The sequence below is a fragment of the Mesoplodon mirus genome, assembly GCF_964341445.2.
Source record: "Mesoplodon mirus genome assembly, chromosome: 9".
NCBI lineage: Eukaryota > Metazoa > Chordata > Mammalia > Artiodactyla > Ziphiidae > Mesoplodon > Mesoplodon mirus.
In genome coordinates this window covers 93,273,398-93,388,873 of record NC_138985.1, presented here as the reverse complement: position 1 = coordinate 93,388,873, position 115,476 = coordinate 93,273,398, and the positions used below count along the sequence as shown (strand labels likewise).

The following is a 115,476-nucleotide window of genomic DNA, read 5'->3' as shown; positions in this document are numbered from 1 at the left end:
AAGTCTGTGCTAAGGGTGTTATAATGCTCATCACTTGGTATTTAAATAGTGTCTTTTGAGTAAATACGCAAGTCCCATAGTGCTGGATAGAATTTATACTGATAGAGGAGGCCAGATTGTAAACCTGAGATGAAGTTACCTCTAGAGTAAAAATAAATAAATAAAGACTATCAAAGAAACCCCAAGCCAACTCCAAGACCACACATTTCACACACTTGACAAGCCCTTCTCTGGTGACAGCAGGTCATGATGAAAGTTTGTGGTTTCTGTTATGAATCTGACACCTAATTCTTATGACTCCACTAAAAAGGCAGAAATATATGAGGTAAGTGGTATAGGAGGAATGTGTTTGTCTGAATAAATTATCAGTTTTCCTTGAAATCTGAGCTAAAGGTAAGGTTTAATGGTATTATTAATAATAAGACTTTCTTGCATTTACTAGATTCTCAGTCTGGTGTCCTTTCCACCAAGTCACAGCAGAACAAATGGAAGACACTCATGATCTCCACGACTTCTTCAAAGACTCTGGGGCCTTTCAGTCTGTCCTAGGTGCCCCAAATCCCACAAGCCTCTCCCACCCTACTGTCCCCACTATCAACATACTTTCTGCACTTTCTCAAGGGGAGTAGATTCAACCAAGGGTCATGGTTGACAGTGTTAAAGAGATGTTATTCTGACACTTGTTACAACTGTAAGGAAGACTTTATTCAAGATACAATAGGAGAGAGTAATTGTGTTCAACTTCAAATACATAAAGATAGCAGAGCAAGGGGATCAGTGGTTGGAAAACTCTTAAGAGGAGACATCAGGGTAGGGGGGATTCTTGCTTAACTGGCCTAACAGATTATTGCTAAAGGCAGGCCAAGGACTTAGACATCAATGGTGGAGGATGAGGAACTCAATCAGATGTCAAGGATTGGGGGATTACTTAGCAGGATTCTTTGCTAAGACTGACTTAGGGCCCAGGGACAAGGCTAGTAGAAAAGAGGGCTCAGGGAAGCCTGTCCAAGGTTTGGTCAAGAAGAGTCTTTGTCAGGAGTTGTGGAGCCGGGGGCCTCTATCAGGGCTCTTTTGTCCTTCCAACACTGGAACTGAACTCCTAGGCCCACCTTGGTCTATCACAAAGGCTGGGCTGTACTTCACCATGATAGATTTCAGCTTTGAAATCAGTAAAAAGAGAAGCTGTGACCTGAATCTGCAAGAAATGTGAACTAAAGAATCAAGTACCCAGAATTCTAGGCAAGCTGAAATTCACTTCCCACCCTTTTCTCCCAGGGAAAGCCATCAATGTGAAGAAAATATAAATCTCTAATGGAAGCCAATGTCTAAAGAGAAATTGTATGGAATCTGAGACCCAGACTTGATGGGGCAGCCTGGAGGAAGAAGCGTCATTGGTTTGCGTCTCCACTAGTTTTTCTGATGCAGCATAGCAGAAACGGAAAAGCAGAAGGCAACATGGAACCACAGGATACAGCACCTAGCATGATACTTAGCACAATGCAGTTGCTTAATTAGTATTCACTGAATAAATAAACATAAAAATCCCCTTCTAGCTCTAAGATGCTACTCTATTAAGATGAACGAACTGACACATGCCACAACATGGGTGAATCTCGAAAACATTTGCTAAGTGAAATAAGCCAGTCACAAAAGGACAAATACTATATGATTCCATTTATATATGGTACCTAGAACAGGCAAATTCATAGAGACAGAAAGAGCATAGAATTACCATGGGCTAGAAAGAGGGAGAACAGGGACTTATTGCTTAAGGGGTACAGAGTTTCAGTTTGGGATGGTGGAAAATTTCTGGAGATGGATGGTGATGATTGCACAACATTGTGAATGTACTTAATGCCACTGAATTGTACACTCAAAATGGTTAAAATCATTTTATGGTATGTATATTTCACCACAATTTTTTTTAATTTTTAAAGGATGTTGGTAGCATTTTGCTTAAAGTTGGATTAAAAAGATAAAGGGGTACAGCTCAGTATTGCTGTGTTTAAGGGCAACAAAAATCAAAGATATAATGCTCCTATATCAGGATTAGAAAAAGGAATAATCAGGGGCTTCCCTGGTGGCTCAGTGGTTAAGAAGCCACCTGCCAATGCAGGGGACATGGGTTCGAGACCTGGTCCAGGAAGATCTCACATGCCGCAGAGCAACTAAGTCTGTGTGTCACAACTACTGATGCTGTGCTCTAGAGTCCATGAGCCACAACTACTGAAGCCTGCGCACCTAGAGCACGTGCTCCGCAACAAGAGAAGCCACCTCAATGAGAAGCCCGTGCACCGCAATGAAGAGTAGCCCCTGCTCGCCGCAACTCAAGAAAGCCCATGCGCAGCAACGAAAACCCAATGCAGCCAAAAATAAATAAATAAAATAAATAAGTTTAAGGGAAAAAAATTACAAATCTTTAAAAAAATTAAAAGAAAAAGGAATAATCACAATGCAGGGGCTTCCCTGGTGGTGCAGTGGTTAAGAATCTGCCTGACAATGCAGGGGACACAGGTTTGAGCCCTGGTCCGGGAAGATCCCACATGCCGCGGAGCAACTAAGCCCATGCGACACAACTACTGAGCCTGTGCTCTAGAGCCTGTGAGCCACAACTACTGAGCCCGTGTGCCACAACTACTGAAGCCCGTGAGCCTAGAGCCTGTGCTCCGCAACAAGAGAAGCCACTGCAATGAGAAGCCCGTGCACCACAACAAAGAGCAGCCCCCACTCACTGCAGCTAGAGAAAGCCCATGCACAGCACCGAAGACCCAATGCAGACAAAATAAATAAATAAATAATAAATTTATTTTAGAAAATAATAATAAATAATCACAACCCAAATTTGCTTCAAACCAAAGAGCTTTTAATGGTGTTTATTCCCGAGAGCCTTAATAGGGGTGGTCTCACACATGCTCCATGACTGTCTTCAAGCCAAACCAGGTCTCTTTCACTGTGGGTAAGATCTGATTGGCCAGCAGGAGGAAGTCATATCGATCTGTGTCTCCCAGTTCAAATTCAAATGAGTATTTGATTCCAGAGTCATAGGACCAGTCAATGCTTCCTCCACTGGCTTGGTCTTATGCTATTCCCACTGGCCTCTCACAGCTATGTAACCTCTATATTAAGTTCCACCACTATTAAAAATAAGTCAGAGGGATGTGGGAACAGATGTATATGTATGACTGATTCACTTTGTTATAAAGCAGAAACTAATTAAAAATAATAATAATAATGTCAGGCCCCTATCTGCATGGACCTTGAGAACAGGGATAGCTTAGTAGAGGGCCATGCTTATGAAAAAATACAAGATTAATTTGAAAAGTAAAAGGTGTTACTCAAATGGACACTATACTTAGCCTTCCTTTGGTGTTCTTAGGAGCCTCTGGCTTCACCCACCCATTTGGAATCCTCCCTGCTCTCCTACTGGCATCTTCTACAGCTTAGGGAGGCTACACCACTTTCTTCTTCACTTGGGTGCTAGGTGTAAACATTGTTTCCTCTGGTGGGAGAGAAGGGATTACAAATAGAGGAAGAGATTTGGTCCCTGTCCTCAGGGGACTTTCAGCATAAGGATGGAACAGGTTTTGTTCTGATAACAAATAACATGGCCAGCACCTATATGTGTGAGTAAAACCAACAATGTGCACCTGTGTAATATGTGGCCACTTACGTGACAAATGATAAAGGAAGGTAGCATTAACCTACAAAGACTTCTGACAATCATGACTCAGAAGAGCTAAGCAATAGGTTGGCTCTGAGGCCCGTCCGAGGGAGGGCAGGTAGAGGTCAAATGGAGTCACCTGATCCCTAAGAACGGGGCCGAGCAAAGGGGAAGACCAGGGAGGTTATACCAGGGGAAAGTAGGACTAGTGGTTAATATTGGGGATTAACACTATGAACTCGTGTGTCTTGTGTCTTTGCCTTCACCCACAGCAGCGGTAGTAGCACCTGGTAAATAACAAACACCAAATGGCTGCTGACTTGAACTGAATTTTCCTGGGTACCAAAATTACTAACTTATACCTTTGGTGTGGTCACATGACACAGATGATCCCACTAAGAGGTCCACAGTGGACTGGCTTCAGATTGAATCCTGATTCTGCAAATCATTAGCTGGGTGACCTAAGACAGTCACTTATCTGAGTCCCAAATGCTTCTTCTGTCAAATAAGGATAATAATACTACTTACTTCACAGGGCAGTGAGAATTAAATGGGATAATATAATGTTTATGATTCGATCAATTGTTGAGTGCTTGTTAAATGTGTTAGATGTTATGCTAAATTGGTTTATTTAATCCTCATCTGTGTCACAAGTAGATATTAGTATTAGTCCCATTTTACAGATGAGGAAATCTCAGAGAGATTAAGTGAAGGAGATGGGATAATGCATGTAGAATAGGCATTCAGTAAATGTCAGTTTTGATTATAATCATCATTATCAATAAACGACTAAGATCCCATCAGAAAAGTTGGACCACATTAAGGATCAGAGGTATCTGGAGGAGAGTAGTTCACCAGGAAACTAACAAGCAACATTTATATAGTGCCTTTGAGTTAGTGAACTCTTTTATTCTACATTCTATCTTTAGAGCTTCTCAACAACCCATTTCATAGATGAAAAAACCAAGGGAACCTGGTTTGAGTGACCAGGCTTGAGTGACCTGCCCAAGGTTACTTGGTTCCAAAGTGATGGAACTATAACTCAAACCCAGACCTCTCTCCCCAAGGTCTATGTTTTATTTCCCCCTGAGAACGACTCAAGTAACAACTTCTGGACCAAACACCTGTTGTGATGCAGCTCCTTATAGCCCTTTCCAGATGAGAAACTGCCCAGAAAATGTCTCACCCACCACAGACGTCCAGCCATGTCTTGGGTGGAGTGAAGCAGGTATTCAGCCCAGAGCTGCATTCCAATCAGGGGCAAGAGGCAAAAAGTACTTAACTGGGACTCGTTCTTAGAGGCAGTGCTTGTCCAAGCTGGAATGAGGCCAGAATCAAGGATAAGAGAGTCAGCTCTGGACAGAGATGCAGCAAGAACTTGATTAACCATTAATGGTCACATTACAAAAGATCAGACAGCAAACCCTATACTTGTCTGACATTTGCTTATTGGAAGTATCTTCAACATCTGTGACTTTACCAAAAAAAAACCATACTAAATATAGGCCTTTCAAGGTCTATAATACTTGTAAATATCTCAGAAAAGGAAGGCAGAAAACTAGATTCCTTGTAATAAAATGGCTGAGACCCCATGTACGTGTCTCAGGGGCAAATGATGCCATTCTGCTGACATTCTGAACTCCAGCCTCCACTCAGAGGCGGCCAACCAGAGAAAACATGCATTCCTCAACCTCAAGTGGCCATAATGGCCTTCTACCCCACTGCCACCACTCAGGGGGCCCTCCTCCCTGGAGGTTCCCCCACCAAAGGGGAGGACAATCCCACATGGAACACAGTTAAAAAGGTCTGGGCAACTGTAAGAAGATCAGTCTTCCCAGAGAATAGCCTAAAAAATATGTAGATAGAGCTCCAAAGCTGTTCATTACATCTGACTTGGGAATCGCCTAAAAGAAAAAGAAGTTTGTGCCAATATGTTCATAGTAGCACTACTTAGCAAAAAGTTGAAACAATCCAAAGGCCCAATAACTGGGATATAGCAGTATAATTGAATAACAAACACCTAGAGCGGAAATAACATAAAACTATGTAGGAAATGTACAATTGAATACTACTCAGCCATAAAAAAGGAATGAAATAATGCAACTTGCAGCAACATGGATGGACCTAGAGATTACCATACCAAATGAAGTCAGAAAGAGAAAGATATACCATATGATAGCACTTATATGTGGAATCTAAAATATGACACAAATGAACTTATCTATGAAACAGAAACACACTCACAGACATACAGAACAGACTCGTGGTTTCCAAGGGGGATGGGAGGGGGATGGATTGGGAGTTTGGGATCAGCAGATGCAAACTATTACATACAGGATGGATAAACAACAAGGTCCTACTGTATAGCACAGGGAACTATATTCAATATCCTGTGATAAACCATAATGGAAAAGAATATGAAAAAGAATATATATATGTATAACTGAATCACTTTGTTATACAGTAGAAGTTAATACAACATTGTAAATCGATTATACTTCAATAAAATAAAATTTTTAAAGAACTATATGGGAAATGATGTTAAATGAAAAAAAGCTGAACACAGACATTGATTACAACTAGATAAATATATTTGTGTTCAATGACAAAACATTAATGAAATTGAAACTGATAAAGTATGATCATTATTAGACTCTTTTTTCTATAAAGTTTTAAAAATACATCATAAAAGCAAAAAAGAGAGAGAGAAAGAAAGAAAACCATAATCTGGAAAAAAAAGAAAAAGAAACTTTCATGCTCTGAAATATGACCAAATCAGTAGTTTGGGGATTTCCATTAAGTGTTCTAGATATGGTGAGCAAACTATTACTCCTCTGCTCTCCAAGACTCCCATTAAGAAAACCATGACTGGGACCTCCCTGGTGGCACAGTGGTTAGGAATCCACCTGCCAATGTAAGGGACACAGGTTTGATCCCTGGTCCGGGAAGACCCCACATGCCGTGGAGCAACTAAGCCCGTGCACCACAACTACTGAGCCCATGTGCCACAACTACTGAAGCCTGCGTGTCCTAGAGCCTGTGTTCTACAACAAGAGAAGCCTCCGCAATGAGAAGCCCGTGCACTGCAAGGAAGAGTAGCGCCCGCTCACCACAACTAGAGAAAGCCCACATGCAGCAACAAAGACCCAACGCAGCCAAAAATAAAATAAAAATTTTTTAAAAATCAAGTATGCTTTAAAAAAAAAGAAAACCATGACTAACAAGTGTGCTCTCCCTCAGATTCCCACCATCACCCTCTTACAGAGAGAGCTACGTCAGTGTCCCTAGCATGTCGGCACGCTCTCCTCTTGTTCAAGCCTGATCTGCCCACCTCTGTTTATCCCTTTCTTGCCCCTATTCTCCCCCTCTTTGGAACAGCACTGCCTTGGTCATTTCTTCTCTCTCCTATATCTTCCACCTCTCCCTCTCTATTGTTCCTTTTCCCACAGTCAATAAACAAATCTCTTATCTCAAATACAAAACCCTCCATTCCTCTCTCTCCTTCCCTTCTCATCCATGCTCCTGTGAAGAGTAGTCTACTCACTGGGCCTCCCCTTCTCCCATCCCACGTACTCCTCCAGTAACCCTCACTCTTCTGAAACTGCTCTGGTTACAGTCACCATAAGCTAGTAATGAAAACCCAATGGTAAATGTTCTGTCCTTTTCACATTTGACCTTTTTGTGACCTTTCTGTCATTGTTAACCACTGCCTCCTTCCCAACAATTGCTCCTTCCCTGGTTTCTGAAATGCAAGGTTTTTGGCCTCTCTGCCCAGCCCTGCTGCCATGCCCTCCATCATTGCTAACCACTTCTGCTGCCTAACATCTTGCTCCCCTCCTCTGTCCAGGGCTTTTCCCACTGCAGATGACCTCCTTGCTCTCCTGTTCCAACCACCTTCCCTGTTTCAACTACCCTTAAATCTCTCTCTGCAGAATCCCAGGGGCATACAGCCCAAAGCCTACAGGACAACTCCACTTGAAAACAACACACTTATCTCAACCTCAGTATGTCCAGAGCTGAACTCATCTTTCCAACCCCACCCCTCCCCCCTTCACCTTCCTGGATGTCTCCCTCAGTTAATGGCACCATTCAATGACCATCAGTGAGAAACTCTCCACTTCTGATAAACGACAAAAAACTTTTGATTTTACCTTGTAAATGTCTCACTGGCACTGCTGTAGTGTGAGCCATCATCTCTCCTCTGAACTCTTCCTGCTCTTCTTGTGGGATGTTCCTACTTCGAGTCCATCATCACCACATCCTCCATGTTGTTGCTAATGTGTTTTATCTAAAACACAATGCCTCAGTGCGCTCGTTGCCCTGCTGAAAACTCTCCAATGGCTTCCAGAATCCTTTGGGTTCAAACCTAAATTCTTTAATATGGCACACAAAAACTTGAACTCCCCCAACTCTTGTTACCACTTTCATTCCTTCTTGTAGTTCACAGAGCCCATCATGCAGTGTCACACATCCGTGCCTTTGCATGTGCAATGAGCCAGAATGTCCCATTCCTCTTCCCCTTCTCTAGCCTTCAAAATCCTGCCCTCTTCCTAGATGAAATCAAATCCCCCCAACTTTCTAAGACTTTTGTACCATGTATAGCCAACTATTGCACATATCATGCTAAAGTTTGTCTTCCCATTCATCTCCCATATTAAACAGTGAGTTCTCTGTGGGCTCATTATGTCTCCAGTACTTGGAGACAGGTATATAATCATATACAATGATTAGCACACAGTATATGCTCAATAAAAGTGTGTGTTTTAGGCACAGTTGGTGCCTACAAAAGTTATTTGTTTCCAAAGGATCCACGGGCATGGGAGCACTAGGGAACTCCTGGGCATTCAACTGTGGGGTCCTGAGTTTCTGGCTTTGTCCATAACAAAGTGAGGGGATTCCTTTGGAGGACTAAGAATCTGCATGTGGGTGCATTAGGATTTCCAACAGCGCTGCAGTCATTTCTTGTTCTTATCTCGATTTACTATGGGAGAGAGGAGCATCGGGAAGTCTGACAGCAGGCTCCCAAGCTTTATACCTGCCATTGCCGTTACTCCTGACTTGTCCTCCTCTTTGTTTCCCCAAACTCTGCATGGACAAATGGCTGCAACAGAGTCTATCCACTGAAACCTCTGGGTCCTCTTAAGAGTTGCACCCGTTCTGTCCCCACATACAGTCCATGGGTTTACTTAGGGTGGGAGCCTCTCTTAGCCAAGAAATGGGTAATTAATAAAAGTGATAACTTAGGTCAGAGTCTTGATAAATGCCCATTTTCAGGCAAAGAAATTCCACATAATGAGAGTGAGCCATTAAGGATCAGGACAAGCAGAGAAGAGAACACACAACTCAAATATTTAGGAAGTTATTTGCTCTAAATACCACATAGTAAGTATCTCATGGAGGAGATCTAGCCTCGCCGAAGAAAACTGTGTTAAGTTTGGGTTCCCTGCATTTTTTTTTTTTTTTTTGGCTGTATGCGGGCCTCTCACCGTTGTGGCCTCTCTCGCTGTGGAGCACAGGCTCCGGATGCACAGGCTCAGCAGCCATGGCCCACGGGCCCAGCCGCTCCGCGGCATGTGGGATCCTCCTGGACCAGGGCACGAACCCGTGTACCCTGCATCGGCAGACGGACTCTCAACCACTGCGCCACCAGGGAAGTCCGGGTTCCCTGACTTTTTAAGGCCTACCCATTTCATGTCAGAGCATTTAAAGGCTTTGACCCCAAATCACATGGTGCCTGCTATCTTAGTGGGTCATTTGTAAAAACACGTTAGATACTTACAGATGACTGAGCAGACAGGTTCCACTTTGTACTTGGTGCCATGCAGGCTTGTCAGAGACTGGGCAGCCTTTTGGGCCACTTCATTTTAGAGTGAGAGAACCAAGGAAAGGTGGATAGATAGTGCTTGTCTCTTGGAAGAACAGATGCCCAGTTGCAGAATGTAGAATGGGACAGTCTGATGAACTGGACTCTGGTTAATTAAGCACAACACCCTTTTTGTTTCAACCATTTTCACTGGGAAGTAAGCACAAGTTCACTTCTGTTGGCTCTGAAAATACAACAGACCCTCATTGTTTATTTGATCTTTCAGGTTTTTGTGATAAATACACCAGGGTCATTATTTTGCCACCAGCTCTCCTTGTTCAGGAGCGTGGATGGAAATAGGGTGGGAGTAAGGGGCTAAAGAGAATGTGTACTGACTCAAGGATGTATCCAGGAAGTTGGTTTTCTTTTTTAAACTAGATCCCTACATTGGCTTATTTCCCTATGATTGTCTCTTTTTCCAAGAAGTAGAGCTCAGCAAAGTATTTTCCATTATTTGAGGGTTCCAATTTTGACTGATTGAGGCTTTACTGTCCTTGCTAGGGATAAATGTAAGGTCTTGAACTTGGGTCCAGGAAAACGACTGTACAATTACCAGATGGGGGAAACCTGGCTCAGCAGAATACTCAGAGAGTCTAGGGGTTTCGGCTGTCAATGAGCCCAACATGAGTCAACGGCACGACGCCACTGCCAAAAAACTAATGTGACCCTCCACTGCATAAGCTGGATGAGGGCAGTTACGGTCATGCTCTGCGCTATGCTTGTTAACCCCACAACGCGAGTTTTACCTTCACTTCTGGGAGCTGCCCTTGAAGAACACAGACAAATCAAAGCATATTCGTAAAATAGCAATCAGAAGGGTGAGGGAAGTTGGGAACATATTCTGAGTGCTTGAAGGGATGGGGGTACTTAGCAAGGATAAGGAAAAACCTAGAAGAAGCGGGTTACTATCTTCAAGTAATTAATGAATTTGTCTCTCAAAGGGAAATAAACTTGCTCTCTGGAGCAAGACGATAAACCAGGGCTGGTATGTGAAAACCATAAGCAGAAGGCTTGAGCTCAAACAATCAAATCTGCCCCAACATGGAAAAGGCTCCCTTGGAGGCAGGGAGCTATCCAATCATAGGCTGGATGACTATATATGGTAGAGATTTAAGCACCAGGTTTAGGTAATGTAAGGTTATCTAGAGCTACTAAAAGTACCTTTGACATTCAACCCTGACATTCTCTCTCCCTTGATTCAACCTTTAGTGATAATATTCACCATCAAAACCCTGAAAACTGCCTTACAGGGGCTAAAATGCAACTGATGAGATGAAAGATACACCTGAATTTGAATAATCTATTCCATTTCTGCTAGCTGCTGACAACAATCTACTTGAAAGTAAACTGACCAAAAGGTCCCATCTCAGGGCTTTATCTCTAATATATGGGTTTCAAAAACCAAGCCTAAAAGCCAAATTGGAAATATTTGCACATTCTCTTCAGCTGGGGTAGCACTTGCTCAATTACAAGCAGCCCCCTGAGATGTCACCATGTGACTTAAGGCTGCCACCAGTTTGCTCATTCCTGAAACAGGAAAGACGATGGAGGGTATCAAGTGATACCTTAGGGAAGTGTTTTATGCCCAGCATACACCAGTGCAGTATGATGATGGATCACAGAGCCAAAGACACCAGGAAGGTATAAGGCAAAGAGCTGGGAGGCAGCACTGCTTAGCATAGAGCAACTGACTACAGATCCAAGAGCTTCAGGTCCAAATCCAAGTGATTATTTCCTAAGCAACAGAAAATACATCCTGGGAATTTATAGTCGAATCAGGCTCCTGCTCATCTAGATTAAGGCAACAATAATTTCATGAATTCTATTTCCCAAGGAAATTTAATTTAGGCAAGTCTTTCAAACCTGTGCCTGTGTCACAATCTTCTCAGTGGTTGGACATATTATGTCTCATTCATACTTGTAACCTGTCACTAGTATACCCCCATCTCAGTACCTATCTTTATGACTGAAACTTATTTGTCCACACCATGGATGTTTGTGTCTGAAATGAAGTTTCAGAAACTTACAGGCTCATCAAATTTATGTGACTCGGCACATGTATACCCATAGGGGAACATCAGCAGCTGGGAATAGCTGTGGAAGGTAATGAAGGCCGTGACTTTTCCAGGACTCTTGATAAAGTCCACTATGGATTTCACTTCAACTTCAGAGTTGGCACTGGGTCTATGGTATGAGTCAGAGCAAGGGTTATTGCTGGCTCCAGGTTGTGATGGGATGCAGAAGAAGCCAAGTGAGAACAGTGAGCTTTAAGGAGACAGTGTATGGAGGCAGTTACCATGCATCACTTCAGTTCCTCCTCTGGAAATCAGAGCAAGATTGTCATTGTGTTAGATTGAATTACTACCTAAAGACACAGTCAGGAGACCTAACTCAAGAGATTCTGGACACATTTCTCCTTTAAAAACATGGCTCCTCTATATGGCAGAAAGAACTATCAAATTAAATCATCCCCTCTCTGTGGGAGTTGTTGGAAGAAAAGCTAGATTTAATATTATAGATGGAATTCCTGCATTGGGTGGGAGTTGAGCAAGCTCATTTTCTGGGATTTCTTCCAATTCTTAGAGCCCAAGAGTAGAAGATTCTATGCATCTGTACTTCTAAGTCACAGAGCCACAAATGCAAGGAACCTCTGATACCCTTTCTGTAGTGAGGAAGTCACAATTACTTCTGACAAAAAGGCTACCTTTGGCCTCATTTTCTCAGCTACTGGAGTTACTCATGACCACTGAAGTGGGCCCACTGTGGCCTGGCCAGGGCTCTGAATGCTAGAGAAACTCTGAGGGGACAGGTAGAGGCTGGGACTCCACAGTCTCTAAATGATACGGACAAAGTATATATACAACCTATCACCTCATTTGGAGATTATTTAATAAGAACAACAACCCAGGAAAATTTTTGACTTTGAATTGCTGGACATTGTTCAGTATTTTGGATCTGATGCTTTGATTTTTTTCTTTCCTACACTAAAAAAAAAAAGAATTTGTAAAAGCGATGAATGAAGTTGCCACTCATCCATACCCCGTCAGTGCATCCTTTCTTGGTTCAATGATTCTCGTTAATTCATCTGTCTTTCAAGTCTTTAGTGATTGCCTTCTATGTGTCAGACACTATGCTAGGTGTTCGGAACACTACAGTGGAAAAGACAGTTTCTAACATTACTGCTATCATACCTAATGAGGAAAAACCAAATACATTTTAACTCTGTGATTAGAGAAACATAAGGGGTTTTAACTGGTGCCTGAAAGCAAAAAGGAGCCCCCCAACCAGCCTGGCACTGGACCCCGAAAAATTAGAGCTCTGAGTCAACAAAGGCAGAGCAGGAAGCAAGTATTTTCTCTTTGAATCTATTTTGAAAATCAGTTTCCTAATCTTATTCGTACTTCATTTTAGTTTTCTTTCTCGAAGCATCCACAGATGATGTAATGCTTCTCCTGTGACTAGATCCCAACCCCCTCTAGTGGTTGGTTCAGGGCTTCCTGGGGCTTCCCGCCACCACACAAAGTCTTGCTCTGGAAGCTCAGAAGCTGAGCCGGGATACAGCTTATGGGAAAACCAAGATGTGAGACAAAATATATTAAATGCTCCTCAGAGCTCAGTGACAGCACTGTGTGCCTGTGAAGGGAATTTAGTGAAGTGTTTTTCAAATAGGTTTTTAAATAGCTTCAATCCTGAATGGGCTTAGCAGGCTGACAGCACTGCAGAGCCATGCAAATAGCTATCTGGCCAGACAACATCTGACTATCCCTGGGGGAAAGTCCCCATGCTCACCTCCAAAACCCACGTCCCAGTTCCGGTTAGGATCAACACCAACACTGAGGCTTCCAGATACCTTGAATTGGGTCTTCTGCCACATACGATTCTTTAAAATCCAACGGAAAGAAAATACAGGGAAAAAAAAGATGGTCACTCAGTCCAGTGAGAAGTTTCCTTTAGAATTTTGTTAATTTCTCTCAATCCCTCACGGGAAGGCCCTTTTGGAATTGCACTCATTTCCCTTGCCCACAGACTTGACCAGTAGTCCTCACACAGGGTTCTGCTTGGAGCTTCTCGGCCGTCTCACCGAGGCAAGAAGTAAATAAGCCCCCATCTCCTCCAATGAACACCTGCCAAACCATGTTCCGTAGAACCACAGTCCTCTCAAACGTTAACAATAACAACAAAAAACAAAAATTAAAAAACAAAAAAATAGTGAGGAGAGCCCGAGGGTTCTGTGATAGAACATTTTGGGAAAATACAGGGTTAAATTGGCTAATTTACTTCAGAACTTCTAATGTTTTTTTTTTAATGCTTTAATGTTTTTTATGAAGCTCCAAGAGAGGGATATAGTAGGTGGTATTTCCCAAACTTGACTGTGGAACCCTGTATTCATAGGGTATCTCATGAGATGAGTACTACTATTTCTACAAGTTCCTTCTGAACACGCGTTGAAAAATGCTATCATAGTCTGCTCTCTCCAAAAATAAACTTGAAGCTCTGATTCATTTTGAATATACGTGGGGTCACAGTTGCCATAATGGTGTTCTGTAATGAGATTTTTAAAGAAAAAAAAACTGCATAATTCGTTTTTGTGATATAACAGAGGATTTCTTCTATAGATTGTAAATGTAAGTAAAATGCCAGATGCATTGTACCGCCTACCTAAATCCTACAGCAATCTAATTGTCAGCAGGTAACATCCGCCTCCTATTTCTATCAATCCTACCATCAAAACGCAGGGATAATTGGAACAAATCTCCTAGGTGACTCAAAGTGAACACTGAACTCTAATAGCCCAGCCTAACAGCTGAAATGGGCTCTGACCAAGGCAATATGGAAAGATATCGTGTGTTGGAAAATGAAATGATTGTAAACATCACTATATGCCTCAATTCAGGGCCACTACTGAGAGATGAGACATTCTGTTTAGGGTAAATCAAGAACAGAAAAATCACTTTTGTTTTGTTTTGAAGTTCTTACACATCTCCTTAAATTCTTGTTCAAGAGAAAAAGTCCAGGCTTCCTTTGGTTTGAGAGAACACATAGCCATCAGAGCAGCAGGAAGATGTCCATCGTATCCAATCAAAGTGATGGATGGGTCATTTCCATAATCAGAGGCAATTTGAGCAGAGACAACAACATATATGTCAATCTCACACTCCCCTTTCACCAGGAAACAGAGGAGAGAATATTAAGGCAATGTGTTTTTTCCAAACATGAACTATCACTGCGGGTCAGTGAGAGTCTTCCAGGACTACAGCCCAATCTCCTATTAACGTGTTTAATACGCCAGTGTCAATACTTTTATTTCCGATCAGAATAATTTACTTACATTAAATAAAAATCAGGTATCACTTATCCATTATCTCTCAAAAGCAGAATTCTTCCAATTAATTTTAGTGAGGCATTTTGCAATGGTGGGCAATGTGTTTGTGGCTCAGAGGGACCTATGAACCAAAGAAATCTTTTCAGTTTTCTTAATCACCACACAGGCTATACCTTCTCAAAAGTACTCACAACTAACATCAGATTACTTAATTATGCAGAGACTTCTCTAAAGACCCAGAGAACCAGTTAAATTCCATTTGGGGAATTACATTTCTACTTGTGATCAATTGCAGTAGAGTTTAAGTTTCTGCTGGATTAAAATTTATTCATTTCCTGTGCTCAGCCATCCTAAGGCATTATTATTCAACTGTTAAATATCCATTTCATAATACCCTAAAGGTAACTGCATTTTAATTGAAGGGAAAAATGTATCAGCCGGTATGCATGTGGTTGTACATGCTTGAATGATCTGATGTGGATTGATTTCCTTTGCTCATGAATTAACATTGATTTATAGCATGTCATTTTTGAATTACTTAAGAAATACCAGACTAGGGCACACCCAGCACGGTGTCCTGACTCTAATTTCAAATGAACATGTGGAAGAGAGATATCACTACACCCTAACTTTAAGTGAGATTTGGAAATTTTTCAGAACCCAAAAACCCTCAACGAGTTCCACTTTGTATCTGTAGGTCAAAGTAAACTCTTCTAGCCCTTGTTTATATTCTCTGAGCTCCTTCTGTGATTTTATAGATCTCTAGTACATCATGCCACAGCCCTAGGAGCTCCAGGCAGCAAAGCAATGTTCTCTAATCTGTTCTTATGCTGAAATCTGACTCTTGGTATCCTTACTTGCCACCCTCTTAATCTCTTTTAGCTCTCACTATCTTTTTTAAAAAATTTATTTCATTTATTATTTTTGCCTGCATTGAGTCTTCGTTGCTGTGCATGGGCTTTCTCTAGTTGCGGCGAGCAGGGGCTACTCTTCGTTGCGGTGCACAGGCTTCTTATTGCAGTGGCTTCTGTTGTTGCAGAGCACGGGCTCTAGACACGCGGGCTTCAGTAGTTGTGGCACGCAGGCTCAGTAGTTGTGCCTCACGGGCTCTAGAGCACACGCTCAGTAGTTGTGGTGCGCGGGCTTAGTTGCTCCACGGCATGTGGGATCTTCCCAAACCAGGGATTGAACCCGTGTCCCTGAACTAGCAGGTGGATTCTTAACCACTGCGCCACCAAGGAAGTCCATAGCTCTATCTTTTAACAGAGCACGCAGTGGTCAGCAGGTTGGGGGAGTACGGAGGTACATGCCAGGGTGCTGGGTGGGGCAATACCAAATTAGGTTTGAATGGGTCTGTTTCCTGACTGTGTGACAAGAGAAGGGCTTGGGATGAGAGCGTCAGCCATAGGACCACAGGGATTGCTGTGAGGTTAGGTGGGGCCTTACCCCAGAAAGACAAAATAAATGGGGAATTTGGGGCAAAATGACCTTATTTGCAGTTCACAGTGCAGTAGATTGTGTAACCCACTCACCAGCATGGATCCCAGCCTCTAGCCAGATAGCCAGCTTGTCTCCTCCCGTGATGAACTGCAAAACAAGTGTGGAAATGTGAATGGCTCCACCACCACAGACCCCTTGTCTGTTCCTCTTTCTGTACTTGATGTGGTTGAGAAGGAGGAGGTGTAGACAGTGATGCTATCAATTAACTTTTCATTTAACGTGGGATTTTTTTGTCCCTTTCCTTTAATGTAAACTTAAATACAGGCTAACAAGAGGGCCATCATTTGATGTTTGTAAAAAATCATTGCAGATAATGTGATGACATGAAAATATGTTCATCATATGCCATAAATTTTTAAAAATAGATTACCAAATAGTATGATACCATTTTTATTTCTTAAAAGGCTAGCTCATGTGTATGTATACATATGTACACACACAAACATCGGAGAAAAAGGGAGGGGGGAAAGAAAAGAGAGGAAAAAATAGAAAGATATACAACAAAATGTTAATAGCTATCAATCCCATAGTTGTGAAATTAGTAAAATAGGGATGTTTTTTCATTTTTTGTTTGTTTCTCTGTTCTCCATTTTTTGCAATGATTGTGTTATTTTTGTAATAAAAATGCTTGTGGTAACCTTTTGAGTCCTTCATAAAAACAGGATGGTAGGCTCTGGAAGTCCTTTCCAGAGTTTAAATTTTATGATCTAAGGGACTCAGCTTTATTTGGAACAGTGGCTTTGCCAATTGAATCAGTAAATGGGGAGGAAAAGATTATTTTTGCACCATCAATTTCTATCTTCCTGCAGCATTCTAAACATCACAGATAAGGTAAATGAGAAGTGTAAATCCCTGCTAAAAATTACTTTTCAAGGGTTTTGAGAGTTTTAGTTTAAAGTGTTTCATGCTTTTTCCTCCAAAGAGCTCACATAGGGAACTTTGGAAAACAAATAACATTCTCAACCACGAACCACCGAAACACCCGGGAGAAGGAAAGTCCAGGAAAACCCAAGGGGGAGGAGAATCTGGGGTTTCCTGACCCAACTGCAGGAGAAACAGGGAAAAGGAAATCAAAAGAAAAGAAGGTAGTAAATATGAGCAAATGTGCCATGGTGTCATAAAGTAGGCAAACCACTCCTCCCAGGCCTGCTTTGGGAGAAACGCTCTGGAGAAATCCATCTGTCCCAGTGAGTCCGTTGGTCCTCAGCCATAATGGTTCCAAATTTAGCAGGGAGTTGTGACATTATCTTTTTTTTTTTCCCCCTTAACAAACTCTTTCTAGGAAATCTGGTGAAATACTTTTCACTCTTTTGCAAGGCAAGGTGAAAAAGCTTGAAATTATCAGCACTAACTGTTGTCAGCGTGTACAGGTTGAAGTAAAACCATAACCTTTTTCTGGCTAGCAAGTAAAAAATGCCTGCGTTTCTGGGCATTTGCCTTTGCCATTTGGTTGCCCATCATTCTGCACACCGCAAGAACTGTTTTGGTTTTAAATGCGGCTCCAGCAAGTACCTGGAACTTTTATTTCTTTTTCTTTTTTTTTTTAAACTCTCGGTTTAAAAAAAAAAACAAAAGAAACGAGTAAAAGAAAAACAAGGCACAGCACTGCTACCTTGATTAATTACAGAATACCTCCCCCTTCCCAGCTCACCCAGGGGCCCGAACCACCTCCCCCTTCCTCTGTTTCTATTGGTGCATACGCCTGTTTCCCTGAGAGCACATCTATCAAGAGGAGAACATTAATTCACTCCTGCAGACCTGCGTCAGCTCGCGCAATAAAAAGAAGAAGAAAGGGAGGTGGAGGAAGCAGGGAGGTGGATAGTCAAAACCAGCAAGGACTGGTTAGGAGGAGAGGAAAAAAAAAAAAAAAAAGGAACAGCTCTGCAGGCGGAGCCTGTACTGACAGCCCGCCTGGGAAGACCGGGATTCTAGAAGCATCGAGAGGAAAAATCACCACTGCACCTGTGTACCTTGAGCTCGTTCATGGGCCGGTTTTTGAAAGAATAGCCAATGTTCACTTTGCTCACTAGACCAGGGTGCTCAGCAACGAGGTTATCCATCTCTCAGGAAATCTGAAATGTTTAGGATGAAGAAATAGACATTTGCAAATGAATAATCTGGTGCATCCATTAGTGACTTTTCTCTCTCCTCCATTTCCATTCCCTGAGGGAATGGAGAGGGCCACGGGGCAGATGCTGTGCGACTGGGGACGCTGGAATCAAAGCTAAGAGATGATGAGTCACTGGGCATCCGCAGGGGCTGGGAAAAGGGAAGCCATTTTGTGGCAGCGGAGCCGGCTCTCTCCAGTTTTGTGCTTCAAACAAAATGGCACTGCTCTGGTTTCCCTGTGGCTTGCCTCAAGCCAGCTCTGAGGTGGAACTTCCCCAGCCAGAAAGCATCTTCCCTCACTAGCAAAGGAACACAAATGGTAGTGGCACCAAAAAAAAAAAAAAAAAAAGAGGTGGATTTAGAAGCAGGCGCTGCAAAACGCAGCCGGGCTGGTTCAGACCGGGGCAACAGGGTGCCTGCCTCAGAGGCACTTCTGCCACAAGCCACTTCGGCTCCTATTTGCAGGGCTGATTGCAATCCTGTACAGCTGGGGCACCCAAACTGTGTCCATTACTGGGATTGAGACATGTCTGGGCGTGTCTGGAGAGTGATCGGCATGAAAACAGCTCCTCCAGCTGTTGCCAGCATTTGGTCTCCGTAGGACGTGGACAGCAATTTGTGAGGCCAGGCAAAGGAGGGAGCGCATCCTGTTTCGGCCACTCCCTTTTCTCCCTCACTCTCTGTACTGGTCCACAGTCCCTACTCTGAAACCCTTTAGGGACCATACATAATTCAAATTAAGATTTGTGTGTGTGTGTGTGCAATTTTAAAAAGGTAGAAAAATACATTTTACACATGTGGCAGTGCTCCATACTCAGGCACATTAATATTTCTGGCAGTAAAATAAGTGAGTAGCAAGTCAGTTCAGGTCAGATTTTGCCCCTAAATGAGTTTAGTTCAGGTCAGGGTTTGCCACCAAATAAATGCAGGGGGAAAATTGTTTTCTAAGTTCTCTGCATTTTAGAATTGCTGATTTAGGGAATCAGCACCTACCAGACAATCTCCTATCTGGCTCTTTCCTGCTCCTCCACCTCTCCCCTTAACCCCCAACCCCCATCTCATCCCCTCCCCCACCCTCCCAAATCAGTTAGTGCAAGCAGACACCTGTACCCCCCAAGAAGAGCTATGTGTCACAAAGAGGCAGATGTAGCACTGTCCAGGTGATCCAGGTGAAGGAAGGGGCATTCTTCACACCAACAAAACTCAGGAAAGATGCAGAGAGATTGCACAAGACTTTGCTGCCATGAGGTCTAGGAGAATTTGGCAGGTTGGGAGACTCCACCATTGGCTGGAAGTCAGTGGTATCAAGTGTCCCCTGATTCCAGCATCAGTGGTAGCCATGAAGCACAGCTCTCAGATGGCTTGTGGGTGGCACAGGTCAGAAATCAGCCAGGGGACCTCGAGGGGAGAGTATGATCATTAGAGGCTGTCTTGTGCTCACTTAAGCCACTCCTGGACACTTCTAAATAATGCAGTGGCTGCTGGGATGGGCAGGTGGGCTTCAGGTCCTAACTTAAGGCAGTGACACTGATACTGGCTGTGAAATCCTAGGGAAATTTGGAGAAGTTAGGAAATAATATGAGAATAATTTCCATTAAATTACCAAGTAGAAGTATAGGCCTTGTTATCAGAGGAAAGCATGGCCCATTTCTCTGATGTTCATTTTGAAACGCCTACCTCTTCCAAGGTATAGATAAGCCTCAAAGTTGAAGTTACCATTCTGTTCTCTTCTCTGAGTAAGTAACATTTCTTCATTCTCCTTGTCCAAGAGAGCCTAAGATAAATCAGTCACACCTATGATTAGTTTATAGCAATGCATTTGAATCTACAGTTGTGAGGGAAGTGGTGACATTCAGGCCCCAGTCCCAAGCATTCTTCTTTCTGTCCTATAGGCTTTGGGGTCATGCCTTTCCCTCATTCTGGCAGCACCCTGAAAGGGGATGGGGCATTAATGAGACTTCGGGCCAGACAGATGCTGCAAATATAGGATGACAGTCAGTCCTGTGGTTGTGTTATGGCTCATTCTCCCTTTCTGGGAACCCAGGGTCAGAGGTAACCTCCAATTAAAAACTAAATGAGTAACAACTTACATTTGCCTACTTTGACTCACAATCTTCAGTTTGCCCTTTGTATTTCATGCCAGAGACTCTTTTTTGCCCTTTCCATTATATTTTTTATTACCATATCCACTTGTACCAAATGCAAAAAAGAGAGGGATAGAACCTTCCTACCCACTGCAGGGGTAGTCCAGACTTCAGGAAGGCCCTAGTGGTACCCACAGGTCCCTTCCCTGGCAGAGGGTACCCAAAGATAAAAGAGGATGGACCTTCAGTTCATATGGACCAGCAAGCCTCTGGAAGAGTGGGCTGTGGGATAATTACTTGAACATCTTCAATCACAATGGAAAGAGCAATTCCCTCGGACTTTAAGGAAACTTCGACTGCCTGGATGCTGACAAAGGGAACTCGGACATGGATTGTCTCTCCTGGGATGGTGGGTGATTTCCAGAAATCAAGCTGAAAGGGATAAAAGGCCAAGGCAATGACTGGGTCATTCCAGGGAAATGGACAGCTCGGTGTGGATAGATTTCAAGAAATCAATTCGTTATCTATTTTACCTCAAGCCTCCAAGACTAGAATCGTTGTGGAATCGCTATGATGTTGCAAAAGTGTTTTTAAATGTCCAAGCATCAGGGCTTCCTGGTGGCGCACTGGTTGAGAGTCTGCCTGCCGATGCAGGGGACGCGGGTTCGTGCCCCGGTCCGGGAAGATCCCACGTGCCGCGGAGCGGCTGGGCCCGTGAGCCATGGCCGCTGAGCCTGCGCGTCTGGAGCCTGTGCTCCACAACGGGAGAGGCCACAACAGTGAGAGGCCCACATACCGGAAAAAACAAACAAACAAAAAAACTTTCAAACCTAAATGTCCAAGCATCAGCATATGTGTTATATGGTTTCCCCCCCAATATGGTTAAATATTAAAACTGGAAGAAGGTAAAGATTATTTAAAACTATGGCAGTTTTTTTAACAGTTGACATTCAGGTGACCCAATTCATTTCATAACAGAATATTAATACTATAAATTATTTAGGAGGGAAATAATGCATTAAAGGTGTTCAATAATTTTTCAAAATAACTTTCACATTTGATTTCTCTTTTCATTCTTACAAAACATCTGTGAGATAGGAGAATGGTATATTTATCCTCATTATACTGAATGGGAGAGAAGTCAGTATGACATTGGGCAAGTCACCTACCTTCTCTGAGATGCAGAAGGTAGATGACTTGCCCAATGTCATACAGATGGGACCAGAGCCCAGGAGTTCTGGATCCCAGCTCCATGAGTGAGCATTCCATACTTCTCATCAGAGAAGACAAGATACAATCCAAAGTAAGAGATCTTAGTCATCGTGTCTAACTGTGGAGTATTCACTCTGGGAAACAGAAGCCCCCTCCAGGACAGATACCTGAAGATGTTCTTCAGCCTCCAATTCCACCAGAGCTTTTATTTGTTCTTCACTCCTTGGTGTGCTCTCAAGAACTTGGTCTCTAAAAAATATTACCCACAGACATGACCTTAAAAACAAAACCTAGACGCTGTTTCCTGTTGCTTTCTGCTCCTGTTAGTCTCCGCACATAAGAGGTTAATGCAGCAGTCAGTAATCTCTTTGACAATCAAGAAATTAATAAATAGTATACTGACCCACATCCCCAGAATGAGGAGTTGATAGAATGGCTTTATTTCCCCCAAGGAAATGTTATCTAAATAATAATTAAGAGCTGTACCTAATCCTAGCAGGAACTTTGCCAATAAAGTTACCTTTCCTTTAGCTAATGATTATTTATCAAGTAACACCTGCTGCTCATAAAGCATCGGCTTTTAAAACTTGTCTGTTCCTGTTTTTCAGAAATAAGTTTTAAAAAGGTAGAATAATTAATTTGGTGCTTATAAGTGCTCAAAAGAGGAATCAAATTTACATCTGGGTAGACCTAGGGTGTTTTTGTTGTTAACTGAAAGGTATCAGAGTTCCATCTCCAAACCCCATTCATGTGGCCCAAACTTGGGGTATTGCTAGGGACAATTGAAACCCAGACAAATCATGGTGTGTGTGTATGTGTGTCTCTCTCTCCACACACACACACACACACACACACACCCAGACAAATCATGGTGTGTGTGTATGTGTGTCTCTCTCTCCACACACACACACACACACACACACCCAGACAAATCATGGTGTGTATGTGTGTCTCTCTCTACACACACACACACACACACACACACACACACACACGAGTAATGAAGGATATCAAGGACTCCTTGGCAGCAAAGAGAAGTTGCAAAACAAGCAAACAAATATCCTTTAAAAAAGTTCAGTAGTAGAGCTGGATTTCTTATAGCCCTTCCTTGGTGACAGGTTTTTCCTCTCTCCCTTTCTCTGAGTAGGCTGACTTCCTGAGTCACCGCCCTGCCCATTTATGCAGTGGGGAAGGGATTGGTACAAAGAGCCATAATAAGGGACCAGAACCCAGACCCTCTGAAATCAAGTATCATCCAATTTCCAGTGAACTCCAGTGGATTGCATAAGTGATAGAATGTGAGCTCTTCAAGTCTCTTCTGCCTCCCAGTATCCACTGGCCATAGATGGTCTGAAAAATCTTCCATTTGAGTCTCATTCCTTTTGGTAAATGTATAGACTCCCAGGAGTCCTCCTTTAAAATGGGAAGGCACTGGGAAAAATAATACATTGGGCTAATATTTCCTGGTGTGTGTTCTAAGGAATAATAGCCCTTTGAGTTGTTCAGCATGCATGCATAAATAAATAAATTAAGTAAGTAAGTAAATAAATAAATAAATGAATGAATGAAGGTGGAGAGGAGTTTGAGGATCAAAAAAAAAAAAAAAAAAAGGATAGCTGCAGCAACCTAGATCCCCTCTTATAGGTTTACAATACACACTAATTTAGTAAAAGTTCCTAGAAATTCTATAGTTTGTTTAACTCTCTGATTCCCAAATTTATTTGATCATCCATTTTTTTGGGCCAAATTTATTTGGCCACTTCATTAGTTCCCTGCAACACTCTTCAAGAAATGCTGTCTAAAGCTCTTCATAGAATCTTGAAACCAAAGTACTTTGGAGCAAAGATGGATCCTACAAAGCCATGAGAGTTGGATTTGGGCTGAAGTCTGCAGCTCTGGTCCTCCCACTTCATGAGGTCCCACTGCCTAGACACTAGATCTGAAGATGGGAGGACTTAAGGTGACATGGAGGATGAAGTCCAGAAAGGTAGGGAGGAGGATGGGAGAGTAACCCAGCACTTACTGAAATGACACAGAGACAAATGACCAAACAGCTTTATTTTCACAGATGTCTGTCATCCCCATATTCTGATCATCAGAGGGGAAAAAGATTAAGGACAGAGAGAAATAGGGTGCATGTGTTCTGTTTTCACTTTTGGTTTTTTTTTCTTTAAATTCATTCATCTCTTTTTTTATCACTCATTCCTATTATTTCCACTACCCCCTCTCCAAATCTAAAAGAACTCTGAAAATGCTGAACGCTTACACTCATTATTCTGCAACAATCCAGTGAGATACTCTGTGAATCAGGTAAGCAAAATTCAAATAGGCATCAGAAAGCATAACTTACCCCACAGATGTTTCTCGACAGAGGATATGCCCCCAAAAGGGCACCAAAAAACAGGATCAATCGCATAGTCAAGGATCTTCCAAGAGTCCAGAATTCGGTGTCACTCCTGAACTTTATTTATAGGGACACCACGGCTGAGGGTGACCTGTTGGCAGTCTAAGAACTCAAGTAAATTCCCACATGGTAAAATTCCCACCTGCATGTCAAAGTCTCAAGACTGTAGACACCCACCTGTGTGATATCACCAATCCATACATTTCACATTCTTTCAATGAGATAACAAACTTTGATGGAAAGAAAACAAAATTGCTAGAGCATACCAAGGGCAAATCATGCATTTATGATTTAGAACATAAAGTGACACTAACTCTGACCAGTGACAGAAGCCAGATTAATAGACCTAGAGGTTAAAGTCTTTCCTGGGTCTCTGACAGAAAAGGGGCACAGCATTTACAGTAATTACTCAGGCATCCTGTCTATCACATTCCATTAGTTGGCTCATTTGTTTATTTTTATAATGTTTACCCTGAGACACTGCAATCATTTAGTCCATATCTGCTGAATCTCCCTGTAGATATGGCCTGTTCCAGTCCTCACACTATATTAAAACAAAACAGAAGGCCTTTTAATATTCAATTTTGAACTGTTTCTAAAGTGATCCATCTGCATTTGTACCAAATTGATGTCCCTGTTTCTGTGCTTTTTTCCAAAATGAAAATGTCTTTCTAATTATGACAATGAAATTGCTTGTTACAGAAAGTTTGGATTAAAAGGAAGTGTTTTATTTAATAACCAATAATTCCTCCACCCAAAGAAAACCATTTGGAGTATATCTTTCCAAACTTCTTTCAATGTTTTAGAGCTTTTTCTTAAACAAAGATTAGACCATAACATATATTCTGATTTTTAAACAAAGGTTTTTTTAAACAAAGGCAACCTTTCCTTGTCTATAAACATACATCTACATTGATCTGACTTTGTTCCTCATTGCAAAAGGAGAAGATACACCATTCTATTTTTAGGATTCATATTTTATTATATTTTATTCTTCACACACATTATATTCAGCCTAGCAAGTATCAACCAACAGACACAAGGAAATTTTCATCTGTCCTCTTGTAACTGAAAGTGGGGTCCAGCTGCTCGCTGCTCAAAAGCCAATAAAGAGGCCAGGTTTGCGGAAAGGAAAGTTTGCTTTATTTTGGATGCCTACAACTGTTGGGGGAGTGGGGGAAGGGCAGACATCTGTCCAAAGGCCTACTCCGACAATCAGGGGGCAAGAGCTTTTATAGGCGGAGGGAGGGGGCTGCATGCAGAAACAGCAGTCAGCTCTGACTGATATCCTGAAATTGGTCATGAGGTGGTCTGACCAGCATCATCTTGATTGTTTCAAGTACAGTTAGTCTTCAGTTCCAGGGTCTGTTTGTTCCCATTTCCTTGAGGCCAATTTTTGGAATCGTGGCAGCTTATGTCATGGCTACAGCCTGGTCATCACGTAGTTAACTTCTTCCACCTGGCGGGGGTTTCAGTATCTATAAGACAGCTCACAGGATAGGGCCCAGGATATTATCTATAGCCCTTGAGAAAGAACTAAAGGTCCTTGACTATGCTTAATGACTAAACTACTATTATTTGGTCTCCTTTGACTATTTTCCTTTGTTTCTGCATGTTCTCACTTCTCTGATTAAACTTATTTTTTGGCTAAAGTTTTTTCACAGACAAAAGGACAGGCAGAGGACCTGGGGGACAAAGACCAAAGGGTCCTGCTCCGTTTCACTCGGTGTGTCAAATTCTTTACCTGCACACACTCTAAATCCCTGGGTTAGAATTTTCAAGTACGTACTTTAAGGGTGTTTCTGGTTTTTTCATTCTCTTGGGTGTTGGGAAGAAGAAAGAAACCAAGAGGCAGAGACCATAATTCATCCTCATGTCCCCAGCACCTAGCAAGTAGACCGTAGTCATATGAATTGAAATTAACATACTTCTGGAGAAGGCCTGCACACAGCAACAAAGACCCAACACAGACAAAAATAAATAAATAAAATAAATTAATTTTTTAGAAAAAAGAAAGAAAGAAATTAAGGTACTTGCAGAATCAGTAAAAGCTTCTTGGAAAAGATGGGCAGATAGGATTTGCTGAGGACAGTATGGATTTCTGGTGGTTTGGAAACATGAGAAAGGTAGAGAACTGGGGGAAAATGGTACACGATAGAGTTGGGAGGAAATCTGCCCCACTTGGGCAGACCTGACCCTGGGCATGGTGGAGAAGGTAGAATATGAAAAGAAAATACGAGAAGGTGATAGAGGGCCTCACAGTTCAAGCAGAAGACTTTACACGGGATGAAAGGGGCAAATGTAGAGACTCAGAAGGTTTCTGAGCTGGTAAGTGACTGCAGTCTTGAGAATGGTAAATCATGCACGATGGTTGCAGGGCAGAGACGCTTTAAGCAGGAAGCCAAGCAAGGAGCTTCCTGGAGAAATCCAGATTTTTAAACGATGCATCTGGGCTGGGTGGTGGCTGAGGGAATGCACGAGAAGGGCTCCAAGAGGCATTTCAGTGGAAGAATCAGAGTCCCTGGTGAGTGACTGGTGCCTGACTGGGCATAGGAGAAGTCAGGAAAAGGGTATATACCAGTGGGTGGGAAAGGAGGGGCAGATAGCCACCTCCACAGCAGCCTCTGAGCATTTCCTCACCCAATTGTCACAGTGTGTGAACTTCCACTGTAAGAATTTGTTTTATCTCCCTTACAATATGCTTTCAAAGAGGAATTTTTGCTGAGAGTTACTACCCAATGAGTTGAGTTCACTGTAAGTGTTAGGGACATGACAGCTCTCTTCTCTTCCTTAAAAAGATAGTGGGGATGAGCCTAGAGCCACACTGGGGATCCAACTGAAGCCTAGACCCCTTGCTCCTGAACCTCAGGCATTCCAAAAAGGAGTGAGGACTCAAGGATGATGCCTGAGATGAACAAAATGAACATTTCCTGGAATGGAAGAAATCAGTAATTTTTTTTTAATGAATAGAAGTTGGAGGAGGAGAAAGCACAAGCCTTAGTAGGAAGCTGTAGGGAAAACTCCAGAAATCACTGTTGTTTCTCTCTGCTACTGATAATATAAACAGATGCTTATCAGAATAGAGTATCAACCTTTCTACTGCCTCATCATTCTGAAAGCTGGATAAAATAAGGTTTTTTTAGATAGCTATGTCGAGATATACATGACATACACTAAACTGCATATACTTAAAATATGCCATTTGAAAAGCTTTGACATATGTATACACCCATGAAACCATCACCACAATCCACATCATGAACCTATCCACCAACCGCAATAAAATCTGTTTTTGAGACTCACTGAGAAATCTCCAGATGGAAAGAAACCACTGAAGACCCCTTGCTTTGCAGATGAGGAAGTGAGGCCCCAAAAGGGGAAGTGACTTACACAAATACTCAGGAGTGATCAGGGGTAGAGCAGGCATCCTCAGACCCTGGGTCACTGCTCCAACACTCTTGGCTGTCCAGTCATCCAAGGTGTTTCCACTCAGTTCTAGGAAAAGACCATTTTAGACCAAACACCTCTTTATCAACCTATCCCTGGGGAATCTGTAATTCAGAAAGAGAAAGATGATAGCTGTCTTTAGAAAAGTGTTCTTGGGACTTCCCTGGTGGCGCAGTGGTTAAGAATCCACCTGCCAATGCAGGGGACACAGGTTCAAGCCCTGGTCCAGGAAGATCCTACATGCTGAGGAGCAACTAAGCCCGTGCACCACGGCTACTGAGCCTGTGCTCTAGAGCTTATGAGCCACAACTACTGAGGCTGTGCGCCACATCTACTAAGCCCACGTGCCACAACTACTGAAGCCCACGTGCCTAGAGACCCTGGTCTGTGACAAGAGAAGCCACTGCAATGAGAAGCCCACGCACGGCAACAAAGAGTAGCCCCTGCTTGCTGCAACTAAAGAAAGCCCGCCCACAGCAACGTAGACCCAACACAGCCATAAATAAATAAATAAATAAATAATTTTTTTTAATGATGTATAAGAATACTAAGAATATGTAAAGACATGGAAAGATGTTTACAGAATATTAAGGTGGTTTTTTTTTAGAATCCACTTACAAAACAAAACATGCATTCAAAATAATGACTATATAGGAAGGAAATACACCAAAAATTTAAACAAGTGATTTGGCTATACACTTCTGTGTGGTTAACAGTAACTTTAATTTTCTTCAATTTGCTTATAATTTACATAAAAAGAAAGAAAGACCAAACCTCCCTCTAAGGTGGGATGGGAAACCACAGGTCCTGGCATCTTTCCTTATACCTTCGTCCCAACTGGGTTTGGCATCCTTCCTGATGCTGTGCTTTGTAGCCTTGGCTTTCCTTTTGGTCTGTGAGTTCCTGATTTGGGTTCACTTTAATACTTCATTTTCCCACCTACCCATACTTCGGGGCTCCTCAAAGCTCACGACCCTGGTGGTTCTCTGCTGCCCTCACCTGCCACCCTCACCTGCCACCAGCAATCACCGTGTTAATCCAGTGGGACCCAGTTTACACTGGGCCCTGGCCTTCTTCCAAAGACAGTCTTTGTGCTTGCTTAGGTCTAAAAGTCCATTACACAAATTCTTGTTTCTATTAAGTCAGTTGGGAAGAACAAATAGAATTCATAGATCATTTGCTGTTTGCAACACCAAGCTCAAAAAACCCCCAGTACAATAACTATTTGTTCTTCCTCAGCTGGAAGATAACCACCCAACACCATATTGTGAAGATCTGTCTTCTCATCCTTCTCTGTCTGCATCAGGTTCCCATTTATGATCACCCCAGCTCAGGTTCCATGAATGGATCCCTCATTTATGGAATACCTACTATGTGACAGGCACTGTTAAGTTGTAGGACTCCAAAGGTGAATAAGATTTTATCAGTCAAGAGCTCAATGTCTAGACTAGCACTGTCCAATAGAACTTTCTGCAGTGATGGAAATGTTCTATATCTGCACTGTTTCAAGAATGTAGCCACCAGCCACATGTGGCTATTGACCACTTGAAATATGACTAGTGTGACTGGGGAATTGATTTTTTTTAATTTTTAATTAATTTTAACTCAAATTTAAAAACTGAAGCAGTGTAAAATATTCTTCCTTTAAAAACAATGTAATGTTTTGGTAGGACATTTTAACTGTCAAAAATTTAGCACCCAAATTGAGATATACTGCAAGTATAAAAATACACACCAGATTTCAAAGACTTAGTATGAAAATTAGAATGTAAAACATGTCATTAATAATTTTTATATTCATTACACATCAAAATGGTAGTATTTTAGATATATTGGGTTAATAAATTATATTATTAAAATTAATTGCACCTGTTTCCTTTTACTTTTTAAATGTAGTTATTAGATAATTTAAAATGACACATGTGGCTTGCATTAAATTTCTATTGGATAGCACTGATCTAGAGGAAAAAAAGTGATGTCTAAACAAATAGTCTTCAACTAAAATACATTATACATTCCTGGAAATGTATACAAAAGTCTAATGCATAATAGTTAAACAATAGATTTACCTGATATAACAGGGTGGGGTAGTTAATTCTTAAGAGCTAAAATATATTATAAAATTCCTAATTTCAATATGCATTAAATAATAGTCCTTGGGCTTCCCTGGTGGCACAGTGGTTGAGAGTCCGCCTGCCGATGCAGGGGACGCGGGTTCGTGCCCCGGTCCGGGAGGATCCCACATGCCGCTGAGCAGCTGGGCCCGTGAGCCATGGCCGCTGAGCCTGCGCGTCCGGATCCCATGCTCCGCAACGGGAGAGGCCACAACAGTGAGAGGCCCGCGTACCGCAAAAAAAAAAAAAAAAAAAAAAATAATAATAGTCTTTTATTCCAATTGCAAAAATAATTCATGTTGCTCATTAAGAATTGAAACATTACAGAAATAACTCAGAAAGTTAAGGTATCCCTAGAGATAATTAACAGTTTGAGCTATATAAAAACATACTGTTATTATTGGTTACTTCTGTAAGTGTGAGATGATACTATATTTGGGGGAGAGCTAAATTATATTCCATGATATGGATATATTATAATTTATTTAACCAATCCCTTGTATATGACATCCAATTTTTCACTATTTCAAAGCATATTATAAGGAACACTCCTATACTGCCTTTGTATACTTTTTACATATTTTTCTGCTTCTAAAATAATATTCTCATAGTAAAAACATTCAAATATTGCTGAAAATTATAGCAAAAATATGACTACCTCTCATGTTGTGCCCTGCCCTGTCCCAATCTGTATCTCTGATGATTATTATCAGTTGGGTATATACATCTTATCAGAAATTTTTTTTCTGTGTATATATTAATCAGCTTATATTTTTCTTTTACAAGATTTTAGACAAGACTATACATACTGTCCAACTTACTTTTTAACTTAAACATATATTTAGTGAGCAACAAGGATATACTGTATAGCACAGGCAATTATACCCATTATGTTATAATAACTTATAATGGAGTATAATCTGCAAAAATACTGAATCACTATGCTGTACATATGAAACAAACACAATACTGTAAATCAACTATACTTCAATTAAAACATGAGAAAAAAACACATAAATTTGCACACACACAAAGGCAAAAATCATTATTTTTCTCAACTCATAGGGAATATCAAGGGCTGAAACCTCAGAGCGCAGGCTTGGTCTTTATAAGTCCCTGGGCTTAGTGTCCAATCTAGCCTCAGACATAGGTTCTAAAGGTTTCACTAAAACAAATACTTGCTACATTTACTTTTCCACACTTATTCCTATCACATGTGGAGAAGACCAGGCTCAGGGGAGATGCCATATATGCTCAAACAGAAGATGCAGTGTTGTGGGGTATTTCCCCTGAGAAAATCCAAATACAAAAAGATGTGTTTTTAATTTTTTGGCTAAGCTCTCATCTATATTCTCTCGATGAAATTGTCAAACGATGGTGATGGGTATGTAATTTTTAAAGCTGTAGAATTTAGCGGTTGCTTCATTTGTATATAAAGTTTACAGAATCAAAAATTTTAAAAAGATGACACTGACATTACTTGCAATTAGAAATTTCCTTTCAAGATCTTCATCAAGATTTTTTTTTAAATGTCAAGAAACTTTTTTTCAAAGAATAAAAAACCTCCTGATTTGCTAAAAAAAAATATTACTTGGGCAAAGGGGGCCAAAACGTAAAAAGAAAAAAAACTAGTTGATGTAAAAGGGATAGAAATTTTGAATCATATTCAAAATTTAAATTTAATGAATTAAGTACGTAAAAGAGTGGATTGCTGGGGCAGAGGGTAACTCTTACGTTTAACTTTTTTAGGATCTGCCAAATTGTTTTCCCAAGTGAGTGCCAAATGTTTTTATAGGCGTTTTGGAAAACACAGAAGTGAAGATAATTCCTCATTCCAAAGAGCTTACAGTTTACAGTAGATGGAGAGATGCAATTAACATGTATACATTAAAAGTATAATTATAATATAGCTTATAATTAAGAGTCAAACCATGCAACTCTAAATTAAAAGTGGATCTACACAGTCATACATTTTTAGAGCTGGAAAGGAAAAGAAATATATATACATTCTCTCTATATATAATTTGGACATCTTTCCATGTCAGTACATATACTTAGGTTACCAATAAATGCTCATTGATAAGAAACTCATTCAACAAATTATGATAGAGCTATACAATGGAATACTACGCAACCATTAAAAAGTTATGATAGGGCTTCCCTGGTGGCGCAGTGGTTGGGAGTCCGCCTGCCAATGCGGGGGACACAGGTTCGTGCCCAGGTCTGGGAGGATCCCACGTGCCGCGGAGCGGCTGGGCCCGTGGGCCGTGGCTGCTGGGCCTGCGCATCTGGAGCCTGTGCTCTGCATCGGGAGAGGCCGCAGCGGTGAGAGGCCCGCGTACCGCAAATAAAATAAAATAAAATAAAAAGATATGATATAGGTCTTTATGAACTTACATGGAATGATGTCAAAATATATTTATAAGCAAAAAAGGCAAGTTGTTGAATAGTGTATATTAATTTTTTTTTTTGGCCGCACCGCATGGCATGTGGGATCTTAGTTCCCCAACCAGGGATCAAACCCTTGCCCCCTGCATTGGAAATGTAGAGTCTTAACCAATGGACCACCAGGGAAGTCCCAATGTTCCCCTTATCTTTGGTTGGTGTGGATTTGTTCTGTTTGATTTAACCAGTTGACAATTAGAAGACACTAGGATTTTTCTAATTTTTTATCATTTGAAACAATATAAATACTAGGTAAATCTTTGTGTATATCCATGATGATCTCCTTAAAATAAATTCCTAAAAGTAGAATAGTAGGTGAGAGGTTCATATCTGTAAGTTTTTGGATTTGAATTGCTAAATCCTTCTCTTGAAGGCTGTAACAGTGTACACTCTTCCACTAGTGCCCAGGCTTCTGGATTTTATTTGTACTGTGCTTGGAAAAGTCTTCCCTACTTGAGATTAGGATACTTTTTACTAGTGCGTTTTTCTAGTACTTTTATGGTTTCCTTGTTTTATCTTTCAATTTTGTTCCATCTGGAATTAATTTTTATATAAGGAATTAGTTCACATCACCTTTCAGATATATTCTTCAGGAATATATTTTCCAGCATTTTATATGTGTTCTTTAATTTTGATCTTCTTTTTCTACAAATGAGCAGAGTCAACAGGCTTAAGTACAAATATGTAATTGATGCTAAAATGCACCCCTTCCAGCATGTCTAATGATTTCCAGCTTTGTCTCAAGTGAACTAAATCTATAAAATCTATTCTTCTTATCACTAACATCGACACATTCATTTTTCCATGTATAAATGTCAAGGACTAACTATTCAAATAGATGTACAAACACCAATGAACAAAGATATTGATGCCACTGAAACTAAACAATGCAGTCATTTGAAATGTTCATTCATGAGCTCAAGTACAAAAATCCAAGTTCTGGGGTTTAGGAGTGTCAATGCATAATGTCCAAAAAATCCAGTTTTTGAACATCAAACCTATGAGAGGGAAGACCGGGGGTTCATGATAGCAAGATATGATGGGCTACAACAGGGGTCTCAACTGTGGGAACCCAACTTTCCTGGGAGATCCACAGAAAATGTTAGAGGGGTGATCTTAGAGGTTGGTCTTAAAATTGAGGAGTGGTTCAACATTTGAAGAGTCCAACATTTGAAGATTTGGTGATTGGTGTTTCAGGCAGAGGAATCAAGTGTGGGAAGGTGGCTAGGCTTGGAAGGGGCTTCTTAAAGTCCTGATACCATCTTTCTCCACCCCTCCCAACTTCCCCTCATCAAAAGGAGGGAAGGATATGATGCCAGACTTACTGATTGATTATTTGAACTCATTCGCAATAAATGTATTACTCCAACCCTGCATATATATTTTATACCTTCTTATCTTTAATTGTGTAATAAAAGGCTTTACCCTCTTTAAAGGAACTTCAGACAAAAGCAAAGCAGGTCAGGAGATTTTACAGGCGATAGCCAAATGACCTAATTTAGTCCTTTGTTGGTGTGGTGGCCTGGGGTACCAGGTAGCCTTGGCTTCTCACCCCTAGAATGCCTGCCTTCACCTGCAGAAGATGATATTCTCCTTTTTGTCAAGGCCTGGACCCTGCCCTCACACAGGCCACCTTCTTCCCCATCTTTCCAGCTACACTCCCAGCCTCTTTTCCTCCCTCAGTCCAAGCTCCCTACCTCCCACCTAGTCCCAATACACCCAAATCACTAGAATACTTTTTAAAGTTTTTTTTCAGTATTTAAGAACTTAATCCTACTTCCTCTATTCCCTGAGTCCCAAGACTCTGCACATTTAAAATTAATTAAAAGATTTTAATACCGGAATTCCCAGCTTAGCAGCCATCAGTGTATATCCTTGAACCTCCCATTTAACACGGATTTTCTGAAACGCATGCTGTGTGTTGTATTCTTTAGGCGGTGCTGGAGTTGTCACAGACCAGCTCACCAGAGCCACTGTGCTCATTTCTTCCCAACTCCACGTTCAGTGATGTCACTTTGTTAACGTGAAATAAGCAACAGTGGGAGTATTTATATCACAGAAATCAGCAAGTGCTACAAAATCAGGGCTTTCAACAATCAGAGCGGATTGTTAAACATTTACCAGCACACCACTGTTATAAGGATTCTTTTGGTTTCCAGTAATAGAAATTCACTTGAGTTAGCATAAGCAAAAAGGGGAACTTATTATAAGAGCCAGCGAGTGAAGAAGTGTCATGATGCCTATGAGAGGGTAAACAGATTGGCCTTAGGAATTAACTGGAACCAGGGACTTGAAAACCATCAGAACTTTCCATTGCATCTCTCTGCCCTTCTCTGCTTCATTCTTTTGTTCTTGTTACAACTTGCTTTCCCTCGTTTCCAATCTATATGAAGGGAAACATGAAAACCTGCTCTGCTCTAAGTCCAGTCACCTAAGGAGACTGACCTCTTTCCTGGTCCCAATTCCAAATTCTCAGGAAGGAACTTTGATTGGAAGAACGTCCTACTGAAATCAATGCCTGGACAGGGTGAAGGGATGGAAACAGGCAGGATCACACTGTAACAACATGCATGAGAATCAGGGAAAAAAAGAGGCTCCTAGAAAAGAAAAGGGATGAGGCAGTCAACCCAAAAAGTCCACGACATTTATAAAGACCTTTTCTCAGCTATTAACAGCTCTCACCATCACCACCACAGGCTCCATCAAAGGAGTACATGTACTTACTTAGTATTTATTTAACATCTGAGCACCTTATAATAGGAAAAAGGAGCTGCTCTAGAAATTATAGAGGATAAAAGATGATTAAGACTCCATAACGGCTGCAAGTAAAAGAAAAGCCAACTTAAAATGATTAATAAGGGAAATTTTCTTGCCTAACAAAAAGTCCAAAAGTAGGATGATTCCAGAATTTCTTAATTTAGCAGCTCAGGACCTACACTTTTCCATATTTTCACTTTGATATGTTTAGACTAATGTTCTTATGGACACAGGTACCTGTCACAGTTGAAGTCATCAACATCACCCGCCAAACGAAAAGGGACAATTTCGTCCCAGTGCAGGTCTTTTTTAAGACTGAAGAGACTTTTCTCAGAAAGCCCCCACCAGCAAACTTCCCTTTCCAGAATTAGATCACATGCCCATGCATGAACCACTCACTGACAAGGGGAATGGCACCACCCTGGTTGACTTAGACCGACTGGGACCTAAGTCCTATAAGGGAAGGAGAACAGTGGAACAAAATGGGGAGCTGGAACAGAAGGAAAACAATTGATGGAGGCTACCACAGATGCTTGCTGCATCTGAAGGGGTGCAATCAAAGAGACAAAAAGACTCTGACCCTAAGTTGCATTTCTCCAAGCGCTTTTGTCTCATTCAACTCTCTGACCTGCCACGTCACTTTTACTAACCCTGGCTGCAGACCCTTCCACTGGGACCTGGTTTTTATCTCCCTGCTTCCTTCTTTTAGTTTACACTAATTAGTAGCAGAGTTGGCTCCCTGCCTGATGTTCTCACTGCTAAATCAAGATTTTGAACACATGAAACTTCATAGTGACAGAGAGCCCTAATAAACAAAGACAATTATAGACAACAGGCCCCTGTAATCAGGCAGCTTGAGGGTCTGCCTGTGAAAGAGGCCAAGCTCAGAAGATAAAAGATAAGAACTAGAAAACAGTACTGTCTGGGATTATAACATTTTTGTTTTTGTTTTTAAGTATTTCATGCACTTCCTTTTGTTCACTGAGTGGAAATCTGCAGTGAGAAATGTTATGCAAAAAAGGACAAGTATAATTTTTTTTTGGAATATGTCTTTTTTTTGCCAGCTTCTCTGGGCCTCTCTAATAACTTCCAGTCTCATACAAAAAAGTTCGGTTTTCTATTTCCATCTGTAGCTTTGTGAAATTTAAAGTGCAACTCTTCTTTACAGTAAAAAGTGCCTATAAATGTACACTTCAGTTGGTATTAGATACTAAAAAAAAAAAGAGGAGGGACATTTTCTCCCTTTTGTCTCCTTCACTACCCCTGCATGTTTGTGCCTGATTTGTATTTCCTCTTACCCTCCAATGCACCTCTGTGACCATATGTTCCTGACAGATAGAGAATATCCAGGTGGCCTGGTACTTGGAAACTTGTCAGATGTTATTCAAAGCAATAAAGAACACATCATACAAGTCTTTGGTATATTGTTACAGGGAAACCCTGTTTAGAATTCACTAATTGGGAATTTGTGATAATTTGAGGAAGGGCTGGCTGAAGTTAACCTTTGTACTATCTGTGGAAAAAAAAAAAGAATTCACTGCAGTTCTGAATAGTGTAAACAAGATTGGAAAGGGAATAATTATCTACTTAAAAGAACCAGTTGTTTTGAAAAGCTTTAGAAGTATCCTTTTACATACAAACAGGGTAATTATGATTTAAACAAAGGCTGGCCTGTTTCTAAGGCTTCTTTGAAATGTCAATTACAAATTACTCATGTTTATTCACCAAGGCAAAACCCACCCCTGTGTACCAGGCAACAGTTGGTTAGCTTGCTTTCACTTACTCTATTTGAAAATAATAAATCTAAAGTTCTTTTAAAGTTGTATAATTTAATTCAAGCTTTTCACTAATGTAGACAGTTGGTCCATCCTTTAGTGTCTGAGTGACGATTTACTAATTGCTAGCATACAACAATCATGAATGCATAGAGTGACACCTGCCTTCACTAACGTAGTGGAATAGCTGGCGAATACAGAAAATCGACAAAGAAAACTCCTCCAGAGCAGTGGCTCCTATTTCCTAACCTACTGTAGTAAGAAACACTTTTTGCATTGATTGCAACTCAGTACACACACACTAAAACAAAAACAATACTTACCTTTCTTATGTGCGACACTGTTATTTTCTATTCATTTGTTACTAAATGCTAGTCACTAACCACTAAATTGATTGCACAATCTATTAATGGGTCGCTGTTTTGAAAACACTACCCTGGAATCTGTTGGGAGATAGTATTCTTTTGTGAGAGAAAGGGATGGCGGTGGTGTCACCAGCAAAGCCCATTAAAAGTTCCCAGGAAATAAAAATAGAATCTGGGTAATAAAGTCTAACCTTTTTTGTTCTCTTCCTTTGTGCTTTGCCTTGTTTCAGTTGCAAATGGAGTGCTGCGCGCAGAAGCCGTGCACGCGGCACTGCAGCCCAGAGCTGCTAGTACAAAACGGCCGCTTGGACACCGCAGCTCGGGGGGCCGTGTGCAGAAGCTCTGCGCCCGACACTGCAATTCAAGATGGCGGCGGCAGCAGGCCGCGTGCAGAGGCGCTGCGCCCAGCACTGCAATCTGGAGCCTTGCGCAGAGCAGCTGTGCCTGCCCCACAAGCTCTCTGCCTCCCTCCCTGCTAACAAGATCCCTATACAGCAGCCCTGCCCAGAGCCTGCTGGGAAGAGTGTGGACTCTAGAGCGAGAGGTCACACCTCCCCATTCTTTGATCAAAGAAAAAAGCTTTCTTTCCTTTTGAACCAAACTCAGTCTCATTCTGTTGGCTCCAATGACACCAGGCAGGAGGACCATTTTGGGGGCCCTAGGCGGGAGGGTCAGTAACAGTGGAAGGAGCTGTAGCTATGTGGTTTTCTTGATGGTGTCCTCCCCCCATTCTCTCAAAACTTTGGCCATCAACTTCACTGCTCTAGTCACTACTGCCTCCTAGTCCTCAACATTCAGTACAAAGCTCATTCTTACCTTCACCAACCCTTTCAGCTAAGTTTCCATTTCCCTTCTTTTTTCAAAAGCCCACCCTGAGTTTCTGCCTAATCTACTGATAGTTGTCCAGCCTTACTCACTGCAAATGAGGCAAGATGATGCTATAAGGCCTCTCCACTGAACAGCGTCAGCCCTCCCCTGCTTTACTTAACTGCTCCCATCTCTGCTCAGCTTCTGACCCTTGGCTCCATTTTCCATGAACAGTCCTTCTCTAGTCTCTGGACTCAGTTTGGTATTTGGTGTCTGGTCTCTCAAGTTCTTATCTAATCACTGTTCATTAAGAACATGGATAATGTGTTATCATCACGGTAAAAACAAAATCTTTGTGATCAGACAAAACCCAAGACCCAGCTCCCCAACTCACCAGCTCTATGACCTTGGGTATATCATTTAATTTCCCTGAGCCTCGGTTTCATCATCCATAAAATTGGATGCAAGCTTGTGAAGGGTAAATTAATCCTTATAAAATGCTTACTTTGGTGCCTGGCATATAGCAAGCACTCTCTAAATGTCATCTATTATCAGTATTATTATTGTTGCTGTTATTGCTACTGGCTTGCCTCTCCTTCCACCAAAACCACACCACCCAATCTTGGAGGGCAGAGGTTCAGAGTTTGAGACTATCTACCGTGTAGTTATAGTTTCCAGTTCCCCTATTCCCCAACCCCCCTCCAAACACCTCCTATGTGTATACTCTCATTTTTTGCCACATCCATCTCAGTTAAAACCTTCCCTGGGCTTCCCTGGTGGTGCAGTGGTTAAGAATCCACCTGCCAACACAGGGGACACAGATTCGAGCCCTGATCAAGGAAGATCCCACACGCCGCAGGGCAACTAAGCCCATGTGCCACAACTACTGAGCCTGCAAGCCACAAGTACTGAAGCCCACACGCCTAGAGCCCGTGCTCTGCAACGAGAAGCCACCACAATGAGACACCCACGCACCGCAACACAGAGTAGCCCCCGCTCGCCGCAACTAGACAAAGCCTGAGCAGCAATGAAGACCCAACACAGCGAAAAATAAATTAAATTTTAAAAAGAATATATTGTTTAAAAAAAAACAAAAAACTTCCCTGCATCCCATAGTTCCCACCCTCACAGTTCCTGACAAGAGTTGTGATGCTTGATGTAGGTGGACATTGCTACACACGTCAGTTCTGACCATTTAGTTGCATGGATGGACCACAGATAGGAAGCAAGCCCAAGAATTCCATGCCTCCCCACAAGCAAGCTACCCAAACAGGTTACAACCTTCTACCATAAAAACCACAGTTGCCCAGGTTTATCCCATTCAGCAAGGACAGACTGAAGAAGGGACTGTTATGAAGCCCAGGGGCCCCACCTTGACAGCTCACACAGACTCTGAATACAATGAACACCAAGCCACAACTAATGTTTGCAGCCCTAGTTTCACGAACTATCTCCCACTTCACGTGTTCTGTACCTTGCTCATTAATTCAGTTCCAATGAGCCTGGCCATGCTTTTGCTCCTCATCCTACAATGCCCTTGCCTTATTCCTCTGATTCAGTGTATTTCTCTCCTTGGCTTTGGCTGTCCTCCCAGCTGTGTTTGGTCTGTTTTTCGATTAACGTACTTACAAATTACCCTAATTTTTTTTTTTTTTTTTTTTTTTTTTTTTGCTGTACGCGGGCCTCTCACTGTTGTGGCCTCTCCCGTTGCGGAGCACAGGCTCCGGACGCACAGGCTCAGCGGCCATGGCTCACGGGCCCAGCCGCTCCGCGGCACATGGGATCCTCCCAGACCGGGGCACGAACCCGTATCCCCTGCATCGGCAGGCGGACTCTCAACCACTGCGCCACCAGGGAGGCCCCAAATTACCCTAATTAATCCCTTCATATTTATAGCCCCTGGTTTAACTCATCCATGATTCCTTCTTCCAGTGGACAGCTATCTCCCACCCCCCAACTCTGACCTGTGCTAGCCCCATAGATGAGACCATGAAAAGTAGTAGTCTTTGACATACATGACTTTTCAGATAATAGTTCATTGCTTATATTTTAGACCCACAAGCAACACATTTGGGGCATGGACCCATCGTACTCTCTTATCTAGAATACAGTCATTGTCCTCCTCTTCCTGATGAGATTGTATCAGCTTGGCTATCACTTATGGCTGTGTGGGAGGTGGCAACTGACTTACCTTGAAATCAGGATTTTTCCATCTTCAGAGAATAATGGCTAAGATCACAGTAATTAAGAGCCCAAACTCTGAAGTCAGATGACTTGGGTCTAAATCCTGCCCCTGCAACTTACTACTGTATTTTGAGTTTGTGTTTTTGGCTTTTGGTATTTGGGTTTTGTTTTGGTGCTATTTAAATAAACAAGATAACGAGCATCTTGATCATATAAAGTTAGAAATATCAGAATCATTCACTAAATTTTAGATATTGGCCCCTGCCCTGCTTTCTCTGCCTCTACTTTCCTCAGCTCCTCCCTTTTGCATTCATGAATCCCTCTGCATATTGATTCAACTGCATTATTTATCTGCCATGCTGTCTGGCCCTGTGCTGGGTCACAGAGATACAGATAAGTCATGGACTCTATCTTTAAGGGTGGAGATATATATATATATATATGTGTGTATGTGTGTATATATATATATATATATACATATATATACAAACAAATACATGCATTAAAATGCAACTTGAAGTTGTCCTCTTTTCACTTGCAGCCTCAGACATGTTCCAATCCTGAGGAAATCTGAATAAGACAGTCTCCACAAATAAGCTCAGAAATGTCACCCCATGTCCTGGATTCTAGTGGCCTAGTTCCAATGGCTGGGGCTTCCACATTGCCTCCCGGGTATTTTTGTTGCCATTAGTTAAGGAACTTGAAATTATCAGGAGTAACTCCCAAGCCCACAGTCATAGCTCTGTTGTATCTCTCCTAATACCCCATAAAAGGCTCACTTCTTAGTATTAAGCTGCAGTCTTTATCAATGTAGTATCCAAATCCATCCCTAACACTTAAACCCTTCTTTGAACTCTAGCGCAGAGCCCCTGCTGCTTATCTTGTCCTTGTCAGCCCTCTTCTCTGGGATCTGGGCCTTGTTTTATATCCCACTTGGGGTTCTGCCATCCTCCAGAATAGCCACCCATCTACTAGGCCTGCTTGAATTCCCCACCACCGGGGTCCCCGCCTAACTGGAAAACTCAGCCCCAACTATGTCTGGATTGCGGCTAACTTTCAATAAAGACTCTTTCTTTGACAAATTTGAGTTAGGCTCCTCTGAGCCCTCTTCTCATCCAGATCTCAACCTTGGCACCCATCCTATCTTTGGCTGCCCAGTCCAGTTTTAGCAAGAATTCTGCAAATTAAGTTTAGTGACAGTCCCCCACCCTTGATATCTGAGCACCCTTGACATCTGATCAAGTTCCTCATCCTCTACCTCTGCTGTATAAGTCCTTGGTCTGCCTTTAGCAAGAATCATGCCAGGTCAATTTAGTAGAAATCCCCCTACCCTTGATGGCTCCTCTTAGTAATTTTCCATCCACTGACACCCTTACCCTGCTCCTTGGTTATAAATCCCCACTTGAACTTGCTGTATTTGGAGTTGAGCTTGATTTCTCTCCCCAGTTGCAATAGACTGGACCCCTATTACAAATAGTCTTGAATAAAGTCTTCCTTATCATTTTAACACATGTCAGAATAATTTTTTCTTTAATACTTGTCATGCCCTTTGGACAATAACCACGGACAGCCCATGGCCTAGCTGTCCTTCTGGTCTACTCTAGGAATCCAGTCTCATTCCAGCTCCTCCTCACCAGCCCCAAGCTGACACATGTGCATCAATACAGCTCAGGTAGGGAATTCCCTGGCGGTCCAGTGGTTAGGACTCCATGCTCTCACTGCCGAGGGCCTGGCTTCAATCCCTGATGGGGGAACTAAGATCCCACAAGCCTCGCAGCCAAAAAAAAAAAAAAATACAGCTCAGGTAGAGCCACCTGTAAGTATGGATCTGGAGAATATGAGCCAATTCTATTCCAACCAACATTACCTAATTCATTCAGTCAATCAGATAATCAAAACATATGAATAAATTTAAATAGTTTCTAAACATAAATATGTTTTCAAGGAGGTTCCTTATTTGTATTACAGATATAAACAAAATACATACACTCAAGGCATAAAGTATCTGTCTTGTGCTCTTCTGAATAAAAAATCACAGTGGATGCAGATCTTTGATGCTCTAATGGTGCCATAAACAAATTCACTGGCCTGTTTTTGGACAAAGAATTATCTGAAATTTTATCTCTTGCATTCCAAGAATGTTTTTATTGTTAGTATAGAGACTTTATTGTAAAACCCTCCTCACCTAGAGCTCTAGTGATTTTTTGTGTTTTATTCATCTCTTTCATTTGGCTTCAAGGTAAGGACTGGATAAAATTCAAAATTTACTGAATTTTATGTTAATATCAGGTCCAGAATTTCCTTCTTGAATATCTCCCTTCATTGGGGTTGTTAATGAAGTGTTTTGAAGGAAATGGCGGGTCACCCACTCATTGGTTCTCATGGCTTTGCAGTGGAGGCTGGGCCTTTCCCTGATTTGGCAACCTCCCATATTCCTTCGCCTCTGAGCTATTTTTCTCTTCTTAATACTGGCTGGTGATTGGTGGTGTTCATTTTCACTCTCCTTCCAAGAGGAGGCTCCGGAGTTAGATACTTCACACTCAGTAGTATCACTGTCAGGTTGGGTCTGATTCACCCGGCTGAATTCAGAATGGTGCCTCGCTCGTCTTTGTTTAAGATATGCATTGACCAAAGACACTTCTGAGTCTTCTGAAGTCCCAGTTACAAGAGTAAGTTGGTTCTGCTTTGGTTTTGTCATCATTTGCAAAGAATCCCAGGCACCATCTTTGTTTTGCCGCTTATAGGAAGTATCTTTGCTTGCTAACAACAATGAAACAAATCAACAAGTTAGGCACACTGCTGGTTACTATAATCTCATCTTACCTAAAAAGGAAGCCTATGGCGTGGGCTCACTCTTTGCTGCCATTTGCCAAGTCACCACTTTTCCCCACTCATTTGCAAGTGCTGGCAGCTGACTTCATTTGCCAGTACCATACCAAAACTCCTAAAAACCAAAAGGATCAGATAGATGCCTGACATATTACTTTTGAAGTTTCATGGACCCTTGATATAATATCAAGGGAAAGGTCTCCAAACTTTTCCAGAGAAGGACCTTTTTACCTTTGCCTTGACGGCTTAAAGATGCAAGCGTGTATATGAATGTGATTTGGGTAGCAGAAAACTAAAAAGGATCTTCTCTTTGTACACTGGTATGCTGGAGTTGGCTCACACCAGCCAGTTCACAAGAACTGATAAACTTTCAGGAATTTTGCAAGATGGCTGTTAAACACAGCTATTAGTAAAAATTAAATTGTATAAACTTACCACTAAATCAATTTGTTACAAATAAATGTAATAAATACTCAAAACTCATCACTTCCTAAATTATTTTACTAGATTTTTATTGTGAGGTTTGCTCTTGAAGCTACTATTTATGTCTGTTGTCTCTGGATATTGGAAATACTATGCAATGATGTGCTACTGTGCATCTCTTCCTAACTCCTATGTTCAGTGACATCATGTTGGTAACCTGAAATTAGTTTTGGTGGGATAAAAATCAATAAGCACTAAGAATCAGGTCTTCATTTATGATTTTGTTGATTGTCTAGACTTAAAGTAATGGAGAGCATGTTACTGACATAGATTACATTTAAAGGTGTCATGCCTATAGCCGCTATATTGTGAATAGCACCCAAAAATGAGGAAATATTCTTCCAGAGTATTCTAAAACTATTATCCAGCTCAACAAAGATGTCATACACATCATTAACAACCAAGTTAAGTTCCAACATACATCTTTCTGTTTCTTTCATCTTACTCCTTAACTTAAAGGAAAGTATCAATAACATGCATATTAGAACTACACTCGTTCATCTATTGCAGCTATAGGTTGGCTAAGGCTATAATCAAAGAAAGTATTTTGTGAGAATCAGTGGTCTATATGGAATTTACCATAAAGTGTATTATGTGTTTTATTATTTGTAAATTGTCTGATACACATCCTTTATATTAGTAAAAATTTTTAAATGATATATACACACATTTTTGGAGAGCCAGTTGTTAGACATTTATCAGCACACCACTATTTATAGGTTATTGAAAAAGATGTCATATATAGCTCATAGTCCTGTGGTAACATTAGCAATAAATGTGTGTGAAAGGCAAGCTGTGTGACGGGAGAATGCTGAGAAATGAAAAGACAGCTTGAGCTCTACCTACCAGTGATTTATAGCCTCTAGCAGCTTTGCTGAAGTAGCTAAGCAGTCCTTCTGCACCAAAGCAAGGTGTTCATCCAGTGGGCCACCACAGGTCTGGGGAGGCTCTATAACACTCTTGGCTATTTATCTCTGTTGTTTGCTTTCCACACACAACACATATTTCTCTCATCATAGATCAATATCAAATATGCACTGGCTCTCACCTTTACTTAGTGAACTGCTTGTCCCACTGTCTTCATTCTTTTTCTTCTCAGACATCTGTTTCAGAAATATCGATTAGTAACAGTGATCTCAGTTGGTTGTTTTTCCCTCATATTTACTTGTTAAGAAACACTATTGCCTTGGGCCCTTTGACAATGTCTAATTTTAAACAGTGCAGTTCAATAAATACTTACTGAGTTCCTATTATTGTGATCATACTTCTGCTGCCCATTAAGAAGACCATGCTTTGATAGCAGGATCTACCAAAATGTTTTGAACCCAGCAAAATGGAACAAAGATTGAAAGAAAATAATACTGATGGGAAGCTATTAGTTACAAAGTTTTCTTGTACTCACTGATTTTATAGAGAAATATCGTTTAAATGTCATTTAAAAACAGATATGATAGCACTAGGGTTAGTTTTAAATTACTTTTTTTTTGGCCATGATGTACAGCTTGTGGGATCTTAGTTCCCCGACCAGGGATCAAACCCACGTCCCCTGCAGTGGAAGCACAGAGTCTTAACCACTGGACCGCCAGGGAAGTCCCAGTTTTAAATTACTTTTTAAAGGACATTTTATCAGGTCATGTTATGATAATTCTTTAAGATCTTTATATGAATTCATAGACTTATATCTCCTAAATCCTTCCAAAACTTTCCTCCACAATGCAACCATAATATATTACCTGTGAATATGGCAACTAGAAGAAATTGATTTCTTTGAATAGTTCCCATTTCAAATATTCTGCCCCAATACTCCATAAATATATTTGTCCCACTTTTCACAGGTCCTACTTTTTGATGCTGAAAATGGTTTTGCTAAAAGATACACATACAAAGCAACTCTTTCAAAATATATCAAGTACGTTAGAAATACTCATAACACTTTTGGCACATAATAATTCTGGGAATCTATCACAGGGAAATAAACTCCAAAAGAGAGAAAGTTTTATGTACAGAAATATTTATCCCAATGTAATTAGGGTAATATAAATACAAAATTCAAAAGTAGGCTCAGACTTCCCAGGTGGCACAGTGGTTAAGAATCCGCCTGCCAATGCAGGGGACAAGGGTTCGATCCCTCCTGGTCTGGGAAGATCCCACATGCTATGGAGCAACAAAGCCTATGTGCCACAACTACTGAGCCTGCGCCCTAGAGCCCCCAAGCCACAACTACTGAGCCCGCGCACCACAACTACTGAAGCTCTTGTGCCTAAAGCCTGTGCTCCACAACAAGAGAAGCCACTGCAATGAGAAGCCTGAGCACCGCAACAAAGAGTAGCCCCCGCTCACCGCAACTAGAGAAAGCCTGAGCGCAGCAACGAAGACCCAATGCAGCCAAAAATAAATAGATTAATTAATTTTTAAAAAAGGAGGCAATAGTTAAATAAATTATGATGTAATCATACAATATATAGTTGTAAAAATTATAATAAAAGTACGTTCTAACATGAGGAAATAAATGTTATATTAAGTTAAAAATCAAGATGCAAATTTGTATATGCCATATGATCACAAGTTAGCTAAAAATATGAAAAGAAAAAAGACTAAGGGATGTACGCAAGTGTTATCAATAGTGGCTTTGAGTGTTGAAACTGATTTTTTTTCCTTCTAATTCTTCAGATTGTCTACAATTAGGGAAAAAATGAATTTATATAGAAAGTCATACTGCCTCTGGGTTGAAAAGTACCACACTTGGTTATTCATAACTGCAATCTAAGATCTTTGGTCCATTCCTTTCTTAATACCTGATCTCCACAATGGTAGGCAAGTTTCTCTAACGAGGTACCTCTTTGCTTTTTGGGTTACTGAAATCATTCTCTGAAAGCTTTCAGAAATCCTCTTTTAAGATATCTCTTTTTTAAAAATGTTTTTGGGTGGCCTTATTTTAAATTTAAAATGTATAGAGACGATTATTAAAAGATTAGAAGTTTATGAACCTTAAAAAGTTAACAGTAGTTGATTATTTCTATATAATCTGGAGTGGTTTTTATTTCATTTTTTCTACTTTCCTATAATTTCCACATTTTCTATAATGGGTACTTTTGTAATTCAGGGGGGAAAGTGTTTTAAAACACTTATTAGGTTTATATCTTTTTCATGGAAAGCTTCCATATTTGACTTGATGTCAAATCAAAATATAATCACAAAATCAAAAGAAAGATTTTACATCAAGCTAAGTGGAATCATATGAACTGTGGTTACCAAAAGCATTTTATTAAGTGTCTTTGTGTGTGACTCAGTTGAGTGAAAACAGCAGAAGTGCCTGCCCTGAAGTGTAAGGTAGGACAGTGGTGAGATCTGGGCTATGGCTCTGCCTTTCTTCCACTGTGATTCTACCAAGCCACTTAACACCTCCTAAGCTCAGTTTCCACATATGCAAAAAGAGGAGCCTCGACTGGTTTTGTTTGGAAAAATTCCAGCACTAGTTGTCTGAATAAATACTAAAAATATATATAAACTAAATATAGTATATATAAGCTCTGAGAGCAAAAGGGTACATGCATCTTAGATAGTGGCAAATCCAGAGGAAATCAGTGTGCTTCATGTTTGAGGATAATTACCACCACATTTCCATCACGCTTTTACCATTACTTCAAGGTTTGTAAATAAATGTTCATAATTTAGCAGAGAAAATGAAGTTCAAAGTGAAGGAAAAATTCCATCCTTTTTGACTAGCTCTCATGTGGTTCTCAGATTTCAAATCTGGGACCCTTTAGAAGAAGCAGTTGAGTGGATTATAGCTGCCATAAGGGTACAAAGTGAAAGACAAAACCTCTAAGATAATTAAGGTTTTAATCAGCACTGAATAGATATAATTCAACATTTCAACTATGCTATGAAACAAACAAATGATATGGCAGGAAACCTGGGTCTATTCTCCTCTCTGTCATAACCACTCATGTGACATTGGACAAGTCACTTAATTTCTTTGGGCTTTATCAATAAAAAAACAAAGGATGGATACTGATATCTTACTTGCCTACAAGCAGGAGGCTGGACCATAAGCTCTCTTGAGGTCCTTGAAGCTCAGGGCTCTATGACTCCAAAAGCTGATGCAAGCAAGGGAGCAGAGAAAGAACTTAGACCTCTCAAGGGGTCTTCATGATGAAATTGCCAAGAACCAATTTCAATTTTTTGTTAATTTTCTAAAGTAGCTTTTCTTGCCAGGCTAGACAAATTCAATGTACTTAGCTAGGGAGTCTGAGACATGTATAAGCTATCACTATTCTAAATATTCTTTTGGCAAAGTATCTATCTTAAGCATTTAGACTTTAGATGAAACTTCTTTTTAGGGGGAGGAGGTGACGAGGGGAAGAGTCTTTGATTATTACAATGGAATCCAGCTGGCATAGACATAACAAGCCTCCTCCTCTCCATCTAGAGCTGATACAGCGTTTCAGCCTAGCTGACCATTGCCAGCCTAGTGCTCTGGCTGTAAAGATAAATGGTGGTGGTTTTATTTTTTGAGGTGTTTTTTTTTTTTTTTTTTTTTTTTTTTTTTTTTTTTTTTGCGGTACACGGGCCTCTCACTGTTGTGGCCTCTCCCGTTGCAGAGCACAGGCTCCGGACGCGCAGGCTCAGCGGCCATGGCTCACGGGCCCAGCCGCTCCGCGGCATGTGGGATCTTCCCGGACTGGGGCACGAACCCGTGTCCCCTGCATCGGCAGGCAGACTCTCAACCACTGCGCCACCAGGGAAGCCCAGTGGTGGTTTTATTAATCATCAGCCTGGTAATAATGGTCAGCAAGGATTCCACATCAGCGATTTATAAGAGCTCAGTTACTCATAATACGTGGGAGCATCACAGCCCTGATTAAGTTGGCTATCTCACTCCTTAGGATGGCATTTTTTTCTGCTAGTAGGTGGTCTAGAGTGGTGACTTTAGCTCTGTTTAGTTTAGTTCTGTATCTTTTTCTATGTGGAGAGTGTAATGCCTCATTCTAAAAACCCAAAATCCTACAACATGTAACCTATAAATATGACAACTTCTGTATCTTTGATTAGAATCACACAGCTACAAAAGGAATTTGGAGGTCATTAACCAGTAGGGAAGTTTATCCCAGTATTACTTAGCATTTGGACAAACTGAGAACAACCTAAATATCTCAAAATTGCAGATTTGTTATGGTGCAACCATAAGACAAAATTATGCAGTCGTTAAGAGTGCTGCTATGTAAATATAATTTGAGGAATGATTACAATATAATATTAAGTTTTAAAAAGCAGGTTATAAAAATATATAAAATATAATGTCAACCATCTAAGATCAAAGATAGACAGATGAAGAGAGATATACTGTGATACAGAAAAAGAAAAAAACTAGAAGAACATACTCCAGAATGTTAACAGTGGTTATCTCTAGGAAATAGGATTACAGTAGTTTAAATTTTCTCCTTCATCCTTTTCTATATTCTTGGGTTCTCTAGAATGATACTGCATTGTTTTTAAAACTAGAAGACAAACTTTTAAAAAGTAGTTTCACCAATGTAAAATAAATTTATTTTATGGAAAATCCCCTAGTATACAGTAAATATATTATTTAAAATGGAAAAGGATATCCTACCCAGACAGAAGCCCGAGAGAACAGCATCAGGACGAACGTAATGACAAAATACCAAAGCAGGAAGTTCCCTATTGTCCCGCAAGAGTCATCCTTCTGGCATTCATAATCTTGATTTGGAATGGTAAAATTTACAGGTATGGGGGGAGGACCCACCTCCCAAAATAAAGAAAAAAGGTCTCCCATGATGGCTTCTTGCTTTGAAAATAAAACATGCTTAAAGGGATGAAGAAGACTGGGAAGTACTTCACTCCATGTGTATGTAATAGGTTCCTTGGCAACCTATTATGACATATTCTTCAGTAACTATGACAGGAACTGACAAACATTTCTTGGATTACTAAGTTTTTGGAAGATTTGTCTAAATCACTTCTATGAAAGTTTAAGGTATATGCCCCATATCTCAATATGGTGCATTCTGCCATAATCTTTTTTTCTTTTTTTGTCCTGAAACTTGTATACACGGTATTTTCTTTAAATACAGTATTTTAATGTCTTTTTTTTTTTTTTTTTTTTTGGCTGTACCACATGGCATGCAGAACTTGCCCAACCAGGGATCGAATTCATGCCCCCTGCATTGGAAGCGCAGACCACCAGGGACCACCAGGGAAGTACTTTAATGTCTTTAAAATCTAAGTCTCTGAGGTATCCATTCATTTTTTCAGTCTCTTTGATATATATCATTGTAACTTAACATACACAGTTCTAATGTATTATTGACTGAATTGTGTTCCCCAAAATGCCTATGTTGATGTCCCAAGCCCCAATTTGGCTATAATTGGAGATAGGGACTTTAAAGAGGTAATTAAGGTTAAATGAAGTCATAAGGATGGGGACCTAATCCAAAATGACTGGTGTTCTTATGAGAAAAGGAAGAGACATAAGGGATGTGCAAGCACAGGAAAAAAAAAGGCCATGCGAGGACACAGAGAGAAAGGGGCCATCTGCAAGCCAAAGGACACAAGGCTCAGGAGAAACCAATCCTGCTGGCACCTTGATCTCAGATTTCCAACCTCTACAACTGTGAAAAAATTAATTTCTGTGGTTTAAGCCACCCAATCTGTGGTATTTTGCTATGGCTACCCCAACCCTAGCAAACTAATACATAATGCCAACAATACATCTAATTTAGGTAGTCATGTTCCTTTTTAAGCCTTGAATAAACGCACAGTAATTCATAGATTACATGAAGAGGAAAAACATAGATGTACCTGTTACGAATTACATCAAACATGCACAATTTCTTCTTATGAAAGAGTCAGACATGGGTTGGGGAGGAAACTTGTATTCTAATTTTGACTGTACATATGCACAATTTTCAAGTTAGTTCATCTCTATATCTAAAACTAGAGCAAAACACCATTGCTGCTAAGGCAATCTAAAAAGTATAAAAACTCCACTTCAAAAAAATTGGTTAGATCTTTAAGAGCACAGCATACCTGCAGATTTTCATTAACATGCAATACCACGAGGAAACTTCATTTTCTTCTATTGGACCTTAGGAGCATTTTAGGAAAAATTTTTGGTCACTGGGACGTACAAGATGTAACAATCCGTTAGCTTATTATGACACGGCGTGATGTTTTTATTAAGAGGCACACTTTGCATCCCCACAAGCAAGTCTCCAGACCCTGCGCACGCATTCTGGACCATGCCGTTCTGCTTTAGGCCCTCGTCGCCTCCTCCAGGAAGCTCGCGGGGATGCAGGGCTGGGCCCGCCGCGACTCCTCGGGGTTCACTGCGCCCCACCTCACCTGCCTTTCTAGTGAACCTACCGGCCTCCCCCGGGCTGAGCTCCTCCAGGCGGTAACCAGGGAAGATTTTATTTTCACATCCCCACGCGGCTCAGCGGCACATTGTGGGCGTTTGTATTTGTTAGATAAAAGCAAACTGAACTCCCTGATGAACCTTTTCCTCAGGATTAGAAATTCTTCCAAAGAATATGCAGGAAAAGTAAAGAGTGTTTTTATTTTAAAAAAACACCTCAAAACCACTAAGAAGTTTAACAAAACAATTTGGTTTTTCTTGTTACTGCTGCACCCTCGTTACACGGATATTTCAGAATTTACATCGGGTCAGAACACTTAATTTTTTTTTTTTTTAACACAGAGGTATGAGAAATGCTTTGTCATTGCTGATGGTGTCTGGACCCATCACCAAGTACTCTGTATCCTACACTTGGTCACCCTGCTTAATAAAATCTGCTTAAAAATGTGCCCTTAGGGCTTCCCTGGTGGCGCAGTGGTTGAGAGTCCGCCTGCCGATGCAGGGAACACAGGTTCGTGCCCCGGTCCGGGAAGATTCCACATGCCGCGGAGCGGCTCGGCCCGTGGGCGATGGCCGCTGGGCCTGTGCGTCCGGAGCCTGTGCTCCGCAGCGGGAGAGGCCGCAGCGGTGAGAGGCCCGCGTACCGCAAAAAAAAAAAAAAAAAAAAAAAGTGTCCATAAGCGCCCTAAGGAAGCAAAAGTTATATTAATATATAGAAATTCACCTTCTTATAGTTATTACTTTTTACTGCGGGTTCAGAACCTGGTCTGAATTTTTGCTGCCCAGCTTCCTCCCCTCACCTGAGCGGGCGCCACAAATCCAACGGCTGTTTCCCTGGTAACGCTCCTAGCCCCTCTCCCTCCCCCACTCCCCTCTTCTCGCGAGAAGAGACAGCCTCGTTCTTCCTGTAACTGTAGCCCCACAAGCCGGTCGCTTTCGCCTTAAAGCTTGGCTTCGCGCATGTGCAGTGGAGAGTGGCGCGAGCCAGCCGTTTCCGGGCGAAGAACACGGTGCGTTTTCGGGGTTATCTTTGTGGTGTCTGGACTTTTGAGTCCACGCGGGCCGTGGGAGTTACGCGCCTGCGGACCTGGCGAGTGTTGAGCCAAAGGGGAGTGTGGCCAGACCTCCCACTACCCGTGGTGGAAGGGAGGAAAGAAGCCATAAAGTGTGCTGCGAGAGCCAGGGAGGGAACCTCTCCGCGCTGGGTAGTGTTGACTCGGGGGCAGGGTGTCGGGAAAAGGTACTGCTCTTACTCTGTGGGATACGACTCCATATATCTGGAACAAGTCTTAACACTTGTCTGCCAGAGATGAGGCCTAGGAAAACAGAGGAAATAATAAATCCTAATGTGGACCCAAACTGCTCACTCTCCCCAACTCACCTGTATCCCCTTTACACCATGAGTACTCGCCCTTCTCAAACTTAAATCCTTATATTTTATCAGCAACACGAATCAGAGATCTCTGGCGTGTGTCGGTCGTGTGCAGCGTTGTTAAATAAAGATCATAGGCAGTTAATGACTTATGCACTAGCATGTGGGAGGAGAGTAATGACATATCTTATTTGGAATACTTTCTCCCAAAACTTGGTATTTTGAATTTCTTATAGCCCTTGGCCTAGTCCTTGTGACATATTCCAAAAACACAACAAGGCGTAATTGCAAACATAACCACTAACCCTTAAATTACAAAATAAGATATCTTTCTTTATTGGAAGTATTAAATTATTCTCTGAAGGAAACAGCCAGGTCTCTGTTGATTACAATGTGGTGCCAATGAAGCTGTAATTTAGGGTGCCCTTTTATATACTAATATTAAAATTAGAGAAAGGAAAGACATTTGAAGATGAGGAAAAGTAGATGCAATTTTTAGTTACCTTATAACAAGATGGTTTCTTAAATGGAGAAGTTGTTTCTTTTAATTAATTCTCGTGCTTTTTGATTTTGAACAGATGCAAGGGGAGCCAAACCCTAGTGCTTCCCTTATTGACAGAACCATCAAGATGAGAAAAGAAACAGAAGCTAGGAAAGTGGTTTTAGCCTGGGGACTCCTAAATGTATCTATGGCTGGAATTATATATACTGAAATGTAAGTTAATTAGCCAAAAAGGGGGAAAAAGTGAAAATTTAAGAGGCCAATGGTTGGTTCCACAGGTTTTGTGTTTGTTTTGATTTTTGGTGTGGTTTTGTTTTGTTTTGTTACTATTAAAAAGCCTTTTTAATTTTTTTCAGGACTGGAAAAATGAATCATTCATGTTATGTGACACACTGGCTCCTCTGGTATATAGGTAAGTAATTAATTTTCACTGCAATGTAGTTACTCCCAGTGAAAAACTGCATTCCACTTTAATTCAGCTTAGCATTCATTCCTTTATTCGACAAATATTTGAGTGTCTGCTGTGTTCCCAAAACTGGGAATGCACCAGGAAGGGAACAAGGTCCCTGCCCTCATGGAAGGAATATTCTAGTAGAAGAGACAATCAAATTAATAATACGATTCCAGATAATCATGAGTTCTGTGAAGAAAAATAAAGTTTGGAGCTGGTAAGATTTGTGTTTATATTTGTCTCCCTGAATTGCCTTCCCTACTTCTCTACCTTTTCACCATTCAAGGTCAACCTGATTTCTACTCCATTGATGGCTTTCTCAGTTTTCTCATCCTTCCTCTCTGTCTGCTCTTCAGTAGTCCTTGGGTATTAAAGGGTCCTTATGGCCATTGAAGTAAATTCCAAAGTCTAATACATACATTAAGCTAAAGTCTGTGATAGGGAAGTGGTGTGGCAAGTGGAAGAGCAAGAGTTTTGGAATCTGCATACCTGAGTTAGAATCATGGCTTCAATAACTAGCTGTGAGCTACTGCAAAAGTCACTTGACTTCTTTACAACTGGTGGTTGATCTTTAAAATGAAGGTGAAAATGTTTACTGTAAAAGTTCGTAAGGATTAGTGATAATATTTTGAAACTCACTGGTAAATGCCTTACACATAATAGACATTCATTAAATGAAGTGGTAACTCTTATGAGGAATAAGAAGATAGTTTTCAATTTTGTTGTTGTTAATTTGCGAAAGTATGCATGGTTTTGTTTCCCCCCTTTAAATGTTCCACCCCCCTTTTAAAAAATAAATAAATTGTTCTCTTTCAGAGTTTGCCCTTGCAGCTCTCTTCAGCCTAAACGCTTTATTTGATTTTTGGAGATATTTCAAGTACACTGTGGCACCAACAAGTCTGGTTGTTAGCCCTGGACAGCAAACACTTTTAGGGTTGAAAACAGCTGGTAAGTGTTTCATATCTTTTGCAAAGGTGGGTGAAAGGTTGGCAATAAGTCTTTCTCAATTTAATTTTCTCCTCTCATAGACTCAGCTAGAAGGGACTTCTAAGGCCATCTGGTTCAACTATATTAAACAGTTCTACAATAAATGGTCTTAAGATCAATGATTATCTTTCCTATTTATATAAATTGAATAACATTCACAGCCTCATGGAAGTTTGTTCCATTGTTGAATTACTGTTAAAATTAAATGACTAACTTTTGCTACATTAAAGCCAATTTCTTATTTTGAACTCTGTGGAAATGGTAAACAATCATTTGTGTCCTTTGGTAGTAATACTTTATGTAATTTAACAACCAGGTCACTCTATTACTTGCCCTTTTCCTGAAGGAAAAGATTCAGTTCATTAAATCTGTTTTCATCGAAATTTTATTTATACTTATACACAATTATTTGTTTGTTCCTTCTAGTTGTACAGACTACTCCTCCACGTGATCTGGCAGCACCCCAAATCCCTCCCTCTCCACCTTCTCCTTCAATTCAGGGTCAGAGTGTATTAAGTTATAGCCCATCTCGCTCACCCAGTACCAGCCCCAAGTTCACCACCAGCTGTATAACTGGATACAGCCCTCAGCTACAAGGTCTGTCATCAGGTGGCAGTGGTTCTTATAGCCCTGGAGTGACCTACTCACCCATCAGTGGTTATAACAAGGTAATGACTCTTTTCTCTTGGCCAATCACATTACTATTTTAGAATTGGGAGGTTTGAATTGAAAATCATCTAGTGAGTCGAAACTCCTTGTTTTATCAGTGAAGAAACCCAGGACCAGTGGATAATTGACTTGCCCAAATTGCCCACTTAAGAGCTAAGAATAGAAGCCAGATTTCCTGACAGCAGTTAGAAGTTCTTTATATCACATCTTAAAACAAAAGAAAAGGTTTAGCTTTTGAAAAGATAACAAACTGAGGTTCACCATCTAGGATCTTTCTGCAGTCTTTAAAACAAGTTTAAATTATGATTTTCTACTTTAGTTTCCTTTACTCATGTTTTCCCTCTTTCTTTGCTTCTTTATGTGAAACTTTTGTATATCCTTATAGAATATTAATGCTTTTCATCATACTGGAGTATCTTCTAAGCTAGAAACTGGGATTGTCATGTAACTTGACTCTTGAGTATGAATACTCTCCATAGGATGATTAGAAACCTTCATTCCATCTCCCACAGTAAAGTGGACTTTTGTTTTAATTTTTAGGCTTGATAGAAACAAAATTGACAAATTTGAAATTGTGACTCCTGCCTGATGCATAAGGCTATAAAATAGGCATTAAAAGAGGGATGGTCACATTTTCCAGTACTTTTTTTTGGCCACACTACGTGGCTTGCAGGATCTTACTTCCCTGACCAGGGATTGAACCCGTGTTCCCTGCAGTGGAAGCACGGAGTCCTAACCACTGGACCACCAGGGAATTCCTGGGATGGTAACATATTCAGGTGCTGTCACTAGTTAGCCTAATATCTCTATAGTTAAATGAGAAATGTCTGGAAATGAAATCAACACACTGCCCTTACCCTTTTACATAATATTTCTTTGTAATGAAATTCCATACTACTGGTTACCTAATAATAATTTTGGCAAGTAATGGAATTTAGAAAATTTTGTGTAAGTTAAATATTAGGATAATCCATAACCTATAGGTAAATACGACTTTTTAAAATAGTTTTACTTTGTTTTCATGGGAAAAGTACCATATGATCATTACAGAAAGTTAGGAAATTAGTAGAAAAAATCACTCATCATCCTACCACCCAAACATAATTTCTGTTTAATGGCTGCTTAATACTCGTCTAGTGGATATACCCTAGTTTACTCTTGAATATTTAAGTTATTTTTATTTCTTAAAAACTATTATTAGTATCTACTAATTAGCTCTGTACATAAACCTCATAACGTTGCTTAATTACCTTGTTTTCTACTATATTATAACCTTGAGCACAAGATTATGTGTTTTTACTCATCTTTGTTTCCTTAGCACAGTGTATGGAATATAGATGCTATATGTGTCTGTTGAACCACAGTAATACTTTGGAAAAATTAATGAAATTAATAATTATTTTTCTGGGGAAAAAATGCTAAAATTGATACAGCCACTATGGAGAACAGTATGGAGGTTCCTTAAAAAACTAAAAACAGAACTACTATATGACCCAGCATTCCCACTGCTGGGCAAATACCCTGAGAAAACCATAATTCAAAAAGAGTCATGTACCAAAATGTTCATTGCAGCTCTATTTACAATAGCCAGGACATGGAAGCAACTTAAGTGTCCATCAACAGATGAATGGATAAAGAAGGTGAGGCACATATATACAATGGAATATTACTGAGCCATAAAAAGGAACGAAACTGAGTTATTTGTAGTGAGGTGGATGGACCTAGAGAGTGTCATACAGAGTGAAGTAAGTCAGAAAGAGAAAAACAAATACTGTATGCTAACATATATATGGAATCTAAAAAAAAAGAAAGAAAAAGAAAAAATGGTCAGAAGAACCTAGGGGCAAGACGGGAATAAAGATGCAGACCTACTAGAGAATGGACTTGAGGATACGGGGAGGGGGAAAGGTAAGCTGGGACAAAGAGAGTGGCATGGACGTATATACACTACCAAAAGTAAAATAGATAGCTAGTGGGAAGCAGCCGCATAACACAGGGAGATCAGCTTGGTGCTTGTGACCACCTAGAGTGGTGGGATAGGGAGGGTGGGAGGGAGGGAGATGCAAGAGGGAAGAGATATGGGGACATATGTATATGTATAACTGATTCACTTTGTTATAAAGCAGAAACTAACACACCATAGTAAAGCTATTATACTCCAATAAAGATGTTAAAAAAAAATAAAATGCTAAAATTGACAAAGTAGTAGAAAACCGAAATAAATCAAGGAAGAAAATTTAAAAACTATTAATCACATACATCCACACAACACATTAGGGCCCAGAAGTTTTACCATTGAGTTCTTTTAAATTTTCAAGAAACAATTACTTTTTAAACTTTTGATTATGGATATTTTCAAACATACACAAAAATGAAGGGACAAGTATAGTGAACTCCTGCATATCTATTACCCATCTTCAACAGTTGTCAACATTTTGCTATTGTATGAACAGATCGTTCTGATCCAATAAAACATGTTAGAAGTGTAAGCTCCAGAGTTAGAAAACTGGAGGAGATTGGTTCAAGATGGCAGAGTAGAAGGACATGTGCTCATCTCTTCTTGTGAGAGCACTGAAATCACAACTAACTGCTGAATAACCATCGAAAGGAAGACGCTGGAACCCACCAAAAAAGATACTCCACAATCAAAGACAAAGGAGAAGCCGCATTGAGACAGTAGGAGGGGTGCAATCACGATAAAATCAAATCCCATACCCACCAGGTGAGCAACCCACAAACTGGAGAACAATTATACCACAGAACTTCTCCTACTGGAGTGAAAGTTCTGAGCCCCATGTTAGGGGGTCTGGCAACGTGAGTAGGAATCCCCAGAGAATCTGACTTTGAAGGCCAGCAGGATTTGGTTGCAGGACTTCCACAGGACTGGGGGAAACAGAGACTCTACTCTTGGAAGGCACACACAAAGTCTTGTGTGCACCAGGACCCAGGGGAAGGAGCAGTGACCCCATAGGAGACTGAACCAACCTACCCACTAGTGTTGGAGGGTCTCCTGCAGAGGTGGGGGGTGGCTGAGGCTTACAGTGGGGACAAGGGCACTGGCAGCAGCAGTTCTGGGAAGTAGTCATTGGCGTGAGCCCTCCTGGAGGCCACCCCACCATATATCCTGTAGGCTCCAGTGCTGGATCACCTCAGGCCAAACAACTAACAGGGAGGGAACACAGCCCCACCCATCAGCAGACAAGTTTTACTGAGCATGGCCCTGCCCACCAGAGCAAGACCCAGTCCCTCTTAGATAGCCTCATCCACCAGAGGGCAGACAGCAGAAGCAAGAGCTACAATCTTGCAGCCTGCAGAACGAAAACCACAATCACAGAAAGTTAGACAAAATGAAAAAGCAGAGGATTATGTCCCAGATAAAACCCCAGAAAAACAACTAAATGAAGTGGAAACAGGTAACCCTCCAGAAAAAGAATTCAGAATAATGATAGTGAAGATGATCCAGGATCTCGGAAAAAGAATGGAGGCAAAGATTAAGAAGATGCAAGAAATGTTTAACAAAGACCTAGAAGAACTAAAGAACAAACAGAGATGAACAATACAATAACTGAAATGAAAAATACACTAGAAGGAATAATAGAATAACTGAGGCAGAAGAATGGATAAGTGACCTGGAAGACAGAATGGTGGAAATCACTGCCTTGGAACAGAATAGAGTCAGAAAACTGGAATGGTGTCCTGGTATGATCTTGAGACGTTACCTAACCTCTTATACCTAAAATTAATACAGTAATAATATTTACCACTTATTGAGAGGATGAAATAAGATAATGTAAATGAAGCATAAAATATTACGCCCCTTGAGCAAGATAAAACCAGTTAATGAAACAGTAACCCAGATACAGTCATAATATATACAAGGATTTAACATGTTAATTGAAATAAAAGAAAAATCAATGTGGAAGAGGATTAACATTTTTATTTGTAAACAGCATTAAATATTATAAAATTTGTTAATCCTTAATTTATTACAAACTAATATAAATTGATCATGAAACCCCAGTAGAAAAAAATTGTCAATGTACTGGAGTAAGTAGTTAATATAATAGGTAATACTACTGACAAGTAATTGTATTTTTAAGGTATTTAACTTAATAAGTATAAGGAAAATGCAAATTAAATATACATTTAAAAAAATTTTATACATCATAAATATTTTTAAAGAGTAATGCTGATGGACACATACCAAAATAGGTATTCCTATCTATTCTCTTCTGAAAGGAGTATAACTTAGTACAACATTTTCATTTAATAGAATGGAAATGTGTATTAAAAATGTTCATATGCTTTGGTCAAGTCATTTCAGTTCTAGGGATCTCCTAGAGGAAGTCATCAGAAATTAAGCTAAGATTTATGCACAAAGATGCTGATCATAACATTATTCACAGTAACCAAAAATTTTAGACAATCCAAATGTCTAGAATATATGAATGTAAAAATAAATTATGATAGATTTGTATTATGAAGTATTATATAGCTAGTAAGAATATTTACAAAGGATTTTTATAGAAAATTCTTGTTAACTTTAAAAAACAATATAATGCTAAAGGGTATTACCTCAACTATATAAGAACAAAAATATATTAACATATATGTACATTTAAAGAGTTGAAAATACATGAAATGTGAAAAAGGATTATAGTATCTCTAGGTGGTAGAATTACAAGTATGGCTTATTTTCTTCATGCTTTTCATTTTTTAAAATATACATATATTACTTTTTTGGAAAATAGACTATTTTTAGAACAGTTTCAGGTTCACAGCAGAATTGAGAGGAATAGAAAAGAGATTTTCTGTGTACCCCTGCCCCCCCCCGCACAGGCACAGCTTCCCCCGCTATCAACATCTTGCTGCAGAGTTGTACAAATAGAAGAGCCTGTGCTGACACATCATTATCACCCAGAGTCCATAGTTTACATTAGCATTCACTCTTGGTGGTGTACAGTCTATGTGTCTGGACAAACATATGACATGTATCCACCATTATGGTTTCATACAGAGTAATTTCATGGCCCTAAAAATCCTTTGTGCTCCGCTTATACATCCTCCCCCTACCCCAACCTTTTCCACAATCATACAATATGTAGCCTTTTCAGATTGGCTTCTTTCACTTAGTAATATGCATTTAAGTTTCCTCCACGTCTTTTCATGGCTTGCTAGCTCATATCCTTTAGTGCTGAATAACATTCCATCATCTGGATGTACCACGGTTTATCCATTGACCTACTGAAGGACATCTTGGTTGCTTCCAAGTTTTGACAGTTATGAATAAAGTTTCTTATAAACGTCTGTGTGCAGATCTTTGTATGGACATAAATTTTCAGCTTTTGGGGGTAAATGCCAAGGAGGAGGATGTTTGTTATGGTAATAGTACGTTTAGTTTTGTAAGAAACTGCCAAACTGTCTTCCAAAGTGACTGTTTTGCATTCTCACCAGCAATGAATCCCAGTTCCTGTTACTCTGCATCCTCGCCAGCATTTGGTGTTGTCAGTGCTCTGGATTTTGGCCATTCTAATTGGTGTGTACTTTTTGAAAGTCAAAAACCAAAACAAAGAAATTTCAGTTAAAGAAAAATAAAATAAAGCTCTTTTATTTTGTATAGTTGGCCAGCTATAGTCCCTCTCCATCTTCTCCATACCCTACCACTATTGGACCAATGGAGAACAGTGGATTGAGATCTCGCTACCGTTCTTCACCCACCGTCTACAACTCCCCAACTGACAAAGAAGACTACATGACAGACCTACGAACCTTGGATACTTTTCTTAGAAGTGAAGAAGAGAAACAGCATAGAGTTAATCTGGGTACATATATATTTTATTTAGATCTAATGTATGTATTTTTGTGTCATTTTACGTTATCTTCAACCTATTATTTTTGTTACTTTGATCCCATACATAAGTGTTTAAGTCCTTTAGTAATACACCTTGTGTAACTTAAGAGAGAAATATATTTTGGTTTTGTATTTTGTTCAGTTAGAAGAATTAAGTTCACCAAAATTTAAGATGTAAAATATAGCTAACAGAAATCTTGAACCTTTTGTCTACATTACGATTGAAAGCTTTTTCGTATAATGTAAGTTATAATTTGTTTAAAAGTTGAGGTCATAAAACTTTTTGATGTGGTCCACAGCAGAGCTTCATGAAGTGATAGTTGTCTTCTTTCAGGTAGTCCTTGGGAAGGTTGGTGTGGCAGGGAGGCTGGAGAGAGCATGGATTTACTCCAGAAGTGCTGTTGTTTTCGGAACATTTTTTAACTTGTCTCTAGTTTGCCTTGGGAAACAGTGTTAGCAAATCTTAAATCTATTTGGGGTGGATTTGATTATTACAAAGTCTATTATTGAAACCAAGTTAGGCTATTGAGCCGAGTAATGATTTTTCCCCTCAGGAACTTTCACAGAAAGCACATTAGGTGCTAAAGCATGGCCACAGTGAGGAAGCCAGTTATTGGACCATGGCTCTTTGTGTCACTTGAAATCTCTCTATTGATTTTTAATTTAATTTTGCCTGTAAGTGCCACAAATGTCAAAGAAACAAATCAATATTATCTTGTTATTTGTTGATACATGCTTTTTCTTCTTTTTAAATTTTGAAATATTTCAAGGATACAGAAAATTATAGAGTAGAATACAAAGAATCCTATGTACCCTCTACATATTTTTGTCATATCCAGGTATTTTCTGACTTCCATTTTTATTTCTTCGTTGACATATAGGAGTTATTTAGAAATATTGTTTGGAAGTATTATTGGTGATTGGTGTTGCTTTTAATTTCCAAGTATGTGAAATGAAAGACTTTGTTATCTGTTTTTTCCTAAGTTAATTGTACTCTGGCTAGAGATTTCGATCTGTACCCTATTAATTTTTTTATATTTTTTGAGACTTGTATTTAGGCCTGCTATTTATGACCACTTTTTATGAGTGGTTCTTGGTGTGTTGAAAAGAATGCATAGTCTCTAAATATTGGGCTTCATGTTTGCTCATTGAGTCAAGCTTCATGATGGTGTTATTTTTTTAATTTATTTATTTATGGCTGTTTTGGGTCTTCGTTGCTGCGTGCGGGCTTTCTCTAGTTGCGGTGAGTGGGGGCTATTCTTCGTAGCGGTGTGTGGGATTCTCATTGCGGTGGCTTCTCTTGTTGCGGAGCACAGGCTCTAGGCACGCGGGCTCAGTAGTTGTGGCGCACAGGCTCAGTAGTTGTGGCGCACGGGCTTAGTTGCTCCGCGGCATGTCGGATCTTCCCAGACCAGGAGTCGAACCCGTGTCCCCTGCATTGGCAGGTGGATTCTTTTTTTTTTTTTTTTAATTTAATTTAATTTTATTTTTTTGCTTTATAACAAATTTAATCAGTTATACATATACATATGTTTCCATATGCCCTCCCTTTTGCGTCTCCCTCCCACCCTCCCTATCCCAACCCTCCAGGCGGTCACAAAGTACCAAGCTGATCTCCCTGTGGTATGCGGCTGCTTCCCACTAGCTATCTACCTCACGTTTGGTAGTGTATATATGTCCATGCCGCTCTTTCACTTTGTCACAGCTTACCCTTCCCCCTCCCCATATTCTCAAGTCCATTCTCTAGTAGGTCTGTGTCTTTATTCCTGTCTTACCCCTATGTTCTTCATGACATTTTTTTTTCTTAAATTCCATATATATGTGTTAGCATACAGTATTTGTCTTTCTCTTTCTGACTTACTTCACTCTGTATGACAGACTCTAGGTCTATCCACCTCATTACAAATAGCTCAATTTCATTTCTTTTTATGGCTGAGTAATATTCCATTGTATATATGTGCCACATCTTCTTTATCCATTCATCCGATGATGGACACTTAGGTTGTTTCCATCTCCGGGCTATTGTAAATAGGGCTGCTATGAACATTTTGGTACATGTCTCTTTTTGAATTATGGTTTTCTCAGGGTATATGCCCAGTAGTGGGATTGCTGGGTCATATGGTAGTTCTATTTGTAGTTTTTTAAGGAACCTCCATACTGTTCTCCATAGTGGCTGTACCAATTCACATTCCCACCAGCAGTGCAAGAGTGTTCCCTTTTTTCCACACCCTCTCCAGCATTTATTGTTTCTAGATTTTTTGATGATGGCCATTCTGACTGGTGTGAGATGATATCTCATTGTAGTTTTGATTTGCATTTCTCTAATGAGTAAAGATGTTGAGCATCCTTTCATGTGTTTGTTGGCAGTCTGTATATCTTCTGTGGAGAAATGTCTATTTAGGTCTTCTGCCCATTTTTGGATTGGGTTGTTTGTTTTTTTGATATTGAGCTGTATGAGCTGCTTATAAATTTTGGAGATTAATCCTTTGTCAGTTACTTCATTTGCAAATATTTTCTCCCATTCTGAGGGTTGTCTTTTGGTCTTGTTTATGGTTTCCTTTGCTGTGCAAAAGCTTTTAAGTTTCATTAGGTCCCATGTGTTTATTTTTGTCTTTATTTCCATTTCTCTAGGAGGTGGGTCAAAAAGGATCTTGCTGTGATTTATGTCATAGAGTGTTCTGCCTATGTTTTCCTCTAAGAGTTTGATAGTGTCTGGCCTTACATTTAGGTCTTTAATCCATTTTGAGCTTATTTTTGTGTATGGTGTTAGGGAATGATCTAATCTCATACTTTTACATGTCCCTATCCAGTTTTCCCAGCACCACTTATTGAAGAGACTGTCCTTTCTCCACTGTACATTCCTGCCTCCTTTATCAAAGATAAGGTGACCATATGTCCGTGGGTTTAACTCTGGGCTTTCTATCCTGTTCCATTGATCTATCTTTCTGTTTTTGTGCCAGTACCATACTGTCTTGATTACTGTAGCTTTGTAGTATAGTCTGAAGTCAGGGAGCCTGATTCCTCCAGCTCCATTTTTCGTTCTCAAGATTGCTTTGGCTATTCGGGGTCTTTTGTGTTTCCATACAAATTGTGAAATTTTTTGTTCTAGTTCTGTGAAAAATGCCATTGGTAGTTTGATAGGGATTGCATTGAATCTGTAGATTGCTTTGGGTAGTAGAGTCATTTTCACAATGTTGATTCTTCCAATCCAAGAACATGGTACATCTCTCCATCTATTTGTATCATCTTTAATTTCTTTCATCAGTGTCTTATAATTTTCTGCATACAGGTCTTTTGTCTCCTTAGGTAGGTTTATTCCTAGATATTTTATTCTTTTTGTTGCAATGGTAAATGGGAGTGTTTCCTTGATTTCACTTTCAGATTTTTCATCATCAGTATATAGGAATGCCAGAGATTTCTGTGCATTAATTTTGTATCCTGCAACTTTACCAAATTCATTGATTAACTCTAGTAGTTTTCTGGTAGCATCTTTAGGATTCTCTATGTATAGTATCATGTCATCTGCAAACAGTGACAGCTTTACTTCTTCTTTTCCAATTTGGATTCCTTTTATTTCCTTTTCTTCTCTGATTGCTGTGGCTAAAACTTCCAAAACTAGGTTGAATAAGAGTGGTGAAAGTGGGCAACCTTGTCTAGTTCCTGATCTTAGTGGAAATGGTTTCAGTTTTTCACCATTGAGGACGATGCTGGCTGTGGGTTTGTCATATATGGCCTTTATTATGTTGAGGAAAGTTCCCTCTATGCCTACTTTCTGCAGGGTTTTTATCATAAATGGGTGTTGAATTTTGTCGAAAGCTTTCTCTGCATCTATTGAGATGATCATATGGTTTTTCTCCTTCAGTTTGTTAATATGGTGTATCACGTTGATTGATTTGCGTATATTGAAGAATCCTTGCATTCCTGGAATAAACCCCACTTGATCATGGTGTATGATCCTTTTAATGTGCTGTTGGATTCTGTTTGCTAGTATTTTGTTGAGGATTTTTGCATCTATGTTCATCAGTGATATTGGCCTGTAGTTTTCTTTCTTTGTGACATCCTTGCCTGGTTTTGGTATCAAGGTGATGGTGGCCTCGTAGAATGAGTTTGGGAGTGTTCCTCCCTCTGCTATATTTTGGAAGAGTTTCAGAAGGATAGGTGTTAGCTCTTCTCTAAATGCTTGATAGAATTCGCCTGTGAAGCCATCTGGTCCTGGGCTTTTGTTTGTTGGAAGATTTTTTATCACAGTTTCAATTTCAGTGCTTGTGATTGGTCTGTTCATATTTTCTATTTCTTCCTGATTCAGTCTTGGCAGGTTGTGCATTTCTAAGAATTTGTCCATTTCTTCCAGGTTGTCCATTTTATTGGCATAGAGTTGCTTATAGTAATCTCTCATGATCTTTTGTATTTCTGTAGTGTCAGTTGTTACTTCTCCTTTTTCATTTCTAATTCTATTGATCTGAGTCTTCTCCCTTTTTTTCTTGATGAGTCTGGCTAATGGTTTATCAATTTTGTTTATCTTCTCAAAGAACCAGCTTTTAGTTTTATTGATCTTTGCTATCGTTTCCTTCATTTCTTTTTCATTTATTTCTGATCTGATTTTTATGATTTCTTTCCTTCTGCTAACTTTGGGATGTTTTTGTTCTTCTTTCTCTAATTGCTTTAGGTGCAAGGTTAGGTTGTTTATTCGAGATGTTTCCTGTTTCTTAAGGTGGGATTGTATTGCTATAAACTTCCCTCTTAGAACTGCTTTCGCTGCATCCCATAGGTTTTGGGTTGTCGTGTCTCCATTGTCATTTGTTTCTAGGTATTTTTTAATTTCCTCTTTGATTTCTTCAGTGATCACTTCGTTATTAAGTAGTGTATTGTTTAGCCTCCATGTGTTTGTATTTTTTACAGATCTTTTCCTGTAATTGATATCTAGTCTCATAGCATTGTGGTCGGAAAAGATACTTGATACAATTTCAATTTTCTTAAATTTACCAAGGCTTGATTTGTGACCCAAGATATGATCTATCCTGGAGAATGTTCCATGAGCACTTGAGAAAAATGTGTATTCTGTTGTTTTTGGATGGAATGTCCTATAAATATCAATTAAGTCCATCTTGTTTAATGTATCATTTAAAGCTTGTGTTTCCTTATTTATTTTCATTTTGGATGATCTGTCCATTGGTGAAAGTGGGGTGTTAAAGTCCCCTACTATGAGTGTGTTACTGTCGATTTCCCCTTTTATGGCTGTTAGTATTTGCCTTATGTATTGAGGTGCTCCTATGTTGGGTGCATAAATATTTACAATTGTTATATCTTCTTCTTGGATCGATCCCTTGATCATTATGTAGTGTCCTTCTTTGTCTCTTCTAGTAGTCCTTATTTTAAAGTCTATTTTGTCTGATATGAGAATTGCTACTCCAGCTTTCTTTTGGTTTCCATTTGCATGGAATATCTTTTTCCATCCCCTTACTTTCAGTCTGTATGTGTCTCTAGGTCTGAAGTGGGTCTCTTGTAGACAGCATATAGATGGGTCTTGTTTTTGTATCCATTCAGCCACTTTGTGTCTTTTGGTGGGAGCATTTAGTCCATTTACATTTAAGGTAATTATCGATATGTATGTTCCTATTCCCATTTTCTTAATTGTTTTGGGTTCATTATTGTAGGTCTTTTACTTCTGTTGTGTTTCTTGCCTAGAGAAGTTCCTTTAGCATTTGTTGTAAAGCTGGTTTGGTGGTGCTGAACTCTCTCAGCTTTTGCTTGTCTGTAAAGGTTTTAATTTTTCCATCAAATCTGAATGAGATCCTTGCTGGGTAGAGTAATCTTGGTTGCAGGTTTTTCCCCTTCATCACTTTAAGTATGTCCTGCCACTCCCTTCTGGCTTGTAGAGTTTCTGCTGAGAGATCAGCTGTTATCCTGATGGGGATTCCCTTGTGTGTTATTTGTTGTTTTTGCCTTGCTGCTTTTAATATGATTTCTTTGTGTTTAATTTTTGACAGTTTGATTAATATGTGTCTTGGCGTATTTCTCCTTGGATTTATTCTGTATGGGACTCTCTGTGCCTCCTGGACTTGATTAACTATTTCCTTTCCCATATTAGGGAAGTTTTCAACTATAATCTCTTCAAATATTTTCTCAGTCCCTTTCTTTTTCTCTTCTTCTTCTGGAACCCCTATAATTCGAATGTTGGTGCGTTTAATGTTGTCCCAGAGGTCTCTGAGACTGTCCTCTGTTCTTTTCATTCTTTTTTCTTTATTTTGCTCTGCAGCAGTTATTTCCACTATTTTATCTTCCACCTCACTTATCCGTTCTTCTGCCTCAGTTATTCTGCTATTGATCCCATCTAGAGTATTTTTTATTTCATGTATTGTGTTTTTAATCGATGCTTGATTCATCTTTAGTTCTTCTAGGTCCTTGTTAACTGTTTCTTGCATTTTGTCTATTCTATTTCCAAGATTTTGTATCTGGGAAATAGAATCTTGGATCATCTTTACCATCATTATTCTGAATTCTTTTTCAGGTAGAGTGCCTATTACCTCTTCATTTGTTAGGTCTGGTGGGTTTTTATCTTGCTCCTTCTCCTGCTGTGTGTTTTTCTGTCTTCTCATTTTGCTTATGTTACTGTGTTTGGGGTCTCCTTTTTGCAGGCTGCAGGTTCGTAGTTCCCGTTGTTTTTGGTGTCTGTCCCCAGTGGCTAAGGTTGGTTTAGTGGGTTGTGTAGGCTTCCTGGTGGAGGGGACTAGTGCCTGTGTTCTGGTGGATGAGGCTGGATCTTGTCTTTCTGGTGGGCAGGTCCACGTCTGGTGGTGTGTTTTGGGGTGTCTGTGGACTTTTTATGATTTTAGGCCACCTCTCTGCTAATGGGTGGCGTTGTGTTCCTGTCTTGCTAGTTGTTTGGCTTAGGGTGTCCAGCACTGTAGCCTGCTGGTCGTTGAGTGAAGCTGGGTGCTGGTGTTGAGATGGAGATCTCTGGAAGATTTTCGCCGTTTGATATTATGTGGAGCTGGGAGGTCTCTTGTGGACCAGTGTCCTGAAGTTGGCTCTCCCACCTCAGAGGCACAGCACTGACTCCTGGCTCCTCAATTTGGGATGATGTGTTGTCTATTCATGTATTCTACAGATGCAGGGTACATCAAGTTGATTGTGGAGCTTTAATCCGCTGCTTCTGAGGCTGCTGGGAGAGGTTTCCCTTTCTCTTCTTTGTTCTCACAGCTCCTAGGTCTCAGCTTTGGATTTGGCCCCGCCTGGCAGGTGGATTCTTAACCACTGCGCCACCAGGGAAGTCTTATTAATTTTTATCTGTTTGATTTATTAGTTACTAAGAAAGTGTGTTAAATGCTCCCACTGAGTGTTTCCCGTTAAATGTCTCCTCATAACTCTGTCAGATTTGCTAAATATACATGAGATTATTATAAGTGCGTGTAAATTCAGAATATCCTTCTAGTCAATTACTCCTTTTATCTTTATCTGTTAGGCTTTTTGCCTTCAAGTCTATTTTGTCTGACATTAACACAGCTATACTAGTTTTCTTTTGATTAGTATTTGCCTTGTATATCTATATCTGTCTGTATACTTTTAACCCTTCTGTACCCCCATAAGTTTTAGGTAATTGAGTATTTTTATTTAAGTATTTGTAAATAATTAATAGTTATTTTGTGGGGAACTACTTTGAGACTATAAATATTCTGTTCCTCATCAAATTTTCACTTAATAGTTTTAACACCCTTTTAATAATCTTTGCAAATTTAATTATTACTATGTTGGTTGTCATAGTGCCTTTCTAATTCCATCATTCCTTCATTATTTATCCCTTTTATGTTTTTTAAACTTTTTCTGTGTGTGTGGTAAAATATACATAAGGTTTACCATTTTAAACATTTTTAAGTGTATCATTTAGTGGTATTAAGTACATTCACTTCGTTGTGCAACCACCTTTTACATTTATTTGTTGGCATTCTACTGTAAGATAGGGCTTTTTCTTCTCTCCAATTAGGTCATTTATTTTGATGGTTAGATGTCTCAGATTTCACTAGTCTGTGTTCTTTTGACATGACGGTGTCATTCTTTGAACACTGCCCCCACCCCATGCCACCCCCTGCCTCCCTCAAGATAATCCAGGCTCCTCTTATACTTTCCCTAGTAACTAACTCGAGTTAGTCTGTTTCTCCAAGGGGCCATGATTGCTGAGTGGAGAAAGATATTTAGAAATTAATGTCTGGGCACTGGATATGCCATGGTTAATCTAGGTCCACTGAGCAGACAGCTAGGAAATATATGTGGAAACACACACACACACACACACCCATCCATTTGTATATTTCTCCGTCTATCCATCTATATATATTAAAAACCATGAGTTCCTATGATACCTCCAATTCCGGTCCAACTACACAGGGTTTGTTCTAGCCTCCTCCCTTTACATATTTATAGCTCCTTTCTCCAGCAGCGAGAAACCAGGCAGTCAGTCACATATCCTCTCTCACACACACACTCTTTTGCTGAATGGCCACTTCATCACTACGTATTTCACATGCATCTCCTAAGAGCAAGGACATTTTCCTTTCTAACTACAGTATGATTCTCATATTTAAGCTACTACTATTCTTCATACTTACATTTCCTCCAGTTGACCCAATAATGACCTTTGTAGCTATTTTTTCTGTTACTGATGGTGGATCCCGTCAAGGATCATGTATTGCATTTAATTGTCAGGCTTCTTTTGTCTTCCTTAATCTAGAACATTTGTGAGTTTTTGTTTGTTTTCTTTTTTGTCTTTTATGACATTTACATTTTGAAGATATAAGGCTAGTTTTGCAAATTTGTATTTGTGTCATCATTTTCTCATTATTAGATTCAGTTTAAATATATTTTTGGCAAGAATACAACTTAGGTGGTGGTGTGTTCCCTTCAATGTATCACATCAGGGGACACATGATATCATTTTGTCCCTTTATTGGTAAAGTTAAATTGGATCACTTGGTCATAGTGATGGCCTGATTTCTTCATAAGATTTTTCCCTTCCGTAATTAATAAACAATCTATAGTGTGATGCTTCTGAGACTTGTGACTATCCTGTTCCCCCAACAGGCTTTCATCCAGTGGTTTTAGCATCCATTGATGATCCTGTCCTGAGTGAGTTAATACAGTAGTGGTTGCAAAATGGAGACTTTCTAATACTTTCATTTCTTCTACATTTAGTGGTTGGGCATTCTGTAAAGAAGAGCTTTCTGTTTTACTCCTCACCCCACAGTTTGTTTGTTTTGGCCAGTTTGGACTGATAGTTCTTTCTTCAGCATTGTCTGAACTGCTGTTTAACTAACTCATTGAGCTCTTTGTCTTTTTTTTTTTTTTTTTTTTTCCAGTTTTCAGAGTTTCATTTGGTTCTCTTTCAGATATGCCTGATTTAGAGTATCTTGTTTTGTTCTTATGTTTTCAATTCTTTTTCCTATCTCAATCACTTTAAACATGCTTTTTAAAAGTCTCTGTCTGTTATCTAAAGTTCTTGGAGATTACATGCTAACATTTTTTTCTTGTTGACTCATTTGTGTGGAGACATGTTTCCCTGTGATTTATGTAATTTTTGTTTGTTTTTGGTAAGCTCATCCTCAGTAGAGTTTTATCTGTGCTTTTTCTGTCCTAGGCAGGCTGGATGGAAGCCTTGTTTCCTGCTAGCAGTTTTATATTTGCCTCTACCGGGTGCCTAAGGAACGTCATTGACCTTGAACTAACTTAAGTAATTTTAGGGCTTGGAGGTTCTTGGACCTCACAGGGAGTGTAAACGGGCACTGTAAACCCATGCGAAGATAGATCTGTAATTTTTAAATCTCTGGGGGTTTCTTTTTAAACAGCCTAAGAGAGACAAGCTTCCTTGTTATTTCCTGGTGTCGGTGGACAGATGTTTTTTCCTTATCCACTGAGAATGTGGCCCTTTGAGGTTCCTGGCTCTATGTGGGGTGCAGGGAATAGAGACAGGAAGAAGTTCTCAGTCCAGCTGTCTACCTCTCCTGGACCTGTATCCATATTTCCAGTTCCCAGGCACTGAAATCCAAGCTGATAGGTTTCCCAAAGCCTACAAAATGCTCCAGAGCAGCCACGGCATCAGCTCACATGCAGGCCACTGGCCACTCCAATTTTCAATTCCCTCTTCATTTTTAGCCACTGACTCTTCCTCTTACATTTGTGCAAGCTCCATTATTCATTTAAATTATATATTTTATTTGATAAGCATATATATATCTGGAGATGTTTCAGGTTACCTGATTTGTTATGTTGCCAGAATTCCAAATCTCTGTGTGCTTTGATTCTTTGGTCTTTGTGGTTCTCCAGCTACAGGTTTTGTGCTATTTTGGTGGTGGTGGTCATTACAGAGAGGCCCTATTGTGTCACTCGCTATATATATTTTCCTTGTACTTTGGCTAATGTACAACAGATATAAAAACATATTTCTGTCATCTGTATAAAACTTCTTTTGTCATCTAAAGCCACACTTTATTGAAATTTTTCTTAAGTTCAAGTTTTCTCTCAGAAAGCCTGATTATCATTTTCAAAGTTAATAGTCAAAATAATCAAAATAGGATAAACTTTGTGCTCTCTCATGACCGTGTCTCTTACCTTCCTTTTTTATTCCCTATTAAATCATTCGTGCTTGTTTAAAACTTCTTTTCTCGACATTAATTCATTCCTCTCAGTCAGTGTTACCAGAAGTCCTGCTTGACTTTTTTTTACCCCGAGTGTGGTATCTCTTTATTGTATGTAATTATTTATGTTCATGCCAGCGTGAAACGTAACTCTCACCAGTGCTACTAGCACAAGACGGGCTGACCTTCAAGGCTTTGACGCTGTGACTTGAAATACTGCCACATGTCCCTTTCATGATTTCTCGTCTTTTGTGCCTGTAAACATCACTAGAAAACCAGTTTTATTATTTTACAGTCATTCCTTTTAAAAATTCTGCTAAGATAAAAAAAAAAACCAGTTTGTATTTGTGACTTTTGTGTGAGGGTATGAAATATTAATTGATATTTTTGATATCAGGTAAACTCTGAAAAAATAAACTCTTCATAAGTATCATATAGTTGTCGTTGAAAATTTGCTCTTTATTCAGGTACTGGGCTAGATGCTCAGGAAAAAAATACTCCCTGCCCTCAAAGAGCTCAAATTTTATTTGGAAAAAGAAACAGACCTTAAAGTGTGATAAGTACTGTGGTAGATTCCTCTGTAGTATTAAGTCCCTAAATGTGACTATTTACGTTTCCTAAAAGTAAATTTATAAATTTAGAAGTGTGATCAGCAGATGGTCTCTTAGTACAAGGCAGGAATTACTACAGACTATAAATAGAACACAGTGTAGTGCAGGGAAGAGTGAGTTTAGCTGCTAGCCAAAAGACTAGTTTATTAATAAGAGGCTGTAATTATCCCATTCAGAAAGAGTTTCCAAAAATTCAAGCAAGAACTCCTTAGCCTATTTATTTCCTGAAGAAATTTGTCTTTTGTTTCTCTCTGAATCATTTGAAAGTCTTAGAGAATGAAACAAGCTTAATTTTACAACAAAAATAAACAGACACTTTCAGCCACTTAGAGAGCATATGGCTCTTAAAGTGATACTGCTCAGAAAATGTTCTTTTTAATTTTTAGCACCAGCAGTCCATTTCTCTGAAGAAGAGAGAACGTTGGGAGCAGGGAGGAGAGGATGCTTTGTCTTTGATTGCCATTGCCTAGGTTCCTGCATACCCAGAGTTCATATACCAACCCTAGGTATCAAAATTACTACAACAGGGCTTCCCTGGTGGCGCAGTGGTTGAGAGTCCACCTGCCGATGTAGGGGACACGGGTTCGTGCCCCGGTCCGGGAGGATCCCACGTGCCGCGGAGCGGCTGGGCCCGTGAGCCATGGCCGCTGAGCCTGCGCGTCCGGAGCCTGTGCTCCGCAATGGGAGAGGCCACAACAGTGAGAGGCCCGCATACTGCAAAAAAAAAAAAAATTACTACGACACACTGATAATCTTTAAATTAATCATTGTAGGAAGCCCAGATTCTACTTCGCCTTCCAGCAGTCCTACTTTCTGGAACTACAGTCGTTCTATGGGGGATTATGCACAAACTTTAAAGAAGTTTCAGTATCAGCTTGCCTGTAGGTCTCAGGCCCCATGTGCTAACAAAGATGAAGCTGATCTCAGTTCTAAACAAGCTGCAGAGGAGGTAAATGGAAAATAAAAATGACTTCATATTTATGATTTACAGATTGTTAGAAAGTCTTCTCTTCTTCTTCTGGAACTTTTTTTTCTGTAACCTCCACTTCTACTGGCTAGAAACATAAATCTGGCGCACATTAAACAGTAGAAAGACTCCTTAAGTTTGTGTACCCAAAACTGAATTATATTGTACGTTTTACTCTTTATGACACATAGTTAACATTACTTTCCTGCCTAAAACATTTTTCTGCACTTATTTATATTAAAAAGGTATCTCAAGTATCTACTTGTACTTAACATATACAAGACTCTTGCTCTTGAAATACATTTAGATTAGAACATTTGATATTCTGTAACTTCATCAGTTTACAAGCAAATAAAGGATTTGAATTTTGTTCTTAAAAGCAGGAAGAATGTTCTTCAAACATATCAATGTAAGGAGTTTTAAATATATATGTGTGCATGAATAGCAACTACTGCATATTAATTAGATCAGTATTGATATTCATGAAGTTTTTTCCAAAGTATTCCAGATATTTCTAAGGGTGGGGGAAGGAATGATTGATAACTGGCATTTTATTTGATTGTTCATTTTAAACATTTTTAATAGGTCTGGGCAAGAGTGACTATGAATAGACAACTTTTTGATCATATGGATTCATGGACAGCCAAGTTCAGAAATGTAAGTTCTAACATTACTCTTTGGACAATATTAGTGCCTCTTAATGTACAAAGTATGTTGTTAGAATATCAATTAGAGATGTTAATTATTAGAATATCAGAATTAAGTATTATTAAAAGTACAATATGTGTGGCACATATATAAGAATAAACATGACGTTTACCATATGGTGTCTGTATTCTTGGGGAATTTTTTCCCCTCCGTATTTAGCAAATCAGTGTATTTTGAGTGGATAAAGGAACAGTGTATTTAGTTGCTAAGATTTTCCCTTTCCCAACATCTCAATTTTACTTTTCAAAGAGCTTTCCTGTCAGAGCCTATTATGTGTCTAGAAATGTGAGGGAAGCAAAAATGAGGTCCTTAATGTCAGAAAACTTCAGAGTTAGAGAACATAACATATGCTTGAAGCTACTTCAGAGTATATCAATTTCTTCGATTTTTCTAAAGAAGAACCTTCTAATCTTTGGCCTAGAGGTTGGCAAGGCCAGCTCTTGCATATAGAGTGAGTTAGTTCCCTGGTTTCAACCCTGCCCCTTTCTGTCGTTCTCTGTAGTACCCGTTTGTCCGGGTTCCGGGGCGGGGTGAATTGGCCCCTCCTCCACTGCAGGAAGCCCCTTCACTTAGATTCTGTAGAGGCTGCCGCTTCTTCCACTGTTTGATCCTTCAACACTCATCCACCCACTGTATAGCTTCTAGAAATATGTTGAAATCACTTTGTTCTCCTTTTTTATTCTTTTACTATAATTTAAATAGGGTATCAAGAAGGAGTGGTGAAAATAGTAGCCTACTTTCTTGAACCAGAAGCCTGGTTGGCTTTTTTGAATAAGAATTCCAGAGCCAGCCCTAGAACTACTCAGTCAGGTTTTCTGGGAATGAGGCCTAGATCTCTCTCCTGGAGCTAGTAGATAATTTTGTTGCAGCCTAGGAGTGGCTGGCAAGTAGGATACACTTAATAAATGTTGGAAGAATGAACAAGTGAAATGATGTCCTAGAACTGTACTTTCTTTTATTTCCACCCATAGGCTTATCTAAAAATGTTAATATATTTATAAAGTCTTGGTCAGAAGTATTAGCTTAGAAGAAATACAAACACAATCCTTTATCTGAATTCCTTAGGCTACAATGTTCTGAAATTTAGGGTTTTTTGTAGTTTTTTTTAAAAAGCAGTATATCCATATACCATATATTTTGTAATACACTATCAGGGTCTTGTTAGTACTCAGTAATCAACCACATTAATGTTTCTGCAGCAAAGCATATGAACTGTCGCACTAGGTAGGATAAAGTCTAAAAATAGCTTCACAGGAATTCAGTTCAGGTCTTGCCAGTATACCAAATTTTCTTGATAAATAGATTATAAAAACACTTCATTTTCAGAGGCTTTTTAATTCAAAAATTTTGTAATGAATTGTATAGACTTGTATTTGATCTGAAGCTTGTTTTCATCCTTCTACTTTGTGGTTAAACAGAAGTGTGGAAACAGAAATGGTGGTTGAAATTGCTGTGAACAAACACATAACACACAAACTAGATGGGGTATTTCCTTGGGCAGTCTTTTCACATCCCAGAATGAGTTTGGTATCAGCCATGCAAAGTAGAATTTGAAATTCCTGGTCCTAAAGTGAATATTGTAATATTCACAGACTAGTTTCAAATACAGTAAAATCTGTTTTCCACATGGTTAGGGGATTGAGTGAGCCTGCTGAGAGCTAATCAGTTATGTTAGTTTTAAAAACTATTCTACTAACCACAAACCAGTATAAATGCTACATATGTAAATGTGTGAATAATTACCGTAGAAATGTAAACCGAAGATGATCCTTTTAGCTAAGTATAATGATCCCAGAAAGAAGAATTTAAGAAAAACTTAACATGTAACTGAAAGTTTTATATCTTCAAAAAATAGGCATCTGTGATTTAAGAATATAACTTAGTCAGGTTATACTCCGTTAGCATATTTACTTATCTCTCTCTCTAGACTTCAGGTAGCTGCTACTTCCATTCTCTTTCACTATACTCTATTAATATCCAAGTACAAGACAGCAAAAATAGTTTCATGAAAATAATTATTTGAGAAATGCTTTAAAATTGTGTGTGTAAAATCATTACCTCATTTCTTCCTAGTGGATCAATGAGACAATATTAGTGCCACTTGTACAAGAGATTGAGTCTGTCAGCACACAAATGAGGCGAATGGGTTGTCCAGAGCTGCAAATAGGAGGTATGTGAAAACAGAGCCCAGCGTTTGAGTTCCTTCAGTGAATCTTCCAAGTGGAAAATTTCTTCTTGTCATGGGCTATTTAACAACACCTTTTGTTATCTTGAGGTGAAGAAAAAAACTAAATGTCTATAATATCACTTTAAAAAATATATAACAGTTTTATTGAGATATATGCAGTTCACCCATTTAAAGTCCTCAATTCAAAGGTTTGGGTTGTGCAAACCATCCCCACAGTCACGTTTGAATAGTTCATCACCCAGAAAGGAAACCCCACAGACCCGTTTCCCACCACCCATCCTCCAGCCCTAGGCAACTACCAGCCTACCTTCTGTCTCTTTAGATAGGCCTGTTTTGGATATTTCGTCTAAATGGGATCATACAATATGTTGTCCTTTGTGACTGGCTTCTCTCACTTAACCATGTTTTCAGGGTTCACCCATGTTGTAGTGTTTATCAGTACTTCATTTCTTTTTATTGCCAAATAATATCCCATTGTTTGGATCTACCACATTTTGTTTACCCGTTCATCATTTGATGGACATTTGGGTTGTTTTCACTTTTTTGGTTATTATGAATAATGCTGCTATGAACACATACGTACAAATGTTTGTGTGACTATATTTTAATTTCTCTTGGGTATTACCTAGAAGTGGAATTGCTAAGCCATATGGTAAATCCATGTTTAACCTTTTGAGGAATTGCCAGACTGTTTTCTAAAGCAGCTGCACCATTTTACATCCCCACCTACAGTGTATAAGGGCTCCAGTTTCTCATATCCTTGCCAATACTTGTTATTATGTCTTTTTCAGTTATCCTAATGGATATGGAATGGTATCACATTGTGTTTTTAGTTTGCATTTCCCTGATGGCTAATGATGTTGAGCATCTTTTCATGTGCTGGTCCATTCATATACCTTCATAAGCAAAATATCTTTTCAGATCCTTTACCCAGTTTTTTTTCCCCTTTACCTATTTTTAAGTTGGGTTACTTGTCTCTTTATTATTGAGTTGTAGGTGTTCTTTATATATTCAAGATACAAGTCTCTTATTAGATATTAATTACAAATTGTACAAAGCATAAAAAATGTGTACAGTGCTAATTTAAAGTCCCCTTTTTTCAATATAAGAAAAATATATTTTTCTTATCTGCTAAAAATAAAATTGTGAAGGTTTTGTGTAATATAATTTGCCTAAAGTATATATATACTGTAACTTATTTAGTGTTAAATAATTAGGTTTCAAAATATAAATAAGGAATATTTTAGTCAGTCAGCTTTCTAGAGAATAAATTTCTCTTTGAAATATGTAAGGGCTTTGGATTGTACATTAACACTTTCCACTTGCTTTTGGGTATCTTTTACTCGGTCTTTATTCTCTGGAATAAGTATAGTGTTGTGCTTCACTAAAGTACCCATGTGTTGAGTATCCAAATATTTTGTATATAATGTATACAACACTCACATTAACCTTGAAAGCTAGCTTTTAGTGCCACATTTTATGGATCAGGCTACTAAGACTCAGAGAGGTTAAGTAACTTGCCCAGTGTCACAGAGCAGTGATTTGAGGCCAGAGCTTTCTGACTCCAAAGTCAGAGGGTTACTTTCTTGGTAATGTTATTTGAACCTATGCTGATCCTTTTTGAGCTTTTTTATAAGCTATAAAAATATGTATTTTTCACAACATTTTTACCAGTGTGATGTGCTTTTTAAAAAAGAATAACAGGACTTCCCTGGTGGTCCAGTGGCTGAGGCTCTGTGCTCCCAATGCAGGGGGCCCAGGTTCCACCCCTGGTCAGGGAACTAGATCCCACATGCCGCCTCTAAAAGATCCTGCATGCTGCAACTAAGGCCTGGCGCAGCCAAATAAATAAATAAATATTTAAAAAAGAATAACATTGTTTTATCACTATGAAAGCAACATGCATATGTTCATTGTAGAAAATTTGGAAAGTACAGAAATACACAAAGATATTACCCATGATTGCACTTCAGTAGATAACTACAATCAATCAGTTTTAAATCACAATCACTTACTCCTTTTGGAGAAAAATACTATGATACTATATATATCAATGATAAGTTATACCATAATTTAACAACATTAAAATGTGAAAAGTGTATATTTAGGAGTTGAGCAAATAGTACATATGTATGTATATATTTTTAATTAAATTGGGGTCATACTGTTTTGTTACCTGCTTTTTTCCCTCCACTTTTTCTATTTTGTTAAATATTCTCCAGTACTATTTTTATGGCTAGTTTGTATTTCTTTTTTATGTATGTAATATATTGTATTTAACTGATCTTTATTATTTAAAATTTAGAAGATTTTCCCTTTACTGTTATTAATAATGCTGTAAGTAAATGTCCTTTTACCTAAATATTTGTGTACATTTATAATTATTTCCTTAGGATAATTTCTTAGGAGTGAAGTTGTAAGTTCAACAGGTATAAATATATTAAGGCTTTTAATGTACATAACCCTTTAAAAAGCTTATACCAATTTATATTCTAGCAATAATGTCACATATAAGAAAGCCTTTTTCCCAACATTGGGTATTACTAGTATGGTTGTACATTTTGAAACTTTCTGTTGGTTTATTCATTTCTTTGGATAGTTGTCTTTCATGAAGTGATGAGAGAAATCACTGTCATAAAAAGTTTTCACTTGTCACTGGCATAATGGGCAACTTGTAATTCAACCTGATTTTGAAAGCTGTCATGTGTCTTTTTATATATACCCCACAAAAATCTTCTGTGTATTAGTTGTTTATAGATCTGACAAAATGGATTTGGCTGTTTTTGGAGTATGCATGTGTTTGTGTAAATCTGGCCACCTTGCCAGAAATGATCAAATAAATTGTAGGTAAAGTAGATAATGCAGATTGTTAAGATAAACTATCATTGCTTTCCTTTATTCCTTCAACATCTATTGAAGGAAGAGCATTTGAAGTTTTTTCAAAGATCCACATGAGGAATAATCTGTTTTCTGTGTGTTTTGATTTTAACAGAGGCTAGTATTACTAGCTTGAAGCAGGCTGCTCTAGTCAAAGCTCCACTCATTCCAACTCTAAATACAATCGTGCAGTATCTAGACATCACGCCAAATCAGGAATACTTGTTTGAAAGGATCAAAGGTAATTATTGATTTGAAGAGGGAAAAAATGAGAGCTTTTTCACTAGTTTGAAATTTTATACAGGTAACATGGAAAAAAAATTTTTTTTAATTATAAGTATCACTGAAGTATCTTATTTTATAAATATGTATTTAATTATGGCTTTATTAAGGCTTATACTTGAACAACTTTTGAGTTTTATATTCTATATGCTTAAAAATGGTCAAAATAATGTAGTTAGCCTTGAATACATTAATTACTAATTTTGTTCTAAAAAGGGAAACTTAAATATGAGCTAAATGGGCTCACATGAATATTTCACTCATTTTCTATAAGAAAGCTACCAAGAATGGATGCCACAATGACATTCTTTATAATTTCAGCATGCTGATCCTATTTCTTTCGATTTTTATAAGTCATATGTAATATGTTGCTTCTTTATATTTCTGTTGTATTCTGATTATTTGGGGGAAATATCATCTTCTGAGGAGACTGACTTGAGACTCAGGAAATTTAGCCTCCCTGGTACTCCCACATACTCTCTTTATGCCTCCCTACATTTATTTGGATAAACTCTGTAAAATGTTCTCATAACTAAAACAAGTGTTAGAAATAGTATTTCACTCTTTAGATTTATCATAAATCTTAATTTGAAAATGTGATGTTGCCCCTTCTCTAGTCTAGGTTTGGACTGAGGTTTAGGAATAAACATTTATCATGACTTACTTAGGAATAAACATTTATCATGACTTATTTATTTATGGCTGCATTGGGTCTTCTTTGCTGCACGTGGGCTTTCTTTAGTTGTGGCGAGTGGGGGCTACTCTTCATTGTGGTGCACAGGCTTCTCATTGCAGTGGCTTCTCTTGTTGCAGAGCATGGGCTCTAGGCACAAGGACTTCAGTAGTTGTGGCATGCAGGCTCAGTAGTTGTGGCTCGCGGGCTCTAGAGCACAGGCTCAGTAGTTGTGGCACACGGGCTTAGTTGCTCCAAAGCATGTGGGATCTTCCTGGACCCCGGCTCAAACCTGTGTCCCCTGCATTGGCAGGTGGATTCTTAACCACTGTACCACCAGGGAAGTCCCCATGGTGCTATTTAAATTAATCTTTTATATCTTGTATTTCTTTGTCTGCATGTTTTGATCAGGTTTTTAGATGTTATACTTTGCTTATTGTAACCCCTTAGCCTTTTTTTTTCCTTCTTTCTTGTATGTTCTTAGCTTATTTTATTTTACCTTTGTTGCTACAGAACTTTCTCAAGGAGGCTGTATGAGCTCATTTCGATGGAATAGAGGTGGAGACTTCAAAGGCCGCAAGTGGGATACAGACCTGCCCACTGATTCTGCTGTAAGTCCCGTTTTATTTTGTTTTTTTCAGTTTGTTTTTTCAGTTCAGACATTTTTGTTATTGGGTTTATTTTTCCATTATAAAAATGAGTATTAAAAAGAACTTAGAGGGAATTCCCTGGCAGTCCAGTGGTTGGGACTCAGCGCTGGCTGTCACTGCCGTGGGCCCGAGTTCAATCCCCGGGCAGGGAACTAAGATCCTGCAAGCCACACAGTGAGGCCAAAAAAGAAAGAAAGTAAATAAATAAGTAAATAAGTAAGTAAATAAATAAATGAATGAATGAATGAATGAAAATGAAAATAAAATAAAATAAATAAAAAGAACTTAGAAACTAAGTAGAAATAAAAAATTTTTTGTACCAGCATCTTAACCCAACCACTGTTAATATTTTGGTATATTTTCTTCTTTTCTTTTCTTTACTTAGATTGTGCTATTTTTAATGTTTTTATCGATACAGATATAATAATCCCATATGTAAAATTATGTCTCCTGCTTTTTTTCACTTTTCAGTGTTCTTATTTGCACTATTACACACTGTCATTTAACTGTTCTCCTATATTGGACCTAAAAGTTTAGGAAACATGTAGTGGGGGAGGGATTTTTGTTCTTCTGTCTTAAATAATACTGCCAGGAGTAACATAATGCATGTTTCTTTCTTATTTAGGATTATGATTTTAAGAAAGATTCCTAGAATAGATTTATGAAATCAAAGAGTATAAAGTTTTTGAGCATTTAAGAGTTTTTCAAAATTATGTTTGTTTTGTTTTTTATAGTGACTGTTATGTGTGAAAATGAAGTTTTAAGTGCTGATACTCAAATTCAGAATTGAATGTATGTGTATTTTATTTTGATTTTGCTGTTAATTACCTATATGGGTGTGAATGATCCACTTAACAGAAAACTAGGAATGTCTTGCTCTAATCTTTTCATTTTATAGATTTCATCTTACAGATAAAACCACGTGAAAGCATTTTTGCTAATTCTTTCTTTGGGGAAAAACTTAAAAATTGACGTCATTATAAGCATGTTTTAAAAGTACCACATACTTGATCAATTTTCATGCTGACTTTGAAAAATTGTTTCCTCGTCTTCAGATCATCATGCATGTGTTTTGCACCTACCTTGATTCCAGACTACCTCCACATCCTAAATACCCTGATGGAAAAACATTTACTTCTCAGCACTTTGTTCAGACACCAAATAAACCAGGTATAAACAACCTCTCTTAAAAGGATGAATCGAGCTTTTCACATGAAATACATCTAGTGGTTTTGTTTTTTTTTTTAATGTAGCATATTTCCTTTACAGACGTGACAAATGAGAATGTTTTTTGCATTTATCAGAGTGCTATCAACCCTCCCCATTATGAGCTAATCTACCAGCGTCATGTCTACAGTCTTCCAAAGGTACTTCTAAATGTAGCAGTTGCTATTACTAATGTCATGGATGACTTGCTTTGTTAATATTTTAAAAATTAGATTATCTTGTTTATGGAATAGGTAAACTTTTTAAATTAGGGAAAAAGTACTAGTTTTATATCCCCTTTTTTAAAACTCTAAAAGTAATATGTGCTTAATTTGGAGAAGTATAAAGAAAAGGAAGAAAAGTTCATTATTCCATTATTTACAGGAAGCTCTTGTTAACATTTGGTATAATTTTTTTGGTAAATTTCATTTTGGTCTTTCTCTGTACTTATTAATGGGTTGAAATCATATTATTTATGTAGTTTTATATCCTTTTTAAAATTAATGTTATAGCATAATTTTCCATGCCTTTAAGAATCTTCGTTAAAACACTTTTTAATGGCTATTTTAAAACTTCACAAAATTATAACATAATTTATTTAACCACTCCCCTACAGTTAGATATTTTGGATGTTTCTAAGTCTTCATTATCATAAATACCTTTATGCATATAGCTGTCTGCATTTTGGGTAGTTTTTTAGCCTGAAGTCCAAAAATGGAGTTCTAGGTTATAGAATATTTTCAAGGCTGTTAAAATGTTATCAAAAAGGTGATTGTACCAGTTTACACTTCTGTCCAGGTATTTTACTTTTGATTACAAACATCAGTTCTGTTGATGACCTTTGCAGTTATTTTTGTTACCAGCATCTAAACTAAGAACTTTACATAGACTATAATCATAAATTGTATCCTTCACTTCATCAGATACCCAGGAGAGAATATGTCATTTTTTTTTAAGTTTAATATTTCAACTTTGTAAGTGTAAATATTTTGGGCCATTCAAGTTCCATGCAAATCCTTTTTTTTTTTTTAAAGAAACACTGTCTTTAAAAATCATATATCCTAAGATTTTTTAGTAAAAGAACTAAATCAGAATAAGCAGGTATAAGTTAATCAGTAAATTGAAAATCTAAATCAGGAGCTATTTCACAGACCAGAAATTACATATAATAGTTTGATTTTAGTGCTGGCAAAATGCTGCCTCATAGTCCCTTGTAGATAAAATAAATTTACATTTAATATGTTACTTACACTGTTAACATATATCATAATGTATTTTGAAGTGTGAGTAAAGGTTTTTTAATCCCAACACTGTTGTTTATGCTGTTAATTTGTGGGATAGAGTATTTTTTGTGTGTAGGATACAGGGGTACCAGCTTCAGAATAGCTCCCATCCAGACCTTCATAAATGCTTCTCCCCATGTATGGGAACTTCCCAATGTGTTTATTTCTGGTCATCTTTCAGGGTTCAACTTAAAAATTTCTCTCTCAGGGAGGCATTGCTTGCCTCACCACTCTGGGTTTAATGCATATGTTCCCATGGCACCCTACACCTCCTTCTTTCTCATAACATTCATCACACTTTATTGTAATTCTGAGTTTCCTGTCTGCCTTTCCTACTAGACCTTAAGCTCCTCAATTACATGGATCCTCTCTGTTTTATTCACCACAGTATTCCCACTTCTTAGCACAAAAGTGGGCACTTCATTTAATGAATGAATGAAAGGCTGAATTACATGGAATTCCGAGTTAGTAGAATATAAATTGATAGGATCACGTTTACCTTTCAGGCTGAATGGTTTGGTTTCGTTAGGCTTAAATCTTGCTGTATTTTTTGTCTTTGTTCCAGGGCCGAAATAATATGTTTCATACATTGTTAATGTTCCTCTACATCATAAAGACCAAAGAGTCAGGAATGCTTGGGTAAGTACTTATGCTTTAAAAATACAAGTACTTAACTGATATACTGTTTTTCTTATGTTCAGATTCTGCAGAAGGCAGCATCATATACTGAAGATTTGTGGACTAAACAGTAAGAGATATGGCTTCTAGTACTAGCTCAGCCCTGTCACTAACCAGCTCTGCCATCTTGAGCAAGTCCATTACAGTAATTCCTTGGAACCTCCATTTCCCCATTGATAAAAAGGCAATTTGACCACATCATTGGCTTTACAGCTGTGTCCCGCAGAGGAACAACCCTGATATATCAGGCTCTTGCCACTTTAAAATTTAAAAACAAAAACAAAACTGGAGTCCTGTTTATTCAAGCTATCCCATTTCAGACACAAAGCCTTCTGCAAAGTGTTTACACTTTCAGAGAGACTAAGTCAGCACTGGTTCCATAATATTGTTAATTGGGATGGAAAAATGGTCAGTTGAAATTGTTTACTTTGTTTATTCTAAATACTTAGTAATGAAGCTCACATACTGTTACAATAAACTCAAAATTGCTGTCTTGTTATTTAGGTGATTTGAAATTTTAGTCCTTCAAATAATATTCGAAGTAAATGGACCTCAGCTAATGCTGGGTAAATCTGGTAATGCAAGGACTGGAAGTCTGAAAATCTGGCTTCTGGGTCCATCTCTGCCTGCACTGAGTAACCTGAGGTTAAAAAAATGTAAAGGGAAGGGCTGAATAGAAAACATCAGGGGTCTGTTCCAGTTTGGTATGCATGCTTCTTTTCAGTTTTATAGGTGTCCTGTTTTATACAGGTTCTGGAACTCCACTGTCCAATACAGCAGCTGCCAGCCACATGTGGCATTGAGCATTTGAAACATGATTAGTCCAAACTGAGATGGGCTGTCAGTGTAAACTACATAGACTAGAATTTGAAGACCTAGTACCAAAAAAGAAAAAGTAAAATATCTCTAATAATTCTGTATATTGATGACATGTTGAAATAATGCATTGGATATACTGAGTTAAAGAATATTTATGCTACCATGGCTCTTTTTTCTTTATTTTTTTAATTGCAAAAATAATGCATGCTCAATATAGAAATATTTAAATAATATAGCAGTGTATAAACTAGACATTGAAAACTCCCCTCTGATCAACTCTCTCTTCTGATCAACTCTCCCTCGAGGTATCCATTGTGTTAACAGTTTCAGGTGTACATTTTCAGACTACTTTCTGGGGAAAGTTGATTTTGTTTTTAGTTTTCATTTTGTTTAAAAATATATTGTACCCAAACATATTACTCTGTGACCTGCCTTTTAATCTTATGGTATATCTTGGATATTCTTCTATGTCAGTAAATACAGACTTTTTTCCTAAATTTTCTAGCAGTATTTAGATAGATATACATGTATTAGAAAGATGGAATGTGCTATAAATATATTGTTTTGTAATTCTTAACAGTGTTTCTGGAAGACTATTTGAAGTGAGGAATTAATTTAGAAGTATTTTAAATAAATAATGACATTTTGGTTTTAATTGAAAATTTATCTTTTCTCTAAAAATCTAAATTGATACTTGATACATAAGTGATTTGTCATGATAGCATGAAGCTTGTGTTGAGTACCATATATAGTTTGTCATATACATAAAAATGTAAAATCTTTAAAAGTATTGGGTTGGCCAAAAAGTTCATTTGGGTTTTCTGTAACATCTTAGTGGGGCAGTAATTGACGCAGAGGCCCAAAAGAATTGGTATAATATTTAAAGTGCTTATCTTCTCTGAATGAGGAACTTACATGTGGAAAATGAAACATTTTAGGCTAAAACTAATCTGTTTTATTTATTTGGGATTTTTTTTTAACCAAGGGAAAAGTCTTTGAAATTAACTTAAAATATGATTGATCGTTTTAATACATTTTGGAACAATCAAATGTTAAAAACTGCTCTCCTATACCTTAAAGGAAGGAAATTTCCTTTGCTTAAAGGAAATAAGCAAGTGGCTCAAATATAGACCATTTGGAATCATGCCCATAACACAGCAGTTTGATACAAATCTATTATCAGTTCAATGCCACGTATTTGTGTGGTAGTGGAATGAGATGAATGTTTTACATCCAAAAAGGAAAAAAATCTAGACAGAATTGACTGCACAGTAATTTAAGTGTCCTGTTTAGCAAAACACACCATAAATAAAGTTTAAAACTAAATGACAAACTGAGACAAAGAATTATAATTTCAACATTTAGAGCAAAGCCAGGTTAATATCCATCATGTATAAGGAGCATATATGTTAATTGGAAAAGAAAAATTTAGAAAATGGTCAAAGACACGAGAGACTTTCATAGAAGAGTGTCGTGCAAATGGTTAATGAACATGAAAAGATGCTTAGTCTCATATACAATCAAACCAAAATTAAAACATTTTTTCTATCAAATTGAAATTTATCATTTGCAGTGTTGGTGAGGGTATGGAGAAATGGGAAAACACAGTTGATGAAATGACCTTTTTTGAACAGGTAAAATTCTCTAAGAGGCCTAGCATCTCTAACTCCTCAATTTTTAAAAATTTAATTGACACTTTTACTTAAATCCTACTTGCTAAAATTGTCCTGTTTAACTCTATCTGTTGTAGTAATCCTTGAGGTCCACTGAAAAATTAATTTTCAACACTCCATAAGTCCATTTATTCTAAATTTGGGTTTTAAGCACAGTTAAGAAAGTAATTACTGTTCCTAGAATTCATTCACCTGATGAACCATGTGTAACATAACTTATTTCAGAAAAGCACTAAATGTTAATTAAACATGTATCCCTTGTAAAGACTCCTATTTTAGTTATTTGAAAAAAGACCTTAAATGCTGGGCAATCAATTCCACTAAAACTTTTTTTTTTCTCTTTATAGGAGAGTTAATCTTGGTCTATCCGGTGTGAATATTTTGTGGATTTTTGGCGAGTAGTGGGTCATTTAATTCCAAACTTTTGGACTTTATCTGACTGAATCAGAAGTTGAATCTAAGTATCTCTGAGTCATAGCCTCTTCTGAAATAAGATACATATGTGTATGTTAGACTCTTTAGATTTAACAAAAAATTAGCTATTATGAAACTTCTTTGTAAAAGTATGCCCTATATCTTCAAGAAACATTACTTTATCATTTCAGAAAAAAACTGCAACCCTTCAGATTTTTCTTGGCCAAAACAGTGCAGTTCCCCCTTAATTGAGTCCTTCTTCACTGTAACCCCCCAAATAAGAATCATCCGCCTGATTCCTCCCCACAAAAATTGTTTTTTCAGTTGAGTTATTTAGTATAAATAATTTTTTTTAAAAAGCAAATTGCTTATTTTTTTTAATGTTTATATTACCCCAGTGTTCAACAAATTAGCCCAAGGCCCATATTTAAAGAAATGAGATAAACTTTTAAATAATAGTTCATGTGCATTTAAAAAATATTAATTGGAAGAGGTTTGACGGTATTAATGTTTAAAAAGTCAACTCCTGATGAAGTTCACAGTCTTGAACATGGTTTGAAAGATGCTGCCTGATCTTCCCTCTGCCCCCCTTGCGCCTGCCTCCACTCCAGTCTTGCCTTGCCCCTCTCCTTCCATGCCCCAGCCACACTGGCCCTCTCTCAGCTCTCATCCCAGGGCCTCCGTGCACTCCCGCTGCCTGAGACACTCCGGCCCCACTCCTGGTCTAGCCAACCCTCCTCAGCACCCTTCTAGGCTCTGCCTAAATGTTGCTTTCCCAAAGAAGCTCTCCCTCCCCCAACTCCTTCCATTCCCCCCTCCCGCAGATCCCCTGACGGTTTTCTCTCTTGGTACCTTTCACCTTTGCTTCATATCACCGACCATGGTTTGAAATCACATAGGCACGTGCATTTCTTTATATGTCTCTCTAAAGCTGTGCTGTTCAATACAGCAGCTACCTGAGACTGTTAAGCACTTGAAACACGCCTAGTCCAAATTGCGATGTGCCATAAGTGTAAAATCACACCGGTTTCAAAGACTTGATAGGAATAAAAGATTGTAAACTAAAAAATAAACAACTATAAAAAGTCAACTCTTGGATTAAATTTAGCTGATAGAATTAAACTATTTAGGTCTTAGTTAAGAGGCTGAAGACATCAAGAAAACCATTGCCTTGGTTTTAATAACTCAGTTTCACTGTTCCATAATATTGTATTAAGAGTTCCCTTTAAAATCATATGATATCTGTTTAAATTTTTTAGATATGTTCAGAATATCTGGAGAGTAAGAAATAACCAAGTTTGTAAGTTTTGCTTGACTCTCCATCTTTATTTTCTTACATGTATATGTAGTATATCTAAAGCTAGTTAGCAATTGCATGTATTTTCTGGGTTGACATGTTACTAGAGACTGCTTTACCTGGAAACAACTAAAACTAGTATTTTCTCAATAACTGCTTGTCAGTATTACATATGCAGCTTATTTTGTATCATTTGTAAATCTTGTTCCTGTTTTTTAAAAGTCAGATGTTCAAAGGAAAGGAAGTTTATCTTTTAACTGCTTTTGATGTATGTTAAATTTGTTATGATAAAATACCAATTAAACATGTTAAATATAAGAACATGTAAAAATCGAAGTCTCCTGTTTCAAAAGTTGGTGTGTCTACTTCACAATTACAAAGAATAAAAAATGATGTGTCATTTCTTATATTAAAAAAAGTTCATGTGTCAGAAATGCAATATATGGTAAATATTTCACGTAAAAAGACTAGGGGTACACATTGAAAAGAAAAGAAATTTTGTTTGCATACTAAGGGTGGTGTGGGTTACTATACTCTGGGTAGCTTTCATTTATTAACTTGTCTTCACAAATGTTTGAGCCAGCATATACTTACTATAGCTTTTATTAAAAATACTTTGATGAATGAGTTTGAATTCGTACTTCAGGAAGACAGTGCACTGCAAACATGGTAAATATTTTGGTCCTTGTGTTAAAATGAGTAAATAGTTCTCACAAGTTTTTATTTTCTTTGCTTGACTCATCCTTGTGGGATCAAATCCACTAATCTTCTAGATTATGTTCACTGTATCACTTATTCTTTTTTTCTCTATGAATATCAGCCTTTTCTTCAGCCAGATTTGTTTAGAGGCATGTTTATAATTTAGTTCCTACTATAACATTAAAATGCTGTGTTGCTTGACTTTCTCAAATAGATATACACTTTAAACTGATATTTTAGTGTTGAAGACATGCAGCATGTAGGTGGCACTTCTAAACTCAGCTTTGTGATTATAACTCCTTTGAATGCGGGCATTCCTCAAAGGTCATGCTTTGGTCCTCTGTCTCACTGCTTATGCTTTTCCTTAGAGATCTCATTCATTCTGTGACTTCATTTTATCACCTCTGCATTTGATTCCCAAGTTCATCACCAACCATACTGTCTCTCCTGAGCTCTAGTGTTAAATTTCCTGTGACCTGTCAGACATTTCCACTTGGATATCGTGCACATTCTCCACGTGTGGAACTGAATTCACATCTGCTGAAACAGCTCCCTCTCTAACATCCCTTTTCCTGTTCATTGTATTACCAGCCGCCCACACTCAAAACTCTGCTGTCATCTTGACTCCTTGAGCTCCCTGGGTCCCCAATCCAATCAGGCAGCAATCTCATCCATTCTTTCTTAACAGTGTCTCTTGCAGCTGTCCCTTTCCATTTCTCCTGCCACTATGCTCATTTACACCCTTATCAACTCACACAGGACTACTACAACAGCCTAATTAATCTCACAGCTTCCTAATTGTTGCCATGCTTCCAGATTTTCCAATTCATCCTGCACACTCTCTTGAAATTCATCTTCCTAAAACACTTGTTTGATCATTTCATTCTCCTGATAAATTCCTTGGCCTGACATTTAAAACCCTTCACAATCTGGCCCCAAGCTAGCCTTATCCACCTGGATCCTTGGCTTCAGCCATTGTAGGCTGCTCCTTGCTGGGCTGTCTGCATGTATCTCCTGCCCATCCTGATCACTCCCTGGGGATGTCCCCTCCCCCTCTACAGTCTACCCTTCCCTTGAGACTTTGCTCTAATTAAACCTGCTATTTTTTGGAGCTGATCCTGACCACTGCAGCTGGCAGTCATTTCTCCCCCAGGGTGATTAGATCTGTGCCCCCTTTTTGGCACTCAGCCGCCATATGAATGAATTCAGAAGTGACTTTTAGTCTCTAAGGATGGGTCCTCATAGCTTGTCTCATCCTCATGAAAGACCTGAGTTTTTTACTAGTCTGTGCTGTGCTACTGTTCAGGAAGACTTTGATGATGGCTAAAGCTACCTTTTGGGAAAGGCTTGAGTTCTCGTCAAAGGACACCTTTTGAGCAGCCAGGCGCACTGACTTTCCTTTTCTGTCTAGGCCTAAGGAGGAGGAAACATTCCCAGGCCTGAAGAGCTGCAGCAGGGACATTGCCTAAAACGTGTAGGCATTAGGAAAATACACAACCAATTCCCGGTACTCTTGGGGGTCTTCCTTAGTGACCTGAGGTGAGGCTGTTAAACTTCCCAGCAGCACATTGTCCCAGATGCTTCAGGGTCCACTGTGAGGGGCCAGGAGAGACTAGCTGGCCCACCCATCCGTCCAGGTGGCTTCAGTGACAGCACTCCCCTGCTTGTAGGTAGGGCCAACAATACCTGAGGATAAGCAGCAGAGGGCTGGAATCTCTGGCAAGAAGACCTTGGGGAAGGATCCTTGGGTGGGGTGGGGGGGAGGGGCGGTAATCTGCCCACTTTGAGAGGGGTTTGCACATCAGCACCTGTGCTTCTTAGGCCCCAGTGACATTGCCACATCTCATTGTGTATGCCAGTGGCTTTATGCTGAGCCTGCTGGATTGTTAGGCATTAGCTCTGAGCCACATCTCTAATTTGACCCCTGAATGGTCATCAGTAATTCCATTTCCACACTGAATGAGCTGCACTGACCTGGGGGACAGGTTATGGATTCTACAGAGGGTGGCACCTCAGTCGGGGTTAGGGAGAAGAGTCCAATACAGCACGATGGGTATGAAGAACAGCCTCATGGGTGCCCAGAATTCTGTCCACCTAGGACAACAGTGATCCCAAAGATATTCCCTAGCAAAGTCACATGCAGACAATCCCAGGCACTGCTGTGGATGAAATGTAAAGCTATAACTAAATCCTTTCATGCCCCCGAAACGAATATTCCACAGTCAGTCTGGCTAGACGAGCCACTGGCCTGAATGGGCTGAGACTTTGGAGGACTGAGCTCTGTCACTATTGGGGCAGGGCAATTTTTACACTGTGATTTTTGGGTATAAGAAAGATACTATTCATACCTCAGAGATCATTGAGAAGCTGAATGAAAATAATGGATGACAGTGCTTTTGGGTAAGGAAAAAATGGCTTTAAAAAGTCTCTCAGAATAACATTAGGATAAAACTAGGAAATGGCCCTTTTTAGCATTGTAAAGCAACTCTGTCATTCCTGGATCATGCTGAGATGTATACAGATCTTCATGCCTTGACACATTCACACCCACCCCAACTGTCCTAGCCCAGCTGTATCTGCCTCTTGCTCCCTCTTTCCTTCCCCCACCCCAGACCTGGCCATTTCCCAATCAGAGACAGTACCACCCTTGTATCTTGAAGGCTGGGCTTTCTGGTCTACCAAAAAAACACTGTCTCCTTCCTTTCCCATTTCTAAACTAGAAGGAAAAAAAATAACAATCCTGAATCAGACTGCTTTCATGAACTGCATCCCATAGGAGGAAAGTCAGAAGGTGGTGATCGGCTCTGTTGGGGGGCAAAACTTGTTTTTTCAGGAGCCACAGCCAGGCATGATTCTTCTTCAAACACATGGTACGTAGACTGGAATCAGGCAACTCTGTGATAGTTTTGGCCCAGAATACAGGCATTAGCTTACTGAGCTCCAACTCCAAAGAAAGGCCCCTTTTGTTCCTAATGGGGAGGGTATCATCCACTGGACAGTGTGAGGAGAAGAGTAGTCCTGCTAACTCGTGAAAGTGAGACTTGGCAGAATGAAGTCTGAACTAAAACCATCAGCCCCAAAACTTGGTGGTTTGAAAAGGTGTTATATGGCTTCCATCTCAAGTTAGCTAACCACCCTTAAGAATAAATTCAGTACAATGCTCAGCTTCCAGTTAAATGTACTGCATGCATTCTTTAAAGTTTATTTAATGCCATCTTGAAAATTCCTGGAGTTAACCACCTTAAAGCAATGGTTAGACTCCACTTAGACCAAGTGCCTTGGATAGAACCCGGAGGCAAAGTCCATATCCTAGAATACAGTGTCTCTTAAATAAAACACAGATATTTTTTCTGTGTAGCCAGAGAAATTATCTTTCATTTAAACTAGTGTATCTCTCTAAGTTGCTACTTTCTCCCACCACAACTCTATTTCACCACACATACCCCTCTCCACTCAACCACCCCCAGGCTGGCTTGCCCTCCTGACCCTATCCTGGCAGGTATAATAGTAGGGCCATGCTACAACAAATACCCAAGAAAAACTGCAGGCCTCTCAGGTGAACAGAACTCCTGTAAATGATAGAGCTTCTGTTAGGCTGCGGCTTCCTTAAGGTCCTTGAGGGCAGGTACATGTTAGGTGTTCAGTAAATATTTGTTAAATTAATAATTGGGTTAAGTAGACAGAATTCACTTGAAAAGCAACCCTTTTCTTTTTTTGGACTGTAATTTTCGACGAGTGTGCTTTCCATGCTGAAGACCATGGAGAGCTCTCTGGCCGGTGAGTGGAAGCATGGCAGAGAAGAAAAGAAGCAAGGAGCTGGCAACAGGCAGTGGATCTAAACTTGTAGAAGGAAAGGCCAGAGGGCCCGTTCTACATTTCCATGCATTCCTCTTTGATGGGCTGTATGAAAATTGATTCAATAGTAAAGAGTGTGTACATGGCTGGCGGAGAAACCCCATCTAGATACGTATCTGCCAGTAGTTTCTCAGTAGAATGCAAAATTGGAGGCATCTTGCAATCTCTCAAAGCTGGAGCTATATTGGGGGTGGATGCAAGGTATGAGGGCTGGGAACACTCTGATCCAGTTATAGGATACCATTATCCTGTTCCCTAACACACCGTACAGTTTCCTCCAAGTTTATGTATAATCGGACTAGAGGATGTGTTTTCCGAGCTGCTTCTCTGAAATCTGCTTTCTCTGATGAGGAAACCAAGATAGCTTCAATCTACTACGCAGTCAGAGTCTGTGCTTCCTGGCCAGGACAGTGTATACCCTAGTTATGCACACTTTTAACAAATGTACAAATGCACAAGCATTTACCAAGGGCCAGCGAAGAACTGTGAACAAAAATGCAGTGATGTATCCCCTCAAGGAGCTTACAGTTGAGAAGCAGAGATAAGATTTTAAGACTTTGGGGTAAATGCCCACAAAGAGGCCACACTCCAGGGCTCATGAGGTTGTGGTGAATCTGCCATAGTCCTCCACTGCTGATGGCAGTGCAAATTGGTACAACCCTTTCAGAACACAACATGGGACTGACTACGTCTGTGTTTCAGTCACTCCTGCTGCACAAGTTGCCCCCAAAACAATAATCATTTAGTATCTCTCTCCATGGGTCAGGAATTCAGGTAGGGTACAATGAGGATGGCTTCTCTCTGCTCCACAATGTGTGGGGCTGAACGACTGAATACTTTTAAGGCTGTTCATTCTCATGTCTAGTGGTTGATGCTGGCTATTGACTGGGGACCTAACTCAGAATGTGGGCAGAAGGCCCACATTTGGCCTCCACATGTGGCCTGGGCTTCCTCATAATATAGTGGCTGAATTCCAAGGGCAAGTATCTTGAGAAAGAGGGGGAGGTGGAGACAGAGCATATTACCTTTTATAACCTGGGCTTGAAAGTTCCATGTTTCTTCCACTGCATTCTGTTGATCAAGACAGCTACAAAGAATTGACCAGTATCAAAGGGAGAGAACATAGACCCCACCTCTCAATGGAGGGATGTCCCACATCACAGCACGTGGGATGGGACATATATTGATGTGGCCATTTTTGAAAAATACAATCTGCCACAATGTGCAAAGCCCACCAAAATGTTCATTTTTATATTAAAATATTACTATTTTATATAAAATATTAATGCTCTTTTAATACTGTTTGGCTAGGAAAACATTCATCAGGAAAAACGTTATGTCTAAGGATGTTTATTATGTGCATTTGTTCATTTCTGTATCCATCCATCCAATAAATATTGATTGAAGTTGTTTGCTAGGTGCTATGAATACAGAGAAGGCTTAAGATATCCTTTTTTCCCTCTTTGGTGGGGCTAATGGCAGACTCTGGGAGGGCTCACGCCAAGGAGTACTTCCCAGAACTTCTGCTGCCAGTGTCCTTGTCCCCACAGTGAGCCACAGCCACCCGCTGCCTCTGCAGGACACCCTCCAACACTAGCAGGAAAACAAACTGCCATGAAAACCTGATAAAAAGGAATTCTTCTTAAAATAAAGAATACACCATGTGGATGAAAGGCTCTTGGTGCTGCAGCCAGGAGTCAGTGCTGTGCCTCTGAGGTGGGAGAGCCAACTTCAGGACACTGGTCCACAAGAGACCTCCCAGCTCCACATAATATCAAACAGTGAAAATCTCCCAGAGATCTCCATCTCAACACCAGCACCCAGCTTCACTCAACGACCAACAAGCTACAGTGCTGGACACCCTATGCCAAACAACTAGCAAGACAGGAACACAACGCCACCCATTAGCAGAGGCCGCCTAAAATCATAATAAGTCCACAGACACCCCAAAACACACCACCAGACGTGGTCCTGCCCACCAGAAAGACAAGATCCAGCCTCACCACCAGAACACAGGCACTAGTCCCCTCCACCAGGAAGCCTACACAACCCACTAAACCAACCTTAGCCACTGGGGACAGACACCAAAAACAACGGGAACTACGAACCTGCAGCCTGCAAAAAGGAGACCCCAAACAGAGTAAGATAAGCAAAATGAGAAGACAGAAAAACACACAGCAGGTGAGGGAGCAACATAAAAACCCACCAGACCTAACCAATGAAGAGGAAATAGGCAGTCTACCTGAAAAAGAATTCAGAATAATGATAGTAAAGATGATCCAAAATCTTGGAAATAGAATAGACAAAATGCAAGAAACATTTAACAAGGACCTAGAAGAACCAAAGATGAAACAAGCAATGATGAACAACACAATAAATGAAATTAAAAATACTCTAGATGGGATCAATAGCAGAATAACTGAGGCAGAAGAACGGATAAGTGACGTGGAAGATAAAATAGTGGAAATAACTACTGCAGAGCAGAATAAAGAAAGAAGAATGAAAAGAACTGAGGACAGTCTCAGAGACCTCTGGGACAACATTAAACGCACCAACATTCGAATGATAGGGGTTCCAGAAGAAGAAGAGAAAAAGAAAGGGATGAGAAAATATTTGAAGAGATTATAGTTGAAAACTTCCCTAATATGGGAAAGGAAATAGTTAATCAAGTCCAGGAGGCACAGAGAGTCCCATACAGAATAAATCCAAGGAGAAATACGCCAAGACACATATTAATCAAACTGTCAAAAATTAAATACAAAGAAAACATATTAAAAGCAGCAAGGGCAAAACAACAAACAACACACAAGGGAATCCCCATAAGGTTAGCAGCTGATATTTCAGCAGAAACTCTGCAAGCCAGAAGGGACTGGCAGGACATATTTAAAGTGATGAAGGAGAAAAAACTGCAACCAAGATTACTCTACCCAGCAAGGATCTCATTCAGATTTGATGGAAAAATTAAAACCTTTACAGACAAGCAAAAGCTGAGAGAGTTCAGCACCACCAAACCAGCTTTACAACAAATGCTAAAGGAACTTCTCTAGGCAAGAAACACAACAGCAGGAAAAGACCTACAATAACGAACACAATCAATTAAGAAAATGGGAATAGGAACATACATATAGATAATTACCTTAAATGTAAGTGGACTAAATGCTCCCACCAAAAGACACAGATTGGCTGAATGGATACAAAAACAAGACCCATATATATGCTGTCTACAAGAGACCCACTTCAGACCTAGAGACACATACAGATTGAAAGTAAGGGGATGGAAAAAGATATTCCATGCAAATGGAAACCAAAAGAAAGCTGGAGTAGCAATTCTCATATCAGACAAAATACACTTTAAAATAAAGACTATTAGAAGAGACAAAGAAGGACACTACATAATGATCAAGGGATCGATCCAAGAAGAAGATATAACAATTGTAAATATGTATGCACCCAACATAGGAGCACCTCAATACATAAGGCAAATACTAACAGCCATAAAAGGGGAAATCGACAGTAACACATTCATAGCAGGGGACTTTAACACCCCACTTTCACCAATGGACAGATCATCCAAAATGAAAATAAATAAGGAAACACAAGCTTTAAATGATACATTAAACAAGATGGACTTAATTGATATTTATAGGACATTCCATCCAAAAACAACAGAATACACATTTTTCTCAAGTGCTCATGGAACATCCTCCAGGATAGATCATATCTTGGGTCACAAATCAAGCCTTGGTAAATTTAAGAAAATTGAAATTGTATCAAGTATCTTTTCCGACCACAGTGCTATGAGACTAGATATGAATTACAGGAAAAGACCTGTAAAAAATACAAACACATGGAGGCTAAACAATACACTACTTAATAACGAAGTGATCACTGAAGAAATCAAAGAGGAAATTAAAAAAACCTAGAAACAAATGACAAGGGAGACACGACGACCCAAAACCTATGGGATGCAGCAAAAGCAGTTCTAAGAGGGAAGTTTATAGCAATACAATCCCACCTTAAGAAACGGGAAACATCTCGAATAAACAACCTGACCTTGCACCTAAAGCAATTAGAGAAAGAAGAACAAAAAAAACCCAAAGTTAGCAGAAGGAAAGATATCATAAAAATCAGATCAGAAATAAATGAAAAAGAAATAAAGGAAACGATAGCAAAGATCAATAAAACTAAAAGCTGGTTCTTTGAGAAGATAAACAAAATTGATAAACCATTAGCCAGACTCATCAAGAAAAAAAGGGAGAAGACTCAAATCAATAGAATTAGAAATGAAAAAGGAGAAGTAACAACTGACACTGCAGAAATACAAAAGATCATGAGAGATTACTACAAGCAACACTATGTCAATAAAATGGACAACCTGGAAGAAATGGATAAATTCTTAGAAATGCACAACCTGCCAAGACTGAATCAAGAAGAAATAGAAAATAGGAACAGACCAATCACAAACACTGAAATTGAAACTGTGATTAAAGATCTTCCAACAAACAAAAGCCCAGGACCAGATGGCGTCCCAAGTGAAATCTATCAAACATTTAGAGAAGAGCTAACACCTATCCTTCTCAAACTCTTCCAAAATATAGCAGAGGGAGGAACACTCCCAAACTCATTCTACGAGGCCACCATCACCTTGATACCAAAACCAGACAAGGATGTCACAAAGAAAGAAAACTATAGGCCAATATCACTGATGAACATAGATGCAAAAATCCTCAACAAAAAACTAGCAAACAGAATCCAACAGCACATTAAAAGGATCATACACCATGATCAAGTGGGGTTTATTCCAGGAATGCAAGGATTCTTCAATATGCGCAAATCAATCAACGTGTTACACCATATTAACAAATTGAAGGAGAAAAACCATATGATCATCTCAATAGATGCAGAGAAAGCTTTCGACAAAATTCAACACCCATTTATGATAAAAACCTTGCAGAAAGTAGGCATAGAGGGAACTTTCCTCAAGAAAATAAAGGCCATATATGACAAACCCACAGCCAACATCGTCCTCAATGGTGAAAGACTGAAACCATTTCCATTTAGATCAGGAACAAGACAAGGCTGCCCACTCTCACCACTCTTATTCAACATAGTTTTGGAAGTTTTAGCCACAGCAATCAGAGAAGAAAAGGAAATAAAAGGAATCCAAACCAGAAAAGAAGAAGTAAAGGTGTCACTGTTTGCAGGTGACATGATACGATACATAAAGAATCCTGAAGATGCTACCAGAAAACTACTAGAGCTAATCAATGAATTTGGTAAAGTAGCAGGATACAAAATTAATGCACAGAAATCTCTGGCATTCCTATATACTAATGAAGAAAAATCTGAAAGTGAAATCAAGAAAACACTCCCATTTACCATTGCAACAAAAAGAATAAAATATCTAGGAATAAACCTACCTAAGGAGACAAAAGACCTGTATGCAGAAAATTATAAGACACTGATGAAAGAAATTAAAGATGATACAAATAGATGGAGAGATATACCACGTTCTTGGATTGGAAGAATCAACATTGTGAAAATGACTCTACTACCCAAAGCAATCTACAGATTTAATGCAATCCCTATCAAACTACCACTGGCATTTTTCACAGAACTAGAACAAAAAATTTCACAAATTGTATGGAAACACAAAAGACCCCAAATAGCCAAGGCAATCTTCAGAACGAAAAACGGAGCTGGAGGAATCAGGCGCCCTGACTTCAGACTATACTACAAAGCTGCAGTAAGCAAGGCAGTATGGTACTGGCAGAAAAACAGAAAGATAGATCAATGGAACAGGATGGAAAGCCCGGAGATAAAACCACACACATATGGTCACCTTATCTTTGATAAAGGAGGCAGGAATGTACAGTGGGGAAAGGACAGCCTCTTCAATAAGTGGTGCTGGGAAAACTGGACAGGGACATGTAAAAGTATGAGATTAGATCACTCCCTAACACCATATACAAAAATAAGCTCAAAATGGATTAAAGACCTAAATGTAAGGCCAGAAACTACCAAACTCTTAGAGGAAAACATAAGCAGAACACTCTATGACATAAATCACAGCAAGATCCTTTTGGACCCACCTCCTAGAGAAATGGAAATTAAAACAAAAATAAACAAATGGGACCTAATGAAACTTCAAAGCTTTTGCACAGCAAAGGAAGCCATAAACAAGACCAAAACAAACCCTCAGAGTGGGAGAAAATATTTGCAAATGAAGCAACTGACAAAGGATTAATGTCCAAAATTTACAAGCAGCTCATGCAGCTCAATAACAAAAAAACAAACAACCCAATCCAAAAATGGGCAGAAGACATAAATAGACATTTCTCCAAAGAAGATATACAGATTGCCAACAAACACATGAAAGAATGCTCAACATCATTAATCATTAGAGAAATGCAAATCAAAACTACAATGAGATATCATCTCACACCAGTCAGAACGTCCATCATCAAAAAATCTAGAAACAATAAATGCTGGAGAGGGTGTGGAGAAAAGGGAACACTCTTGCACTGCTGGTGGGAATGTGAATTGGTACAGCCACTATGGAGAACAGTATGGAGGTTCCTTAAAAAACTACAAATAGAACTACCATATGACCCAGCAATCCCACTACTGGGCATATACCCTGAGAAAACCATAATTCAAAAAGAGTCATGTACCAAAATGTTCATTGCAGCTCTATTTACAATAGCCCAGAGATGGAAACAACCTAAGTGTCCATCATCGGATGAATGGATAAAGAAGGTGAGGCACATATATACAATGGAATATTACTCAGCCATAAAAAGAAATGAAATTGAGCTATTTGTAATGAGGTGGATGGACCTAGAGTCTGTCATACAGAGTGAAGTAAGTCAGAAAGAGAAAGACAAATACCGTATGCTAACACATATATATGGAATTTAATTTAAAAAAATGTCATGAAGAACCTAGGGGTAAAACAGGAATAAAGACACAGACCTACTTGAGAATGGACTTGGGGATATGGGGAGGGGGAAGGGTAAGCTGTGACAAAGCAAGAGAGAGGCATGGACATATATACACTACCAAATGTAAGGTAGATAGCTAGTGGGAAGCAGCTGCATAGCACAGGGAGATCAGCTCGGTGCTTTGTGACCGCCTGGAGGGGTGGGATAGGGAGGGTGGGAGGGAGGGAGACGCAAGAGGGAAGGGATATGGGAACAGATGTATATGTATAACTGATTCACTTTGTTATAAAGCAGAAACTAACACACCATTGTGAAGCAATTATACTCCAATAAAGTTGTTAAAAAGAATGAGTTCAAAGTTAAAAAAAAAAAAAGAGAGACCCCAGCAAGCTCCCTTACCCCTTTCTGCCATGTGCAGACAGCAAAAAGCCAGTCATCTATGAACCAGGAATGACCCTCACCAGACTCCAAATATGTCAGTGCCTTGATCTTGGATTTCCCTGCCTCCAGAACTATAAGAAATAAATGTTTGTTGCTTGGGCTAAAAAAAAAAAAAAAAAAAAAAGATATCCTTTTTTCTCTCAAATAACTTCTAGTCTATAATAGCTAGACTATAACAAAACCCATCAAGTGTTCAGTGATAGATGGTCTAATAAATTATAGTACATCAACTCTGTGAGATACATCCTTGAATGAGACACTTATAGACTTATTTTGACCTCTTTTTAAAACTCCTACAACTTTGAAAAGATTGTGGAAAGATGGGGGAAATCAAAGTTGCATGTCTACTACGTAAAATAGTACAGTTATGTAAAAATATGCATGAAGATCGCCAAGGACTAGAAAAACTATCAAATGTGAACTCACTTGTTGAAATAGGAATATGGATTGTTTTTCCATTTTCAACTCTTTTCTCAATGCTGTATTCCTTTTACAGTTGAAAAGGTCCAGAAAGAAAAGTGATGCAAATAGGATTTTATAGGTTAAAGGACAGAAAGCTCTGCTGAGACGTAGAGAATGGACTTGAGGACACGGGGAGGGGGAAGGGTAAGCTGGGACAAAGTGAGAGAGTGGCGTGGACTTATATATAAATGTAAAATAAACAGCCAATGGCAAGCAGCCGCATAGCACAGGGAGATCAGCTCGGTGCTTTGTGACCACCTAGAGGGGTGGGATAGGGAGGGTGGGAGGGAGACGCAAGAGGGAGGCGATATGGGGATATATGTATGTGTATAGCTGATTTACTTTGTTATAAAGCAGAAACTAACACACCACTGTAAAGCAATTATACTCCAATAAAGATGTTAAAAAACAAAAACAAAAACTCTGCTGAGCAAGAAGCTGAGGAGAGGCTTCATGGGAGAGGTGGCAATCAAATTTCAGAAGGAGGGGAAGCAGCAGGAATCAAGACATGAAGACAGAAGAGGAAGAGCTGTCTTTGGAAAACTGCAAAGAATCCAAACCAAGATATATTTAGAAGAGCATGGGAAGATGGGACCAGAAGGAAAGTGGACCTTAGTTACTGGGCTAAGGATTGCAGACTCTATTTGTAGAGACTCTGAAGTTTTTTGGGCAGAGTAAATCAAAGCAGTGCTTAAGGAAGATGACCGACCACAGTCCTGAAGATGGACAGAAGCTGGAGCAGCTGCAGGCATGGAGACCTGTGAGAAGGCTGCTGCAGTAATCCAGGGCCTGGACTCCAGAGGTGGCAGAAAAGACTGGAGAGCATTTGTAGAAGAAAAATGGTCATAACTTGGTAATTTGGTGCATACGACTCCAATGTTTCAGTTTAGGTCATTATGATATGAGGATAGTGGCAGTAACAGAAATAGAGGAAGAGGAACTGGTTTGGAGCAGAAGAGAAATTTTAAACACATTAGGTTTGAGCTGCTGTTGGGACATCCAGATGGAGATGACAACAGATAGTTGGAAATAAAAGTCTGAATCATCTAACAGATCCCCACTTTTGGCAAAACAATCTGACTGTATCCCTCTTCCCTGAATGTTCTTCCCCCAGCTATCTGTAACAGGTCCTTCCTGACTTCACCAAGCTCTCTGCTCAAACATCACCTCCTCGGACCCTTTCATGCTACCCTTAAGATGGCACCCCTGTCACTCACCATCCCCCATACCCCACCTGCTCAGTTCTTCTTCATTGCCCATGCCTGAGATTTTACTTATTACCTGCTCCCCTCACTAGCATCCCCTTTAGAGATGGGATGCTAGCCTCATCTTCCTGTTTGAAGAACTAAACATTAAAGGGTACCTATGTGTCAATTCACTCTTAAATAAATCTCTACTGTGAAATGATAACAACTAATAGCATATGTTTTTCTGACTCCATCAGATCCTAGTCTAAAGGTTTAAAACTCTTCTGCTATGTTATAGATCAAAAATACAACTCAGAAGAAAGGGCACACACCAGTGGGGTGGTGGCAGACACTTCCAGGTACATCCCACTGGCCAGCAATTAATAAAAAGGACACATCTAGCTGCAAAGGAACCTGGGAAAAGTTGTTTTTGGGGCCATGGCCAGCTAATAACCCGAGTACTACAGAAGAAGCAGAGAATGGGTATTAGGCAACAGCAGTAGTATTTCCCTGCAGGAGATGTCTGAATCAATCCGCAGAGCCCTGGATGTGCTTGACTCCAAGAACAGTAACTGTGCATACAGAACTCCTAGTCCTCGTGAACAATTTAACTTTCGCCAAGTGCTTCCATAATTGGCTCACCTTCTCCCCCTTCCCCAGGCACTGAAAATGAGGAAATGTTCAACATTTCTGTATTCCAGATGCCAAAATTCTATAGAGCAAAACACTGCAGACACGTCCATGCTGCTTCTCCTTGACCAACATCCTAAGTACCTGCGGCCGGCACCAGCTTCACATCTGCAGGACCCAGTGCAAAATGAAGGTGTGGGGCCCTTGTGCAAAAATTATCAAGACTTTTAAGGCAGCCACAGCACAGCATTAAACTCAACACAGGGCCCTTCTAAGCGTGGGGTTCTGTATGAGTACCCAGCTCACAGGCCTGGGAAGCCGTTTCTGTATTCAGCCTTAAAAAAAAAAAAAAAAAGAAAAAAAAGAAAGGAGCTGTTACATATTGTGAAACCCACAGGCAAGTAATGTTGGCTTTTCAGCCTGCTTCAGCTTTTAGGTGTGATCTTTTTTTTCCTTGTCATGGCTCAGAAAACATAGAAGTGGTCTTGGGGATCAAACAGCTGGACTGTCTCATTTTACAGAAGACCCGGAAGCCCAGAGTGGGCCTGTGAGTGCCCAGGGTCTGGCTCGGTGCTGGTACCAGAGCCCACTTTAGAAGTCTGGCCTCTACACTGTGCCTCCTGGGAGCCCTGGCTGCACTGCAGGAGGGGGTCATTTTCCCCATCAGACAGGCTCTGTGATGTCAGGTCACAGGCAGCCTGGACAGTCTTGGGACCTCCCATTGCTTAGTCTAGACTCTTCTTCGGGCCTCTAGTCAAAGAAGAGGCAAAACCAGAAGTCACCCTGTTCTCGGCTCCCTTTGGGGGAGGTGCCACTGGTCACAGAAAGGCTGAGTGGTGGCCTGAGAAGGAAGAGCTTGGCCACTGCGCTCTGATGCTCCCTCGTCCGACGCCTCCAGGCTACGGGTCTGTGCCCCTCTGTGTGGAGGTGGGCAGAGAGGTTACAGGACGGCTGCTGGACACAGCCTGCCTGCCAGGTGCCTGAGGCTCACCATGAGGGACACTTACCAGAGTGAGGGATGGGCACGCAGTCGTCCTGGCGGAGGTTGCAGCGGGAGGCCGCAGGCTGGGGAGTGCGGTCCGGCGATTGCACAGAGCAGGGGCAGCGGCAAGGACAGGTGAATGCGTCACCGGGAGCAGGCAGGCGAGGTGTCAGATGGGCACGCTTTTCCCCAGGGGAGGGAAGGCTGTGTGAGACGCGAGGCAGAGGAGGAGAGATTAGCAAGCAAGGAGTGAGTCGCATCCAGTCCCCAGGGCAGCGCGCGCGCGCGGGCTGCGGGCTCTCCTGGGTGCAGACGTGGTGGCAGGTGGCACAGCCGGCACCAGGAAAGATGCCAGGCTTCCTGCGGGGGCCTCAGGAGGTGGGGTCGGGAGCCTGGGGTCTGATGGCCGCCTGCTCCCGGCTGGAATCCAGAGCTCGCGGGCATCTCTGCCTCTGGGCCTCGCTGGCCTCAGATACCTTCCCGGCGAGCAGGCCTGAGGTCCCCACCGCCCCGTGCCCTCCAGCCCTCCGCCCCCCCACTCCGTCCCCTCTCCCTCTCCCACCACACACTGAGGACTTGGGGTTTCTGAAGAGCCGGAGGGAAGCAGAAGGCCTCCCAGTCTCCCTCCCAGCACCGCTCTCGCCCGCCCGGAGGACAGAACCGGGGCCCCGCGGGGAAGGAAAGGGCCCTGAGGCGCGGGCGGTCACGGCCACACGGCCGCGGGCTGTCCCTTCCTCTCCAGGACTCCTAGGCTGCTGCCCACTAGTTTTCTGACGCCCTGGGGAGTTGTGGGCAAAAGAAACCCGACTGTTTCTCCTCCCCCGCCGTAGGCTGGAGCGCTGTGCGCGGCTCCCCGCGCCGCCGGGCCCTCGTCCCTCAGGCTCCTGGGTCCCCGCATCCCTGGAAGATGCACACCCTGCGGCCCTGTTTCTAGAAGGCCCTTTTCAGAGCCGACGGCCCCGCGCTGTCCCTCCCCCTCGTGGCACCTCGTTGGCACCTCTTCCCTGGGCTCTGCTTCTCGGTGGCTCGTCAGCGCTGTGGCGGTGGGAGGCGGGACGGAGGGCCGAGGCCGGGGATGACAGGGAGCCCGCGGGAGGGACTGTTCAGAAAAGCAGGCCGGCGCCGCACTTCTGCGGCCGCGGGAGGCCCAGCTCGAGCTGGGGCCCGGGGAGCTTCTGTCCCTGAATTCTGCCCTCCACTCGGGCCGTCGCTGCGGCCCGGCCCGGGCAGGGGGAGCGGGGAAGGTCGGCAGCGGCCTCTCTCCCCTCTCGGGCCCTGGAGTTATTCAAGCACCAGCTCCTCCCTGGATCCAGAAGGTCACCCGGCGGCCACGCGCCAGATGTTAGCCCCCGCACAGCTGTGCCAATGGCTCCCGAGGACGAGGGAGTTTTTCACACCCTGTGCTGGTCACTGATGCTTGCCCCTCTCCTTCCAGAAGCTTCTCTGCCCTAGCTGGGGGGTGGCGCGGACAGGCGTCCAGGAGGAGGAGGCCGCTCGGCTCCGGCCAGGCTTGCCGGCCTCTGTCCCCCGCCCGACCCCGCACAAGGCCGTCAGTGCCCTCTCCCTCCTCCCATACCTCCGCGGAGGTATGGACACTTCAGAGGCTCAGGGCCTCGCTGCTTTCGCCTTCCGATCACTTTCCTTCCCCGCCTCCATCTTCTCTCGGCGCTGAGGTAAGAGGCTCTCTCACGGCAGAGCTGGTGAGGGAACAACAGTCGGGACCTTCGCCCCACCTCGAAGCCCGGTGAGGCAGCGACGTATTTTCTCTCTAAGGGCAAGAGCGAGAGGAAGGAGCGTCGTCCTGCCGCCGCCCTGCGTCACCGCGTGGGCGGCCAACTCACCCTATGTCGCGTCACAGATTAGAGGCGCGGGACAGGGGTGAATGGCCCCTGGTATATTTTCCGGGTGTGCGTGCGCGTGTGTGTGGTATTTTGTGTGGTGTGTGTGTGGTGTATGTGGGTGTGTGTGGTGTATGTGGGTGTGGGTGTGGTGTGTGGTGGATGTGTGTGGTGTGTATTTTGTGTGGTGTGTGGGGGAGTGTGTTGTGTGGTGTGTGACTTGCCTGTCATGTGGCGTGTGTGGCTTGTGTGCGGTGGTGAGGGGGCAGCACTGGGGGTGAAGGCGCTGCGTGCAGAGGAGGTTTGAACAGAGGACAGGTCCTTTGTGTTTCCTTCCAGAGGCTGTTACAGGGAAGGGCTTCGGTTTGAGCTCCTAAGAGTGATTCTCAAAGTGTGGTTCACAGTGGATCCTACAGCTGACCCCCAGTTTACTGAAGCAGAACCTCTAGGGTTGAGGCCTCATAATCTGCACTTCTTCACCAAGCCTCAAATAGTCCTTCAGGCCCCTCAAGCCTAAAAGCCGCCGATCCGGCCAGGAGGGGACGCAGAACCCCAGCCTGCAGGCGGCGCTGGTGCGCAGGTTTCGTCCACGCCTGCGGGGCGCTGGCAGGTGTGGCCCATCCTTAGCATGGTAGCAAACAGCTCCCTGGGTCGCGGTCATTCCCTGCGCACAAATGTTCTTCAACTTTTTAAAAAGTCCTTCCGACTAGCCCCTTCGGCCCCATCTTTTGAAACCTCCTGGTTTCGTAAGTATGCACTGCCCCTGGTTTGGTTTTGTTCTCAGGCCCTTTGGTGGGTAGATTTGTGTTTCTTGACCTAAATTAGAATATCCTTGAAAGCAGACGCGTTTCTGTCTCTTTTGTTTCCTTTTTGCCCCCTGGGGTCTAATGTGGGGTTCTGTACACAGCTGGTGCTAAAAAAAAAACCGTTTGTAAAATAAAACGGTGACAATGTAGAGAGGGTAGGAGAGACTAAGAGGCCGGTGGGAGTTACTGGGGTTTGGCAGGCACCTCTCCGCAAAGCCCTCGTCCCTGCAGCGGCCTCCTCAGCGCCCTGGCCTGGCCGGCCCTCCCTCACCCCCTTCATTAGATGAATGTGGGGATGAGGCAACTCTTGGCAGACGTAGAGCAGATGTGGGTGCAGCTGGGACAGTGCAGCAGGTGGCCGTCCTTATCCAGCATCCTCTCGGTTGAGAGCTGGGTTGGGTGGGCTCGGGCCCTTCCAGCCCAGCAAGACTGGGAGTGCCCCGCCGCTGGTGGGCTGCTTGAAGCTCTTCTGCGGGGAGCAGGACATGAAGCTGCACCCCACCGTTAGTCCCCAGGCAGCAGGATCTGGGGGAGGGCGCAGCACATCCTCAATGCCCCCCTCCATGATTATATGCCAAGCAGCCGGGGGGGTGGAACAGGAGGAACTCCCGGCTTTCAGGGTCAAGTGTCTTGACAGGCCTCTTAGCCTCCCACTCCCCAAGCTGAGTCAAATTTTAATTGAAGCAAGTGAAGCGCAAAGTCCTACAGAAACTATTATGAGAGTTTTCTGGAAAATAGAGACTGACAACACTCCCTGTAGGGAAGAAGATGAAAGTAATTCACAGCTCACCAAGCCCTCTGGGCAACGAGCCCCAGGGCACCCAGCAGAAGGCTTCTCCATCTTTGTCCTATCCCAGTCCTCTCCCAATCCTGATCTCATTAAAAGGAAACCAAAAGGGCAATATTACTTGGCTTCCATCTGGCCTCTTGAGATTTAAGGACTTTAATCAGTAGAACGTTAAAGAATAAAATAACTCTACAATAACAAGAAAGCTGCCAGCTGGCCCTTCCAGTGACCTTGCCAGAGTGCATGGGAAATGGATCGCACCATCTGGGCTTGACTTCCCTCCGGGGGAAGAGTGAGTGATTGCAACACTTTAGGATCCAAGTTTACCCAAATTAAGAAAAGCTGTGCCCGGAAAGAGCTTATATCTAAAGTATCATCTGCTTCCTGCATCCCACTGCCTTCACTCCAACCCAGCCCTCCTTTGTGCCCTATTCCAGGTCCACAGCTCCAACATGGCATCTTCGGGAAGGGTTAACAGCACCACAGAAAGCTCCCAGGGAAGAAATGTGGAAAAGACTTAAAAAGCAGGAAATAAATGACACTGGTTGAAGAGACAAGAAAAGGTGTGGAATTCTTCCCTCAAGTCCTAGTCTAGGATTTCCCAGTCCTCTTCCTGAGGCCATCCTGCTCTCACGGGGGGAACTTACATCTAACTCTGTGAAGGAAAGCCAGAGCAAGCAAACTGCCCAGTGGTGACTGTCGAGGGAGGAGGGAAGAGGGAGGAGGGAGGAGGGAGGAGTATTGGCGGTTCATGCTGACCTTCCCTTTTTCGAGGAGACATTGAGAGGAAGCCTGAGTTTCTAGACTGGGAGGCAGCCCCTAAATTCCCACACACACCCCTCTGGCAATGGCTGACTAGCCCCACCTGATGAGTCCCTGGGAAAAAGAGGCTAAGAGAGAAGGAAGACTCCTCAGGAGCGGGATTGAAAACTGGGGCTGAGGCTCGGGCTCTTCTCTCTGAAGTGCCACCGTGAGGAAGGGGCTGGGCTCTTCTTCCCCAAAAGGGCTGTAGCAGATGAGGCCATTCGGGGTAAATCTCCCCACTGAAGGACACACTGCAGCCTTGAGCCACTTGGCCAGCTCCCCCTCTCACCTCGCTGCCCCTCAGACTCCTTTCCACAACCTGTGGAAGCTTTGCCCCCCTTTGGCGGGTAGGACACCACAAGCAGTCCCCAGAGGTCATCAGCGTCCCGGCCACGGGTGCCCCTTCTGAAGGAAGTGGCCATCCGTCATCCTCCCAGGGAGCACCCTGGGCTACAAAGGTTAGGGTGGCCAGACCATGGTGGGAAGAAGGGGTGGTGAAGAAGAGCTCGCTTCCTGAAGCACGAGAAGCAAACCCTGGAGAGAGATCCTCATGAGGTCAGCTTGAGGGCTTGAGGTGGGAATAGGGGCTGGTGGGTGGCACCTGGGTGGCTGGTGTGGATCCCAAAGCTGGGACCAGAGCTTCTCCCAGGCTGTAAAGTGTGACATCAATCACCCAGTAAGTATCGAATGAGACACCTACTGACATTCTGGCGCTTTACAGGTCACTGTTTTTCTTCTCGTGCTTGATCCTCACAACCTTCTGAGGGCAGTTTTTCTCATTTTAGAGAGGAGGAAAGGAAGGTCCAGAAGATCACATTCTAAATAGAATCACTGAGACTCAAAGCTATGTATTGTTTAAAGCTCATGGAACTAAACCTCCTGGCCTGGCCAGCTGAGTCCAGGTGCTCACAGGGCATCAGAGCCCATTCGCTCGATGCCTTGTCCTGGGGCAGGCTCTCCCCAGGCAGAAGTCACACGGCCCCAGGCTCAGAGCCACCAAGCCCAGTAAAGAGAAGCTGAGTCTTTTTTTTTAAATCCTATAAGTGAAAGTACAGAGAATATTCATACCTACTACTCAGCCCTGAGCTGGTGTTAAAAAAGGGGGTTTTTTAAAGAAAAAAATTAGAAATAGATAAACTGTAGTATATCCAGACAGTGGAATATTATTCAGCACTTAAAAGAAATGAACTGTCAAACCATGAAAAGACGTGGAGGAAACTAAGTGAAAGAAGCCAATCTGAAAAGGCCACATACTGCATGATCCCAACTATGACATTCTGGAAAAGGCACAACCATGTAGACAGTAAAAAGATGAGTGGTTGCCAGGAGTCGAGGGGAGGAGAGATGAAAAGGCAAAGCACAGAGGATTTTTAGGACAGTGAAATTCTTCTGTATGATACCATAATGGTAGATACAGGTCATTAAACATTTGTCCAAAGTGTGAACCCTAATGAAAAGCAGACTCTGCCTACTTATGATGTGTCATCCATTGCAACAGATGTACCCCTCTGGTGGGGGATGCTGACAGTGGGAAGCTGTGCCTGTGTGGGAGCCGGGGGTACATGGAAACGCTGTCTGCCTGCCTCTCAATTTTGCTATGAACCTTAAACTGCTCTAAAAAAGACAATCTTGTAAAAAACAAAAAGTACAGGAACATTAAGAACAGTAACACCCAAGTCTCCATGATGCCCCACAGAAATAGTTTCATAGGTCAGTCATAACAATGTACCTTAAACCACGTGGCTTAAACAACAGAAATATATTGTCACACAGCTCTGGAAGCTAAACATTCGAGATCAGGGTGTTGAGTGGGTTCCATGCCTCTCTCCTAGGTCTGGTGGTTGGCTGGCAATCTTTGGTGTTCCTTAGCTTGCAGATGTATCGCCCTGATTTCTGCGTTCAGGTTCACATGCCGTTCTCGGTGTGTCCGTGTGTGTGTTCAAATTTCCCCTTTTTATAAGCACACCAGTCATATTGGGTTAGGTAGGCCCCATCCTAATGACCTCATATTAATTTACCTTTGTAAAGGCCCTATCTCTGAATAAGGTCACCTTCTGAGGTACTAGAGGTTAGGACTGCAACATATCTTTTTTTCAGGAACACAGTGCAACCCGTAATGTCTGCTGGGGACATAGCCTTGCCCCAGCGTGTGGCAGTTGATTGAGTGCTACGTTGCTACGGAACCATTCAGACTGTTTATAACCAGCCACGGCCGAGTTGATTTTATTCCATTTCGGAATCTCACAGGTAATTTCACAAACGGACTACCACTCACCCCTGGCTCTCCCATCAGAGCAGCCTGTCAACCCGCAGCGTGGCAAGATGCATTTTCCAGGTGTCACAGGGCAGTTCAACACGTGGCAGGTCAGCAGGCACTCAGCAGGTGCAGACAAGTCTCCACCAGTCACATCCAAAGGGTCTCAGGGAGACCTGGGCACTCCCAGAGCTTTTCTCTTTCTTATTTGTCTCTGTGCCACAGAACCCATGCCAGACATTCCATCAGCGAGAATTTTCTCAAGATCTGGTGCCCAAAACATACTTACTGTCTGACACAGTCATTTTTGTACCTTTTAGAGTCCCTTTTCACACTGCTGACTCCAAGAAAGCTAATTAATTATTTTAGACACCACTATTAAATTGACAAAGTGATTAATCTGATAATCCTTTTTATGAAATTACCTCTGAAATGCTAACTTCTCATCTTATGAAACACTGTGTAAAGTACTCTGAAGATTACATTGTACCAGATTTTGGCTCTGTACATCTTAATGGCAGGGTTTTTTTGTTTTTGTTTTTTTTTTTGCCAAAAGCAATAAAAGCTGTCCTGAATTTATCAGGTCAATCAGGAAAGAGGCAGGCAGCAGGAAATTGAAGGTGACTCACACTGCAAGTGGGGTTTGACTGACATTGTTAGAACCTGCTGTTGCCAGTTAGCTACAGGGGACTTCGCATCAGTGAGCGGTACAGTGGTAGCCCCATGAAGCAGAGGGGCATGCAGAGCCTGCAGTTGCAGGTGTCAGGGCTCCCTGCCTGAGAGAAGAACTAGTGTGGTTCTGAGTGGTCCCTCCCCCCACCCCTTCCACCGCCTTTCCTGCATCTTCTCTCAGTGCACCCACTGAGTCTCTTGGTGGTAGAGACCTCCCAGCATGTCCCATTTGGGCTCAAAGCCCACAGAGAGCTGCTTCATGGCTGCCCACCCTGAGCAATCCCCAAAAGTCCTTGGCATGGGGTAGGGGCAGGGAGCGCACCTTGGCTATTGCCCTCCAGTACACTTTACTCCACCCAGTGGGCAGGCTCCTGGACTCCAGTCTCAGGCTCTACCCATGTTATCATCGCTGTCCCACAGAAGGAATCTTAAAGCCTGCAGAGGCTACCAGGTCTGGTAGAAATAGCAGAGTCCATCTTCATTCTTTTTTTTAACAGCTAGTTTTCTTTCTTTTTTTTTTTTTTTTTACGGTACGCGGACCTCTCACTGCTGTGGCCTCTCCCGTTGTGGAGCACAGGCTCCGGACGCGCAGGCTCAGCGGCCATGGCTCACGGGCCCAGCCACTCCGCAGCATGTGGGATCTTCCTGGACCAGGGCACGAACCCGTGTCCCCTGCATCGGCAGGCGGACTCTCAACCACTGCGCCACCAGGGAAGCCCTTTCTTTTTCTTTTTAATAGTAAGTCCTGTGCATCCCACGTGTGCCTTACCAAGAGAGTGTTAGGTCACTTTGCCAGCATCTTCTTAGGCTGCATGCAGAACACCTTTTACTTGTTTTGAGAACAGGTGAGACACAAAGCCTATTGAACCCATGGCCTCATTTATCCATCCACCAGCCCATCCATCCATCTATCCCTCCAAGCCTCCACCCATCCATCGACCCATCCATCCAACCATCCATTCAGCAGTGTATATTGAGCAACCTACTGTGTGTCAGGCTCTGTTCTAGGCTCTGGGGGAAAACAGAACAAGAACATGGCAGAGATGATTCCTGCCCTCATGACACTTCCATTCTAATAGAGAAGTTGGACAATAAATAGGATAAATACTAAATAAGATGGTGTTCCATGCTTTGGGAAGAGGGTAGGGACTCCTAGTGGGGGTGGCAGTCTACAGTTGTAAATAGAGGGGTCAGGGGAGGCTGAGTTGCCTCACTCACCTCACTCTATCCCTGGCTCTGCCTCATGGAGAAGACGACATTTGAATAAAGAACTGAAGGAGGTGAGAGATTGAGCCCTGTGGAGGCTGGAGGAAGAGCCTTCCAGGCAGAAGGAACAGCCAGTGCCAAGGCCCTGACACAGGAGCATGACTGACTGGTCAAGGAACAGCGAGGAGGTGCTGTGGCCGGAAGAGGTGGCGGGAGTTGAGGTCAAAGAAGTTTGGAATCCACGGGCCATGGAAAGAGCTGAGTAAACTTGACACTTCTGGGTGCTCTGCGAGGGAAGACAGCATCTCTGTGCCTTGTTCCTGTGCTCCCCTGGCGTTCCCTTGTACCCCAGTTCTGCCCTGAAGGTGTCTATCCCCCAGGCAGACCACAGCCTGAGGGCCCAGGCTAAGAGAAGGGTGTGGGCTAGAGAGCATGTGGGTGAGCCTTTCCTGGGCTCTGAAGCCCCACTGCCAGGATTCTCTACACGGCCTGGGGAAACTGAGGTTAGAGGGCACCTCCCTCCAGCTTCCCCTGTAGTGTTACTGCAGCCGCTTCTCCTCTGAGCAGGTTCCTTCTGCTTCGCTGGGGCAGGAAGTTTACCACCTACAAGTTCCCTCTGTTCCAGATTTTCTCCCATCCCTGCGCACACAGGTGAGATAAACGAGAGAAAGGCCCTTCCCAGGAGCTGCTGGGCCGATTCCTCTGGTGGAACGAGTTTCTGATGAATCTAACATGAAGCCTTGAAACCAGAAGCGGTTAATGATGCACTCACGTTGCTCCTGAGGGAAGACCGCAGTGCGAAAGAGGGCTCCAGTCAGCGGCTGGAGAGTGGCACGGTGAAAAAGAGACAGCCCTTGTCCTCTGGAGGACTGAGGGGGACACTCCTCTGTGACCCTACACCCCAAATCCTGTGTGGAAATTAGTCTATTTCATCACACTCCCCCCTTCAGCAAAAGGATGACTTTTCCATAGTCATGATGCCACATTGAGGTGTCAGCCTTCCAGGGGTCTAAAGGAGGTACAGGAAGAGCCCAGGAGGCCTCTGAGGGGAGCACAGAAGGGACAGCGGTGTCCCCTAGCTCACCCGCAGTTGTTTGTTTCAGACAAACCGTGTCTTTGGGCCTAGGGCTCTGGATCTAATCTGTGACTGCCCCTCCGCTGAGCTGCCCCACGAAAAAATTTTCTGGAAAGGGACAGCCAGGTGTGAGTTTGGGGAGGCTCTGAGAGCTCTGGCATCTCTGTCTTTTGCTTCCTGGGTGTGAGGATGAGTGACAGGTCGATAGATGTCACAGTAGCACTTTGGCGTGTCCCCAGCCCTCTGGCTCACCTGCCACTCCACCGCGAGTGCCTGACTCCTGCCTCCTCTCCTCCCCTCCTCCAGGCCCACATCATGTTCCAGAACAACCCCCCACCGTGTGCGTGGGGAGCGGCCTCACTCCCTGTTGCTTTTCTAATGAGCCTTTTCTTCCTCCTGAAGCCACACTCACACACCCGAGAGCGCCATATCGACTGCCCTCTGGGTTGCCATGGAAACAGAGCATTCTTCCCTCCTCCCTCCCCTCTGTTTACCTTGGTCAGGGACTGCGGCAAAAACCGGCCTGTCGCGGAAGGAGAGGGAGGACGGGAAAGCCAGCCGCTCTAAACCAGATCATTCCGGTTCAGAGTGGTGCCCCCGCCCCTTTCCAATCCTGAGAGCCGCTCCGCTAGGCGTGGTGGGCTGCATTGGGAGGCTCTGGGCCCTGGAGCGGACAGGGTCGGGGCCCCTCTCTCCGGCCTACCCCTCCTCTTCCCTGCGGGGCTGAGTGTTAGCAAAGTCTTTGCGGTGCTGGCCCAGGTTGCTGGGCCTCTGCCCAGAGCTGGGCAGTTGTTCACTGCACAAGAGCGCCCTGCGTGGGGTGAGGAGGAATGAGAGCTGAAATCCAGCCCTGCCCGCTGCCCCGGCCCAAAGCATCCTCACTCTGCCTGGACCACTGCCATGTCCTCCTAACAGAGTCCTGCTTCCTCTTGCACCCTCCCTGCGGCAGCCAGAAGCATCCTTTTGTGTTCTCCCTGCCTTAAAGCTTTCCACTGCTCTTAAAATAAAAGCTAAACTATCTGCCCAGCTCGTCATGATCTGCCTGGCCTACCCCTCCTTCTTTGCCTCCAGTACCTCTTCTTCCGGGTTCCCCTTTCTCCTTCCTTCTAGAAGACTCCAGGAGGTGGGTTTGGTCCCTTACAATAACATTCTTCCTCATGGCGCTTTCTAGCTCTTCCTGCACATTCACTGGGTTCTTAAAAAGGCTTTATCTAACTTTGTAAAACGTAAAATAGTTCGTATTCACATTAGCCCCCCACCCCGACCCGCACCCAGATGGAAGCTCCCTGAAGGCAGGGCCATATTCCCTGCTGCATCCCCAGCACCCGGCACTGCGCTAGGCACGTAGTAGGTGCTCAGTTAGGAACCGACCCAGAGGTAGTGAGCGCCGGACCCCCTCCACCACCACCACTTCTTTCCGGGTCCGGCCGGGTGGCGGTTGCCCGCTCCGGGCGGAGCTCCGCCGGCTCCATCCCTGCTAGGGGGAAGCAGGGGAGCCAAAGGGACGGCTCTTCGCGACGCTTGACTGCAGCATCAGGCAATCTTTCTGTGGACGGAGAAACTCGACTCTTGACTGCCCCCTCCGTGTGTCCACGGCCCAACCGGGCAAAAGCCAGGGCGGCAGGGCGGCGGGGGTCTCACTGCAGGAGTGGAGGTGGCGCGTCGGGGATCCGGCGTCCCTGAAGCTGTAACCCCAGCGCACCCCGAAGTCCTGACAACACGGCCCTCCCTGCCCCAGCCCAGGGCTTCACAGCCCGGAACGGCCCACCCCCGGGAGGCTGGGGTGGGCGGATGTGGTTCTCCAGACGCCCTTCGATAGGGGTTTTTTCGGTAACGACTTGGTGCCTGCAGCCAGGCCCCGCCCAGCGGGTGACAGTTATTACAGAAAACCTCTCGGAATTGCAGGCAGGGCGCCCCTTTTCTGGGCTTTGCGGGTCAGGCTAGCTCTCATGGCAAATCACCTGACTTGGCTTGTCTTGGCTCCGCAATCTGTGAAATGGGGTAAGACCTCCCCATCCTTTGAATCACCCAATCATTTACAGCCAGACTTGGTCAGAAGGGACCCAGATTTACGGTATCCTGAAGAACTAAATTGAAAGAGCTGTGAAATTCTGCTTTATAAAGGGGAGAAAAGGAAAAAAACCAACAAAAACCAAGAACACACTTGAAAAAACAGCAGCCCCTGCTGCAGCTCTTCTTACCTTCCAACCTGTCTTACAAGTGTTAGCTCTTTTGTCTTTCTTTGCATACCTTTACATCTCTAATTAATGTGCTTTCCTGGTTATTTGAGACATTCTGTATTTTTCCTTCCTGGTATGGAAGATGAGGATTTATCTCACTTCCATCACTCCATCTCTCCTGCCTCATCCTCTTATATTTAGTTTCTTTATTGGTTATTTTTATAATTTTAGTAAGTAAAAGTACTTCACCTTTATTTCTTGTTCCATCAACTCCAGAGAGCAACCTAATAATGCTTACTATGTGCCAAACATCGTTCTGAGCACTTTACATGTATCTACTTATTTAAGGCACACAATAATGTCAAGAGACAGGTTATAGTTATTAGCCCCATTTTAGGGAAAAGAAAACGAAGGCCATTTTACTATTATTACTAGTGGTTTTCCAAGGGGGAGAGGAGGGGAATGTGGGTGGCCAGTCTGCCATCTTCACACTGAGTTCTAACAGAGCAAGTTTTGGGAAGCACTTATTCTGGCCTTTGCTCTAGTTCCCTGTTGGGCAATGAAGTGTGACAGTGATAAGTAAGGTAGGGAGGTTTCCTGGTCATCTCAGCCAGTACCAGACGGTCAGCTCAGCCGTGGGACAAGGATTCCCAAATGTTGTAAACCAGCTAAATTGTAATCAACTGAGGAGCATGTTAAAATAACTCACCTACAAGAACAGAATCTTTGGGATTTGGGCCCAGGAATCTGTTTTTAACAAGCATGCCTCGTGCTTGGAAACCAGTGGGTCATAGGTGAGTCTGGCAGCTGGCCTTGTTCTATTCCATACTCCATTTTCAGCACTCTTCCTCGGAGCCTGCAATGAGCAAGTGGGTACCCTTTAGTGTGTCACTCACTAAGGAACTACCTGGCTTTTGCAGTAGACCTCCTATCAAAGTAGGATCAACAATTTTAATATAAAGATCAAGGTGAAGAGCTAATGCAAGTCCAGTCCTAGTGTGGATGCTCACATATGATGTTTACCATTATGCTCCAGGCCTTTGGTCATAATCACAGAATGTTAGATCTGAAAGGGACGTTGGAGATTATCTAGCCAAACTCCTCATTTGACAGATGAGTAAACCAAGGCCC

The 115,476-nt window shown here is 41.1% G+C and overlaps 3 protein-coding genes and 1 long non-coding RNA gene across 4 annotated transcripts; 1 reads left to right on the top strand and 3 right to left on the bottom strand.

Moving 5' to 3' along the window:
• Positions 1-2,888: 2,888 nt before the first annotated feature.
• Positions 2,889-24,168, bottom strand: CPA2 (carboxypeptidase A2; the record flags this gene model as incomplete). Its single annotated transcript, XM_082632375.1, is given in 17 exon segments — positions 2,889-2,903; positions 2,907-3,076; positions 9,441-9,525; positions 11,552-11,751; positions 13,314-13,404; positions 14,546-14,576; positions 14,578-14,604; positions 14,606-14,659; positions 16,352-16,434; positions 18,318-18,410; positions 18,414-18,419; positions 20,134-20,148; positions 20,150-20,230; positions 20,838-20,972; positions 21,920-22,001; positions 24,103-24,134; positions 24,136-24,168. Coding segments are annotated over 17 exon segments (1,233 nt in total).
• A 10,565-nt stretch (positions 24,169-34,733) lies between these two features.
• SSMEM1 (serine rich single-pass membrane protein 1) lies at positions 34,734-49,159 on the bottom strand (the record flags this gene model as incomplete). Its single annotated transcript, XM_082632378.1, has 4 exons — positions 34,734-34,759; positions 42,236-42,810; positions 44,411-44,465; positions 48,977-49,159. 3 exons carry the CDS (start codon positions 49,157-49,159, stop codon positions 42,308-42,310), a joined length of 741 nt encoding a protein of 246 aa, XP_082488504.1. The 3' UTR covers positions 34,734-34,759; positions 42,236-42,307.
• Positions 49,160-51,666: 2,507 nt separating this feature from the next.
• Positions 51,667-87,993, top strand: TMEM209 (transmembrane protein 209). The gene is made up of 15 exons (XM_082632374.1): positions 51,667-51,750; positions 52,691-52,827; positions 52,971-53,026; positions 53,882-54,013; positions 54,479-54,720; positions 60,342-60,543; positions 72,582-72,757; positions 73,361-73,432; positions 75,557-75,653; positions 78,664-78,789; positions 80,017-80,114; positions 81,209-81,323; positions 81,423-81,520; positions 83,208-83,281; positions 86,160-87,993. Exons 2-15 carry the CDS (start codon positions 52,691-52,693, stop codon positions 86,212-86,214), a joined length of 1,680 nt encoding a protein of 559 aa, XP_082488500.1. The 5' UTR covers positions 51,667-51,750; the 3' UTR covers positions 86,215-87,993.
• Positions 80,129-104,720, bottom strand: LOC309810381. Its single transcript, XR_014294973.1, has 3 exons — positions 104,300-104,720; positions 102,749-102,927; positions 80,129-80,313 (listed from the first exon to the last, which is right to left on the bottom strand). It is a non-coding gene; the product is annotated as an uncharacterized lncRNA (long non-coding RNA).
• Between the last annotated feature and the right edge of the window lie 10,756 nt (positions 104,721-115,476).

Bases quoted from the DNA above. Each gene is read 5' to 3' on its own strand.
- TMEM209 (XM_082632374.1), top strand. From the start codon at position 52,691: ATGCAAGGGGAGCCAAACCCTAGTGCTTCCCTTATTGACAGAACCATC. The intron at 54,721-60,341 runs GTAATGACTCTT...TATTTTGTATAG, and splicing joins CCATCAGTGGTTATAACAAG to TTGGCCAGCTATAGTCCCTC. The intron at 75,654-78,663 runs GTATGTGAAAAC...TGATTTTAACAG, and splicing joins TCCAGAGCTGCAAATAGGAG to AGGCTAGTATTACTAGCTTG.